This window comes from Salmo salar, chromosome 28 (genome assembly GCF_965601325.2).
Source record: "Salmo salar chromosome 28, fSalSal1, whole genome shotgun sequence".
In the NCBI taxonomy this organism is placed as follows: Eukaryota; Metazoa; Chordata; class Actinopteri; order Salmoniformes; family Salmonidae; genus Salmo; species Salmo salar.
Genome location: NC_138318.1, coordinates 21,950,519 through 22,094,697, shown reverse-complemented (window position 1 = coordinate 22,094,697; position 144,179 = coordinate 21,950,519). Strand labels below are relative to the sequence as shown.

Genomic DNA, 144,179 nt, shown 5'->3' with positions numbered 1-144,179 from the left:
TGAGCCATTTTGATTATCTGTTTTGATTTGTGTGCTAAAGTTGTGAAAATGTACAATATAATTGTGCAAATTGCACCAAAGTGACTGAAGAAAACCTGTAATAGTTTGTTTTGAGTAAAAAGATCAGACTTCTTCCTCAGCCATTAAAAGTAATTTCTTTGAAAATTCTGGTTCCTCCCTTGGTTGTATAACATCATATGACTTATTGAGTTGAAATGTGCCTGAAACCATGATGCTCTGCAGTGCCCTCCTTTTTGGCCTGTGTCAAAATGCATGTTTCCCTGGCCGTGCTGTGTCATTGCAGTTTACAGAGTACAGAGCAAATTTATTCTCTAATTCTCAGACGGAGAAAGGGAGCTGTTGGAGATTTTCTGAAAATACCCTTTCTATTCATGGGAATGGGTCTATATCTAGACTACTTGTTACTGTGGCTTAGTTTAGAGGCAAAACACACCTACAGTCAGGGGCGTAAATCCCATGGGGGACACGACCCCCCCATCCTGGGAAAAATATGATTTGTCCCCCCCAATATATCACTGAAACATAACTATGTAATTTAAATAATATTAATAATACGCAATGAAAGCAATTGTGCTGATTATAGACACTTAATAGCGCATTTTTAAGTTTCAAAAGATTGCGACCCCCCCCACCCTTTGCCTCACAATGGTTTGATCAACTGCCAGTTCCTTAGTTGGCAAGGTAAAAGAGGGGTGGTATCCACTGTCTGAAAGGCACTCAATGAACGTAACTGACGTGAGGTTAATCCAGTCAATCGCGCACACACACTAGCTGAATATGCAGAGCTAGCGGGCAAATATTAACTATTAAGCTAGCTAGTAATTATTCCATTTATGTGGCCTCGTCAAAGATGGAATCTTTGCTATCGTCAATTTATTCCAAGATAAGCATGCAGATGATGTAAGTTAGTGCTTCAAAGTCCCTGTGATAAGGTTAGCGATAAACTGAAGTCCAAACTGAACAGAACTACACTCTCTTCTACCATTGTCTTAAATATATTTAATGGTCTCATTACAAAAGCTAAATTGTCACAAGGGAACTTTTATTTATTTATTTTATTTCACCTTTATTTAACCCGGGTTGCAAAGATTATAGCAAACACAACTGAAACGAAATTGGTGCTCGCTAGCTTTGCAAATTCAGCTATTGTTGGAAGCCAGCCAATATGAAACAAACTATTAAAATTACAAAAGGTTGCAGCATATGTTGTGTAAATGGTGAACTCATACAGCTGTCAACTCTTGTCATTTTAATCCGTTTCACATTTGCTAGCTACCTTTTAGATCGAAGCCCAAATAGAATGATAAAAGATAAGATGATAGAAGCCCATCTCCTACTGTAAATAACCTACACACTGTGTGTGTGTGTGTAGCCAGCCAGCCAGGTAGAAAAATGGCAGAAAAATAAAAGACGGACATCAGAGTATTTTCAGTACACCAAAACGTAAAGTAAGAACCCTAGTAGCCTAATATCTCAAAGACTAGTTGATAAAATGTTCATAAGAAAGAAATGAAATTCTAATGGAAATGTTTCACAATGATGTCATTAGGCAGAGCAGGCAACAGATGGCACACAGACAGCAGAGTTGGGGACAGATATGCAGGGACAGACTGGCAGAGACAGGGAGTCTCAGGTAAGTTTGAGTCTTTGTTTGGCAACATTATGAAAGGTTCTCAATTTTTTTTACTTGTAAAATAGGAACATAATTGGAAAATGCCATGGATACCCCCACTCTCAACTTACACTGGTGACTGAACTAAGATTTGTTAAAGGCAATGGTATTGCTGTTGTGATTAGTTGTGTAGTTTTGGGTACCGGTAGTTAGGAGTACGGCAAACACCTTATTTCTTTGTTTCCTCAATATACATTTATCATATTACAATGTAGGCTATGTGTTACAGCACTACTTTTGGTGTCCCCCTCAGGAATTGCTCTTGAGAAAATTTCATGTAATTGTCCCCTCCAAAATTGATATCAGATTTTCGCCCCTGCCTACAGTGCATTTGGAAAGTATTCAGACCCCTTCACTTTTTCACATTTTGTTCAGTTACAGCCTTATTCTAAAATACAGCCTTATATTAAATGCATTTTTGTCATCAATCTACACACAATACCCAATAATGTCAAAGCGAAAACAGGTTTTTAGACATTTTAGAAAATGTATAAAACATTTTAAACAGATATGCCATATTTACATAAGTATTCAGACCCTTTTCTATGAGACTCGAAATGGAGCTCAGGTGCATTCTGTTTCCATTGATCATCCTTGAGATGTTTCTACAACATGATTGGATACCTCCTGGGGTTAATTCAATTGATTGGACATGATTTGGAAAGGCACACACCTGTCTATATAACGTCCCACAGTTGACAGTGCATGACAGAGCAAAAACCAGAGCAAAATCCAAGCCATGAAGTCGAAGGAATTGTCCGTAGAGCTCTGAGACAGGATTATGTAGAGGAACAGATCTGGGGAAGGGTACCAAAACATTTCTGTAGCATTGAAGGTCCCCAAGAACACAGTGTCCTCCATCATTCCTAAATGGAAGAAGTTTGGAACCACCAAGACTCTCCCTAGAGCAATCGGGGAGAAGGGCCTTGGTCTGGGAAGTGACCAAGAAACTGATGTCAGAACTCCAGAGTTCCTCTGTAGAGATGGGAGAACCTTCCAGGAGGACACCCATCTCTGCAGCACTCCACCAATCAGGCCTTGATGGTAGAGTGGCTAGACGGAAGCCACTCCTCAGTAAAAGGCACAAGACAACCCGCTTGGAGTTTGCCATGAGAAACAAGATTCTCTGGTCTGATGAAACAAAGATTGAAGTATTTGGCCTGAATGCCAAACGTCACGTCTGGAGGAAACCTGGCACCGTTGCTACGGTGAAGAATGATGGAGACAGCATCATGCTGTGGGGATGTTTTTACTAGTTAGGATCAAGGGAAAGACGAACAGGGCAAAGAACAGAGAGATCCTTGATGAAAACCTACTCCAGAGTGCTCAGGACCTCAGACTGGGGCAAAGGTTCACCTTCCAAAAGGACAATGACCCTAAGCACATAGCCAAGACAACACAGGAGTGGCTTTGGGACAAGTCTCTGAATGTGCTTGAGGGGTCCAGCCAGAGCCAGAACTTGAACCCGGTCGAACATCTCTTTAGAGACCTGAAAATAGCTGTGCAGCAACGCTCCCCATCCAACCTGACAGAGCTTGAGAGGATCTACGGAGAAGAATGGGAGAAACTCCCCAAATACAGGTGTGCCAAGCTTGTAGCGTCATACCCAAGAAGACTAAAGGCTGTAATCGCTGCCAAAGGTGCTTCAACAAAGTATTGAGTAAAGAGTCTGAATACTTATTTAAATATGATATTTCATTTTTTTTTTTTATGACCAAAAATAAGAAATAAACTGTTTTTGCTTTGTCATTATGGGATATTGTGTGTAGATTGATGAGTAAAAACATTAATTTAATCAATTTTAGAATAAGGCTTTAATGTAAGAAAATGTGTAAGAAGGGAAGGGGCCTGAATACTTTCCGAATGCACTGAAGGACGTGTTTTCTACTGAGCCAATCGAATAAACTATAATCAGTGCAAAGACAAAACAAAAGGGATCCATTATTTATCTGCAGCACATACAGTATGGATATGAGGCTCGCAGATGGGGTAGTCCAGCCATCTCACTCTGTTACTTTGCTCCTCCGGAAAATTATAAACAGGGCCTCTTTCTCAACCAACATTTGGAATTGATTAAAGGAGCGCACACACACAACCTGTTTTGTGGTTACTCTAACCGCTATTAACTTTTCTAACCCAAACATTGCCTGCCAAATCCAATAACTCGCTGTGCTGCCTCCCAAGAAACAGTCTCATCTACTGACATTGTTTGCAACAAACTATGGGCCAAGTCTTTTGAACAGCACACACTGAATTTCAGGGTGGGGTTTTGAGGATGGGAAGACATAATCAATGTCTAGTGTGGACCCATTCAAAAACTTCATGAGGTGTCTTGTTTGTTCTTTATAGAGATTTTCACTAGAGTGATCTGACAGTGGACTCAAGAGATATGTTGTCCTCATTTCACCCACCTTATGTGTATACAGATTTAGGATATTAATTTGAGCCAGTTTGCTACAGCAGGAAAATAATCCTGCTGTAACAGGAAATGTGAATTATTATGTGGATAATAATGAATTTACATATTTGTAGGGGTTGATACATTTTTTGGGAAGGGAAAATCGAGTCTGAAATTTCAAAAACGAAATTACAAACTTCAGAAGCCTTTTTAAACCTCAAATACACTACAAGTTCTACATTTTCCTGCAACAGGATGATCTAATTAAGATCGTACATCTACATTGTATCCAAAGGAGAGCATTAGTAGGTCTGGGGGATTCAGACTAGGTCATCATTGTTGCTTTTCTCTGTCAGCACATGGAGTAACAAGTGGACCATAATTTCCTGCCAGTGATGACCTGGGCAGCAACCCAGAAAAATTACTTTTCAGGCTTGAGCCTCTTAGAAATCACAGCTTTACTTGATCTGCCAAGTACCTCTGTTCTGCTTACAGCTCCATGCCCCACGTTTGCAACTCTGTGATACCGTTTGGCTTTTCTGCAGCTGTTGTACATCTACATTGGCAAATCCCTCAGGCCACTGGTATCTCTCCCCCAGTGGTGTAAAGTACTTAAGTAGAAATACTTTAAAGTACTACACAAAGTCGTTTTTGGGGTATCTGTATTTCCTATTCATATTTTTGCCAACTTTTACTTTGACTTCACGACATTCCTAAAGACAATAATGTACTTTTTACTCCATACATTTTTCTTGACACCCAAAAGTACTCGTTACATTTTGACAGGAAAATGGTCCAATTCACTCACTTATCAAGAGAACATCCCTGGTCATTCCTACTGCCTCTGATCTGTCAGACTCACTAAACACAAATGCTTTGTCTTTAAATTATGTCTGAGTGTTGGAGTGTGCCCCTGGCTATCTGTAAATATATACTTTTTTTTAAACAAGAAATTCCATTTACTTTTGATACTTAAGTACATTTAAAACCAGATACTTTTAGACTTTTACTCAAATAGTATTTTACAGGGTGACTTTCACTTTTACTTGAGTCAATTTCTATTAAAGTATCTTTAGTTTTACACAAGTATGACAATTGAGTACTTTTTCCACCATTGCTCTCCCCCTCCCTTTAGGAAGAGTTATGCAACTTGTCTTGCAAGGCCTTCTTCATAGATGTGGGCATCTGTATGCATATGTCAAAACATGTTATCTGTACCAAGGCCGGTCCTGGCCATTCTGCCACCCTAGGCAAGACCAAAAAATTGCCTCCCCTGCAAGAATAGTCCCAGTAAGCAAAATGACATTGAAAATAATACATATTTTTCCAGATGTTGAAGTTAGATTCACGTTAGGTTCTGAATGAAAGGTGAAAAGACGTCTTTCCAGACGTTGAAATCCGGTTCATGTTCGATTCTGAAGGAAAGTTGAAAAGATTTGATTTTTGGTTCCAACCGCCGTGTCTTTGTGAGACGCAGAGTTGGTGAACGGATGATCTCCATATGTGTGGTTTCCACTGTGAAGCATGGAGGTGTGATGGTGTGGGGTTTCTATGCTGGTGACACTGTCAACGATTTATTTAGAATTCAAGGCACACTTAACCACCATGGCTACCACATCATTCTGCAGCGATACGCCATCCCATCTGGTTTGGGCTTAGTGGGACTATCATTTGTTTTTTAACAGCACAATGACCCAACACACCTCCAGGCTGTGTAAGGGCTATTTGACCAAGAAGGAGAGTGATGGAGTGCTGCATTAGATGACCTGGCCTCCACAATCACCCGACCTCAACCCAATTGAGAGGGTGTGTGGGATGAGTTGGACAGCAGAGTGAAGGAAAAGCAGCCAACAAGTGCTCAGCATATGTGGGAACTCCTTCAAGACTTTTGGAAAAGCATTCCAGGTGAAGCTGGTTGAGAGAATGCCAAGCATGTGCAAAGCTGTCATCAAGGCAAAGGGTGGCTACTTTGAAGATTCTAAAATATAAAATATATTTTGATTTGTTTAACACTTTTTGGGTTATGACATGATTCCATATGTGTTATTTCATAGTTTTGATGTCTTCACTATTATTCTACAATGTAGAAACAAGTAAAAATAAAGAAAAACCCTTGAATGAGTGGGTGCGTCCAAACTTTTAACTGGTACTATACGTGGTAGGCCTACCATTTGTAAAACACCAGAAAAATACCTCCGGTCCGGACATGACCAAAAAAATATGTCCGAAATATGTTGGCCCGTGCTTACTGGGTTATAGCCTACTATGTCACCCCCCATAATGGAATTTGATGAATTCCCATCCATGTGGTAGGGCCACCGGTTGTAAAATAGGTTGTAGCATTGGCTTTATTAGTCCTGATTCCTGTGACTAATCAATTTGGATATTTAAGCTCTGAATATCAGCTACCCAACTTTATCAGGAGGAGTTATTCTGAGCCTATTTGCAATGTGTTTACACAGCGGGAAATGCATAAGAATTTTATTTTTCGCTATGATCAATTTGTAAAAAATGTAAGTATACAAACTTGAAATCACTAATCATGACAATTCAATGCCAAGAGCGCGCAAAGCTATCATCAAGGCAAAGGGTGGCTACTTTGAAGAATCTCAAATATATATATTTTTATTTTATTCGTTTAACACTTTTTTGGTTACTACATGATTCCATATGTGTTATTTCATAGTTTTGATTTCTTCACTATTATTCTACAATGTAGAAAATAGTAAAAAAAATCAAAAAATAATCCCTTGAATGAGTAGGTGTGTCCAAACTTTTGACTGGTACCGTACATATTACCTCAATTACCTCGACTAACCGGTGCCCCTGCACATTGACTCTGTACCGGTACCCCCTGTAAATAACCTCGCTACTGTTATTTTATTGTTGCTCTTGAATTATTTATTTTCCTATTTTTTTATTTCAGTTTATTTGAGTAAATACTTTAACAATTATTTTTCTTAACCTCATTGTTGGTTAATGGCTTGCAAGTAAGCATCTCACTGTAAGGTCCACACCTGTTGTGTTCAGCGCATATCACAAATACAATCTGATTTGATAAATATTTTGCATCCCCGCCTTTCACAAAGTGGGCACTGCTTATCACAGAGCGGCATCAGCGCTCACCTAAAAAGCCTGTATGCCACTGGTTGAGAGAAATTGTCATTGTTTTGGGGCAGAATTATGTGAGTTTTTATGTTTTGTTGGAGGTTGGTCAGTTTAGCTTAGAAAATGCCGCCCTCGTCAATCTGCCACCATTGGCAGCCGCCTAATCCTGCCTAATGAGCGGGCCGGCCCTGATCTGTACCATCTAGACATCTCTCACAATTATTCTGGTCTCAGTTGAGGCGGTTATTTGTCATGTGGGTTTGTATGGTTGAGCAAGAGCTCTACATATTGCATCACCAACACACACATCACTGCAATATGAAACAATCCCAGAAAAGTGGCCTGAAAATGTCAGTCATTAAGCAGGGCCAGCTTCTGGCTGAGAGAATAGAGCAGGCTGTCAGCCTAACAGAAAGTTTGAGTGACTGGTAAAGACTCCAGATGATTGGCCTAATGGCTCATAGCTGTGACTGCAAGTGAAAGCATAAGGGGCTTTCCATATCAACGTTTAATTTCATATTTCAATTTCAACTGCATAAACTCTCCCTGTTCAAGTACATTTTCACAATATTGACTGTATTCGGATTCTGTTAATACAGTTGACATAATTACACTATCCAGTACTGAGCCATAGTTATTCAGTCAATCAAGCATTAATTTGTAATAAATATGTATTTACAAATATCACAAAGGAAAAGAGTTCCAGACACAAAACCCTAACAAATCCATTCCAATGTAACAAACACAAAACCCAGATTGTATAACAAATATTCTTTATTTTCCAAAGGTATCAAACTACACACAAACAGATCTTTGTTCTGACATTACACTGAATGCGAGCTGTTATTTCACCACAACCCCATCCCCTACAGAGCCCTGAACATAGATCATGGAACCTCCATGTTTGCTGGAAGTCATAGCATGGAAACTCAAGAGTATATATAGTACACCATGTGATGTGCACTGTAACAAAGATACTCATTTGAAGAAATGCATCATTGTGAAATGCATTTGTGTTGAGAAAATAATTCACACAATACTGAGAAACTGGTCATTGGAAGAAGTTTGAAAATTCTATGATGCTATATGAAGAAGCCAACATTCAAAATGATCTAGAAAAAGACAACTGTCCAAAGGTACGTTCACCACTGTCCACTAACACTTCCCGCATACCCACATCACATCCAAAGAACCATCCTATTTAAAGCATTTATGTCACATTTCAATTTCACCCATCTCCCTGTATTTTCCTTCTCAAGAAATAACTAGTACTTCATAACGAGAAGATAAATTGCTGTACATTATTATTGTTTCCGTATATTCATGGTGTATGTGATGATAAACATTTAACTGACTGTTGATGCAACATGGTCTAAGTGATCCAGTGAAACATGAACTTCTCCATTCTCTCTTGTCTTCCATCATAATTCACTTTCAGAGGTCCATCACACATCCACAGGTGACCCATCCAGGTCATCTAAGGAGGTTAACATGATCATGCAGGTAACTATCGTTTACCCCAAGGTTAAGTTTGGCATTCTACTGGAAGAGCTATTAACAAGGCTTGAAACACAATATCACAGAAAAAAGTGACGGTTAACATTTTGAAATTCAAATAATGTCATATCTATAGGCCTACCTAAATCAGAACAGGGTATTTACAGAGACAGACATCCCATACACATCCCAGTGATATGGAATATAGGTATTGACAACCTTTTTTCAATCAGTTCCAAGATGATGGTGCCGTTAAGCTGGCTCGGGACAGTAAACACGCTCTTTCCAGGGTATTGGTTGCAGAAAGATACTAAATGACTTGATTGGCTCATTGTCATTAATAACAGCTACCAGAGTATGGTAGTTAAGATCAGTTAACATTGACTCAGCTGCAGTCAGCCCTCTATTATCTCTGTATTATTTTGGCCTAGTCGTCTGGGGATGTTTCTGCCTGTGGTGTTTTATTTAAGGAAATCTGAATACCCAGGTTTGTATTATTTTGCTGACGTCACCCTATTCTCTCCAAATTGTCTGAACTTCCCGGGAATCTGGTAACCAGGAGTGTCTAATAGTTTGATCCATGACCTATTTAACCCATCACTTCTATCATGATTCCAATGCACACATAACCAAACAAAAAGAGCATTGCATAGGCCATTAAATCAGATATAATATTTTTTCTATCATGATTTAAATCAAACATGATACCACAACAGACATTGTAAAACCCCAGAGTAATGGAAACTGTGCAGAATAGAGGGATGGGCAAAGTCAACTGATAACAACAGGGGTACACATTAAATGTGCTGTCCATCAGACCTGTTCTTTATTCAGTGTAATCTAAATATCCAAAACTGCTTCTTCATCTACAATTAATGATGCACTATAGTCCATAGGTCTGGTTGCTGTACAGTTCTCAGTTGGACATTAATACAGTAAATAAAAGATTGCAGTGAATATACATATAATTCATGGTTCACAGTAAAGATATATTGCATTGAAATGTTATGTTGAAAACCTTGATTTCATTTTTGGAGAAGATCATCATTCATTGCTATAATATAATGCTTAACATTGCACTTCAAAACGAATAAACAACCCAAAAGAGTATTAGTACATCATTTGTGTGACTCTTGGCAAAAGTTAAAAAGACTTCCAAGAATTTAACAAAGAAATGTTGACTCACTTATATTGTGTACAACGTGGACAGTAAACGACTGATAGACAAACGAGTCGTATTAGGTTGACATTCTGTATGAAATTTAAAATAAAATATTGCTCTTCTACTTTTAAACTCCTAGAATAGACATTAAAACGCAATTTCTCCCCTCCTCACAGTAGACCTAAACATACCTTCCGACACATAAATCAAACAGTGGACATGTTACACATGCATTTGAAGCCCATAAGGAGCCCTTTAAATGTTGCCATGGCGGTATTTATTTACGACTCCTCGGGTGGTGTTATGGTCAAGTTAACCAAAGCTCAACAGGTCCAGTTAGAATTCCAGCACATAGCTAGAGACTGATCCTCATGTGAGCTTGGACAGAACCCATGTCCTAATGTAAATACCAGTTAGAAATTCTGAAAAACAGTGTTTGAGTGGTTTGTACATTAGACGACAAGCTAAACAAGAACCAGAACGAAAACAATGAAAGTTACACAGTACTCTCCTCGAATTATCTGATTACAGCACTGTATTTTTCTTTTAACATAGGAACTACTAAATCAAAGGGACGGTAAATCCCACGTCGGGAAGTTGACTCAATGTCATATGCCAAATGAATCTGAGTTTACATACACTTACCATGGGAAAGGTCAGAGTAAACCAGGTCAATAAAACAACAACATAGACCCTCCTAGTTATCAAGAGGTTTGATCTTTCACAGTTGTCTATCGGAAGCTGTGTGTCCTTCAGGATCATGAATATAAGACAGGGGAAAGTCAATGAGTAGTCTTATCAAACCGCACTTTGAGGGAAGTCAGATCTGTCTCCATTGCAGTTCACGTTGGTAAAGCAAAAATAGCACAAGGTCAGTGAGGCCTAACCTTCACATATCTCAGATACTCCAGACCAGACCTTCGCCCATATTCCCGTCGCTGTTTTCCTTACTGCCCTGAAGTCTTTTAACGTGCTGACATGGAACCAAAATTGGCACCCATGCGTTCCTACTGTCGCACGTGCAGACAGAGGCTAGGCCACACAACAGTACTTCTTCCAGCACGACCGAGAAAGCTTCTTCATCTTGTCTGGAGTCCGTTTTTTCAGTCGATGCTGCTGCTGACTGTCGGAGTGCTGGATGCTGGCCACGATGGCTGCGTCAAACACCTCTTTGAGATTCTTCTGGGTGAGTGAGGAGCACTCCATGTATGACACGGCCCTCATGTCCTCGGCACACTGCTGGGCCTCCTGGGGCTCCACTGGCCTTTCTTTGTACTTTGCTAGCTCGATCAGAACCTTGACGTCCTCCCGCAGGTCCGACTGGGTGCCCACCAGAACCACCGGTGCCTGCGGGCAGTGCTGGCGAATCTCCGGCACCCATTTCTCTGTGACATTCTGGAAAGAAGAGGGGCTGACAACACTGAAGCACAGCAGGAAGATGTCTGCGTTGGTGTAGCAAAGCGGACGCAGTTTGTCAAATTCATCCTGCAGGGAGAGGAGAGGGGGGTTCATGACATGACCTGATAACTAGTAGAACCAAGAATGGCCATGCTCAACACAATATTCCTCCTTGTGAAAATGTATTTGAGTGCAGGAATGGAAAGGGCATAGCCATAACTAAGAGAAGGAAAATCCTGCTCTCATTGGCTAAGATGTCACCATGTGCATGGCTGTAACTAGTGGCGCCTCTGCCTCATGACATAGTCTCTCTGGCAGGCAGGAAAACACAATCCGTGTCCACAGCCTGACAACACATAACACTTCTATCAGTTTCTGTTTGAGTGAAAGTGTTCTGTTTACATGCCATAGTGCTTCTGACTGGGGACAGCACTTTCAGCATAGCCTATAGTTGATTTTAATCTCCTCCAATGTTGGTGACTGACATGCCATTGTGTAATGTATTGTTGAAGGCACTGTTTATTCCGACCAGCATATCTTGAATGCTAAATCAAAAAAACTGCCAATAGCTAAATTGGAGAAGAGAGGGAGCATTGTTAAATTGCTATAACATGTCTATTATAGATTAAAATAATGACATGCACTATAGTCCACACTTTAGACTCCCAAAAGGAATTTGTGATGACGATCATGCAGCTAGATTATGTGAAAGAGACCAAGTGTGATGAGGCTGTTGAGAGGGTACAGGAGCAAAACATTTATGATTTGCAGTTGGCATAGCCAACCACTACCCCGCTGCCAAACTCTAAGTATAAGTATAGAGATATGTAATTTTCACCAGCTAAAGAGATGGAGTGGTGACATAATTTATATCATGTATTAGTGGCAGCACAGCATTGCAGGGGATTTACAGCGGTAAGCATCTAACCCGTGGGCCATTGCACTGACGCCAATATGGGTGCTTATCTTCGCTAATGTGTGTTTAGTCCTTTTATCTGGCAAGCGTATTACGCAACATTCAGATTACATTTGCATATCTCCAAAACATCTAGTTCTACTGTGATTTCAACGGGAGGAAAGATAACCATGGCATTCCACTGAGATTATATTTTGCTGTTTATTGACAAAGCATGCGTTCCCCGCTCTCTCACACTTTCATCTGTTTCTCTGATACACCCAGCTTGTGTGTACCCATTGCTTCCTGGAAGAGATTTTAATAGTGTATTTCCATCCTCAGGAACCCAATGAGATCAACAACATCAACAGTGAGGGACACTGTAGAAGGTATTCAGGAAATCTTCTGCATGTTTAGTATGCTAAATACATGGACTCTGTGATGAAAAGGGGAGCTGGGTGACATCGAGCTAATTAATATAATTTGATTAATTGGCTCAACCATTATCTCACATTTGCATGGGGGGGGGGGGGGGGGGGGGGCTGGTGCTTCTGGGGCATGTGCTTTCACAATTATTATTTTGGGCTGTCACATGAAAGCTAATTATTCATGGCATGCAAGCACAAATGTCATCTTGATTATTTGTCAATGTATGCTAAGTTTAACTCTGTAATAGGCCTAACAAAGTTATAACTACTATATTGTTTGCATTGTCTCCAAACACCTTGCAAACGATATTGCTTGCATTGTCTTGGTGTCTAATGAAAAGCCTATCCTCTCAGAGCCTCTCTGCTCGCGTTCCAAAGAGACGAATCAGAACCCGATGAACTCACAGAGCACAGCCTGTGTCTAGACAGAACCGCTCTAGATCTCTCTTAGTCTGCTTTCCAGGGCTGTTTTCCACTGTTGACTCTCTCCAGCCTGCTCTGCTCCTCAGAAACAGACCCATCTCGCGTTTCCTCTGACCAGCCCCAGCTGTGCCGAAGCTTACGTTTCCTTTCCAGGCTCAGATTCAATTCATTACAATTATAAGGTTTCCTATCTGTAATCCCCCCAAGCCGGTAACCCCCTCCCGTGTGGGGGAGACAGCGTTTATCTGAGTAACCTCATTTTTGGTGCAGAATCACGACTGCACAAAAACACTGCTGGAGCACATCAATTTAGACAGATCACTTCACTCCCCTACATTAGTAGACTACATTTGACCTCATTCTGTACATCTACTAGTCTAGTAATGCATAGGGGTTAGAACAAGTTATAGAAATTCTAGGAACAGCAAAAAGGCCAACTTGTTTGTTTTTAACCAATCCTTCACACTTCCAGGATAGTTGAGATAATATCAAACTGTCGTATATGTGCATTTTAATTACAAACCTGGCCAGCTGTGTCACAAAGCTGCAGTTTTACTGGCTTGCCATCAACTGCTACGACCGCTGAAAAAAAAAAATTCTCCATTTAATCAGCCAATATAACAAAGAAATTAGTAACCAAAATGCCATTATATACTGTTACGGACTGAATAGTGTTGTAATGGACAAACTATTGAGTATAATAATTACCATAGTCTTCCTGTTGCCGCCAATGTATGGCAGAAGACAATTGGCAACATTTTTACTAAAGCTGAATAGAAATGTTTTGTCAGTCTGAGTTCAAAATATACACTGGGTGTACAAAATATTAAGAACACCTCCTTCAAGAAATACTGACCAGGTGAATCCAGGTGAAAGCTATGATCCCTTATTGATGTCACCTGTTAAATCCACTTCAATCAGTGTAGATGAAAAGGAGGAAACAGGTTAAATAAGGATTTTTAAGCCTTGAAACATTGTGTATGTATTGCCATTCAAAGGCTGAATGAGAAAGACAAAAGATTTAAGTGCCTTTGAACTGGGTATGGTAGTAGGGGCCAGGCACACCGGTTTGAGTGTGTAAAGAACTGCAAGTTGCTGCTGGGTTTTTCACACTCAACTGTTTTTTTTGTGTGTATAAGAATAGTCTACCACCAGAAAGACATCCAGCCAACTCGACACAACTGTGGGAAGCATTAGAGTCAACATGGGCCAGCATCCCTGTGGAACGCTATTCTGAGGGCAAAAGTCGGTGCAACTCAATATCGGAAAGGTGTTCCTAATGTTTTGTACACTCAGTGTAGTCTACTCACGAATTCACATAAATGGACCGTTAAAACCGCACGATAAAAACAAGAACTTGCATAGCCCAAAAATACCAATAATTAGTCCTAATAGCCGATTTATTTTTAAAAAGGCACATATTTGTCAAGTTACCTGCAAAATTATCAAAAGCAGTTGGGACATATTCAGTTGGATATCCATTTGTGGTGTAGCTGACAATCAAGCTCGTTTTCCCAACTGCCCCGTCACCGACAAGCACACACTTCACTTTGCGCTCTACGCCACCGGACCGACACTTGGAGCCCGAAAACGACTCTCTGCTCCGAACCCTCCGAGGGGGAACCGGTGGGACCGCCGCTGACACTGCTACAGGTTTATATTCTCCATCGCCCTGGGGAGGCATCGCCTTGTGGTATCGCCAATGGAACCGTCCAGCGACCAGTTAATCCAAGTTTTGCCAAACTATTCGTTTCCTAAATCTGACATCAACTGGAATTTCACAAGAACTGTTCCTTATCTTCTGTAGTGTTTCCATGGCTGGAAAAAGTGTAGCCTTTCTATAAAGACGAAGCAGACGACTTGATGTCAATCCCCCACTGTGCATAAATGAATTCCCCAAGCAATAAATTCTATAGGAGAAAATGTTTCCAACCCGTATGATGTTAAGTTCCTTTCCTGAATCTTTTCCACCGTTTATTTTGCACTCAACCTCCTCAAAAAAAGCACAGCCCCCTACTCGTGAGCAGCATGACATCAGGAAACACCACTGAGTCAGAAAAAAATGTGCACCATTGACCAATAGCAATAAGCAAGCTTGCCCCCACCCCAAACTAAAATAAATAAATACGCTAGAAACATACAACAAATACATAATTTGAAAGACTTCGTCTGTTAAATGGTTTATAATACTCTTCTATTCATGGTTAAGTTTTAACCGGCGAAATTGTTACATGTGTTGGAAACAATTGTTACATTTGTATCCCTCAGCCTGTTTGATCTCACCAAGGAGTTACAACACAAACATGTGGTTACAATGTACCACTTCTCTCCGATGATACGGCTGCGCGATACAGTAGCTCAAATCTGCTACCTGGTGGACTTTGACTGGAAATACTATATATTGATTGACGACGTTAGAGACAAAGATGTAGCGTCATGTCAGCAGCATTAGTGTTCTGTCAGCAACATTAAGACTTCCGGTTTTCAGATTTTGCCTTCCAAATAAAAGTATACGTTAAAATGCTATGTGTTGTTAACAAATCAATCGTTTTTGCAGCTTTGCATAGCGCATGATGTTAAAATGTTATAATTTTGTAACTACACCGGGGAAAATTCTAAACTAAAGACAATTAGTGCTTTATATAAGATACATAATATAAGGTGGAGCATATTGAGAATGGTTAAAGCTTAAATAAATTAATGTAAAGAACATCATATTCTACAGATCCTATTAATCTAGCACTAAAGTCTATATTTGGCGTTATTTCTTGGATGACTATGGTCTAAATACCCAGTAGCCCTTTCTACTCCACCCATTCCATTGGTCCAAATGCAATACACTGTAGGCCTATAAATTACATATTGTCTTATAGAGAAAAAACTATTCTGTTCACCACAGTAAAAGTATTTTAGGGAATACTCAGTAGGGTCTGTAGAATGTATATATGGTGTCATTTCATGGGGCTCTGAATAATAAGGAGTGTTGATGGCCTTTTACTCCACCCACTCCATTGGCCACAATGCGAATCACTTTACATAGAATAAATATTGGCTTATAAAGCAAAAACTATTCTGGGTACTGCAGTAAAAGTACTGTAGGGAATACTCAGTAGGGTCTGTAGAATGTATACAATGGCCAGCAACACTTTGTATTATTTTATATATTTTTTCTCTATTAGCCAAAATGTAATTTATAGGCATACCAGTGTATTGCACTACAACCAATGGAATGGGTTGAGTAGAAAGGGCTACTGGTTATTTAGACCACAGTCATCCAAGAAGTAACAACATGTAGATTGTAGTGCTAGATCAATAGGGTCTGTAGAATATTAAGTTCATTACATTCATTTACTTAAGCTCCAACATTTATTTTTATTTCACCTTTATTTAACCAGGTAGGCTAGTTGAGAACAAGTTCTCATTTACAACTGTGACCTGGCCAAGATAATGCAAAGCAGTGCAACAAAAACAAGAACACAGAGTTACACATGCGATAAACAAATGTACAGTCAATAACACAATATAAATATCTATATACAGTGTGTGCAAATGTAGTAAGATTAGGGAGGTAAGGCAATAAATAGGCCATAGTGGCAAAATAATTACAATTTAGCATTAACACTGGAGTGATGGATGTGCAGATGATGATGTGAAAGTAGAGATACTGGGGTGCAAAAGAGCAACAACCAAAATATAACAATATGGATACCCGGACCAGGTCGATTAGAAAGGCCTGCTCACTGAAGTGTTTAGGGAGCGTTTGACAGTGATGAGGGGTGGTCGTTTGACTGCAGAGCCAATACGGACGCAGGCAATGAGACAGTGATCGCTGAGATCCTGGTTGATCAGGATGATATCTGGGGTGCAAAAGAGCAACAAAAAAATAACAATATGGGGATGAGGTAGTTGGGTGGGCTATTTACAGATGGGCTGTGTACAGGTGTAGTGATCAGTAAGCTGCTCTGACAGCTGATGCTTAAAGTTAGTGAGGGAGATATGAGTCTCCAACTTCAGTGACTTCTGCAATTCGTTCCAGTCATTGGCAGCAAAGAACTGGAAGAAAAGACGGCCAAAGGAGGTGTTGGCTTTGGGGATGACCAGTGAAATATACCTGCTGGAGCGCGTGCTAAGGGTGGGTGCTGCTATGGTGACCAGTGAGCAGAGATAAGGCGGAGCTTTACCTAGCAAAGACTTACAGATGACCTGGAGCCACTGGGTTTGGCGATTAATATCCTGTTATGGATAGGGGGCAGTATTTTCACGGCCGGATAAAAAACGTACCCGATTTAATCTGATTATTACTCCTGCCCAGAAACTAGAATAGCATTGGATAGAAAACACTCCAAAGTTTCTAAAACTGTTTGAATGGTGTCTGTGAGTATAACAGAACTCATTTGGTAGGCCAAAACCTGAGAAGATTCCTTACAGGAAGTGCCCTCTCTGACCATTTCTTGGCCTTCTACACTCTCTTTATTGAAAACTGAGGATCTCTGCTGTAACGTGACACTTCCTACGGCTCCCAAAGGCTCTCAGAAGGCGGAAAAATGCTGAATGATGCCTTTGCAGGCCCAGGCTGAAAAACAGTAGCGCATTTGGATAGTGGTCGATCAGAGAACAATGAGACTGAGGCGCGTGCACGAGGCGACACCATGTTTTTATTTTTTCATCTTTGAACGAAAACAGGGTTTCCCGGTCGGAATATTATCGCTTTTTTACGAGAAAAATCGCATAAAAATTTATTTTAAACAGCGGTTGACATGCTTCGAAGTACGGTAATGGAATATTTAGATTTTTTTTGTCACGTAACCCTTCGTCACCCTTCGGATAGTGTCTTGAACGCACAACAAAACGCCGCTATTTGGATATAACTATGGATTACTTGGAACCAAACCAACATTTGTTATTGAAGTAGAAGTCCCGGGAGTGCATTCTGACGAAGAATAGCAAAGGTAATCCAATTTTTCTTATAGTAAATCTGACATTGGTGAGGGCTAAACTTGGTGGGTGTCTAAATAGCTAGCCCGTGATGGCGAGCTATCTACTCAGAATATTGCAAAATGTGCTTTCACCGAAAAGCTATTTTAAAATCGGACATAGCGATTGCATAAAGGAGTTCTGTATCTATAATTCTTAAAATAATTGTTATGTTTTTTGTGAACGTTTATCGTGAGTAATTTAGTAAATTCACCGGAAGTTTCGGTGGGTATGCTAGTTCTGAACGTCACATGCTAATGTAAAAAGCAGTTTTTTGATATAAATATGAACTTGATTGAACAAAACATGCATGTATTGTATAACATAATGTCCTAGGAGTGTCATCTGATGAAGATCATTAAAGGTTAGTGCTGCATTTAGCTGTGGTTTTGTTTTTTGTGACATTATATGCTAGCTTGAAAAATGGGTGTCTGATTATTTCTGGCTGGGTACTCTGCTGACGTAATCTAATGTTTTGCTTTCGCTGTAAAGCCTTTTTGAAATCGGACAGTGTGGTTAGATAAAGGAGAGTCTTGTCTTTAAAATGGTGTAAAATAGTCATATGTTTGAAAAATTGAAGTTTTCGGATTTTCGAGGACTTTGTATTTCACGCCACGCCCATCATTGGATATTGGAGCAGGTGTTCCGCTAGCGGAACGTCTAGATGTAAGAGGATATGTAGCGAGGACCAGCCAATGAGAGCATACAGGTCGCAGTGGTGGGTAGTATATGGGGCTTTAGTGACAAAATGGATGGCACTGTGATATACTACATCCAATTTGTTGAGTAGAGTGTTGGAGGCTATTTTTTAGATGACATCGCCGAAGTCAAGGATCGGTAGGATAGTCAGTTTTATAAGGGTATGTTTGGCAGCATGAGTGAAGGAGGCTTTTTTTGCGAAATAGGAAGATGATTCTAGATTTACATTTGGATTGGAGATGCTTAATCTGAGTCTGGAAGGAGAGTTCACAGTCTAGCCAGACACCTAGGCATTTATAGTTGTCTACATATTCTAAGTAAGAACCCTCCAGAGGAGTGATGCTATTCGGGTGGGCGGGTGCGGGCAGCGATCGATTAAAGAGCATGCACTTAGTTTTACTAGCATTTAAGAGCAGTTGGAGGCCACGGAAGGAGTGTTGTATGGTGTTGAAGCTCGTTTGGAGGTTTGTTAACACAGTGTCCAAAGAAGGGCCAGATGTATACAGAATGGTGTCGTCTGCGTAGAGGTGGATCAAAGAATCACCAGCAGCAAGAGCGACATCATTGATATATACAGAGAAAAGAGTCGGCCCGAGAATTGAACCCTGTGGCACCCACATAGAGACTGCCAGAGGTCTGGACAACAGGCCCTCCGATTTGACACACTGAATATCAGAGAAGTAGTTAGTGAACCAGGCGAGGCAGTCATTAGAGAAACCAAGGCTGTTAAGTCTGCCGATAAGAATACAGTTATTGACAGAGTCGAAAGCTTTGGCCAGGTTGATGAAGACGGCTGCACAGTACTGTCTTTTATTGATGGCGGTTATGATATCGTTTAGGACCTTGAGTGTGGCTGAGGTGCACCCGTGACCAGCTCGGAAACCAGATTGCTTGGCGGAGAAGATACGATGGGATTCGAAATGGTTGGTGATCTGTTTGTTCACTTGGCATTCGAAGACTTTAGAAGGGCAGGGCAGGATGGATATAGGTCTGTAACAGTTTGGGTCTAGAGTGTCTCCCCCGTTGAAGAGGGGGATGACTGCGGCCACTTTCCAATCTTTAGGAATCTCAGACGATACGAAGGAGAGGTTGAACAGACTAGTAATAGGGGTTGCAACAATGGCGGCGGATCATTTTAGGAAGAGAGGGTCCAGATTGTCTAGCCCAGCAGATTTTTGGGATCCAGATTTTGTAGCTCTTTCAGAACATCAGCTGTCTGGATTTGGGTGAAGGAGAAGCGGGGGGTTAACGTGAGCGTAGTGAAATGCTTGTGCTTCTAGTTCCGAACATGCAGTAATATTTAACAAGTAATCTAACAATTTCACAACTACCTTATACACACACACACAAATGTAAAGGAATGAATAAGAATATGTACAGTTGAAGTCGGAAGTTTACATACACTTAGGATGGAGTCATTAAAACTTGTTTTTCAACCACTCCACAAATTTCTTGTTAACAAACTATAGTTTTGCCAAGTTGGTTAGGACATCTACTTTGTGCATGACACAAGTCATTTTTGCAACAATTGTTTACAGACAGATTATTTCACTTATAATTCACTGTATCACAATTCCAGTGGGTCAGACGTTTACATACACTAAGTTGACTATGCCTTTAAACAGCTTGGAAAATTCCAGAAAATCATGTCATGGCTTTAGAAGGTTCTGATAGGCTAATTGACATCACTTGAGTCAATTGGAGGTGTATCTATGGATGCATTTCAAGGCCTACCTTCAAACTCAGTGCCTCTTTGCTTGACATCATGGGAAAATCAAAAGAAATCAGCCAAGCCCTCAGCAAAATAATTGTAGACCTCCGCAAATCTGGTTCATCCTTGGGAGCAATTTCCAAACACCTGAAGGTACCACATTCATCTGTACAAACAATAGTACGCAAGTATAAACACCATGGGACCCCACAGCCCTCAAACCGCTCAGGAAGGAGACGCATTCTGTCTCCTAGAGATGAACGCACTTTGGTGCGAAAAGTGCAAATCAATCCCAGAACAACAGCAAAGTACCTTGTGAAGATGCTGGAGGAAACAGTTACAAAAGTATCTATATCCACAGTAAAACAAGTCCTATATCGACATAACCTGAAAGGCCGCACAGCAAGGAAGAAGCCACTGCTCCAAAACCACCATAAAAAAGTCAGACTACGCTATGCAACTGCATATAGGGACAAAGATCATACTTTTTGGAGAAATGTCTGATGAAACAAAAATAGAACTGTTTGGCCATAATGACCATCGTTATGTTTGGAGGAAAAAGGGGGATGCTTGCAAGCCGAAGAACACCATCCCAACCTGTGAAGCACGGGGGTGGCAGCATCATGTTTTGGGGGTGCTTTGCTGCAAGAGGGACTTGTGCACTTCACAAAATAGATGGCATCATGAGGCAGGAAAATTATGTGGATATATTGAAGCAACATCTCAAGAAATCAGTCAGGAAGTTAAAGCTTGGTCGCAAATGAGTCTTCAAAATGGACAATGACCCCAAGCATACTTCCAAAGTTGTGGAAAAATGGCTTAAGGACAAGAAAGTCAAGGTATTGGAGTGGCCATCACAAAGCCCTGACCTCAATCCTATAGAAAATGTGTGGGCAGAACTGAAAAAGTGTGGGCGAGCAAAGAGGCCTGATTCAGTTACATCAGCTCTGTCAGTAGGAATGGGCCAAAATTCACCCAACTTATTGTGGGAAGCTTGTGGAAAGTTACCAGAAACGTTTGACCAAAGTTAAAAAATTTCAAGGCAATGCTACCAAATACACTGCTCAAAAAAATAAAGGGAACACTTAAACAACACAATGTAACTCCAAGTCAATCACACTTCTGTGAAATCAAACTGTCCACTTAGGAAGCAACACTGATTGACAATAAATTTCACATGCTGTTGTGCAAATGGAATAGACAACAGGTGGAAATTATAGGCAATTAGCAAGATACCCCCAATAAAGGAGTGGTTCTGCAGGTGGGGACCACAGACCACTTCTCAGTTCCTATGCTTCCTGGCTGATGTTTTGGTCACTTTTGAATGCTGGCGGTGCTTTCACTCTAGTGGTAGCATGAGTCTACAACCCACACAAGTGGCTCAGGTAGTGCAGCTCATCCAGGATGGCACATCAATGCGAGCTGTGGCAAGAAGGTTTGCTGTGTCTGTCAGCGTAGTGTCCAGAGCATGGAAGCGCTACCAGGAGACAGGCCAGTACATCAGGAGACGTGGAGGAGGCCGTAGGAGGGCAACAACCCAGCAGCAGGACCGCTACCTCCGCCTTTGTGCAAGGAGGAGCAGGAGGAGCACTGCCAGAGCCCTGCAAAATGACCTCCAGCAGGCCACAAATGTGCATGTGTCTGGTCAAACGGTCAGAAACAGACTCCATGAGGGTGGTATGAGGGCCCGACGTCCACAGGTGGGGGTTGTGCTTACAGCCCAACACCGTGCAGGACGTTTGGCATTTGCCAGAGAACACCAAGATTGGCAAATTCGCCACTGGCGCCCTGTGCTCTTCACAGATGAAAGCAGGTTCACACTGAGCACGTGACAGACGTGACAGAGTCTGGAGACGCCGTGGAGAACGTTCTGCTGCCTGCAACATCCTCCAGCATGACCGGTTTGGCGGTGGGTCAGTCATGGTGTGGGGTGGCATTTCTTTGGGGGGCCGCTCAGCCCTCCATGTGCCTGCCAGAAGTAGCCTGACTGCCATTAGGTACCGAGATGAGATCCTCAGACCCCTTGTGAGACCATATGCTGGTGCGGTTGGCCCTGGGTTCCTCCTAATGCAAGACAATGCTAGACCTCATGTGGCTGGAGTGTGTCAGCAGTTCCTGCAAGAGGAAGGCATTGATGCTATGGACTGGCCCGCCCGTTCCCCAGACCTGAATCCAATTGAGCACATCTGGGACATCATGTCCCGCTCCATCCACCAACGCCACGTTGCACCACAGACTGTCCAGGAGTTGGCGGATGCTTTAGTCCAGGTCTGGGAGGAGATCCCTCAGGAGACCATCCGCCACCTCATCAGGAGCATGCCCAGGCATTGTAGGGAGGTCATACAGGCACGTGGAGGCCACACACACTACTGAGCCTCATTTTGACTTGTTTTAAGGACATTACATCAAAGTTGGATCAGCCTGTAGTGTGGTTTTCCACTTTAATTTTGAGTGTGACTCCAAATCCAGACCTCCATGGGTTGATAAATTGGATTTCCATTGATTATTTTTGTGTGATTTTGTTGTCAGCACATTCAACTATGTAAAGAAAAAATAATTTAATAAGATTATTTCTTTCATTCAGATCTAGGATGTGTTGTTTAAGTGTTCCCTTTATTTTTTTGAGCAGTATACTAATTGAGTGCATGTAAACTTCTGACCCACTGGGAATGTGATGAAAGAAATAAAAGCTGAAATAAATCCTTCTCTCTACTATTATTCTGATATTTCACATTCTTAAAAATAAAGTGGTGATCCCAACTGACCTAAGACAGGGAATTTTACTAGGATAAAATGTCAGGAATTGTGAAAAACTGAGTTTAAATGTATTTGGCTAAGGTGTATGTAAACTTCCGACTTCAACTGCACATATAAATATATGGATGAGCGATGGCCATGTGGCATAGGCAAGATGCAGTAGATGGTATAGAGTTCAGTATATACATATGAGATGAGTCATGTAAGGTATGTAAACATTATATAAAGTGGCATTGTTTAAATTCACTAGTGATACATTTATTACATCCAATTTTTTATTATTAACGTGGCTAGAGATTTGAGTCAGTATGTTGGCAGCAGCCACTCAATGTTCGTGATGGCTGTTTAACAGTCTGACGGCCTTGAGATAGAAGCTGTTTTTCAGTCTCTCGGTCCCAGCTTTGATGCACCTGTGCTGACCTCGCCTTCTGGATGGTAGCGGGGTGAACAGGCAGTGGCTCAGGTGTTTGTTGTCCTTGATGATCTTTTTGGCCTTCCTGTGACATTGGGTGGTATAGGTGTCCTGGAGGGCAGGTAGAAGAACTTAAAACTTTCCACCTTCTCCACTACTGTCCCGTTGATGTGGATAGGGGAGTGCTCCCTCTGCTGTTTTCTGAAGTCCACGATCATCTCCTTTGTTTTGTTGACGTTGAGTGTGAGGTTATTTTCCTGACACCACACTCCGAGGGCCCTCACCTCCTTCCTGTAGGCCGTCTCGTCATTGTTGGTAATCAAGCCTACCACTGTAGTGTCGTCTGCAAACTTGATGATTGTGTTGGAGGTGTGCATGGCCACGCTGTCATGGGTGAACAGGGAGTACAGGAGAGGGCTGAGATCGCACCCTTGTGGGGCCCCAGTGTTGAGGATCAGTGGGGTGGAGATGTTGTTTCCTACCCTCACCACCTGGGGGCGTCCCGTCAAAGTCCAGGACCCAGTTGCACAGGACGGGGTTGAGACCCAGGGTCTCGAGCTTAATGACGAGTTTTGAGGGTACTATGGTGTTAAATGCTGAGCTGTAATCAATGAATAGCATTCTTACATAGGTATTCCTCTTGTCCAGATGTGTTAGGGCAGTGTGCAGTGTGATTGCGATGTCTGTGGACCTATTGGGGCTGTAAGCAAATTGGAGTGGGTCTCGGGTGTCAGGTAGGGTGGAGGTGATATGATCCTTGACTAATCTCTCAAAGCACTTTGTGATGACGGAAGTGTGTGCTACGGGGCGATAGTCGTTTAGCTCAGTTACATTAGCTTTCTTGGGAACAGGAACAATGCTGGCCCTCTTGAAGCATGTGGTATCAGCAGACTGGGATAGGGATTGATTGAATATGTCCGTAAACACACCAGCCAGCTGGTCTGCGCATGCTCTGAGGACGCAGCTAGGGATGCCGCCTGGGCCAGCAGCCCTGCGAGGGTTAACACGTTTAAATGTTTTACTCACGTTGGCCGCAGTGAAGGAGAGCCCGCAGGTTTTGGTAGCGGGCCGTGTCAGTGGCACTGTATTGTCCTCAAGGCGAGCAAAGAAGTTGTTTAATTTGTCTGGGAGCAAGACGTCAGGTTGGTTTTCTTTTTGTAATCCGTGATTGACTGTAGACCCTGCCATATACGTCTCGTGTCTGAGTCGTTGAATTGCGACTACTTTGTCTCTATACTGACGTTTAGCTTGTTTGATTGCCATGCGGAGGGAATAGCTACACTGTTTGTATTCAGTCATGTTTCTGGTCGCCTTGCCATGATTAAAAGCAGTGGTTCGCGCTTTCAGTTTTGCGCAAATGCTACCATCAATCCACGGTTTCTGGTTGCGGAAGGTTTTAATAGTCACCGTGGGTACAACATCACCGATGCACTTGCTAATAAACTCGCTCACCGAATCAGTGTATACATCAATGTTGTTGTCTAAGGCTATCCGGAACATATCCCAGTCCACGTGATCGAAGCAGTCTTGAAGCGTGGAATCAGATTGGTCGGACCAGCGTTGAATAGACCTGAGCACAGGCGTTTCCTGTTTTAGTTTCTGTCTATAGGCTGGGAGCAACAAAATGGAGTCGTGGTCAGATTTGCCGAAAGGGGGGCGAGGGAGGGCTTTGTATGCATCGTGGAAGTTAGAGTAGCAATGATCCAAAACGCTGCCAGCCCAGGTCACGCATTCGATATGCTGATAAAATGTAGGGAGCCTTGTTTTCAGATTAGCTTTGTTAAAATCCCCAGCTACAATAAATGCAGCCTCAGAATATATGGTTTCCAGTTTACATAGAGTCCAATGAAGTTCTTTCAGGGCGGTCAAGGTGTCTGCTTGGGGGGGAGGGGATATACAGTCGTGGCCAAAAGTTTTGAGAATGACACAAATATTAATTTTCACAAAGTCTGCTGCCTCAGTTTGTATGATGGCAATTTGCATATACTCCAGAATATTATGAATAGTGATCAGATGAATTGCAATTCATTGCAAAGTCCCTCTTTGCCATGCAAATGAACTGAATCCCCCAAAAACATTTCCACTGCATTTCAGCCCTGCCACAAAAGGACCAGCTGACATCACGTCAGTGATTCTCTCGTTAACACGTGTGAGTGTTGATGAGGACAAGGCTGGAGATCACTCTGCCATGCTGATTGAGTTCGAATAACAGACTGGAAGCTTCAAAAGGAGGGTGGTGCTTGGAATCACTGTTCTTCCTCTGTCAACCATGGTTACCTGCAAGGAAACACGTGCCGTCATCATTGCTTTGCACAAAAAGGGCTTCACAGGCAAGGATATTGCTGCCAGTAAGATTGCACCTAAATCAACCATTTATCAGATCATCAAGAACATCAAGGAGAGCGGTTCAATTATTGTGAAAAAGGCTTCAGGGCGCCCAAGAAAGTCCAGCAAGCGCCAGGACCGTCTCCTAACGTTGATTCAGCTGCGGGATCGGGGCACCACCAGTACAGAGCTTCTTCAGGAATGGCAGCAGGCAGGTGTGAGTGCATCTGCACACATAGTTTTGCGAAGACTTTTGGAGGATGGCCTGGTGTCAAGAAGGGCAGACTGATATTCTGCAAAAGGTACAGGGATTGGACTGCTGAGGACTGGGGTAAAGTCATTTTTTCTGATGAATCCCCTTTCCGATTGTTTGGGGCATCTGAAAAAAAGCTTGTCCGGAGAAGACAAGGTGAGCGCTACCATCAGTCCTGTGTCATGCCAACAGTAAAGCATCCTGAGACCATTCATGGGTGGGGTTGCTTCTCAGCCAAGGGAGTGGGCTCACTCACAATTTTGCCTAAGAACACAGCCATGAATAAAGAATGGTACCAACACATCCTTCGAGAGCAACTTCTCCCAACCATCCAGGAACAGTTTGGTGACAAACAATGCCTTTTCCAGCATGATGGAGCACCTTGCCATAAGGCAAAAGTGATAACTAAGTGGCTCGGGGAACAAAACATTGATATTTTGGGTCCATGGCCAGGAAACTCCAAAGACCTTAATCCCATTGAGAACTTCTGGTCAATCGTCAAGAGGCGGGTGGACAAACAAAACCCCACAAATTCGGACAAATTCCAAGCATTGATTATGCAAGAATGGGCTGCCATCAGTCAGGATGTGGCCCAGAACTTAATTGACAGCATGCCAGGGCAGATTGCAGAGGTCTTGAAAAAGAAGGGTCAGCACTGCAAATATTGACTCTTTGCATCAACTTCATGTAATTGTCAATAAAAGCCTTTGACACTTATGAAATGCTTGTAATTATACTTCAGTATTCCATAGTAACATCTGAAAAAAATATCTAAAGACACTGAAGCAGTAAACTTTGTGAAAATTTATATTTGTGTCAATCTCAAAACTTTTGGCTATGACTGTACATGGCCGTGATTATAATCAAAGAGAATTATCTTGGTAGATAATGCGGTCAGCATTTGATTGTAAGGAATTCTAGGTCAGGTGAACAAAAGTTCTTGAGCTCCGGTATGCTGTTATCATCACACCACGACTCATTAATCATAAGGCATACACCCCCGCCCTTCTTCTTACCAGAGAGATGTTTGTTTCTGTCTACGTGATGCGTGAAGAAACTGGGTGGCTGTACCGATTGATAACATATCCCGAGTGAGCAATGTTTCCGTGAAACAGAGAATGTTAGAATCTCTGATGTCTCTCTGGAAGGCAACCCTTGCTCGGATTTCGTCTACCTTGTTGTCAAGAAACTGGACATTGGCGAGTAGTATACTCGGGAGCGATGTGCCCGTCTACGGTGCCTGACCAGAAGGCAGCTCCGTCTGTGGCGCCGTTGTTTTGGGTCGCCTACTGGGATCCGATCCATTGTCCTGGGTGGTGGTCCAAACAGAGGATCCGCTTCGGGAAAGTCGTATTCCTGGTCGTAATGTTGGTAAGTTGACGTTGCTCTTATATCCAATAGTTCTTCCCGGCTGTATGTAATAAGACTCAAGATTTCCTGGGGTAACAATGTAAGAAATAATACATGAAAAACAAAAATTCTGCATCGTTTCCTAAGAACGCGAAGCGAGGCAACCATCTCTGTCGGCGCCATAGTTGAGTGAACCAAGGGCTATATCTGTTCTTAGTTCAATTTATTTTGAAAGGGGCATGCTTATTTAAGATGGTAAGGAAAGCACTTTTAAAGACAACCAAGCATCCTTTACTGACGGGATGAGGTCAATATCCTTCCAGGATACCCGGGCCAGGTTGATTAGAAAGGCCTGCTCGCAGAAATGTTTTAGAGAGCTTTGACAGTGATGAGGTGTGGTCATTTTATCACGGACCCATAACAGACGCAGGCAATGAGGCAGTGATCGCTGAAATCCTGGTTGAAAACAGCAGAGGTGTATTTAGAGGGCAAGTTGGTCAGGATGATATCTATGAGGGTGTCCATGTTTACGGATTTGGGGTTGTACCTGGTAGGTTCCTTGATAATTTGTGTGAGATTGAGGGCTTCTAGTTTAGATTGTAGGCTGGCCGGGGTGTTAAGCATATCCCAATTTAGGTCACCTAGCAGTACAAACTCTGACAATAGATGGGGGGCAATCAATTCACATATGGTGTCCAGGGCACAGCTGGGACCTGAGGGGGGTCTATAACAAGCGGCAACAGTGAGGGACTTATTTCTGGAGAGATGGATCTTTAAAAGTAGAAGCTCGAACTGTTTGGGCATAGACCTGGATAGTATGCCAGAACTCTGCAGGCTCTCTACAGTATATTGCAATTCCTCCCCCTTTAGCAGTTCTGTCTTGACGGAAAATGTTGTAATTGGGGATGGAAATTTCCAAATTTTTGGTGGCCTTCCTAAGCCAGGATTCAGACGCGGCTAGGACATCAGGGTTGGCGGAGTGTGCCAAAGCAGTGAATAAAGCAAACTTAGGGAGGAGGCTTCTGATGTTAACATGCATGAACCCAAGGCTTTTACAGTTGCAGAAGTCAACAAATGAGAGTGCCTGGGGAATGGGAGTGGTGCTGGGGTCTGCAGGGCCTTATCACCAGAGGAACAGAGGAGGAGTAGGATGAGCGTACGGCTAAAGGCAATAAGAACTGGTTGTCTAGTGCGTCGAGAACAGAGAATAAAAGGAGCAGATTTTTGGCTGTGGTAGGATAGATTCAGGGCATAGTGTACAGACAAGGGTATGGTAGGGCGCGAGTACAGTGGGGGTAAACCTAGGCATTGAGTGACGATGAGAGAGGTTGCATCTCTGGAGGCGCCAGTTAGAGGTTGACCGATTATGATTTTTCAATGCCAATACCGATTATTGGAGGACCAAAAAAAGGCGATACAGATTAATAGGCCAATTTTTTTAATATATATATATATATATATATATATATATATATATATATATATATATATATATATATATAACATATAAATATATATATATATATATATATATATTTGTAATAATGACAATTACAACAATACTGAATGAACACTTACTTTAACATATTATAATACATAAATAAAAATCAATTTAGTCTCAAATAAATAATGAAACATGTTCAAGTTGGTTTAAATAATGCAAAAACAGTGTTGGAGACGAAAGTAATTGTGCAATATGTGCCATGTAAAAAAGCTCATGTTTAAGTTCCTTGCTCAGAATATGACAACATATGAAAGCTGGTGGTTCCTTTTAACACGAGTCTTCAATATTCCCAGTTAAGAAGTTTTAGGTTGTAGCTATTATAGGACTATTTTTATCTATACCATTTGTATTTTATATGCCTTTGATTATTGGATGTTCTTATAGGCACTATAGTATTGCCAGCCTAATCTCAGGAGTTGATAGGCTTGAAGTCATAAACAGCGCTGTGCTTCAAGCATTGCGAGGAGCTGCTGGCAAATGCAGGAAAGTGCTGTTAGAATGAATGCTTACGAGCCTGCTGCTGCCTACCACCGCTCAGTCAGACTGCTCTATCAAATCATATACTTAATTATAATGTAATAAACACACAGAAATACGAGCCTTAGGTCATTAATATGGTCAAATCTGGAAAAGATCATTTCAAAAACAAAACGTTTATTCTTTCAGTGAAATACGGAACCGTTACGTATTTTATCGAACGGGTGGCATCCATAAGTCTAAATATTGTTGTTACATTGCACAACCTTCAATGTTATGTCATGATTATGTAAAATTCTGGCAAATTAATTAGTCTTTGTTTGGAAGAAATGGTCTTCACACAGTTCGCCACGAGCCAGGCGGCCCAAACTGATGCATACACCCTGACTCTGCTTGCACAGAACGCAAGAGAAGTGACACAATTTCCCTAGTTAATATTGCCTGCTAACATGAATTTATTTTAACTAAATATGCAGGTTTAAAAAATATATACTTGCGTATTGATTTTAAGAAAGGCATTGATGTTTATGGTTAGGTACATTGGTGCAACGACAGTGCTTTTGTCGCGAATGCGCTTGTTAAATCGTCATCTGTTTGGCAAAGTAGGCTGTGATTCGATGATAAATTAACGGGCACGGCATTGATTATTTGCAACGCAGGACAAGCTAGTTAAACTAGTAATACTATCAACCATGTGCAGTTAACTAGTGATTATGTTAAGATTGATAGTTTTTTTATAAGATAAGTTTAATGCTAGCTAGCAACTTACCTTGGCTCCTTGCTGCACTCACGTAACAGGTGGTCAGCCTGCCACGCAGTCTCCTCGTGGAGTGCAATGTAATCGGCCATAATCAACGTCCAAAAATGCTGATTATCGATTGTTGTGAAAACTTGAAACTGGCCCTAATTAATCGGTCGACCTCTAGCGCCAGTTAAGCTAGGCGCGGTCTCCGCATATGTGTGTGGGGGGGCTATCTGAGGCATGTTGAGCAGGACTAGGGGCTCCACAGTAAAATAAAACAATGAGCGCTCCCCTAAACAACAGTATACAATGCGTATTGATGTAACCGATGTGAAATGGCTAGTTAGTTAGCGGTGGTGTGCGCTAATAGCGTTTCAATCAGTGACGTCACTCGCTCTGAGACCTGAAGTGGTTGTTCCCCTTGCGTTGCAAGGGCCGCGGCTTTTGTGGCGCGATGGGTAACGATGCTTCGTGGGTGTCAGTTGTTGATGTGTGCAAGGGTCCCTGGTTCGAGCCCAGGTTGGGGCGAAGAGAGGGACGGAACCTACACTGTTACATTGACATGAGAGAGAGGCATAAAGCAATCACAGGTGTTAAGACAACAACGGGTGAGACAACAATGGGTAAACGGCTAAGACAACAACCATGGGTAAATGGCGATGAATGGGTAGAGGGGGTCAGTTAGCTGCACACAGGGCCTGAGTTCGGGGCTGGGACCGACAGATAAACAAAATGAAGTACCGTGTTAATGAACAGTCCAGCAGGCATCAGCTGTGTAGCCGAGTGAACATAGGGTTCAGTGAGCAGCAATAGATGAAACAGGGAGCCATTCGGTAGTCGATTACTACGCTAGGCGAGCGGGAGACACGGCGTTCAGGAAGCTAAGTTAGCGGGCCGGGGCTAGCAGATGGATCATCACCAACATGCTTGACGCAGAGGCCGGTTGAGAGCACATCGGCCGAATTACATCAGCAGACCAGTAGTGATGGATTGGCAGGGCTCCGTGTCGACAAAGGGTCCAGGCCAATTGGCAAGAGAGGTATTGTAGTTGGTGTACTTCGTTTGCTAGCCGGGAGATGGGCCTAGCTCGAGGCTAGCTCAAGGCTAACTGGTGCATGCTTCTGGACAAGGGTGTTAGCCACAATAGCCACTTGGTAACAGCTAGCTAGCTGTGAAGATCCGGTGTAATGGTCCAGAGCTTGCGGCCGGAATCTAGTGATGTAGTGGGGGGAAAAAGCAGTCCGGTATGCTAAGGGATGATATCGCGCTGTGCAGACTGGCAGGTATTATCCGGGCTGTCCGGGCTAAAGCGGCTGGTGTCCGAGCTAAAGGTAAAGACCGCTAGCAGTGGCTAACAAGGAGTAAATAGCTAGTAGCGAATTAGCTGTCTAGCGTCAGATGGCTAGCTACTGATGGAGGTTCCAGTTATAAGGTCTAAAAAATAGCAGATCCATACCACATTGGGTGAGGTGGGTTGCAGGAAGGTATATTTAATTCGAAAATGGAAAAAAAAGAGATTGAAATATAATGAAATGTACACAAAAAAGAAAAGACTGAATATTTACATGGGACAAAAACAAACACGTCTTACTGCTGCGCCATCTTGAAATTAATTATTTCGCAATGTGCTCCACCTTCTAATATTATTCATCTTAAATATAAATCATTTTGGTTAAGATTTTTCTCCGATGTAGTTCATTTTGTAACATTATTTTAACATTATGCACTATGCAAAGCTTCAAAAATGATTGATACACATAGCCTTTTACCGCAGACCTTTATTTTGAAAGCAATATCGGAAGTCTTGATCTTGCTGCTGGGACACTGTTGCTGCCATGAACCGAATGAAACAAATCATGCATTTAGCGTTTCTTGGACCGACAGATGAATGCAATTTAATTACGTTTTCGTGGTACGCAAAACTATTTTAATTGCAAATTAGTGATATGGCAGGAGCACGATTTACAGGGAACATTTGCCTCCTCAAAGGCTTGCTCTACTAAGGACACATTTTAAAGTTACAACCTTGACGCACGTTGGAATTTGTTGTGACAGACAGCTAGACAGGGATTAAAGAAATACGATAAAAATATGTTACTTGGCAAAGAGTAAAATTAACACTATCGCAGAAACAGCTGTTGCTCTTGGGTTTTTGGAGAAGGCCGAACACTTGCAACTACAGAGTCATTAGTTCCCCAGCAAAGTTGGAGGCAAACCTCAGTTGGACATTCCAAGTCTTCCTGAGTTAGCTCCAACAGCATGTGCGCCGAATACAACAGGGTTACGGTCCAAACACTTAAAAGACACACCCTATCCCCACAGCCCTCAAATTAAGTGGACACTTCTGACGAGTATACACTTGCAGGGTGAGGAAGGACTGATTTTTAAATGGCCCACCCTTGGCCGGAAATTGGTCTCTCGTTCATCCCGCGAGAGACCATTTTCCCGTGTTTTCTGCCACCGGTAGCTTGTGGATGCTGTATATGCGCTACAGTCAATTGAGTGCATGTCTACTTATATTAAATATAATTATTAATATACGCCTACTGTATGATAGCTAACAAATGAATTAGCTAATGAACGTTGGCCTGCATAGCTGGAACTTCGGAATAAGGAAAATGTTTTATTTCAACAATTTCCAAAAAACCAAACAAAAACATTTACTTTTTACGAGATGTGTCATTCGTTTTTACTTACACTTGTATGGTGACCTCTCCATTGATTTTGTTTTCGTAGACTTTTCTTAGTGGATGTACAATCGTCACGAATGGAATTATGGGGAGTTTCAGGCTCGGAGTGAACATAATTGTACACTCGCAAAGCCGCCTAAAAACGAGAGCTGAGGGGCTTACGTTGCAAACTTCCCTTGCTTGGCTTATCATTTGGATCGTTCTCAAAGATGGCGATGGGTATTCCCCAAGGGCATAAGGCGAGGTTAAGTTGGCGAAGGTGTGTCTTAAGTGTTTGGGCCGCTGGCCTGGTGTAGACCTTACCGTGAAATGCTTACTTACGAGCCCTCTCTTTCTAAAGTTATCTGCCGAAATTGTTGCAACCCCTATTACTGGCCTGTTCAAGCTCTCTTTCGTATCGTCTGAGATTCCCAAAGATTGGAAAGCTGCCGCGGTCATCCCCCTCTTCAAAAGGGGTGACACTCTAGACCCAAACTGCTACAGACCTATATCTATCCTACCCTGCCTTTCTAAGGTCTTCGAAAGCCAAGTTAACAAACAGATCACCGACCATTTCGAATCCCACCGTACCTTCTCCGCTATGCAATCTGGTTTCAGAGCTGGTCATGGGTGCACCTCAGCCACGCTCAAGGTCCTAAACGATATCATAACCGCCATCGATTAAAGACAATACTGTGCAGCTGTATTCATCGACCTGGCCAAGGCTTTCAACTCTGTCAATCACCACATTCTTATCGGCAGACTCAACAGCCTTGGTTTCTCAAATGACTGCCTCGCCTGGTTCACCAACTACTGGACGGTTCTGACTTAGAATATGTGGACAACTTCAAATACCTAGGTGTCTGGTTAGACTGTAAACTATCCTTCCAGACTCACATTAAGCATCTCCAATCCAAAATTAAATCTAGAATTGGCTTCCTATTTCGCAACAAAGCATCCTTCATTCATGCTGCCAAACATACCCTCGTAAAACTGACTATCCTGCCGATCCTTGACTTCGGCGATGTAATTTACAAAATAGCCTCCAACACTCTACTCAACAAATTGGATGCAGTCTATCACAGTGCCATCCATTTTGTCACCAAAGCCCCATATACTACCCACCACTGCGACCTGTACGCTCTCATTGGCTGGCCCTCGCTTCATACTCGCCGCCAAACCCACTGGCTCCAGGTCATCTACAAGTCTTTGCTAGGTAAAGCCCCGCCTTATCTCAGCTCCCTGGTCACCATAGCAGCACCCACCCGTAGCACGCGCTCCAGCAGGTATATTTCACTGGTCACCCTCAAAGCCAATTCCTCCTTTGGCCGCTTTTCCTTATAGTTCTCTGCTGCTAATGACTGGACCGAACTGCAAAAATCACTGAAGCTGGAGACTCAAATCTCCCTCACTAACTTTAAGAACCAGCTGTCAGAGCAGCTCACAGATCACTGCACCTGTACATAGCCCATCTGTAAATAGCCTATTCAACTACCTCATCCCCATACTGTATTTATTTATTTATCTTGCTCCTTTACACCCCAGTATCTCTACTTGCACATTCATCTTCTGCACATCTATCACTCCAGTGTTTAATTGGTATATTGTAATTACTTCGCCACTATGGCCTATTTATTGCCTTACCTCCCTTATCTTACCTCATTTGTACACAATGTATATATACTTTTCTTCTACTGTATTATTGACTGTATGTTTGTTTATTCCATGTGTAACTCTGTTGTTGTATGTGTCGAACTGCTTTGCTTTATCTTGGCCAGGTCACAGTTGTAAATGAGAACTTGTTCTTAACTAGCCTACCTTGTTAAATAAAGGTGAAATATTTTTTTAAATTAAATTAACCAACAATGCAGTTCAATAAGTAGTTATAGTCGAAACGGCGTCAACACCATAACACCACAGCTAGCTAGCCAACTTTTCCAATTAGCAGTACTGTAGAAACTATATACATTACAACGGAACGATTTGACTAGTGTAATGTTAGCTAGCTACAAAGTTGTCTTTGTATCAAGATAAAGGCGTAGTACAGAGTAACTATCGAGGTTAGCTAGCCAGCTACATTCTCTAACATAGTCAACAACGCGCCCACTGCTAGCTAGCTAACCCCACCAGCTAGCTGTATCATTTTTAGTCAATAAGATTTTTGCAACGTAAGCTTAACTTTCTGAACATTTGAGATGTGTAGTCCACTTGTGTAGCTAGCAGAACTGACTTTGTGTTAGCTAGCCAACGTTTAATTACTTCTGCGTAATGAACTAGACACGGACACGAATGATCCATTGGTAGCTTGTTGTTACCAAGTATTGGTGCTAACCATGTGTTATAGGATGCTCGCATGCTAGTTAGCTAGTTAGCTACGGCGTCATAGGACACGGTGCACTAGGTGGGTTTTCACGGAAGAATACTGTACCAAGTTATCTAGCGGAATAAACTAAGTTTGAGCCTATTCCTGAAACATTGAACCACTGTAGTTTACATCAATTTTAAATTCTAGTGGTAGCTAGAAAAGTTATATTTTAGCGTTTCAGTGAATTGTTAGTGAATTGCTCTCTCGCTTCCCCAGTTGTTTAGTTAATTTTCATGCCAATCTCCCTTGCATTAGCGTAGCCTCTCCTGTAGCCTATCAACTATGTGTCGGTCTATCCCTGTTCTCTCCTCTCTGCACAGGCCATACAAACGCTTCACATCGCGTGGCCGCTGCCACTCTAACCAGGTGGTCCCAGCACGCACGACCCACGTGGAGTTCCAGTTCTCCGGCAGCCTCTGGAACTGCCGGTCTGCGGCCAACAAGGCAGAGTTCATCTCAGCCTATGCTACCCTCCAGTCCCTCGACTTCTTGGCGCTGACGGAAACATGGATTACCACAGAAAACACTGCTACTCCTACTGCTCTCTCCTCATCTGACCACGTGTTCTCGCACACCCCGAGAGCATCTGGTCAGCGGGGTGGTGGCACTGGAATCCTCATCTCTCCCAAGTGGACATTCTCTCTTTCTCCCCTGACCCATCTGTCTATCTCCTCCTTTGAATTCCATGCTGTCACAATCACTAGCCCATTCAAGCTTAACATCCTTACCATTTATCGCCCTCCAGGTTCCCTCGGAGAGTTCATCAATGAGCTTGACGCCTTGATAAGTTCCTTCCCTGAGGATGGCTCACCCCTCACAGTTCTGGGTGACTTTAACCTCCCTACGTCTACCTTTGACTCATTTCTCTCTGCCTCCTTCTTTCCACTCCTCTCCTCTTTTGACCTCACCCTCTCACCGTCCCCCCCTACTCACAAGGCAGGCAATACGCTTGACCTCATCTTCACTAGATGCTGTTCTTCTACTAATCTCACTGCAACTCCCCTCCAAGTCTCCGATCACTACCTTGTATCCTTTTCCCCCTCGCTCTCCTCCAACACTACTCACTCTGCCCCTACTCAGATGGTATTGCGCCGTCGTAACCTTCGCTCTCTCTCTCCTGCTACTCTCTCCTCTTCCATCCTATCATCTCTTCCCTCTGCTCAAACCTTCTCCAACCAATCTCCTGATTCTGCCTCCTCAACCCTCCTCTCCTCCCTTTCTGCATCCTTTGACTCTCTACGTCCCCTATCCTCCTGACCGGCTCGGTCCTCCCCTCCTGCTCCGTGGCTTGACGACTCATTGCGAGCTCACAGAACAGGGCTCCGGGCAGCCGAGCGGAAATGGAGGAAAACTAGCCTCCCTGCGGACCTGGCATCTTTTCACTCCCTCCTCTCTACATTTTCCTCCTCTGTTTCTGCTGCTAAAGCCACTTTCTACCACTCTAACTTCCAAGCATCTGCCTCTAACCCTAGGAAGCTCTTTGCCACCTTCTCCTCCCTCCTGAATCCTCCTCCCCCCCCCCCCCTCTTTGCGGATGACTTCGTCAACCATTTTGAAAAGAAGGTCGACGACATCCGATCCTCGTTTGTTAAGTCAAACGACACCGCTGTTCCTGCTCACATTGCCCTACCCTATGCTTTGACCTCTTTCTCCCCTCTCTCTCCAGATGAAATCTTGCGTCTTGTGACGGCCGGCCGCCCAACAACCTGCCCGCTTGACCCTATCCCCTCCTCTCTTCTCCAGACCATTTCCGGAGACCTTCTCCCTTACCTCACCTCGCTCATCAACTCATCCTTGACCGCTGGCTACGTCCCTTCCGTCTTCAAGAGAGCGAGAGTTGCACCCCTTCTCAAAAAACCTACACTCGATCCCTCCGATGTCAACAACTACAGACCAGTATCCCTTCTTTCTTTTCTCTCTAAAACTCTTGAACGTGCTGTCCTTGGCCAGCTCTCCTGCTATCGCTCTCAGAATGACCTTCTTGATCTAAATCACTCAGGTTTCAAGGCTGGTCATTCAACTGAGACTGCTCTTCTCTGTGTCACGGAGGCTCTCCGCACTGCTAAAGCTAACTCTCTCTCCTCTGCTCTCATCCTTCTAGACCTATCTGCTGCCTTTGATACTGTGAACCACAGAAACCACCGGGAAAAAAAATTATGAAATGAAATGTATGCATTCACTACTGTAAGTCGCTCTGGATAAGAGCGTCTGCTAAATGACTAGAATGTAAAATGTAAATGTAACCATCAGATCCTCCTCTCCACCCTCTCCGAGTTGGGTATCTCCGGCGCGGCTCACTCTTGGATTGCGTCCTACCTGACAGGTCGCTCCTACCAGGTGGCGTGGCGATAATCCGTCTCCGCACCACGTGCTCTCACCACTGGTGTACCCCAGGGCTCAGTTCTAGGCCCTCTCCTATTCTCGCTATACACCAAGTCACTTGGCTCTGTCATATCCTCACATGGTCTCTCCTATCATTGCTACGCTGACGACACACAATTAATCTTCTCCTTTCCCCCTTCTGATAACCAGGTGGCGATTCGCATCTCTGCATGTCTGGCAGACACATCAGTGTGGATGACGGATCACCACCTCAAGCTGAACCTCGGCAAGACGGAGCTGCTCTTCCTCCCGGGGAAGGACTGCCCGTTCCATGATCTCGCCATCACGGTGGACAACTCCATTGTGTCCTCCTCCCAGAGTGCTAAGAGCCTCGGCGTGACCCTGGACAACATCCTGTCGTTCTCCGCTAACATCAAGGCGGTGACCCGATCCTGTAGGTTCATGCTATACAACATTCGCAGAGTACGACCCTGCCTTACACAAGAAGCGGCGCAGGTCCTAATCCAGGCACTTGTCATCTCCCCGCTCCTCCGCACACTCCACTGGCTTCCAGTTGAAGCTCGCATCTGCTACAAGACCATGGTGCTTGCCTACGGAGCTGTGAGGGGAACGGCACCTTCGTACCTTCAGGCTCTGATCAGGCCCTACACCCAAACAAGGGCACTGCGTTCATCCACCTCTGGCCTGCTGGCCCCCCTACCTCTGCGGAAGCACAGTTCCCGCTCAGCCCAGTCAAAACTGTTCGCTGCTCTGGCACCCCAATGGTGGAACAAGCTCCCTCACGACGCCAGGACAGCGGAGTCAATCCCCACCTTCCGGAGACACCTGAAACCCCACCTCTTTAAGGAATACCTGGGATAGGATAAAGTAATCCTTCTAACCCCCCCCCAAAAAAAATATAGATGTACTATTGTAAGTGGTTGTTCCACTGGATATCATAAGGTGAATCCACCAATTTGTAAATCGCTCTGGATAAGAGCGTCTGCTAAATGACGTAAATGTAAATGTAGTTAACCCTTGTGTGGTGTTCGGGTCTGTGGGACCCATTTTCAATGTTTACTCAAATAAAATTATGCAATTAATTGGCCATGTAAAATAACACATTTTCATTGAGTCCACACTGTACCCCTCTACACATTTATATTACATATGAGGTGTTCAGGTCCACCATGTGTGTGGGTGAAAATAAGTCAAATTTAAACAAAAAGGGTTGCTGTGTACCTTCACTCTGTCTTCCTCCTCCCTGGGCCTGCTGTTTCAACATAGCACCAAGAACCTGCCTGGCTCCCCCTTTTCTCGCACTCTTAGTCTTTGTAGTGTGTGAAACTACACAATGTCTTGCAGGAACCGCACAATGTTATTACAATACATTATTTTGATATATTTTAAAAAATTAAATAAAAACTAGGAAAAATAATATTTTAAATCATTCTGGACTGCACTAATTTGGTGGGAAGGAGATGGATCAAACTAATTTACATGCATACTTTGGGGTTCTTCTCCTTGCTGGTGTTTTCAGATCCAATGGGGAATCCACAGAATCCATGTGGGATGCAGAAACTGACAGAGAACTTTTCCGTTCCACATTATTTCCAGGAATAGCCGCTTCAATAACCGAGACACCAGACCAGCTCCGCGGCAGAGACAAGCTAGCTACAATCAGGTCATTGTGGGACAAGTGGCTGGACTGCCTTCCCCTGTTTTACAACCCTGGGCCCAACGTTACTGTTGTAGAGCAGCTTATGCCATTTAGGGGCCGCTGCCCCTTCAGGCAGTACATAGTCTAAACCAGCAAAATATGGAATCAAGATCTGGGCTGCCTGTGATGCTGCTTGTGAACTTGCAAGTGTATACGGAGAAGGCAAGTGTATGAACCCCGCCCTGTGCAACTGGGTCCTGGACTTCCTGACGGGCCACCCCAAGGTGGTGAAGATAGGAAACAACACCTCCACTTCGCTGGTCCTCAACACTGGAGCTCCACAAGGATGTGTGCTCAGCCCCCTCCTGTACTCCCTGTTCATGCACGCCTCCAACTCAATCAACAAGTTTGCAGACGGCACAACAGTAGTAGACCTGATTACCAACAATGACGAGACAGCATCACAGGGAGGTGAGGGCCCTGGGTATGTGGTGCAATAAAAATAACCTCTCAACGTCAACAAAACAAAGGAGCCTATCGTGGACTTCCGGAAACAGCAGAGGGAACACGCCCCTATCCACTGACAGGATTGCAGTGGAAAACTTCCAGTTCCTCGGTGTACACGTCACTGACAAACTGAAATGGTCCACCCACACAGTGTGGTGACGAAGGCGCAACAGCGCCTCTTCAACCTCAGGAGGCTGAAGAAATTCGGCTTGGCACCTAAAACCCTCAAACTTTTACAGATCCAAGTCAGTTATGAACAAATTCTTATTTACAATGACAGCCTACCAAGGCCAAACCCTAACCCGGATGACGCTAGGCCAATTGTGTGCCGCCCGATGGGACTCCCAATCACGATACAGCCTGGAATCTAACCCGGGTCTGTAGTGACACCTCTAGCACTGAGATGCAGTGCCTTAGACTGCTGCGCTACTCGTATCACCGCCCGCAACCACAAGGCTCTCCAGAGGGTGGTGCAGTCTGCCCAGCGCATCCCCGGGGGCACACTACCTGTCCTCCAGGACACCTACAACACTCGATGTCACAGGAAGGCCAAAAAGAGCAAGGACAACAACCACCCGAGCCACTGCCTGTTCACCCAGAAGGCAAGGTCAGTACAGGTTCATCAAAACTGGGACAGAGAAACTGAAAAACAGCATCTATCTCAAGGCCATCAGCCTGTTAAATAGCTATCACATTTAAGGCTGCTGCCCTTTATGCATAGACTTGAAATCACTGGCCACTTTAATAATGGAACACTAGTTACTAATAATGTTTACATACCCATCTCATGTATATACTGTATTCTATTGTACTGCATCTTAGTCTAGGCCACGCTGACATTGCTTGTCCAAATATTTATATATTCTTAATTCCATTCCTCCACTTAGATGTGTGTATTGTTAGATATTACTGCACTGTTGGAGCTAGAAACAAGCATTTCGCTAAACACGCATGTCCAATAACATTTGATTAATCCAGTGAAATTATGACTAGTTCAAAATCTTGCCATACCCTGAAAAAAGCTTTTTAACTAACGAGGGAGATCACAATTGGTAAGTGAATATTTAATTGTGCACAATGGAGCAAAATAACATTTAAAACAAGGACATAATGACTGACTGCTTTCGTGTGCTTAGTTCGTAGACCAAATATACAGTACGTATCAACTATTGAAACAAAAATCCATGGTGAATTAGTTTGTCTATTTTAGCATTAAAACATGACTGTTCTTAAAATAGCACTTAAAATGACCAAAAACAGAATGAGAAAAATAACACATCTGAGGTACATAGTTACTAATAACACTCAGATGCACAAGGTTGCATGATGAATGTTCCACCATTTTCTTGACTTCAGCAGCAAAGAGTTATCAAATGGAATATGTACAAAAAATATTGTTGCAATAAAGACAAATTGGTAAGCCTTGCAACACAATCCTAAGTAACATTCAATCTGGAGATTAGTCATATAACAGTTAAATTGACTGTAAAAAACATTTAAAGAATAAGGTTAGGAATCTTGAATGTCTGCTTGTAGGGTGTGTGGACAAACATGCACTGAGAAACGGAAGGATAACATCTTAAAACCTACTTTTGAAAAATTAAATGCTTCAATGAAAAGAAATTGTCAGCCAGACTGCCTCATTTAATATCAAGCAAGAGTCATTTAAAAACAAATAAAACTGCTAAAATACAGCATTTCCCCTAGTATCCAATCACCATTAAGGTGATTAGGAGGGGTCCACGACTTGCTGATTAAAATGTACAGGTCCAATCAGAGTCCCAATGTAACTGGTCACAACAGAGCAAGTTCCCCTGTGACTATTAAATTTTTTAAAAAAGATTGCAGGCATAAATATTTACGTCGTCTTCCTGAATCCTTTCAAGATGGGGTAGATGTTTTCAAATGCTTCATAAATTTCTCCTCTCACCTTTGCACCTTGAAATAAGCAGCAAAAAGGATAGTAAAGTTACATTTGACAACAAATGCCCTTACTCTATGTTATTAGGAAAAGGAGAAAAACCTCACCTGTTAATACAACTTTGCCTGAAACGAATATCAGTAGGACAATTCTGGGTTTGATCATTCTGTAGATTAGCCCAGGGAACAACTCAGGTTCATAACTGGAAAAATAAGAAAAAAATGTAGGCCTACTTCTAATCTTTGCTCCCAGTACTAAATCACTTTAGAATACCAATCTTAGTATTATAAACAATGTACAAAATATGTCAGAATTACACGTATAAGAATGCATCCCATCAGATATTACAGGCTTTAATTTTGCAGTAGTGAATATGACAAACCTGCTGAACTGTTGGTGAGTTAGTACAAGTCCCTCTAACCGAATGGGGAATTTGACGTCACAGCTGCCCACCATGTTCTGAATCTTGAAATCAAGAAATTTGGCTGGGAAGCCCAACTTCTGCACGACTCTGGCGTATTTCCTGGCTGCCAGGCGGGACTGCTCTTCACTAAAGGGGTAGGAGGGAGCATGATGAGGTCTTTAAACAGATGTTGTTTTGACATGCTTTGTGTCTTTAAAAAAAAGATATTAACCTTTTGGCTCCCGTGCAAACCATTTTTCCAGAACTGAAGATAAGTGCAGTTGTTCTTGGCTCTCGTATTCTCATGATTACAGCAGCAAATCGCTGTAAGACAAGAACAGTTGAGAAAGTTGTACATTTTGTCAATAGAACAGTGTCTTGGTGGGACATTCTCAGACCCGAAGCAACATGCCTTGTGGGCCCATTCTAGTTACATTTTAGCCTGGTACTATTTCACCTTTCCCTGGGCCCTGACAATGATTTGTGCAAATGAAGAATAACAATTTATGCTTACCTTGGGGTTGTACTCAGCATTTCTAGCTCGCAGTGCTATTGTTTTCAAGTCAAGTTTGCAGCCCAAGTTCACAGTGGATACGATGTTCCTAAAAAAGGGAAGGAAATAAACCATGCCATCAGGATGGGAGATTCTCGCTGTTGATATGGTCACATCACTATTCACCTTCATCTATTAGCGTCTTGTGTTTCAGCTTTATAGGAGTATATAGGGGTTGAGACTAATGAACTGTTCAGGAACACTTACTGTAACTGAGGGACAATCCCAGAACTCTCAGAGGCAGGAGTGGCAGGTGTGATGGGTGTCATGGGGGTTAGCGGTGTAGCGGTGTAGAGGGGGGTGTTTCCTGGCAGTGTGGTGGTGGTGACCGTTTGGGAGTGATAAAGCTGTGGTGTCTGTCCCAAACCCCCTGGCACCCCAGCCTGCTGGGCCGAAGCCTGCTGCTGTTGTTGTTGCCGCTGCTGCTCTTCCAGGAGAGACAGGCTGTTGGTGTTCGTGACAGGTTGGGGAGTCAGACCACTGCCATAGGGCATCATGGGGCTGAAAATGGGCATACCAGGAGTCATTGCCCCCTTTGACAGATGGAAGAACAATCCCCCAATTAGGCTAGTTGAAACTAAAACATTTGAGCAATGTTGTTCCTGTGTTGACAACAATAACGTCTCACTCAAATTAGTTACCTGAGGGGAGGCAAGACCCTGGAAAGGAGGCAAACTGTTGTTCTGCTCCATGTCCTCAAATTATGAAGCGTTCACTTGACTGGCCGTCTCAAAGGCCTGAAATTCTCTGAGGAGTAGGAGCAATTCTGGGTTTGATAATTTCGACAACAGTCATAAATCGTAATAGCAGAGCGTGGCAGCGAACCCCTTAGATCGCTTCTTTTGACCAGAAAGAATAGACAAATCACATACAGAAAGTTGGCTAAGCATTGAGACTGGGGAAATCGGTGCCAAACACTGTTGTCAATGGAAACTTGACCTATCACTCAACTAGACCACACAATGCAGCAGTACCTAACTTACAACTATAGACAGCTAATTATCTAATGTGTTAACCTTGCAGCCAGTCAGCTAACAAACGTTAACTAAGTTAGCTACCGCTACAGTGGCGCGCGAACTTTTAACATAGCTACCTAGCACTTTAACACCACGCACTGAAATTCAATCCAACTTTGCAATGTATGCTTTTGTTTATAGAAACCATGCAACTTCGTGTGAGCTTAAAAAAAAACAGTTTGGCGCAAATTTCGCATCTGACTTGCAGTTGGCCAGGTTAGCGTAGTAGTTACGTTAGCCAACGCAAGCTAGCTACTACAATTGCAACACTCGTGTGGTCGTTAGTGTTTTGCTCACTAAGTGATGCTGGTGTGTTGAGAAGGGACTCCGTAAATATGTCAAATACTCACCCCCGTCTCTATAACATTCAAAGGAGCTTTGGCTAGCTGATGGTTCCACTGATTCATGCACTTGCTCTAAACAGCGACATCAGTGACCACTTCCGGTGTCAAAGTTCCTAAGCCTTTTCCGATGAGGTTTAACCGCGGTTGGCATCCATCAAAGTTCCTATTACATTCTTGATTATTTTCTCTGACAATGTACAGGGGCAACAGTTCCCCCAAATCAAAAACAGAAAGTGCTGTTCAAGAAAAAAATAAAAGGGGTTGGCATTATATATTTTCTTGACCTGAGCGTGTGTAGTCTTCTTCGATTAACTTTATCTGCGGTTGGCATCCAATACCGTTTGCATTAGCGCCACCAACTAGACTGGCGTATAACTCCACTCTAGAAGGAGTTACGTTCCATCCCTGCAGTACAGTTGATAACCATTGCTATAAATTCGCTTAAAAAATAACTAAAAATAAATACCCTACCGTCTAACACTACACTCACATTTGTTTTATTTTTTATAAAAATACTTCACTATTTCTATCTATTTAGCCCTACTTGAGGCCAACAGCATGAAAGAATGGGACACCACCACTTAAAACATCATGTAAATCTTCTGATGTCAAGTCTCGCACACCCACATACCTCTTTGCAGCTGCCACCACAACCTATTTTCTGCGACTTACGTTCCATCCCTGCAGGTCAGTTGATAACCATTGCTATAAATGCAAAAAATCCAATCTTACTGAAACATATCACTTGTTGGTTTATCCCTCTGTACTGGTACAGATCTAATACTCACACCACTCCTCCCCCTCGACCCTTGATCTTCCTCTACTTTCTTCACTGCCTCAGCATACGACAACTTCTGCACTATTCTAACCCGGGAAACCTCAACCTGCCTCTCGCACGGGACATTTCTGATCCCCAGCCCCGTGGGCACCCCTACAATTAACCATCACCACTACTTTCCCCAATGCTATACATTCCTTTGTCTCATGCCCTTCTGCACACCTAGGTACCTCCCTCCTTAACACTGCTGCCACATGCCCATAAGCTTGACACCTGTAACAGCATAATGTATTTGGTACAAACGCTCGTACAGGATAACTTATATTTCTCATAACAAAACTTTTGTCAGGCAAAGACTCAACATCAAAACTCAAAAGAACAGACAATGACTCTTTCTCCACTCACATCACCCGGTCTGCGTCACACCAAACGACAAGCATCACAAACACCGGGAATCTTCCCATTCGGTTGGTCAGCTTTCACATTTACCGCTACCCCAGTAATCACTCCTTTTAATGGCACCCTTTTCTTGAGAGCAAAACTATTCACGTCTCTTGCCCCCATTCGTTTAACACAGAGCACCTGCTCCCTCTGACCAGCAGAAACACAATCATCACAAGACCACTTCTGGTTCCCCTCACCGATTCCACAGCAGCCAACTGTTTTCACCCACCCTGAAACCACAAATGGGTCAGCCAAACAGCAAGGTTACACTTTTTCAAAAAACTTCACTCCTGTCAGACTCATCTTTATCCTGACCCATGTGTAGTCTTCCTGGCCTGAGCATGCTTAGATAGGATTTCTGCTTTTATGGCATAGGTTGTGGTGCACATGCCTTGATCCACAGGGTCACTGGTTCAACCCCTACTTCTGCAGTTGCCCCTCAATAATTACATTGGTGGCAGCAGAAGGATAATCCCTGGTTTCTGTTCTTTGTCAGAAGCATTCCCCTGGCTGCATAGGGGTTTTAGTGTGAAGTACACCTCTTTGAGAGGACTTACATATGAAAGAATACTGCCTTATTACCACAAATAGGTCTGGACAGTTATGGCACAGTGGGGTTGTGGATCCAGTTCTGAATGGCCAAACTCCATCTCTACAGTTGTAAACACCCCTATTTGGCAAAAAGTATTATTGTGAGCCTTAACCAACTCTCTAAGGAGACACTTCCAATCATTGGACCGATGGCATATACACTGTGTACAAAACATTAGGAACACCTGCTCTTTCCATGACAGACTGACCAAGTGAAAGCTATGATGTCAACTGTTATATCCACTTCAGTGTAGATCAGGGCTGCCCAACCCTCTTCCTGGAAATCTACTGTCCTGTAGGTTCAGTCCAACCCTAATTTAGCATATCTGATTCAGCCAGTTAAGGTCTTGTTGAGCAGCTAATTAGTAGAATCAGGTGTGTTAAATTAGGGTTGGGTTGAAAACCCACAGGACAGCAGATCTCCATGAAGAGTGTTGGGCAGCCCTGGTGTAGATGAGGGGAGACAGGTTAATGAAGGATTTTTAAGCTTTGAGACATGGATTGTGCCCCATTCAAAATATTAAGTGCCTTTGAACTGGGGTATTGTAGTAGGTGCCATGTGCACTGGTTTGAGTGTTTCAAGAACTACAGCGCTGCAGGGTTTCCACACAACAGTTTCCTATCCATATCAAGAATGGTCCCCCACCCAAAGGACTTTCCAGCCAACTTGACACAACTCTGGGAAGCATTGAGTCAACATGGGCCAGCATCCCTGTGGAACGCTTTCAACACCTTGTAGAGTGCATGCCTCAACAAATTGAGCCTGTTCTGAGGGCAAAACAGGGTGCAACTCAATATTAGGAAGGTGACCCTAATGTTTTATACACTGTGTTTGTTGGTTTTTCTTAACAGTTCATACTCCATTGTAATCAAATACATTTTCAACATTTAATGTTTAATAAAAATGGACACTGACAAAATGAACTACAGGGAACATCGTTCTTCAGCAAGAATGTAAAAAGCAGGAGATAGGTCCAAAATATGAAAAATACAGACAAAAGTGGGAGGTTGACAGCGGCAGGGAAAAGGTTGTTCAGTCCTTCCTGAGAGGGAATGTCTCTTCTTTGATGCCATCCTTGGTGACTATGCAGATCCTGAGGGCGTCCCCGGTGTACACATCTCTCTCAGCAGCAGAGATGAAGACATCTTTGACCAGCTGCACAGCCTTCTCCTGGCTCAGGGGCAGGTGCTGCACACCCTCCATGTTCTTGAATCCAATCTGATTGTAAATTAAGAATAAAGACAAAGACGATAAGGGGCTATACAGAAACCAAGAACTGGTTTGTTCCGAACCAATACACTATCGATTAGGCCACTAGAATGTCTAGAGTTGCCTTGAAACCGCCAAATAATACATTATTTTTTTTTTTTTAATTTAAAACATAGAAACATTCAAGTCATATTGTGCTGTCGGATTGCAGTACAATCCATTGGACAGAGGCGCTTCAGGGGGAACAAAGCCCTTAAAAGGTAGTGATGCTGAACTTATGCCCCTTTGTTTCTTTACCTGGTTGTCAAGCAGAGGTTGCAGCATAGCACTCGCTGAGCCTCCAGCTTTGTATGTGTCTCTCTGATAGGATCCCACTGGGTCAAAACTATAAACAGCTCCTTTACCTGAAAAGCAAAAACAATCCAAATCAGTTAGGAGAGTAATACATATTGGACTAGAAGTGGATAAAATAAAAATAAACATGCAGTGAATAACTTACACAAAAAGAACCAAGCATTATGATTATAGTAATAACAGAAATAGAGTAGGAGACATACCCTCCTCATCCAAGCCACCGATGATGTTGTAAACGTAGTAGGGGAAGAATCTTCTACCGTACAGGATTGTTGACAGCATGGCCGCGATTGCTCCACTTGTCATGCATTTGTTGTTGGAGTGCTTGTACATCTACAAATATTTGTTTGAAGATGAAACATTTACAAATGCTAACTTAGTGTACAGAAGTATTCCATAACTTTCAACTTAGAAAAATATTTTTAAAGTAACATTTATGAATGTAAGTGAAACTGAGTCTCAAGCCCAAGATGATCTCACCTTTAATCTTGCATCAATGATTTTAGTAAGGGTCAAGCAATCTCCATGGAATCCACTGCATCCTATGACAGTTGTATCTGTCCTGTGATAAATGAAACAAACTGTATTAGTAACAGCATTTAGTGATTGAATATTGATTTACATCCAATGTATTATGATGCTCACAAGCAGAATCCATTTCCACCATTTCAAATTATTTAGTTTTACCAAGACTGCATTTAGATATTCTCATCTGTGTCAATACATAACACATTGATGAGTCACTTAGGCTGTGTTTAGACAGGCAGCCCAATTAATTATATTTTCCCCTCTAATTGCTATTTTGACCAATCACATCCGATATTTTCACAGCAAGCTCTTTCAGAACTGATCTGATAGGTCAAAAGACCAATTTGTGAAAAGATTTGAGGCGAATTTGACTGCCTGTTTAAACGTAGAAATAGTGAGCCAGTTAGTGGAGTTAAACCACACCATCTGACAATGTGCCTTCGCTCATCCTTGGAAATACAGTAGTGTGTACTTGACTTACAACTTGTAGCATTTTGGAGAGTCACGGCTGTGGATTGAATAGCCTTCACTCAGACGGGTGTCTGAGGCCACAACGGCAAAGTCTTCACCGGCAACAGCAAGCACAGTCCTGGAAGCACAATAAAAACTGTTAAGACTTTGAGGCTCCCTTACAAACAAGTTCGTCTTGGCAAAACATTAATCAGCTCCGTGGCATAAGTAGCTAGCTATAAAGAAACTAGTCTAACTACTGTTAGCGTCAGATAATAGTTAACGTATGCTAATTAGCTAACTGAAATCGAAACCAAACATGTAGCTAGCGAAGTCTGTTGTTCACGTAACTAGCTAAAAGTGATCTCGATTAGTTAAGTGTTAGTTTTTTGCTTCATGGACACATTTAGTCAGACACTTAACTTATATTCAGTCACTGTCCGTTCTAACTGCACAACAGCATTAGCTAGGTAACGTTAACTTGCTAACATTTGCTAGCTAGCTAGTTGGATATTGATGCTTACCCTCCGTTAAATGAATATGGAGAGAATCGGTGCTCTACTGGTCCAGTATAGTGATATTCCTTCATTTTCCCATTATCTCCATAAACTTGTGTCGCAAACATTGTGTTAACAAGGAAACGCAAAGTCTTCAGCTTCCCAAAGACAAGTGGGAAATATCGCTGTATCACTGCAATATGGCGAACGGATATGCTTCTTCTTCAACAACCTGCAAAACAAAAATGTGTCTTTCCTACCACCTTCTGGCTGGAGTCATGGGTAAATGCAACTCAACTAGCTACCAGAACATGGGTGTCAACTCAACATTCTTCTTCTTCTGTATATTGTCGTTCACACAATTTAGTGTGCGGCATAGAAACAAAATTCACAAAAAACTTAAACAAAAAAAACTACTCAACTACTACCCCAAAAAATCTAATCAAACAACTTTTCGGTTAAAAATAAAACAGAGCTGATCCCTACACAGGCTCAAGGGGAGCCTGGGACTGCAGGCCGTCTTCCAGTGCCAGTACCCCTTGCAAGTCTTCAGATGTAAAATCCTTCCAAAAACTTTAATGCCACAGACAAAATAATGTCCAGTTTCTTTTACTTTTTTTTACTTCACAGACAAGCTAAACACCTTCTTTGCCCGCCAGGATAACACTGTGCCACCGATGCGGCCCGCTCCCAAGGACTGTGGGCTCTCGTTCTCTGTGGCCGACATGAGTAAGACATTTAAGCGTGTTAACCCTCACAAAGCCCCGACCGCATCCCTAGCCACGTCCTCAGAGCATGCGCAGACCAGCTGGCTGGAGTATTAACAGACCTGTTCAATCTCTCCCTATCCCAGTCTGCTGTCTCCACTTGCTGCAAGATGTCCACCATTGTTCCTGTACCAAAGAAAGCAAACGTAACTGAACTAAATTACTATCGCCCTGTAGCACTCACTTCTGTCATCATGAAGTGCTTGAGAGGCTAGTTAAAGATCATATTACCTCTACCTTACCTGACACCTGAGACCAACTTCAATTTGCTTACCACTCCAATAGATCCACAGACAATGCAATCGCCATCGCACTGCACACTGCCCTATTCCATCGGGACAAGAGGAATACCAACGTCAGAATGCTGTTCATTGATTATAGCTCAGTCTTCAACACCATAGTACCCTCCAAGCTCATCATTAAGCTCGGGGACCTGGGTCTGAACGCCACCCTGTGCAACTGGGTGCTGGACTTCCTGATGGGCAGCCCCCAGTGGTGAAGGTAGGAAACAACACCTCCACTTCGTTGATCCTCAACACTGGGGCCCCATAACGGTGCGTGCTCAGCCCCCTCCTGTACTCCCTGTTTACCCATGACTGCGTGGCCATGCACACCTCCAACTCAATCATCAAGTTTGCAGACGACACAACAGTAGTAGGTCTGATTACCAACAATGACGAAACAGCCTACAGGGAGGAAGTGAAGGCCCTGGCGGAGTGGTGCCAGGAAAATAACCTCTCCCTCAACGACAACAAAATGAAGGAGCTGATCGTGGACTTCAGGAAACAGCAGAGGGAGCACGCCACAATCCACATCGACGGGACCGAAGTGGAGAAGGTGGAAAGCTTCAAGTTCCTCGGCGTACACATCACTGACAATCTGAAATGGTCCACCCACACAGACAGTGTGGTGAAGAAGGCGCAACAGCGGCTGAAGAAATTCGGCTTGGCCCCGAAGACCCTCAGAAACTTTTACAGATGCACAATTGAGAGCATCCTGTCGGGCTGTATCACCGCCTGGTACGGCAACTGCACCACCTGCAACCACAGGGCTCTCCAGAGGGTGGTACGGTCTGCCCAACGCATCACCGGGGTACACTGCCTGCCCTCCAGAACACCAACAGCACCCGATGTCACAGAAAGGCCAAAAAGATTATCAAGGACATCAACCACCCGAGCCCCGGCCTGTTCACCCCGCTATCATCCAGAAGGCGAGGTCAGTATAGGGGCATCAAAGCTGGGACCGAGAGGCTGAAAAACAGCTTCTATCTCAAGACCATCAGACTGTTAAATACCCATCACAAGCCGGCTACCACCCAGCTACTCAACCCTGCACCTTAGCGGCTGCTGCCCCATATACAAAGACATGGAATCACTGGCCATTTTAATAATGGAACACTAGTCACTTTAATAATGTTTACATACTGCTTTACTCATCTCATATGTATATAATGTATTGTATTCTACTGTATTAAGTCAATGCCACTCTGACATTGCTCGTCCTAATATTTATATATTTCTTAATTCCATTCTTTTACTTTTAGATTTTTGTATTGTTGTGAATTGTTAGATACTACTGCACTGTTGGAGCTAGGAACACAAGCATTTTGCGACACCCGCAATAACATCTGCTAAATATGTGTATGTGACCAATAACAATTTATTTTATTTTGAATGCCAGCAAACATTTCTTCAGGCTGTGGTCCATCCATTACCATATTTTCACGAGTGTCACTTGTTTAAATCGCCTCCGCATAGGAGATTCGATTGACCGCTCTAACTTTAGCCATCTCAATGTCCTTCACCCTTACAGGGCACTCCAGGAACTCATGATTCCCATCACAATTGAAACACCGTTGTCTTGCTGTACATTGTTCTTCAGTATACTCCGTCCGTCTGCACACACTTGAAACATGGACAAATCCTTGACAATTTTTACACTGCAGTGGTTTGGGGGACGAAAGCTCTTACAGCGTATCTTACATAACCAAGCTTCACATTCGTAGGTAAGTGCTCTTTATCAAAAAACAACAGGATGACAGACTTTCTTATTTTTCTCCATTCACCCAGCAGGTGGCCCATTCCTCCTTACAGAGCTGGTGTAACTGAGTCAGGTTTGTAGGCTTCCTTGCTCGCCCACACTTTTTCAGTTCTGCCCACACATTTTCTATGGAATTGAGGTCAGGGCTTTGTGATGGCTACTTCAATACCTTGACTTTGTTGTCCTTAAGCCATTTTGCCACAACTTTGGAAGTATGCTTGGCGTCATTGTCAATTTGGAAGACCCATTTGCGACCAAGCTTTAACTTCCTGACTGTCTTGAGATGTTGCTTCAATATATCCACATAATTTTCCTGCCTCATGATGCCATCTATTTTGTGAAGTGCACCAGTCCCTCCTGCAGCAAAGCACCCCCACAACATGATGCCACATGATTAACAGTAATTTGAGCAGCTCGGTCATGTTGTCAACAAGGCTCTTTTCGGGCCTCCCGGGTGGCGCAGTGGTCTAAGGCACTGCATCGCAGTCCTAGCTGTGCCACCAGAGATTCTGGGTTTGAGTCCAGGCTCTGTCGCAGCCGGCCGCGACTGGGAGGCCCATGGGGCGGCGCACAAATGGCCCAGCGTCGTCCGGGTTAGGGAGGGTTTGGACGGCAGGGGTATCCTTGTCTCATCGCGCACTAGTGACTCCTGTGGCGGGCCGGGTGCAGTGCACGCTGACCAGGTTGCCAGGTGTACGGTGTTTCCTCCGACACATTGGTGCGGCTGGCTTCCGGGTTGGATGGGCATTGTGTCAAGAAGCAGTGTGGCTTGGTTGGGTTGTGTTTCCGAGGACGCATGGCTCTCGACCTTCGCCTCTCCCGAGTCTGTACAGGAGTTGCAGCGATGAGACAAGACTGTAACTACTACCAATTGGATACCATGAAATTGGGGACAAAAAAGGGGTAAAAATAAATAAAAACAAGGCTCTTTTCCATAAAATAAATGTGTACATTTTCAAACTAGTTTTAATTGGAAAGGCAGATAAAGCATGTTTATCAAAAGCAATCACTTGCTTGGGAAAACACAGAATCCTACTAATTACTAAATCAAATCAAATGTTATTTGTCACATGCGCCAAATCCAACAACCTTACTGTGAAATGCTTACTTACAAGGCCTTAGACAACAATGCAGTTCAAGAAATAGAGTTAAGAAAATATTTAGTAAATAAACTAAAGTAAAAATGTTTAATAAAATCAAAAAGTAACATAAGAAAATTATAAAACAATAGTGAGGCTATATAGAGGGGGTACCGGTACCGAGTCAATGTGCGGGGGTACAGGTTAGTTGAGGTAATTTGTAAAGTGACTATGCCTATATAATAAACAGCGAGTAGCAGCATGATAAAAAAACAAAGGGTGGGGGTGTCATTGTAAATAATCGAGGTGGCCATGACAATTTTTTGGGACTTCATCATTTGGGACTTCATCTGACAATGCCTAGCATATAGGTCATGGATGTCAGGAAACTAGGCCCCAGTGATGTACTGGGGCATATGCACTACCCTCTGTAGTGCCTTACGGTCAGATGCCGAGCAGTTGCCATACCAGGTGGTGATGCAACCGATCAGGATGCTCTCGATGGTGTACCTGTAGAACCTCATGAGGATCTGGGGACCCATGCCAAATCTTTTCAGTCTCCTGAGGGGGAAAATGTGTTGTCGTGCCCTCTTCACAACTGTTTTGGTGTGTTTGGACAACGATAGTTTGTTAGTGTTGTGGACACCATGGAGCGTGAAACTCTCGACCCGCTCCACTTCAGCCCCGTCGATGTTAATGGGGTCCTGTTCAGCGCTTCTTTTCCTGTAGCCCACGATCAGCTCTTTGTCTTGTTCACATTGAGGGAGAGGTTGTAGTCCTGGCACCACACTTCCAGGTCTCTGACCTCCTCCCTATAGACTGTCTCATTGTTGTCAGTGATCAGGCCTACCACTGTTGTGTCGTCAGCAAACTTAATGATGGTGTTGGAGTCGTGCTTGGCCACGCATTCGTAGGTGAACAGTGAGTACAGGAGGGGACTAAGCACGCACCCCTGAGGGGCCCCAGTATTGATGATCAGCGTGGCAGATGTGTTGTTGCCTACCCTTACAACCTGGGGGCGGCCCGTCAGGAAGTCCAGGATCCAGTTGCAGAGGGATGTGTTTAGTCCCAGGGTTCTTAGCTTAGTGATGAGGTTTGTGGGTACTATGGTGTTGAACGCTGAGCTGTAGTCAATGAACAGCATTCTCACATAGGTGTTCCTTTTGTCCAGGTGGGAAAGGGCAGTGTGGAGTGCAATTGAGATTGCATCATCTGTGGATCTGTTGGGGCACTATGCGAATTGGAGTAGGTCTAGGGTTTCCAGCATGATGGTGTTGATGTTAGCCATGACCAGCCTTTCCAAAGTACTTCATGACTTCCGACGAGTGCTACGGGTCGGTAATCATTTAGTCAGGTTACCTTTGCTTTCTTGGGCACAGGGACTATGGTGGTCTTTTTGAAACATGTAGGTATTACAGACTCGGTCAGGGAGAGGTTGAAAATGTCAGTGAAGACACTTGCCAGTTTGTCCGCGCATGCTTTGAGTACATGTCCTGGTAATCGGTCTGGCCTCGCGGCTTTGTGAATGTTGACCTGGAGAGCGTGATCACACAGTCATCTGGAACAGCTGATGCACTCATGCCTGCTTCAGTGTTGCTTGCCTCGAAGTGAATACTGAAGGCATTTAGCTCATCTGGTAGGCTCGCTTCACTGGGCAGCTCGCAGCTGGGTTTCCCTTTGTATTCCGTAATAGTTTTCAAGCCTTGCCACATCAAATGAGCGTCAGAGTGTAAGAATTATGCCACTTTTGTTTTCAACACCCTCATTTGCCGTCATTGATCAACACAAGTGGATGTATGGAAAGCGAACAGCTAATTGGGAAGATTTGTTGCCACATTTGTTGACACTCAAGACCGTTTTGCATGGCTGCTTGGGCTGCTGTGTCGTTAGCCGTGTTTGAGATCATCAAGACCATGATGTATCTTGGGTTAATTGTGACTGACTGACTGATCTACAAATAATATTGAGTAGTTATTTATGATGCAAGGTGATTTGCAGATGAGTCAGTCTTGCCTTGCCTTTAAAGTCGTCTGTAACATAGAATGTGCCCTTTCTGTTTCTGGGCTCGTTTGAATGGTAAGGCAAAAGCAACCAACTGTAGATGAAAGTCGAAGAGTGAAGTCGGGGAGGTGTATTTACGACAGCCGAAAGTTGGACACTGATGTGGTTTTCCAACAGCAAGGCTCAGTGCAACATGGTAGTGTTGCCATTGTTTATAATAGTTGTTCTTTATAATGTCAAAATAAACATGTCTCCAACCCCCATATCATACACTCACAAACTGAAAATATAGGTGTGTATATTGTACAAACAATTGGTGAGAGAGCCTCACATCACATTAATTTGTACATATCCACTGTATACATGTATTGAGGCAAAGTTGTTTCTTGTTTCAGTTACCTCTTTGGTCACGTTTGTGTGAGTCAAACAAAAACACCCTAATGATTTGTTGACAATTGAACCTCCCACAATGCAGGTGATGGCTGCAGGATGAAGTTGGTGAAGAGCAACTGGAGAAACTTGCAGTTGACTTGAAGGCGCAAGTCGGAAATGTTTTATCCCCATAATGCAACACAATTTGAAAGGCAGTACTCAGATGCAGAGTAGCCCACGTTTTGTGAGGATGGAGAGGCCAGAGATAGCCAGACTAGTAATTTGGGCTAAGGAACAGAAGTTGGGTATTGGAGAAAGGCCACCAGTGCGTGTTCTGCAAACAATACAGTGGATGAAGGTGTGGTATGAGCGTGGTTAATGGATAGACGTGGTTATAGACAGTGAGGAAGAAGGAGAGGTGCTGAGGGCAGAGGGAAGATGTGTGTTGCTTTGCTCTCTGGAGCAGGGCGCCTTGGAAAGGAGGGATTACTGGGGTGGTGTTAAGTGTTGAGGTGGAGCAACTGAAATGGAAGATTCCCTGTGTCTGTGACACCTGCTGTTGGGTGCGACGCAGACCCGGTGGTGAGTGTGGTGAAACTGAGAAGACACTGTCTGCCTTTTGAGTTTTAAAGCGGAGTCTTTACCTGACAAAGTCATGTTAGGATATGTCAGTTATGCTGTGAGAGCTTTTGTGCCGAACCCACTAAGGTGTTTCAGATACCAAGCTCATGGTCATTTTGTAGCAGTGTGCAGGAGGGAGATTCTGAGTAGAACAGAAGGTGTTGTATGCTGAGGCAGCAAAGAGAGTAGAGGATGATGAGTCAAGGGTGAGTAGTAGACCTTCGGGTCTAGGCCAATACAGAGTGATACAATTTGTGCTTCAGTAAGGTTGGCTTCTTAGCATTCATTGCCATGGTTATCAACTGTACCGCAGAAAAGGAACGTAAATCACAGAAATAGATGTTGTGGTGTCAGGAATTACAACGTATGTTGAACGAAAGAGTCATTTCCTCCCAGCCCATCGGCCTGGTGTACATTTTTTAAATATTTTTTTGTCATTTAGCAGACGCTCTTATCCAGAGCAAGTTACAGTAGTGAATGCACACATTACATACTTTATATTTCGTACTGGTCCCCCGTGGGAATCAAACCCACAACCCTGGCGTTGCAAACACCAACTGAGCCGCACGGGACCAGGTTCAGTTAGGGTCAAAGTAGTGGAATGCAGTGGTGTTATTTGTTAAATTTTTATGACATAGGCACAAAAACTAACGTGATTTACCACACACTCCCGCACAGTAGGTGGCGGCAATTACAAACAAAATGTGCGAACAGACGATACCAATGAAGAAGATGAAGAAGACAGATTTGACAGACGTGATCCGCTAGAACGCGCCTTCGTCGCGGTTAGGTATAATGGTAAGGCATTTCAATTAACGTTAGGGTTGCATTTTTCGTTTCACTTTGAGTTACGCCTTTGGTGTAGCTTCCGGTATCTAAGTTTTTCTTAGCTAGATATATGTATACTATCTATCATGTTATTGCTGTCTAACATTAACGTGGCTATTTACCGAGCTAGCTAGCTAACATAGCACTTTGGTAGCATTTTAGCTTAACTAGGTACTATACTGTTATCATCACCGAAAAGTCAGTTTGCCGTGACCGACTGTTCGCTGTCAACGCACATAACGTTCGCTGACTTGCTAAACTATTTGTAATTTATGTTTGTGTTTGACAGCATATCACAGTGCGAAAAGCAGCAGATGGCCGTTTGGTTTTATCCCAGTGCCAGAAGGACCACTTGTATCATTGCCCCTTCTGCCAGCCCTCAATTTTCAAGCCCCGAGACTATGCCAGTGTGTTGACACACATTGAGTCGCACAGATTGAAGGCTGTGCTGCATAGAGGTTAGCACATGTACAGTGATGTTACACATAGCTACGCATACTAGCCGCATAATGGCTTTCATTAATTAGACTAGTTCAGTACCGGTCAACATCACATGATTATATAAACCAGGTAGTTTGGGTCCTGGATGTTGATTTGCTTGTTTTATTCATTTCAGAGTTCACAATATTCATATGCCATCTGGAGTGCAGAGAAGCAAAGCATTTCCACTGCCCATATTGCCCCAAGACCTATGTAAATAGGAGTGATTTTACCAAACACATTCCACAATGTGAGTCAGTATGTTATCGAGCCCCAGGTTCAATAGCGAGATCCCCAGATGTAACCAGTGCAACGGCGAGAGCCCCAGATGTAACCAGTGCATCGGCGAGAGCCCCAGATGTAACCAGTGCATCGGCGAGAGCCCCAGATGTAACCAGTGCATCGGCGAGAGCCCCAGATGTAACCAGTGCATCGGCGAGAGCCCCAGATGTAACCAGTGCATCGGCGAGAGGTCCAGGTTCAGCGTGTCCAGCTGTGAGACCTGCAGTCAAGCGGAAAATCAAATGTTGCAACTGCAGTTTGTGGCTTAACAAAAAAAACCTGAGGAAACATCAACTTAGAAAGCATACATCTGCTGAGAAGGGCATTACAGCTCACTCCAATCTCAAGAGTCACTGCCTTGACCAGGACAATTGGGTGTTTGCCGAGGATAAACACATCTACCCTGTCTCTCCTCCTTCTGGTGAGCAGCAATAAGTAATATATACAGTACCAGTCAAAAGATTGGCCACACCTACTCATTCAAGGGTTTTTCTTTATTTTTACTATTTTATACATTGTAGAATAATAGTGAAGACAACGGCACGTTCTTAATGTTTTGTATGCTCAGTGTATATTATCATATACAGTACCAGTCAAAAGTTGACACAGCTACTCATTCCAGGGTTTTTCTTTATTTTTACTTTATAGAATAATAGTGAAGACATCAAAACTATGAAATGACACATAAGGAATCATGTAGTAACCAAAAAAGTGTTAAACAAATCAAAATATATTGCTCAAAAAAATAAAGGGAACACTAAAATAACACATCCTAGATCTGAATGAATGAAATAATCTTATTAAATACTTTTTTCTTTACAAAGTTGTATGTGCTGACAAAATCACACAAATAATCAATGGAAATCCAATTTATCAACCCATGGAGGTCTGGATTTGGAGTCACACTCAAAATTAAAGTGGAAAACCACACTACAGGCTGATCCAACTTTGATGTAATGTCCTTAAAACAAGTCAAAATGAGGCTCAGTAGTGTTTGTGGCATCCACGTGCCTGTATGACCTCCCTACAACGCCTGGGCATGCTCCTGATGAGGTGGCGGATGGTCTCCTGAGAGATCTCCTCCCAGACCTGGACTAAAGCATCCGCCAACTCCTGGACAGTCTGTGGTGCAACGTGGCGTTGGTGGATGGAGCGAGACATGATGTCCCAGATGTGCTCAATTGGATTCAGGTCTGGGGAACGGGCGGGCCAGTCCATAGCATCAATGCCTTCCTCTTGCAGGAACTGCTGACACACTCCAGCCACATGAGGTCTAGCATTGTCTTGCATTACGAGGAATCCAGGGCCAACCGCACCAGCATATGGTCTCACAAGGGGTCTGAGGATCTCATCTCGGTACCTAATGGCAGTCAGGCTACCTCTGGCGAGCACATGGAGGGCTATGCGGCCCCCCCAAAGAAATGCCACCCCACACCATGACTGACCCACCGCCAAACCGGTCATGCTGGAGGATGTTGCAGGCAGCAGAACGTTCTCCACGGCGTCTCCAGACTCTGTCACGTGCTCAGTGTGAACCTGCTTTCATCTGTGAAGAGCACAGGGCGCCAGTGGCGAATTTGCCAATCTTGGTGTTCTCTGGCAAATGCCAAACGTCCTGCACGGTGTTGGGCTGTAAGCACAACCCCCACCTGTGGACGTCGGGCCCTCATACCACCCTCATGGAGTCTGTTTTTGACCGTTTGAGCAGACACATGCACATTTGTGGCCTGCTGGAGGTCATTTTGTAGGGCTCTGGCAGTGCTCCTCCTTGCACAAAGGCAGAGGTAGCGGTCCTGCTGCTGGGTTGTTGCCCTCCTACGGCCTCCTCCACGTCTCCTGATGTACTGGCCTGTCTCCTGGTAGCGCCTCCATGCTCTGGACACTACGCTGACAGACACAGCAAACCTTCTTGCCACAGCTCGCATTGATGTGCCATCCTGGATGAGCTGCACTACCTGAGCCACTTGTGTGGGTTGTAGACTCCGTCTCATGCTACCACTAGAGTGAAAGCACCGCCAGCATTCAAAAGTGACCAAAACATCAGCCAGGAAGCTTAGGAACTGAGAAGTGGTCTGTGTTCCCCACCTGCAGAACCACTCCTTTATTGGGGGTGTCTTGCTAATTGCCTATAATTTCCACCTGTTGTCTATTCCATTTGCACAACAGCATGTGAAATGTATTGTCAATCAGTGTTGCTTCCTAAGTGGACAGTTTGATTCACAGAAGTGTGATTGACTTGGAGTTACATTGTGTTGTTTAAGTGTTCCATTTATTTTTTTGAGCAGTGTATATGTGTTTCTTAAAAGTAGCCACCAATTGCCTTGTTGACAGCTTTGCACACTCTTGGCATTCTCTCAACCAGCTTCACCTGGAATGCTTTTCCAACAATCTTGAGTTCCCACATATGCTGAGCACTTGTTGGCTGCTTTTCCTTCCCTCTGCGGTCCAACTCATCCCAAACCATCTCAATTGGGTTGAGGTTGGGTGATTGGAGGCCAGGTCATCTGATGCAGCACTTCACTCTCGTTTTTGGTCAAATAGCCCTTACACAGCCTGGCAGTGTGTTTGGTCATTGTCCTGTTGAAAAACAAATGATTGTCCCACTAAGCGCAAACCAGATGGGATGGCGTATCGCTGCAGAATGCTGTGGTAGCCATGCTGGTTAAGTGTGCCTTGAATTCTAAATAAATCACACAGTGTCATCAGCAAAGCACCATCACATCTCTTCCTCCATGCTTCACGGTGGGAAATACACTGGCGGAGATCCGTTCACCTACTCTGCCTCTCACAAAGACATGGCGGTTGGAACCAAAAATGTCAAATTTGGACCCAGACCAAAGGAGAGATTTCCACCGGTCTAATGTCCATTGCTTGTGTTTCTTGACCCAAGCAAGACTTTTATTCTTATTGGTGTCCTTTAGTAATGGTTTCTTTGCAGCAATCGACCATGAAGGCCTGATTCATGCAGTCTCCTCTGAACAGTTGATGTTAAGATGTCTGTTACTTGAACGCTGTGAAGCATTTATTTGGGCTGCAATTTGAGGCTGGTAACTAATGAACTTATCTTCTGCAGCTGAGGTAACTCTGGATCTTCCTTTCCTAAGGCGGTCCTCATGAGAGCCAGTTTCATCATAGCGCTTGATAGTTTTTGCAATTGCACTTGAAGATTCTTTCAAAGTTCTTGAAACATTTGTTAATTGAAATGCGTTCTGGGTGACTACATCATGAAGCTGATTGAGAGAATGCCAAGAGTGTGCAAAGCTGTCATCAAGGAAAAAGGTGGCTACTTTGAAGAATCTCAAATATACAATATATTTTGATTTGTTTAACACTTTTTTTGGTTACTACATGATTCCTTATGTGTATTTCATAGTTTTGATGTCTTCACTATTGTATAATGTAAAAATAAAGAAAAACCCTGGAATGAGTAGCTGTGTCAACTTTTGACTGGTACTGTATATGATAATATACACTGAGTATACAAAACATTAAGAACGTGCTGTTTCCATGACAGACTGACCAGGTGAAAGCTATGATCCCTTATTGATGTCACTTGTTAAATCCACTTCAATCAGTGTAGATGAAGGTAAAAAAAAAAAAAAAAAGCAGCATTGAGACATTTTGAGACGTGTTGTGTATTTGTGCCTTTCAAAGTTTGAATGGTCAAGACAAAATGCAAGTGCCTTTGAACGGGGTATGGTGGTAGCTGCCAGGCGCACCGGTTTGTGTCAAGAACTGCAACGCTGCTGGGTTCATCACAGTTGACAGTTCCGTTTATATGAAGAATGGTCCACCACCCAATGGACATCCAGCCAACTTGACGTAACTGTGATAACCATTGGAGTCAACAAGAGCCACCATCCATGTGGAACACATTCGACAACTTGTAGAGTTCATGCCCCGATGAACTGAGTCTGTTCTGAGGGCAAAAGGGCACTCTTGTCCACCTCATTGTGTTATAGTGAAATGCCCCTTTTAAAATGTCTTTCAGTGCTAATTCGGGAAATGCTTACCAAGCAAGAGATGATACTGGAACAACAGACCCTCATCCTACGACTCTTACAAACAGCACAGCAGAATGGAGCAGAATATGCGATCGAAGGAGGCCTTCTGCCATTGAAGGATCAACAAAGTCTCCAGAGCCTGGAAACCGATCTTCAGGGGGCTGACTTCAAACTTAAACTGGTGAGTTTCATTCCACTTTATCTAATGCTCTTTTAGAGTGATTCAGTGGGAGTTCATGGGATTCAAATAATTTTTCAGATATGCAAGAAGAAAAAAAAAGTACGATTTATGTCCACAAACTTTTTATGAAATGGAAAATGGGTGTCTCTCACTCCCTAGTAAACTTTTCAACTTTATGTAGGATAAAAGCATGACGTTTCAACCTCCAAAGACCTTAATCAGAATGAGCATACAAGTTTCTTAACCATATATGCTTCCCTCGCCTGGGGAAAAGCGGCAGTCACTTGTGGCTTAAAGTTTGTCAATTGATACATTATTCAAATGTTTTTTTTTTCCTTTAGATTAACCACTTGAGCCTCGTTGGGGGATGCGACGTGAAGGATGTCGTGTGGCGTTTAATGAGGCACACAATTTCCAATGCGCTGGCAAAAAACATGAATTGGAGAGGGGTGAATAGGAAAATTTCTCTTGGAGGTCTTCGACTGAGAGACGTTTTGATTGGTAAGGATTTCTTATGTGTCTCATGACACAAATGGCTTCCTGCAATGCAAATACCATGACATTTGAAAGTATTCAATTCACCCTGTTGCAATTAAATTTTCACATCTTTGCGACTACTTGTGTTCTTGTTCATTAGCTGTTGTCCGGAAGAATCCGTTAACATCTAAAGCATCCGAAAGCGATGTGGAGTCTGTCATGAAAAAGTGGTTGCAGCTGGCAGCATATCGGGAAGGAGGGAGAAGGAGACGAGACAGGAGTGTGGTGGCACCTGTGCCATGATGGACTTGGGGAGAGGTGTATTTAAGTGATAATGCCCAAAAAGCCGTGGTTTGGAGGACATATTGGCATTCGTCTCGGGCAAGCAAACCGTGCCAATATATCATCCAAACCCTGGCTTTGAGGGCATTATCGCTTTAATACAATGGTTACCAACCTATGGAAATATGTAAATCATTATTTTAATTCAATGTTATTTTGATGAATTTATTCATATAATTTCCATCCATTCTCGAGATATAGTCCCAAACACAAATCTAGGGTCGCTTGTTGTTCATTCTATTGGCATCGTTGCCAGCCAAACCGGTCGTTAGCTTGGCATTGAACGTATAGAACTATCTAAGCTAAATGGCTATACTAGACAAAATGAAAGATGAGACCACTTTCATTTGAACTGATATGAAACAATACATTCACTTTGTCGTCCTCGCAGCTTAGCTAGCTAGCTAGCTAGTTAGTTGTATGTTACTATGAAAACCAGACCTACTTGCTGTCTGTCTCGTTTGGACAGTTTCTATGATTTGGTGGAGATCGCAATTCAAAATTGAATCAAATCATGCGCCAGAGACAACCTTACAGTGAAATGCTTACTTACAAGCCTTTTAACCAACAATGCCGTTTTAAGAAAAATAAGTGTAAAAAAGAAAAGTAACAAGTGATTAAAGAGCAGCAGTAAAATAATAGCGAAGCTATATACACAGGCGGTACTGGTACAGAGTCAATGTGCGTGGGCACCGGTTAGTCAAGGTAAGAGGTAATGTGTACATGTAGGTAAAGTTAGTGATTATGCATAGATAATGAAACAGAGTAGCAGCAGTGTAAAAGGGGGGGGGGGGGGGGGGGCAGTGCAGTGCAGATAGTCTGGGTAGCCATTTGATTAGCTCTTCAGGAATCTTATGGCTTAAGGATCAGCCCCTTTTTTTTCAATGTTTGCCTAAAATGTCATACTCAAATCTAACTGCATGTAGCAAGGATATGCATTTTATTGGTACCATTTTGAAAGGAAACACTTTGAAGTTTGTGGAAATGTGAAAGGAATGTAGGAGAATGTAACACATTAGATCTGGTAAAAGATAATACAAAGAAAAAACTACTTATTTTTTTTTGTGCCATCTTTGAAATGCAAGAGAAAGGCCATAATGTATTATTCCAGCCCAGGTGCCGTTTACATTTTGGCCACTAGATGGCAGCAGTGGATTTTGGTGAAAATGTTTCAGGACTGCCCAAATGTGCCTAATTGGTTTATTAATAACTTCATGTTCAAAACTGTGCACTCTCTCCTCAAACAATAGCATGGTATTCTTTCACTGTAATAGCTACTGTAAATTGAACAGTGCAGTTTGGTTAACAAGAATTTAAGCCTTTTGCTTATCATATATGTCTATGTCCTGGGAAATTTTCCTGTTACTTACAACCTCATACTAATCGCATTAGCCTACGTTAGCTCAACAGTCCCGCAGGGGACCCACAGATCCTGAAGAAGTTGTTTTAAGCCTTTTGGATACTTAGACTTGGTGCTCCGGTACCTCTTGCTGTGCTTGAGCAGAGAGAACAGTCTATGACTAGGGTGGCTGGAGTCTTTGACAATTTTTAGGGCCTTCTGACACTGCCTGGTATAGAGGTCCTGGATGGCAGGAAGCTCAGGGAGTACAGGAGGGGACTGAGCAAGCACCCCTATGGGGCCCCCGTGTTGAGGATCAGCATGGCGGATGTTACCCACCCTTACCACCTGGGGGCGGCCCATCAGGAAGTCCAGGATCCAGTTGCAGAGGGAGGCGTTTAGTCGCAGGGTCCTTAGCTTAGTGATGAGCTTTCAGGGCACTATGTTGTTGAACGCTGAGCTGTAGTCAATGAATAGCATTCTCACATAGGTGTTCCTTTTGTCCTGGTGGGAAAGGGATCTTTTGGGGCAGTATGCAAATTGGAGTTGGTCTAGAGTTTCTGGGATAATGGTGTTAATGTGAGCCATGACCAGCCTTTCAAAGCACTTCATGGCGACAGAAGTGAGTGCTACGGGTCGGATGTCATTTAGGCAGGTTACCTTGGTGTTCTTGGGCACAGGGACTATGGTGGTCTGCTTGAAACATGTTGGTATTAGACTTAGTCAGGGACAGGTTGAAAATGTCAGTGAAGACACTTGATCACACAATTGTCCGGAACAGCTGATGCTCTCATGCATGTTTTAGTGTTACTTGCCTCGAAGCGAGCATAGAAGTAATATAACTTGTCTGGTAGGCTCGTGTCACTGGGCAGCTCGCGGCTGTGCTTCCCTTTGTAGTCTGTAATAGTTTGCAAGCCCTTCGATGAGCGTCGGAGCCGGTGTAGTAGGATTCAATCTTAGTCCTGTATTGACCCTTGGCCTGTTTCATGGTTTGTCGGAGGGCATAGCGCGATATCTTATAAGCTTCCGGGTTAGAGTCCCGCTCCTTGAAAAAGGGAAACCAAGCCGTGAGATGCCCAATGATGCTCAACTCCCAAACGAGCCAAATGCCTTTTATGCTGACTTCGAGGAATACAACATTGAGTCTTGCGTGAAAGCCCATTGTTCCAATCTCAAAGCATGCATAGACCGGCTGACAAGTGTTTTCACTGACATTTTCAATCTCTTCATGTCCCAGTCTGTAATCCCAACATGTTTCAAACTGACCACCATTGTCCCTGTTCACAATAACTCCCAAGGTAACCTGCATAAATGACTATTGCCCTGTAGAACACATCTGTAATTATGAAGTGCTTTTAAAAAATGGTCATGACACACAATCATCCCAGATACTCTGGACCCACGCGAATTCGTATTCCGCCCTAACAGATCCACAGATGACACAATCTAAATTGCACTTCACACTGCTCAGCGTTAAAAACACTATAGTCCCCTCTGCAACTGGATACTGGTCTTCACCTGGGGCCGGCCCGTCAGGGTGAGGGAAGGCAACAACACCTATGCCACACTGACCCTCAACTTGGGGCCCCACGGGTGTGTGATTAAGCCCCCTCCTGTACTCCCTGCTCACCCACGACTGTGTGGCTACGCACGACTCCAACACTATCATGTTTGCTGACGACGACACAACAGTGGTAGGCCTGATCACGGATGGTGACGAGACAGCCTACAAGGAGGTCAGAGAATTAGCAGTGTGGTGCCAGGACAACAACCTCTACATCAGTAAGATCAAGGAGCTGATCATGGACTACAGGAGAAAGAGGGGAGAGCACGCCCCCATCCGCATTGACAGGGCTGTAGTGGAGCAGGTTGAGAGATCCAAGTTCCTTGGCATCCACATCATTAAGGACTTAACAAGGTCCACACTCACCTGCACAGTCGTGAATAGGGCATAACAGCGCCTCTTCCCCCTCAGGATACTGCAAAGATTTAGCATCCTCAAAAAATTATACAGCTACACCATCGAGAGCATCTTGACTGGCTGCATCACTGCTTGGTATGGCAAATGCACCGCCCTCGATGGCAAAGCGCTACAGAGGGTGGTGCGGACAGCCTAGTACATCACTGAGGCCAAACTCCCCACCATCCAGGACCTCTATATCAGGTGGTGTCAGAGGAAGGCCTGAAAAATTGCCCAAGACTACTGCCACCCAAGCCATAGAGTGTTCACTCTGTTACTGTCCGGTAAACAGTACTGGAGCATCGGCTCTTGGACCAACATACTCCGAGACAGCTTCCACCCCCAAGCCATAAGACGGCTAAAAAGCCGTAAGCCTAGAGGGGCGGCAGGTTGCCTAGCATTTAATAGAGTTGTACCAGTAACCGAAAGGTCAATGGTTTGAATGCCCAAGCCGGCAAGGTGGAAAAATCTGCTGTTCTGCCCTTGAGCAAAGGTAGTTAACCCCCAACAACAACTGCTCCCCGGGAGCCAATGATGTGGACGTCGATTAAGCAAGCCCCCAGCACCACTCTGATTCAGAGGTGGTTTAATGCATTGTTGTGCAGCTGACTAGGTATCCCCTTTCCCTTTCCTTTCTCTAAGACTGCTAAATAGTCCGGGTAACCATTTAATTAACTATCTGCATTGACTCTATCCTGCATGACTCGCAAAACTACAGTATATACTGTAAACACACTACTCTCACACAAAATCCACACACATTCGCATACACTACATACGTACACAAAGCATACCGACACAACACATATATGCTGCTGCAACTGTTCATTATTTTACTTTTATTATAATTTATCCTGATGCCTAGCCAATTTATCCTGGCTTCATGTACATGTCCACCTTAATTACCTCGTACCCCTGCACATTGATCTTATACTGGTAGTCCCTGTAGAACTCCATTCTTGTGTATTTTATTCCATTTGTTACTAATTTATTTGTATTATTATCTGCATCATTGGGAAAAGCTCGTAAGTGATTATAACTGTGAGTCTTTAAAGAGCTTTCCACACCAGGATTGTGCAAAATTTGCCCATTTATTATTTTCAAATTTCATCAAGCCCTGTCAAATTGGTTGTTGTTAAATTCTAGACAACCATTTTAAGGTCTTGCCATAGATTTCCAAGTAGATTTAAGTCAAAACTGTAACTTGACCACTCAACAACATTCACTGTCTTCTTGGTTATCAACTCCAGTGTAGATTTGGCCTTCTTTTTTAGGTTATTGTCCTGCTGAAAGGTGAATTAATCTTCCAGTGTCTGGTGGAAAGCAGACTGAATCAGGTTTCCTCTGATTTTGCCTGTGCTTAGCACCATTAGTTTCTTCTTCTTTTTTATCCTGAAAAACTCCCCAGTCCTAAATGATTACAAGCATGACCATAACATGATGCAGCCATCACTATGCTTGAGAATATGAGGAGTGGTACTCAGTAATGTTTGGGGCAAATCCAACACAACACATAACACTTTGTATTCAGGACAAAAAGTGAATTGATATGCCAAATTTCTTGCAGTATTACTTTAGCCTTGTTGCAAATAGGATGCATGTTTTGGAATATTTGTATTCTGTACAAGCTTTCTTCTTTTCACTCTGTCAGTTAGTTAAGTATTGTGGAGAAACTACAATGTTGTTGATCCATCCTCAGTTTTATCCTATCACAGCTATTAAAATAACTGTTTAAAAGTTACCATTGGCCTCATGGTGAAATCCTTGAGCGGTTTCGTTCCTCTCCGGCTACTGAGTTGGGCAGGACACCTGTATCTTTGTAATGACTGGCTGTATTGCTACAACATCCAAAGTGTAATTAATAACTTCACCATGCTCAAAGGGATATTCAATGTCTGCTTTTTAAAAATATTTGTTTTATACCCATCTACCAATAGGTGCCCTTCTTTGCAAGGCATTGCAAAACCTCCCTGGTTGTTGAAATTCACTGCTCGACTGAGGGACCGTAAACATAATTGTAAGTGTGGGGTACAGAGATGAGGTAGTCGTTCTCTATAAAGTCCCACAGTTGACTGTGCATGTCAGAGCAAAAACCAAGCCATGAGGTCAAAGGAATTGTCCGTAGAGCTCTGAGACAGGATTGTGTCGAGGCACAGATCTGTGCAAGGGTACCAAAACATTTCTGCAGCATTGAAGGTCCCCAAGAACACAGTGGCCTCCATCCTTAAATGGAAGAAGTTTGAGACAGATAGGATCTGGCTAAAAATACTTGAATCAGTTATAGAACCCATTGCCCTTTATGATTGTGAGATCTGGGGTCTGGCTCACCAACCAAGAATTCACAAAATGGAGACTACACAAAGGATATTTTTGCAGAATTCTGCATACAATGTAAAACACCAAATAATACATGCAGAGCAGAATTAAGCCGATACCCACTAATTATCAAAATCCAGAAAAGAGCCATTCAATTCTACAACCACCTAAAAGGAAGAAATTCCCAAACCTTCTGTAACAAAAGTCATCACCTACAGAGAGATGAACCTGGAGAAGAGTCCCCCAAAAATTAAGGAATGCTCTGACTATGTACAGACTCAGTGAGCATAGAGGCCGCCGTAGGCAGACCTGGCTCTCAAGAGAAGACAGGCTATGTGCACACTGCCCCAGAAAACGAGGTGGAAACTGAGCTGCACTTCGAAACCTCCTGCCAAATGTAAGACCATATTAGAAACCCACATTTTCCTCAGATTACACAGACCCACAAAGAATTTGAAAACAAATCAAATTTTGATAAACTCTTGTCTATTGGGTGAAATACCAGTATGCCATCACAGCAGCAAGATTTGTGACCTGTTGCCACAAGAAAAGGGCAACCAGTGAAGAACAAACACCATTGTAAATATGTTTATTTATTTTCCCTTTTGTACTGTAACTATTTGCACATTGTTACAACATGGTGTATAGCTATAATATGGCATTTGAAATGTTCCTTTGGAATTTTTGTGAGTGTAATGTTTACTGTTTTTCACTTTTTGTTTATCTATTTCACTTGCTTTGGCGATGTAAACATTTGTTTCCCATGCCAACAAAGCCCTTTGAAATGAATTGAGAGGGTGGGAGAGAGAGGAGGGAGATAAGCAGAGGTGGGATAATGTAAATCCCTTACAAAAAATGTACCATGCTAGTACAATGAAAAAATGCCATGGTACTATCATGTTTTTTTTGGAAACTACCATGGCATGAAATTATGCCATGGTGGTGACATGCTACAAAAATGAACCATGGTAGTACAATGTAAAAAATAAAAAACTAGCAGCATGTAGAGAAAGCGTGGCATTTGTTTACAATGTATTATGATGGTCTGTGTCCCACTGTTTTTCGGGTAAAGAGACCAAAAATGTAATTTATGGTACTCGCATGATGCAACATTGACTACTCGCTCTGCAACAGTACCCTCTTAAACCCTTTTAGCTCATAGTGAAAAACCACAACACACATGGTCTAGTAGTGTAGTCTACTCTCTTCAATCTTGGGAACTGGATCGGGTATGGTGAGAGAAATGAAGAAACTTTGAAAATGAAAAAAGTTTATCTGGTGCATCTCTCTTCAATACAGTTTTCAGTTGTCTCTCAATCAACTGACTTGGCTACTCATAATTCTAAATGGCCAACATACTAAAACATTTGTAAAAATGTATTATTAATTATATCTCAAATAAAAGTTTTAAAAGACTATGAAAGGCTAGCTTGACTGGAGCTAACTTTAGCCGACGTTCACTTCTCTGCTAACAGACTTTTATCAATAAAAAATCGAAACATAACGAAAATTATAAAATATCATTACACTGCGTAACTTGGTGTTTCATATCCTATGCTTAATAACTCGCTCACCGTGATTATAACGTTGAAAATAGTTTGTTTATCTAGCACTTCTCTCTTCAGTTTTCTGTTGGCTTGGCTCGCATTCCCTGACTACTAGGCAGGCTAGTGAAGCTGTAGAGTGCGAGCAGCTCCCACTGCGTGCTGAAATGAGCACAACACCCCTTGACTATAAATACTGTAAATGATTAGGATACCCCATATACTCTCATATTTCAGGTTGGCAACACAGGGAACCAAAACATGAGTAAAAAAACGGTACTATAAATACTGAAAGTTTTACCCCTTTTTCACAGCAACTATTTCCTTTTTCTTTGATGTTACAAACTAGGACCAACAATCGTAGCCTGCCTCTGACTTTATCAAGAAATATAGCCATACTGGTATATAAATTAATCAATATAATACCAACCTCTTCTGACCTTGGGGGGTTTATTTATTTAATGCATTATACTACCATTGTACTATGGTAATGAACAATTAATAAAGATGGTACCATATATCATAATTGTGCGTTACCATGGTAGATTATAAACTCAGCAAAAAAAGAAACGCCCCTTTTTCAGGACCCTGTCTTTCAAAGATAATTTGTAAAAATCCAAAACTTCACAGATCTTCATTGTAAAGGGCTTAAACACTGGTTACCATGCTTGTTCAATGAACCATAAACAATTAATGAACATGCACCTGTGGAACGGTCGTTAAGACACTAACAGCTTACAGACGGTAGGCAATTAAGGTCACAGTTATAAAAACTTAGGACAATAAAAAAGGCCTTTCTACTGACTGAAAAACACCAAAAGAAAGATGCCCAGGGTCCCTGCGTGAACGTGCCTTAGGCATGCTACAAGGAGGCATGAGGACTGCAGATGTGGCCAGGGCAATAAATTGCCATGTCCGTACTGTGAGACGCCTAAGACAGCGCTACAGGGAGACAGGATGGACAGCTGATCGTCCTCACAGTGGCAGACCACGTGTAACAGCACCTGCACAGGATCGGTACATCCAAACATCACACCTGTGGGACAGGTACAGGATGGCAACAACAACTGCCCGAGTTACACCAGGAACTCACAATCCCTCCATCAGTGCTCAGACTGTCCGCAATAGTCTGAGAGAGGCTGGACTGAGGGCTTGTAGGGCCTGTTTTAAGGCAGGTCCTGACCAGACATCACCGGCAACAACGTTACCAATGGACACAGACCCACAGTCACTGGACCAGACAGGACTGGCAAAAACTGCTCTTCACTGACGAGTCGCGGTTTTGTCTCACCAGGGGTGATGGTCGGATTCGCGTTCAACGTCGAAGGAATGAGCGTTACACCGAGGCCTGTACTTTGGAGCGGGATCGATTTGGAGGTGGAGGGTCCGTCATGGTCTGGGGCGGTGTGTCACAGCATCATCGGACTGAGCTTGTTGTCATTGCAGGCAATCTCAACACTGTGCGTTACAGAGAAGACATCCTCCTCCCTCATGTGGTACCCTTCCTGCAGGCTCATCCTGACATGACCCTCCAGCATCACAATGCCACCAGCCATACTGCTCATTCTGTGCGTGATTTCCTGCAAGACAGGAATGTCAGTGTTCTTCCATGGCCAGCGAAGAGCCCGGATCTCAATCCCATTGAGCACGTCTGGGACCTGTTGGATCGGAGGCTGAGGGCCAAGGCCATTCCCCACAGAAATGTCCGGGAACTTGCAGGTGCCTCTGTGGAAGAGTGGGGTAACATCTCACAGCAAGAACTGGCAAATCTGGTGCAGTCCATGAGGAGGAGATGCACTGCAGTACTTAATGCAGCTGGTGGCCACACCAGATACTGACTTTTGATTTTGATCCCCCTTTTTTCAGGGACACATTATTCCATTTCTGTTAGTCACATGTCTGTGGAACTTGTTCAGTTTGTCTCAGTTGTTGAATCTGATGTTCATACAAATATTTACACAAGTAAAGTTTGAAAATAAACACAGTTGACAGTGAGAGGATGTTTCTTTTTTGGTGAGTCTATAATGCTACTGGTAGCTCGTGATTGACCTTTTGGAGACCCAAGGTCTGGGGTGATAGAGGTGTGTGCCATAACCAGCCTTTCAAAGCACTTGATCATTACAGATGCTAGAAACAAGCATTTCGCTGCACCTGCTTTAACATCAACGTATCTATTTAAGAGATCAAAACATTTATTTTGGATTTGATTGGTTTGGTATCAAAAATTTATTTACAAATGTATCCCCATCCATGTAGATGTGTTAGCTTCAATGGGGAAGAAATCTGTGAGTTGTAATTCTGGATGGCCAAACAGCTACCAACAATGACAAGGACTTCCATGTGGGGAATTTTAAGTGACTCGTTTCAGCCAGTTTAATCTTGTTCTTGCATCATGTCTTGTTGAGGTGTTATAACTGATTTCGTGTGAATGCAAAAATGCACTAGCTAGCTAACCACTGTGACGATATATTTGAGAGACAAGTGCTAATTGTGCAAATATGTATGTTTTTAGTAAACTTTGAAGACGAAATACAGTTAACATGTTGTCAACAATGTAAACCAATCACGTCTGCTTCGCCCCATAGTTGCGCACGCTTCGGTTTTGTTGCTAAACAACCAACCCGTTGCATTATCAGTGGTTAGAGTTGGACGTTACCTGGGAACATTTGTTTGTGGAACATGTGTTCCGTGTCTGTTTCCAGTCGGTAACATTATTCTCCTAGTGTGCATCTCTGAAACTAGCTAGCTAGTAGTCGCTAAACATGGCTACAGTTCTCCCGCCCAGACCTTGCGATAGCAACCCTGCAACCCCGGGAGCGCAGTCTATAAAGGTAAACTTGGCAAATGTATCGTAACAGAATATACACATTACTGGCCATACATGCTAATAATGGGTTTAAGACATGCTAAGCCGGTGCGCTCTAACGACAACACATCAACCTCCAACTCCTTTGTTGTCATCAAACCTACCGCGGTTTCGCTAGTTAGCTAACGTGAGAAATATTTACAAATTACTATTTAATAGTGGTAGGCCACGTTAGCTACTAGTTTTATTCAGCGTTGTTGAACGCAGGCCACTTGTAATGTAGATAGTTGTTAGCTATGTTACTGTGGGAGGGTCGATGTGTTGTAACTTGTCGTTGTTAGCAAACGACTAACATTACTAGTTAGCTATCCATACCGTTAGCTAACTAACTTGCTTAGCTAGCATGGTGTCTTGCTAGGTAACTAGCTAGCTGTTTAGTGTGCCAGTATATCATTGTTTTTGTTTACATCGTGTGTGTCATTAGACTTCAGTCCAAGTCCAATGCTCGTTGTCATTAAAATATTTTAATCTTTATTTAACTAGGCAAGTCAGTTAAGAACAAATGATTATTTACAATGACGGCCTACACCGGCCAAACCCGGACGACACTGGGCCAATTATACGCCGAGATGCACTGCCTTATGCCGAGATGCACTGCCTTATACCGCTGCGCCACTCGGATCTGACTGTGATACCAATTATTGGTATGACCTTACTGTCTGAAACAAAGCACTGCAAAAACTAATAATCCAGAGTGTTGAATACAATTACATTTGATCTTACTCGACCAGTTGTCTGTGCGGTTGGTCCTTCAGATGGTCGAAATTGGAGACAAAATATTCATAGGAGGGCCTCCCGAGTGGCGCAGTAGTCTAAGGCACTGCATCGCAGTGCTTGAGGCGTCACTACAGCCCTGGGTTCGATCCCAGGCTGTGTCAAAGCCGGCCATGACTGGGAGACCAATGAGGTGGCGCACAATTGGCCCAGCTTTGTCCGGGTTAGGGGAGGGTTTGGCCAGTGGGGATTTCCGTGTCCCATCGCGCTCTAGCGACTCCTTGTGTCAGGCCCGGCGCCTGCAAGATGACGTCAGTCTCCAGTTGGACGGTTTTTCTTCCGACACATTGGTGTGGATGGCTTCCAGGTTAAGCGAGCAGCGTGTCAAGAAGCAGTGCGGCTTGGCAGGGTCGTGTTTCGGAGGACGCTTGACTCTTGACCTTTGCCTCTCCCTAGTCCGTAGGGGAGTTGCAGCGATGGGACAAGACTGACTACCAATTGGCTGTCACGAACATTGGGGTAAAAGTAAAAATATATATCATATCCACAGGAAAGTATTATTTATCCAACTTTTTAAGAGTGCTGGTACTGCCATTAAAGTTTATCACCTGGCACATGTGCAAAACCATGTAAACACCTGCAAGACTTGGGATAGTATGAATGCATACTTCCGTCTTGTGCACTTTCTCTGGGTCATGACCAAACAAATTCTTGATTGCCACACAGAGACCTGCGTTTTGAAGTCGGTTTAATAATTATTTCCTGTCGTTATTTTGTTCTAAATTTCAACCAGTTGAAGGACCAACCCCAAGGACAATCGTCAGAGTAAGTTCCATTTTTATTCAACATTCGTGACATACAAGGGATGTTCTATGTAAACGTGCGTGGCTATGCTGCACAGGCAATGGAGGGCATCATCACAATTGGGACTAGGCCTACCTCAAGGACCTTATGTGTTCTGCTTCGAGGCGATTTGGCTTTGTCAGCCAATGGATAAATACCATCTAAACCTGAATGTATTCTCAATTGCGGTACTGTTCTAAAAACATGAAGCCCTTTACTTTCATATCACATCAAAATAATTTCACAAATGCTAAAAATACACTTACTGTTAACTTGTTTTAACACAGTTGCACCCAACAGTATTTTTCAGTGACAACAGGTTTGTGGCATTAGTCTTCCGATTACACAAACAGATGTTCAGAGATGCAGATGGCTAATTAGAACATGTAGTGCTATCAGTCTTCGGTCTGTGGCTGCGGTCCAAAAAATGTAGAAGACACCCCCTCATCCACTTACCCTTGCCTTATGCCTTTGGGGGAATCCCCTTCGCCATCTTGGAGGGCAGACCAAATGATTAGCCAAGCTAGGGAAGTTTGCAACGGTAGCCCCTCAGTCCTCAAATTTTTAGTTGGCTTTGCGAGTGTACAATTATGTTTACTCCGGGCCTGAAACTCCCCATAATTAAATTTGTGACGATTGTACATCCGCTAAGAAAAGTCCCCGAAAACGGGAGTTCGAAATTGTGCTACTAATGCACATGACGGCACAAACGTCTCGTATGTTTTTATTTGGTTATCTTTTGGAAATTGTAGAAATAAAATATTTTCCTTCTTCAGAAGTTCAAGCTAGGCAGGCTAACGTTAGTTAGCTAATTAATATGCTAGCTATCATACAGTAGGCATATTAATAATTATATAAGTAGACATGCACTCATTATTGACTGTAGTGCATATAAAGCACCCAAATGCTACCGGTGGCTGAAAACACAACCATCGCGGCATGAAAGAGAGACACATTTCCGGCCAAGGGTGGTCCATTTAAAAATCATTCCTTCCTCCCTTGCCCTGCAAGTGTATGCTCGTCAGACGTCATGATACGTCATCAGAAGTGTCCATTTAAGGCGGGAGACCAAGATGACGGCTTGAACAGACACTTTTTTATAGAGCTCCGCAACAAACTTCAGAAAGATTGTGGGGGGGAAAAAACAAGTTTAATTTGTTCAAGATATAAAAACTTTCCTGGGACTGGAATAATAATTGGATCATTTATTTCGGCATGTCCATGCGAAGTCGTGACAAAAAAAGAAAGAAGCTAGCCGTTCTTTTGCTAATCAACAAGAGAGGAACGTGCTTATAAACAACTGCCATAACTACGCTTGCCCTATGGATAATCTCATGCTTTCGAATGCTGTTGAAGATGACGAATTCCCTTCTTCACCGGTTACTCTGCGCAAACATCCACCCTCCAAAAAACCCAACATGAACTCTGACATCGTGGCTACCCTCTCCTTACTCATCAACTCCAGGTCTGATGCCATTGAGAAAATGGTAGGCGCGAACACCATGGTTATCCAAGGCTTGAAAAAGACTGGAGTTTGCATGATGTGAAAATGAATGTCAAAAGATGAAAAAAGTGTGGAAAAGAATAACAATGTCTACCATAGATGTCTCACTGATCTGGAACAATACACAAGAAGATGGAACCTGAGACTTTACGGCGTGCCAAAGGTGGAGAATGAGGATGTGCGACGAGAAGCTATCCGCATCTGCCAAGAAGTTATGCCTGCAGAGAAGAACAAAGTTGGTGATACCATCGACGTGCATCGCCTCGGCAAGAAGCAACAGCAAAACGATTCAAGACCAAGGGGTATAATCATCCTCTTCACTGCCAGATTCTACAGGGATGCTGTCTGGAAAGCTGCTAGGAAGAACGCCTTCCTTCAGAGCCACGGTCTGCGTTTCGCTGAGCATCTCAGCCCGGAGGACATTGAAAGAAGGAACAAGTTGTGGCCAACGATCAAGAAAGCACGAAATGAGGGAAAGGCTGCTTACTTCGTCGGAAGACGAGGCTTCATCAACGGTTCGGAAATCCATATTCCTCCCTAGAATCTCACCAGAAGGACAGATTGATGGTTTCAGCCAAGGTATTCTCATTTTCCTTGTACTGATTTAATGTTACCTAACAAGCATCATGTGACCTATTTTTCGGGAATACTCAGGTACCTCAATTTATTAGTTTGTTCTTGTATGACCAGATCAGAAGGCCTATTTTGTTTACAAACTTATGAAGAAGATTGAAAGTTGTATTTATTTTTTAATGCATACAGTAACTAAGATACTGTTTTAAGGGGGCATACAGGTCTGCTCTGGCTTTACACTGTTATTGTTCTATTTAGTTAGTAATACTTATTTCCAAGTGAAAAAGGTCTTAGGAACGTGTATATGTAAAACATTTTTTATTATCAGTTTTCATATGCACTTAAAATAGTAGGTACTCTTTTATTTAAAATATTTTGTATTTTATTTCTCAGAATAGTTCCTGATTACACTAAGAGGGTTTTTAGTCTCTCTTACTACAGAGAACCCTTGGTTTGGTCTTGAACGTCATTTTCTTTTGAGTTGAATTTCAAAAGCCGGATAACAACTAGCTCAGAGTTTATGGTATAAGGTATTTTCACTTTAAGTTGACTTAAATGGTGCAGATCTCGGTTCCTTATCGCTTACCTTCACTGCTCCTACGTTTTTGACTCATCCTACAGTTTACTTTTATATAATGTTTGTTGTTTTGTCTTTGTCTATAGCTTCTCTTAATGCTAGGGGGTTACAAAACAATGTGAAGCACAAGGCCTTATTTTTATTTGCTTAACAATTTCAAACAGATTTTTGCTTTTTTCAAGAGTCTCAGTCAATTTCTGCCGATGCCAACTTCTGGAGGTCACAGTGGGGTAATGATATTTGGCTTTCCCACGGATCTGAACGCTCCGCTGGTGTCACTACAATGAAAAATACCTTTGGTAATATTCTACACTCGGAATATGACCCCTTTTGGTCACTTTATTTGTCTTATGATCAGTTACAATGACATTAACTCATTACTGTAAACTTCTATGGGTACAACACCAAACATGAGAATGATGAGTTGCTTGAATCTATAGAGAAATATATACTTCATTGGTTATCTAAATTTCCCAATTCCTTATTATTGATAGGAGGGGACTTTAACATTTACTATAGATAATTCAACTGATAGATGGCCCCCAGGTAGGACAACCAGTCAGAATTTGGGTTTAATACTTTATGGAAAAGTTGGATCTTACTGATATATGGAGAGCGAGGATTCCTGCCAAAGGATCGTTCACTTGGAGTTACAAAACAGGTTCCAGACAGTCCAGAATAGATTTTTGGCTTATATCCAAATGTATTGATAGTGAGTGTGTTACTACAAATATTTGTACTACTCCACTCACAGAACATAGGGCCATTTACATTGATATCAAAATATTTACCCCTGATACTAACCTTGGTAGAGCATCCTACTGGAAGCTAAATAGCTCGTTATTAAATAATGATATTTTGAGGTAAAAGATCTGCTCTCACACTTTTGGGAAAGGGCTTGTGAAGAAAAATCTTATTGCAAGAACTGGGAGCTCTTTAAATTTGAGGTGTCCAAATACCTTACAAAATATGGTAGTAATCTTGCTAAGACCTGAAGAGCTGAGGAGGAAAAGGTGATCATCATTAAGATAACTTCCGTTTCTCAGAGGTCCCCAGCCAGCCCCTCGGGGGAGAAAATGGAACTGATTTGAGTTACAAAATAAACTGATAATATATATAGAGATTAAACGCAGAAGGAGCCTTTATTAGATCTAGGAACAAATGGATTGAGGAGGGAGAACAGAATTCATCCTATTTCTTTAGACTTGAGAAATTTCACTCTACAAATAACACTATCCATAAGTTAAACATTGGTGTTATTACAGATGGCCAAAAATTAATCGCTAAATACTGTAGCAATTTTTACAGGAAATTGTATAGCTCTACGTACTGTCAGGAATCCAGATGTTTTTTGACTCACTGAATAATGTTCACTCTATCAGTGATATAGAATGTAAACAGTGTGATGAACCCATCAAGTTGAAGAGATTAGAGTCTATCAAACATCTAAGAGCAATAAATCACCAGGTGTTGATGGAATTACTTCAGAATTTTACATATTATTTTCTGAACAAGTAGCTCCCTTCCTATTTGAAGTCTGTTTAGAGAGTATTAAAAACAATGTTCTCCCTCCTACAATAAGTCAGGGGTTAATAACACTGACACCTAAGCCTAAAAAAGAAGTGCTGCTCATTGATAACTGCCGTCCAATTTGTCTTCTTGTTAGCCTTACTACTTGCAAAAATAATTAAAGAAGTCCTGGATGCAATCATTGATGAAACACAGTGGCTTTATGAGGAACATGCATATTTCTAACAATATCAAGTATTAGACATACTTGACTACTCAGACCTAATAAATAATATGAAGCTATGCTCAGTTAAAGATTTTTATAAAGCATTTGACACAGTAGAGCATCAGTTCCTCTTCCACTCCCTTGAGAAATTTGGCTTTGGGGATTTTTTCTGTAAGGTTATTAAGACTCTATACAAATGGTAACAGCACTATCAAATTGAAATATGTCACCTTACTTAGATTTGAGTTAAAGAGAGGAATTAGGCAAGGCTGTCCTATCTCTGTATCTGTTTTTATTAATCACCCAACTTCTTACACATTTTTTAAATAATAGTCCTGTACAAGGTATTTCCAGAGCTGGTAAAGAAACTATTATAATCCAGCTGGCTGATGATACTACACTTTTTATGAAAGACGGTAACCAAATTCCCATATCGATCAATGTGATACAATCCTTTTCTAAAGCGTCTGGTCTATATCTTAACATTAATAAATGTGAACTCATGGCTGTCAAAGATTGTGTGACACCTTCATATTATGGTATTCCAGTGAAAGAAGAACTTAGATATTTAGGCATAACCATTACTACAGATCAGAAGTCTAGAGGCTTACTAAATTCTAACCCTCATAAAAAAAAAACTCAGAAGAAGCTAAATCAATGGCTACAGAGGGACTTATCTTTAAAAGGAAGAGTCCTAATAACCAAGGCTGAAGGTATCTCTACAGATATCTTTATGTCTTTATATCTTGACGGTAAAATAAGCAAGGAGATAGACCAGATGCTTTAAACTGTTGTAATGAACACTTATGAGTATGATGGGCTGAATTTTCTGGACTTTACTACCTTAAAAGTATTATTTAAAGATCAATTGGATAAAACTATTCCTAAGAAGACCCACTTCTATGTGGAATTTTATTCCTCATGTCTTCTCTACTTTTGGTGGCCTTAACTTAATGTTGGTTTGCAATTATAATATTGACGAAGTTCCAGTGAAACTTTCTGCTTTTCATCGGCAGGTTTTCTTGTCATGGACCTTTAATTTATAAGCATAATTTTTCTCCACACAGATATTATATATGGAATAATCAGGATATATTGTATAAAAATACTTTTGTTTTTAGAGTATTGGTTCTGAAATAATATCCTATTGGTGAGCCAACTTGTAAATGCGGAGGGTTTTTTACTTAGTTATGAGGGATTCTTATCACTTTACAAGGTCCCTGTAACACCAAAAGATTTTGCAATTCCCTCAGGTGTTGCTTTATTATTCAGGGACGTGTCAAGACCTGACCCTCAGAGCCTACCTTCCATTAACTCATCAGTAGGAAAGATTTGTTTCTCTTTTGGTCCATTAAACAACAGAGCGATACAACATCCTGCTGAAACAAGGTTTGTATCTATACCTTATGTCATGCCTTATGGGAATTGTTTGATAATATCTGTTGGGGAAAAGTTTGGATGTTGCCACACAAATACAGTTGAAGTCGGAAGTTTACATACACTTAGGTTGGGGTCATTGAAACTCGTTTTTCAACCACTCCACAAATTTCTTGTTAACGAACTATAGTTTTGGCAAGTCGGTTCGGACATCTACTTTGTGCATGACACAAGCAATTTTTTCAACAATTGTTTACAGACAGATTATTTCACTGTAATTCACTGTATCACAATTCCAGTGGGTCAGACGTTTACATACACTAAGTTGACTGTGCCTTTAAACAGCTTGGAAAATTCCAGAGAATTATGCCATGGCTTTAGAAGCTTCTGATAGGCTAATTGACATCACTTGAGTCAATTGGAGGTGTACCTGTGGATGTATTTCAAGGCCTACCTTCAAACTCAGTGCCTTTTTGCTTGACATCATGGGAAAATCAAAAGAAATCAGCCAAGACCTCAGAAAAAAATTGTAGACCTCCACAAGTCTGGTTCATCCTTGGGAGCAATTTCCAAACGCCTGAAGGTACCACGTTCATCTGTACAAACAATAGTACGCAACTATAAACATCATGGGACCACGCAGCTAGCAATGGGTTGGGTCTCACGGTGCGTTCCTTTTCAGATGGTATGGCATTGCACCTGTACTACCAATACTGTACCTCAATTCCACATTTCCTTCTCATCGTGTTACCATACAGGACATTGCTGCTATCCCTCGCCTTTCTCTCTAATTTTTCCAACTGTTAACGACAATGACGTAGTCGTGGAGAGTCGACTCCAAAGTAATTGATTCCTCCTTGCACATGAACTGAAGATTAGATTCCGTATGTAATCAACTCTTAAGATTCAGTAGGTTTGGAACGGATGAGTCTGATTTAGTTGCCAAGACTGAACACACGGGTGTAATCATTAGTTGAAACAGTTGCAATTTGCAACAAAAAGGAGAGTTTTTATTGGGCAAATGCAGGTAGGTATCTCCCTCGCCGTTTCCTTTAGTTTGCTTTCGTTTAAGAAACATTTTGCAACAGAATCAGTGTAATGAATATGCCCCAGGCAAGGGAGAGCGAGGAGTGGGCAAGCAGAAAAAAACGGAGTGCATATGTCTTGGTAATCTATCTTGCATGCCTCGCAAATTCAACAATGTAGCCTAAAATTCTATTTAAATTACAGAACTTTCCCCGGCATTTATAGCCTATTGTCTAGTTAGGCTATAACACAGAAAATATTGTTTTGTGGTGACTGCACTGCCATAAGGGTTTGGGAAAGGTTTGGGATTTTTCTTTAATGTTAAGGATTCCAATTTTGTTTAAATGTTTTGACATCTTGGTGTGTAGTATTTTAACCGTTTTCAAAATATATTTTATTTCTCGCTGATAAGAAAGATCTGTTCCTTCTGTTTACAAAACTGTACCGCGAAAGATGTGTGTTAACGTTTAGAACAAGCGTCAGGGCTCTTGACAAAACACCTTCGGCCTGAACATACTATCGTCAATCGATGCTAAAGGTACAGTGCTTTCAGAAGGTATTCATACAGCCTGAATTCAAAATGTTCTTAAATATTTATTTTTCTCTCTCACCTATCTATACAGAATACCCCATAATGACAAAGAGAAAACATGTTTTGAGCTTTTTATTCTTCAAATTGATTGAAAATGAAATACAGAAATATATCTAATTTACATAAGCATTCACATGTCTGAGTCAATACATGTTAAAGTCACCTTTGGTAGCGATTACAGCAGTGAGTCTTTCTGGGTAAGTCTAAGAGCTTTCCGGTTTGCACATCTGGATTGTACCAGCCTTGCCATAGATTTTCAAGCGGATTTCAGTCAAAACTAACTAGGCCACTCAGGAACATTCAATGTCGTCTTGGTAAGCAACTCCAGTATATTTGGCCTTGTGTTTTAGGTTATTTTCCTGCTGAAATGTTAATTTGTCTCCAAGTGTATGTTGGAAAACAGACTAAAGCAGGTTTTCCTCTAGAATATTGCCTGTGCTTAGCTCTATTATGTTTATTTTTATACAAAACTCCTCAGTCCTTGCTGATGACAAGCATACAGATAACATGATGCAGCCACCACCATGCTTGAAAATATGAAGAGTGGTGCTCAGTAATGTGTTGTGTTGGATTTGCCCCAAACAACACTTTGTATTCAGGACATGAAGTTCATTTGTTTGCCACATTTTGTCGTTTTACTTTAGTGCCTTATTGCAAGCACGATTAATGTCCTTCCTTCTTTTCACTCTGTCATTTAGGTTAGTATTGTGGAGAAACTACAATGTTGATCCATCCTCAGTTTTCTCCTATCACAGCCATTAAACTCTAACTGTTTTAATGTCACCATTGGCCTCATGGTGAAATCCCTGAGCGATTTCCTTCCTCTCCGGCAACTGAGTTAGGACGCCTGTATCTTTGTAGTGACTAGGTGTATTGATACACCATCCAAAGTGTAATTAATAACTTCACCATATTCAATGTCTGCTTTTTTTTTTTTTTTTTTTTTTTTTTAATGTACCCATCTACCAATAGGTGCCCTTCTTTGTGAGGCATTATCTTGGGAAAGAAGAAATGCTCACTAACAGGGATGTAAGCAAGTTTGTGCCCAACATTTGAGAGAAATAAGATTTTTCTGCGTATTGAACATTTCTGCGATCTTATATTTCAGCTCATGGAACATGGGACCAACACTTTACATGTTGCGTTTGCATTTTTGTTCAGTGGCCAACAAACTTTCATTCTGGAGAGAACTATTAACTTTAACAAGTAATAGTTCAGGTGTTTTGTGTATCCTAACTGTGTATCCTAACTGTGTTTTTAGGATGACATTGAGGAAGTTTCCAATGATGGCAGTCAAGCTCCAAAAAGGCGACGCATGGGTTCAGGCGACAGTTCCAGAAGTTGCGACACCTCCAGTCAGGAACTTGGGTATGTGGTAAAGTCGTATCTGAATGCGTAGATAGGAAGTAGTGATGCAAATATGTCTAATTGATCACACCTAATCCCGTTAACAAACAGTTAGGCTGTTTTTACACAGGCAGCCCAATTCTGATTTTTTTTCTTCTCACTAATTGGGATTTTGATCAATCACATCAGATCTTTTTACATCACTCTTGTTCAGAACTGATCTGATTGGTCAAAAGACCAATTAGTGAAAGAAATATCAGAATTGGACTGGTCTAATCGCAGCCTGTATGTCTAATAACATAGGCTTAAGACTTTACCCTGCTCTTAACCTTTCAGTCATACGTGTGTTTCCCCAGGCCCACATACTTCTCAGCAGAAAATCTGACTGAGTACAGGTGGCCCTCAGATGGCAGTGGGGAGTACTATATGTTGCAAGAACAAGTCAGTGAATATCTGGGAGTGACTTCATTCAAGCGAAAATATCCAGGTGATGTGGCTGAATGTTTGGCATATATGGTATAGGATCATTGTGTGTAAATTTGGTGATTGGGCTATAACAAGACTATCTGTAGACTATACTGATGTTAAACTGGTCACTCTGGCTAATCATGTCTTATCTTAATAATAAATGCCATTAGCAGACGCTTTTATCCAAAGCAACTTAGTCATGCGTGTATACATTAATACACCCACTACCCTGGTGTTACAAGCGCATGTTCAACCAACTGAGCTACAAAGGACCATCAATGGAAATAAGCCTTCAGGCTTTGTTTATATCGTCTTTTTTTTATGTATGTAATGTTGTCTCCGGCTGGAGTAGCCTACTATTTTTAATTATCCAATAAATTCAATAAATTCTTCTTTTAGATTTGGAAAGGAGAGACCTCTCCCACAAGGAAAAGCTATATCTGAGGGAGCAAAATGTCATCACCGAGACACAGTGCACCTTGGGTGAGAACTTAGAAACATGTAATTGTTGCGTAACCAGGAAGAGCTTGGAGTGTGACATAGACCAATCAGGGCCAAAGCCATCCCAATAGTTGTTTTGGGGAATTAGGCCACTCCTTACCTTGAAACTGTATACATTAAGTAATTGTGAATCTCTTTTTCCAGGTTTGACTGCTTTACGAAGTGATGAAGTCATTGATTTAATGATCAAGGAGTACCCGGGCAAACATGCTGAGTATTCTGTCATTCTCCAAGAGAGGGAGCGTCAGAGGATAGCAAAAGAGTACTCTGTAAGTACTCTCATTTCAGAGAGTATTACTAATGTTAGTATGCTCCGCAACATTGACAAAACATTTTTTTATAGCTTTGGTGTGGATGAAAAAACGGAGTTACAACAGCCTTTGACTTAAATTACCAGATTATATTTTCACTCACAGTACATTAACTGTTGACATGGTTATTCAATATGTTGTATGGTAACATTGAATTTTTATATCTCCTAGAAAATGCAGCAACAAAACCCTCAGAAGGTTGAAGCCAGTAAAGTGCCAGAGTACATAAAGAAAGCTGCCAAGAAAGCTGCAGAGTTCAACAGTAACTTCAACAGGGAAAGGATGGAAGAGAGAAGGGCATATTTTGACCTTCAGACACATGTACGTTAATACCTTGAATAAACACATAGGCTTAGTAGTCATACATATTTTGTATGTGTTCATAAGAACTCCCACTTGTTCATGTTTGAGTAGATACAGTATATCAGTACATTGGTAAACTGTAAGACTCAGTTGTGTGAATTTGAACGTGTAATTGAAGTGTGTTTCAAATGCAACTTTCGAACAGATTATCCAAGTACCCCAAGGGAGGTATAAAGTTCTTCCTCCAGAGAGAACCAAGACTGGACCCTATCCAGTGGCCCTCATCCCTGGGCAGTTCCAGGACTATTACAAAAGGTACGGGTCACTAACCAAAAAACTAGTCTTCATGAATGAGGTCCTGACCTCTAAAGATGTTTGAATAGATGATAAACTGATGTTCCTGTGTGTGATACAGGTACTCTCCCAACGAACTGCGCTACTTGCCCCTGAACACAGCCCTGTTCGAGCCCCCCCTTGACCCGGAGCTGCCTGCCCTGGACAGCGATGGGGACTCAGATGATGCAGATGAAAACAAGGGAGAAGAGGGCAAGAAAAATTCTGTAAGAAACTGGGTTCTGGAACTATTTTTACACGCTTCACTTGATTTCAGAGCTTGAGATGCAATGACATGTTTTATTGTATTACCAGTAAATGCCTAGAGATGCTTTGTAAGTTGACTATGTAAACTCCTTGGCAGCTTGCTTGAATATTAAGAACTGAATTTTGTTTACAGGACAGCTCATCTGGAAACACCTCAGATGGGGACAGTCAGGACAGTGGAGTGCAGTCAAAGGGCAAGGCCAAGGACAGGACTGCCACCCCGGCTAAAGATGCCACCCCACGCCTCAACCAACACAAATCTGTCCCTGGGTACAAGGTAGAAGAAAAAAGCCCCTGACTTTCTCCAACAGCACTTCTTTTCCCTTTCCCCTACTCCGCCACCTCTTCCAGCTTCTTCAGCACTTTCAGTAGAGAGACCCTCCTTTGTCCCCACCCCGATTTCTGGTCCTGTCACTCCTAACACACACACTCCACCAGGTGGCAATAGTTCTCTCTTGGGGCAACACTCTGCCTTCCCTCTTCCACTTGGTCCAGTTTGGTTGTGAACCGACCATATGGTTAAAGAGACGTTCCGGATCTTTGGCGACTACTTAAGTATTTTTTTTAAACCTCCCGCTTTGGGCTGGATGTGGCAATGTGTAGTTCATACATGCATAGTCTATGAGTAGAATTATTGTCTTACCTCAATTAGCCACAAAATCCCTAGTTTGAAAACGACTGTTTTCTGGAAGCTGTGTTTTGAGCAATGCAAGCTTGGCCCATGTGGGCAAGCCCCATAGCAATTAGAGTTCCAGCCAATCTGCTTCAGCCCCTTGCCATTTCAGTGACAGCTAGCAAGATGCACATTGACGAGTTGCACAGTGAGAGAAGAAGGCTGGCCCAGGCCTGCCCAGCGTTATCCAATGAGGTTGCAGGGCGGGCCCAATGACTCAGTGACACAGCGAGCAATGACGTACTGCATGTAAGCAATTCTAGGGGACCCGTTCTGGCTCTTCAGCGTTACTTTCAGAACTACTGGCTAAAAAGTATGCAAATCTTCCGGAAAGTCTCTTTAAAACAGTGATGGTTCTATACCAACCGTATGGTAATACACTGATGGTTCCATATCAGACTTTATGAGCAATAACATTTGAGTAGTTCTGTCACATCTAGGACTTGTTCTTCACTGCACTTTTGATTGGTCTTAAAGACTTGTACATTTTTTACCCTATTTGAATGTCTTAATATACCTCTCTTCTGTGTACTTGGCAACACACTAATTAAGACAAGAGACCAGTTACAGTATATTTGGCTGCTAGATTCATTGTTTTTAAACAACATATTTCTTATGATACATACTTTATAAGATGCATACATTTTATTTAGTAGTAGCACTAAAATTACGTTAATACTTGAGTGTTTAAAAGTTTTATAATTCAAGTTATGTCTGTGTATATTAGTATGCTTTTAAACCAGTATTCTTGTGCCGTTATTCTATAACGGTTGTTTGATATAACCTTAGACTGTTCTTTGTTTATTATGAGACTGGAGAACACAATGTCAGTGTGTCAGAGGCCTGTTAATACACTTTCTATATGTTGGCTTTTTTTACTTTCGGTTGCCTCTGAAAGTTATTGTTGTGTTAAGTTTAAATTATTTGATAAGAGAATGGCATTTCTGGGATCAACATGATCTACCTTCCGGGCAATTTACTGTCATCTGTTTTACTGCAAGGGCAACATGGCAGAATTGATCAAATTTAGTTTGCCAAAACCGACAGCAAGTGCAGTAAGCACAAATATACATAGCTTGTCATGGCATGACTAGTATTACGTATTACTACACCACAAATACCATATCATACATCAGGATTTGGTCACTGATTGTAGAGTGGAGAGCTCATAACTTTCCACAGGGATGGATTTGTCTGTTATGTTTCCAATCAGCATGTTTCCAAAGGGAATTAGAATTATTTGTTTTGAGTGAACACCACAGTTTTAAACCAAACTTTGTAAAACTTTTGTCTACTTACCCTCTCTTTATTGTTAGTATGTAATGCGTCATAGATGTGTTCGGAATTTAACAATAACTTTCCAATATCGGCGCTCATTGAATTAAGACTGAAGCCAATACAGATACAATACTGGCAGAAAAATGTACTCAACCTATTAATGTCGCCATAGAGAACATGGCATTAAAGTTTACTTTATTATAATTTTAATGCAAGGTAGAGTTCAGGGACTGTACAAGAAATGATTATTTTCATAATCGTAGTGGTATAAATTGCTTGTGTTGGCACTACACTGCAGGGGTAGCCATCTGAAGCCTAACAGAAAATATGTAACCTTTTCTTTCCTTATGTTTTGCACCAGTCAAATGAAACATTTCAGGATGGCAACACCAAACGGGTTGACATTTTGAAAATAGGAGATATTTCCATGAACACACAGCCTACTTCATACTCATGGGCTGTATCCTCCCAATTGTTTGCACACATTCCCAATATTTGTGCAAACTGCGCACCTAAGTAGGTACAGTTTGTTGATCCTTCAAAGCTCAATTTGTATACTTCTCACACTCAGAATTGAATGTGTCTTACATGTTTGATTTGAGTGCAATGGCATAAAGGTGTCCCTTTTGATTGTCATACCTTTTTTGGATACATTTGTGTTCTCCTGGTTTAGCTGGCACTCCTCTTTCTGTGAAGACCTCTTGTGTTCAATTAGTTATGTCCTTTATTAACTTAACTGTGTGTCTCTAATCTCCGATTTGCCCTACCACATGTCTCGTTGTTTGTTTCTTAGAAAGGCTTTAACTGCTCTTATCTAATCCAATACTTTTTATGTAGGAAAACGTTTGATATGTCAGTATTTAGACACAGTTAACCATTGAAATAAAGATTTCAAACAAATAGACTGTACAGATATGTTTTGATTGTGTTAGCAGCAGAGACAGGTCCTGTAAAGAAATATATCTGCAGTGAAAGATGAGTTTTCCTCCTGTCAGAAATGTCTTTGGCTAACTGCCTTTTTATAAATGTGGGTTAACAATGGGTGGAAACACCTTGGTCTCCTCAGGAGGGACATTCAAGTGTTTAACCTGCTATGAGCGGCGATGTGGGACAGCATGGCACATCCAACTTAATCTTAAATCAACTTGACCTCTTGGTTTTTGCCTTTGGAGCTCTTGAGATCCAAGTATCGTAGTCTCCCAGTCCCCACGACTATATATAAGTGATGACAACAAGCAAATAGTTGATGTGGGAGGTTCTCAAAATTAGACAATAGGCAATTTCTAGTCATTCTTATTTGAGGGGGTGAAATAAGAAGCACCTAACAAGATTGGATCAATTGCGAGTGAAATAAATGTGTGTATATATACATCCTATCAGGCCTTTTAGGCTTTTACACATTGTACAGTATAATGTGTGTTGCTCAGAAGCCCTTTGTCACATGGTGCACTAGGCCTTGTTGCTAAAAATTATAGCATTGTTCTTGCAGCCTAAGGTCATACCCAATGCTATTTGTGGCATTTGCCAGAAGGGTAAGGAGTCCAACAAGAAAGGAAAGCCAGAAGCTCTCATTCACTGCTCACAGTGCAAGAACAGTGGTAAGTGGAACTTCTGTTTTGTTTTTAAATTAAAACTGACAAATCACAACATAGCATTGTTCATAATGAACATAAAGCTTCTAAAATATGAGCAAAATAACTTAGTTCAATTAGCCTAGTCGTGATCACAAGTTGGGATTATGCAGTGTGTTTTGGAGTAGTGCTGTGGTGCGAGCAATGCCGTGTGTGTGTGTGTGTGTGTGTGCCCAGGTCACCCATCGTGCCTGGATATGAGTGAGGAGCTGGTTGGCCTGATTAAGACCTACCCGTGGCAGTGTATGGAGTGTAAGACGTGCACGGTGTGTGAGCAGCCCCACCACGAGGAGGAGATGATGTTCTGTGACAAGTGTGACCGGGGCTTCCACACCTTCTGCGTGGGCCTGGACTCCATCCCTCTAGGTGAGCTCTCTCTCTGGGTCTTTTCAAATACTTTAAGGATGCATCATTACTTCTTTCCTTGGTGAAATCTTTGTGATGGAATCGTTGCTTACTCCTACCAATGTGTGTGTTAGATAAGTGATTATTTCATGGAAGGAAGGGACTCTGTCACGCGCTCTCTCACTTTCTCTTATGTAGTCTCATATGGAGTTTTGTGGTGATTTGCATTTAGCTGGTTTTATGTGAAACAGCATTATTAATTTGCTTAGGCAACTGAACTACTTTTCGGCTTGGGGTGAAGACTGCCAATTATTATTTATTTTTTTGTGCAGTCAAGAAGGGTTGTTTGTTACCTCAATTTGCTATAGTTAGTGTAGCTGCACATTAAACATCAGAAAGTTCACGTTTGGAATGTGGTCAAAGTGCTTTATAAGTGTTGAAATCAAATGTTAGAAATAGCTGTTTTTTGTCAGATGCCTTTTAGTCTGAAGGATCCCATGATGCAGTCTATTTTTTAGCCTTTGGTTTGATGTGGCTCTACTCTAATATGTAACTTTGTGGTTTTTTTCTCCTCAGGTTGCTGGGTTTGTGAGTGTTGCATCAAGGAGTTCTCAACGCCCAAGAAAAAAGGAGGAATAAAAACACCCAAAAAGTCCAAATCTGCACACAAATAGAATGCGATTACGGACAATGATCAACTCAACAAGCTAATCCTCAATTTTAAAGATACTTTTTGTACTTTTGATTGTTAAGATTAAGTTTGATAATCCTGTATATATGGATTTACTTTGTCACAATTGGATTTGAAATGTCATTGCCACTGAAGTAAACATTTTTGCCAGTAAAAGCTTTTTTTAATAACCCATGACTGCCCTGATGTTTCATTAAAGCACAGATTGTCTCTAATAAGGGAAAGGGAAAGAGTGATCAATAAGTGCTTATCAAAGTCCTGACGCAAAGATTCTTTATTTAGAGCCTATTCCTCTCAGGTGACAGTTACAATAGAATGCTAAATCAACCACAACATGTTATGTGAAGTTTCTAAGGCCATAGTCAATAGAACCAGACATACAGCAGGCACCACAATAGCTTCTCATGCATATTTGACAAGGACTGGCTTAAAAGCGACCAATTAGTCACCTGGAGAGCATGGCCCTGTGTAGCATCTGTCCAGGTGAGTGTCAAAGGGGATCAGTTTGCCTCTTACTGTCCCTTTGGGCCCAGGTGATACTGTGAAGTCATATAGCAGCTGCCACGTGGCGACCAGGTAGACTACACTAAGTGACACGCATGCATGTCCCTGTCATCTGATAGGTGAAGGTGTGGAGTACAATGGGCAGTTGGGTACAGCAGCAAGCCACACTGTAACAATATGCGTGTGAACGCTTGCCGCTTGGCATTAAAAGGCCAGTGTTCCACTCAACAGCCGGTGTTTATTTTGAGGAGCCCAGTCAGTAAAAACATTACAGCGTTCAACAACTGAAGCCTGGCTTGGCCTGTTGAACAATGAGAATGTGTAAATTGCCCTCTTATTTGCAATGTATATCAGCCATTAGTTTAAAAAAAGAATATATATATATATATATATATATATATATATATATATAAAAATTGGTGCTAGAAGAGGAATACTGGAAATGTGCAGTATGCTGTTTTATGCATGCTGGTCTTAAGAGTGCAGTAAAAAGTTGCTGTGCTTTATCTGAAATTACCACTAGATGGAAGCCAAGAGTTATCGTTGAGACACCTTTGCTTTCCTTCAATATCCCTAGTTGGAATGAATATGCTGTGGCTGTGTCTGACCCTCGCTTGTTCTGGGAACCTCCACTCTGCTCGTTCCTGTGTCCTCTGCTCCAGTAGCGGTACATGGGTACAGTCACTGGGGAAGCCAAGCCAGGGAAAAAATGGCATATTACAACCTATGTGTTGTGATAATATCGTTGTTTGCTCTATAACCTGTTAGTTCCTATGCCTTGTGACCGTCATATACTGTATATAGGCTGAAGGCAGAGACAATAAGAAGACACGGTGGCAGAATATTTTCAACCACACCTTTGTTTCATCACAAAACTGGAGAGCAACATCTGTCCGGTAGAGTCCACAAAGGATATTGCATGTAACAAACAGTTACATGACCTACAGCATGGTCAATCAAGTTAATGTTTCTGACATTTTCAGACTACTAAACAACTATTGTTTTAGAACACTAGAGAGTTACAGCAAGTCGCAAAAAAACTATTTATTCCAATCAAGGTAAGCTAAATATCATGTAGCTGTCCATGGTACTGATTCATTTCTCTCTGTGTGTGTCCATAATTAGAAAAAACATGTTGACTCACCCTACTTGTAGAGAAACGCCAATGCCATCCTCTCTTTCATGTTGCTGAAACACTCTATGACTATCATACAGTACACACTTTTAGTTTTTGTTGTCTTAGGCTACCTGACTAGCTAGCCTAACTTCCTTTCATGGGCAACGATGAGCCAGCTAGTTAACATTAGCCTACTACATAGCTACATATTGAACTTCCATCCTCTCAGGCCAGTGGCACAATTTATTAATTTATGGTTGGATCAGAATTGCCGTTATAATCATTGTCTAGTACGGAGAATTAAGTAAATCCACAAGTCCAAATCCCATCCATGGCTAATTTAGGAAAGGGCCAATTTTAGCTAGCTAGCCACCGGAGGACAATACAATGAGATGCAACATCTCAAAAAAACGAATTGGTGCGCCAGGACCATTCACAGTTGAGCTCACTCAGTTTAGCTCAATGCTAATTGGCTATTAATTGGAAAAGTATGAAGCACAGAGAGTCTAAAGATACATAATTGTTCATTTTTTCTTGGTCAATTATTTTGGGAAACCTGTCTTCCCTTGGCATCCATGAATACACACCACTGCTAGGCTCCCATACATCCCTCATCTGGCTTGCTTCTGTCCCTTGGGTCAAAACTAGTGTTGCAAAATTCCAGGAACTTTCCCAGGATTTCCAGAAATCCTGGTTGGAAGATTCTGTATTTCCTGCTTATACCCTCCTCATTCCAGGTATCCTCCAACCGGGATTTGGGAAAACCAGGAAATGTATAGAATTTTGCAACCCTAGTCAAAACAAACGCTGGATCACTTGTTATTATGTATCAATTATTAATCAGGCATGCCAATGGAAAATACAAACTCATTAGGGCTTTTAAATTAAAAGGCCCCTCTGCTGTTTTGACTTGGAGTGGGTATAGGCTCAGGATGTAATGATCCTCTCTTGTTGCCAGGCTGTTAAACCAGGCTGAGCGCAGACAGCAGCATGGTTATGGGACCTTCCTCATGCATATTTGACTAGAGAGGGCTTTAAGCCGGGGCACCTGCCTCACACCTGTTGCCCATCCACAAGGAGAGTGTCCTCGCTCCGGTGGACAAGCTGCTTAAGTGGAGACTGGCCATGCAGTAGGCACCTTTCACCGCCGTTCCGTCTCACCAGGCTGGAATGGAGCAGTTAATGGAGGGGTGTCATTTGAGGGAAGTAAAGAAGGGAGTGTATGAATGGAGGGCATTTGCTGGTTTTGTTCCAGTGAGGTATGTTTAACCAGTTATATCGTACTACCAGAATAAGGTCTAAACTGATGATAAACCACAGAGTTAATAATTGAGGTGTTTGAAGCGTTGGTGGATCTACCTTTGATGTCTTTGGTGTTGACTGGGATGTGTCTGTGTGGGTGTAGGCTACTAATTTCCATCTCTCTCTGCTGTGTTAAATGTTTTGTTTGTCACAGGGCCGGAACTAGCCTTTTGGGGCCCCTAAGTGAGATTTGGTTGAGGGCCCCCCTCTTGATGGTGGAGAGAGAATTCAAGTTTCAAAGTTAATTTCCTGCAATACTACACATTTTTCCATGGTGTAGAGAAAATGTTGCAGTTTTAAAGCTAGTTTTCTGCAGTTCTACACATTTTGTCATGGGGCGGAGAGAACATTTAGCAATTTTATGTTGCTTATGCCTGGAGCCGGCCCTGGTGTGGCAGTGCCACACCTGACCTGAGTCTGTCTGGTTCAATCATGATCTATCAAGCCAGCTCAATGTTGTGCGAATGTAGATACACTTATCAATATTATTTTCACGCTTCACCTGGTGAAAAGCCCTCCTTCCTGGGTACAGTGCACTCTGGTTGATGAACAGGATCTTTAGGACATTAATCTGCATTGACAACCTTCTGATCTCTGTAATCTAGTCTGAGTAGCAGTCAGCTAACTAGTGTGATTGTGTATGTTATTGTCAGGGCCACATAGGACCTAGACAGGGGTTCTCCAGTTTTCACCACTCACTGCTTCAGACCAACAGCTGGCTGCAGCTGCTCTCCAGTTGCACCACATGCTTGAGTGAGTTAAGTGACCGGCTGCACAGCCAACACTCACTACGAAGCTTCCCACATGGCCCCCCTCAGCACAGAAGACTGCAGATGTTTTGTTCAGCACTGGTGGCAACTTCACCCCTTCAGTCCTGCAGCCTGTATTAGATCATGTGTAATTAATTCATGTATCAGTTTTAGACCTTATGGCCTGAATGCCGGGTTTCAGCGGTAACCTCATGTAACTGAATACCACATATACTGTAATGTACTCAGCTGTATGATGAAATACATTTTTAGTACACACAATATCCCTCCGGGTGTTAAGAATGCGTATTAATATTGGGGCAACTGTAGCTGAGCATTCAACACCATAGTGCCCACAAAGCTCATCGCTTAGGGGACCCTGGGACTAAACACCTCCCTCTGCAACTGGATCCTGGACTTCCTGATGGACCGCCCCCAGGTGGTAAGGGTAGGCAGCAACACATCTGCCACGCTGATCCTCAACACTGGGGCCCCTCAGGGGTGCGTGCTTTGTCCCCTCCTGTACTCCCTGTTCACCCACGACTGTGTAGCCAAGCATGACTTCAACACCATCATTAAGTTTTCTGATGACACAACAGTGGTAGGCCTGATCACCGACAACGATGAGACAGTCTATAGGGAGGAGGTCAGAGACCTGGCAATGTGTGATGCCAGAACAAAACCACTCCCTCAATGTGAACAAGACAAAGGAGCTGATCGTGGACTATAGGAAAAGGCGGGCCGAACAGGCCTCCATTAACATCGACGGGGCTGTAGTGGAGCGGGTAAATACTTTCAAGTTCCATGGTGTCCACATCACCAACGAACTATCATGGTCCAAACACACCAAGACAGTCGTGAAGAGGCCACGACAACACCTTTTCCCCCTCAGCAGATTGAAAAGATTTGGCATGAGTCCCCAGATCCTCAAAAAGTTATACAGCAGCACCATTGAGAGCATCCTGACCAGTTGCATCACGGCCTGGTATGGCAACTGCACGGCATCTGACCGTAAGGCGCTATAGAGGGTAGTGCGTATGGCCCAGAACATCACTGGGGCGAAGCTTCCTGCTATCCAGGACCTATTTACTAGGTGGTGTCAGAGGAAGGCCCCAGAAAATGTTTAAGACTCCAGTCACCCAAGTCATAGACTGTTCTCTCTGCTAACGCATAGCAAGCGGTACCGGAGCGCCAAGTCTAGGACCAAAATGCTCCTTAACAGCTTCTACCCCCAAGCCGTAAGACTGCTGAACAATTAAACAAATGGCCACTCGGACTATTTACATTGACCCTGCCCCCCCCACCTCCCTTTGTTTTTACACTGCTGCTTATTACCAATGCATAGTCACTTTACCCCTACCTACATGTACAAATGTACCTCGACTAACCTGTACCACCGCACATTGACTCGGTACAGGTACCCCCTGTATTGTTATTGTTATTTAATTGTGTTATTTTTTATTTTTTTAACTTTAGTTTATTTAGTAAATAAATATTTTCTTAACTCTATTTCTTGAACTGCATTGTTGGTAATGGGGCTTGTAAGTAAGAATTTCACGGTAAGGTCTACACCTGTTCTTTCGGCGCATGTGACATAACATTTTATTTGAAATGGGAATTGTTTTTAGTGTCGGTATAAGCATTACACAACACCTAGATGTGCTGTCCTGCCTGTGATATACATACCAGCCGTGAGGTGAGTCAGTGACCATCTCCCATTTTCAACACCTGTTTCTCCACAACATTCTGTAATAAGCTAGACTTTGATGTAAACCCTGTTCTCTCCCCTGAGTGTCTGTGCTGCTGCATTGGGGGTGGGTGGGCAGTCTTCATTTTACAGCTCATTACAGTTTCTCCGGCCTCTGGGATAGTTTCACAGTCCTGTTTCAAACAGTGGTCCCGCCTTGTCACTGAGCTGCTGAAGCACTGTTGGGATCCCTGTGAGTGAAGACAACATATGGACATTGCCCTCCCTTCCTGTTTCAAGGGAATGTTGTTCTGGCTGGGTGGACTCCTGGGAAAAAGAGTGCTACCTTTGACCTATGGGATCACTCATTTACTCTGGGCCCAGGGAGAAGATGATGGAATCTGCAGGAAGGGATGCAGCCAACCAGCTGTCACTATGAACTCCCTTCCAGTGTTTCCTTGGCCATTCTCAGGGAGGAAGGCAGGCCCTTTTGAGGGCAGAACAACAGTGCCAAAGCATTTGCCTGACGATCTGTGTTAGCCATCTCTATAGCTGTCTTCTGTTGTAGGCTTTTGGTACAAACTGTGAAGCCATGATGGGGTAGAAATAACGACAAGATGTATGGGTGTGCTGTTTATTGGTGTACATATAGTGTGTTTCTCAAGTTTGTTTCTTGCCTGTATTAATGCAATAATTTATGTGGCAGCGAGTTGAGGTTTGTGTTTTCCAAAACAACCTGACTTTTGTTTGGGGTGCATTATTCTTCTCGCTCTCTGTCTGCCCTCTCTCACTTAACAATCCCTGTTACAGTCCCCTGAACGGGCAGCTGTAGGTTTGACGTCACATCCCAGACCTGTATCTGTCTGTGCAGTAATTCAAGTAGCCAGTATTTACAGACATCAACCAACGTCCTACCGCTTCTGATGTGTCTGTCTGTCATTGGGCAGGGTGTGGGCAGAAACCTGAGTCGTTTACAATACTAAGTCCTGGAGAGACACAGTCCTCCAAACCATCCCCTGACAGGGAATAGGGTATTATCATCCCTGACACTGATCTGTTTGCTATGAGTTTTCTGTTTATCTGTTGCTGAGGTATAATATACAGAAAAGGTATTACAGGTTCAATTAAAACACTTTTTAAATTGTTTCAATATTCAGTTTAACATTGTAGAGACACAGGAGATGAGTGCTTCTTTGGTTATAGGTGTATACCATGGGGTGAGCTTTGATCATGGGATGAAATGGAGCAAACAGAAGTGTTAAAACTTCCAGAAGGCACTTTCATGTAGTGGAACATTTTCCACTGAGCATATTGGAATGAATTACATGTTTCCCCTATTTGAATGTATCTATAAGGCCCCTAAACCCCTGACTATTTTATTTCTCACAGGTTTGGCTACTTAAACTTTTGTGAGAGGTGATGAGTGATAGGCCTGTAGATGGACAGGATCGAGTGGTTTACCATAAATCTCTGGTTTGACACATGCTAGTTGATCTGCACAAATGATCACGTGTCTGAGGCTACTGCAGGATGTTTTCCAACAAAATAAACAGTTTAAACTACAGTAGGCTACCAGTAGAACTGGTCAGGGGCGGACTTAGTGATTTTGGGGCCCCAGGCAGAGGCCACTTGGAAACTACAACTCCCTACTACATCGCACAGTTTGGGCATGATCTGATTTATCTCTTCCAAATCATAGAAACTGCAGCACAATGTGCACATTGAGATCAAATGTAAAAAATTACATTGGGCAATTTTTTGTTTCAAAAACAAAAAACTAAAGAATAACTAACATTTTGGTTAATCGCTCAGCGCTACTGTAAACATGTATTACCTTTTAATGTGCCATAAATAACTTCAAAAAGTAGGTTACCTTCACACGTTCATCCAAAATAATTCCAGCATCCGAACAGTGCACTGTGCACTCACCAACTATCTCACCGGAGAAAGCATCCGAGTGAGCAAAACAGCGCCCCTCTGTCTAACTATATGTAGCCCATGTATCTGATGCCGTATGGCCAAAAAGAGTATGACATGCCTTAATCTTTTTGGCCAGACAGCATCAGATACATGGGCTACACATACTGTACAACCTCTGCCTCAAAGACGATTGCAGTGTTATCAGCAGTACCTGTCTTTTTACTAAGAAATGCATATTGTATTCCCTAGAGCCTAAGGGCCCGGGGCTGGGTTTTTACTAAACTAGCATATGGAATTGTTTTAAGATGGTCATACCAAGGATCATTTAGCTATTTGATTTGGAATTTTAGGACCACGGTAGGTATAAAATATCATTACAAATTAAATATTTGATAACATTGAATTTGGCCTTACTGCTATTAGCCCATAGAAACTCATTGAATAACAGATTCATATATGGAAAAACAGATTGCCAAAAATGTAATCAAAAGGAAGTATGTTTGGAAATGCCCTATTCACTATCATACATTTTTTGGCTCAGTATCTGGTTACATTCAGACGAGTTCCGTGACACTTGTGGAGGTTGTTGAGCAAAACGGAGAAGACCATCGGGTTCATGAGAGTCTCATCTTAGTGGGATCATATTAGTGTGTAGCCCAAACTGCTCGACGCTACAGACGTTTTCATGAGAAGACCGATTTTCTGGATGTCTCCTGGTCTGACAAACACAGCTGTAGCTCGGCCACCTTCCATCGCAGATACAAGGCCCACATTGGTGGATGCGGTGGATGGAGACTCAACCCATGCCAAGAAAACAGATGCAGTATCTCTAGTTTAAACAGATTTTAATGGGAATTTGTTTTTTGTTCATTATGCCTCGACTGGAGCATGAAAGGGCCTCAAGCGGAGAAAGAAATATGTTCAATTTTTGTATTACATTTTTAAAATCCCATCTCATGAGGCCCCTTGATGATGTGAGGCCTGAGGCAATTGCTTCTTCTGCCTATTGGTTAGTCCGCCAGTGGGGCTAGTATGTGGAATGATTCATCCAGAAGTAAGGCACATACCATTATCTTTCATGTGGATGGTAAAACAGGCTTCTGTGTGTCAGTGACATGATTAGGCTACTTAGGGAATAACGAAGTGTATTTTTCCAGGCTGTGTCTATTATGCCATGCGAGGTATTAGAAAAACATGTAGCTCAGCAGGGACAAAAACACTTGGCTGGAAAGTAGAGTAAACAAGCAAACGAAAACACACAAACATACAGTGCATTCGAAAAGTATTCAGACCCCTTGACCCCTCCACATGTTACGTTACAGCCTTATTCTAAAATGTATTAAATTATTTTTGCCCTCATCAATCTTAACACAATACCCCATAATGACAAAGCAAAAACAGGTTTTTAGAAATGTTTGCTAATTTATTCAGAATAAAAAATGTAAATATCACATTTACATAAGCATTCAGACAATTTACTCAGTACTTTGTTGAAGCACCTTTGGCAGTGATTACAGCCTTGAGTCTTCTTGGGTATGACGCTACAAGCTTGGCACACCTATATTTGCAGAGTTTCTCCCGTTCTTCTCTGCAGATCCTCTCAAGCTCTGTCAGGTTGGCTGGGGAGCTTTATTGCAGAGCTATTTTCAGGTCTCTCCAGAGATGTTCGATCGGGTTCAAGTCCGGGCTCTGGCTGGGTCACTCAAGGACATTCAGAGACTTGTCCCGAAGCCACTCATGCATTGTCTTGGCTGTGTGCTTAGGGCCACTGTCCTGTTGGAAGGTGAACCTTCGGCCCAGTCGGAGGTCCTGAGCGCTCTGGAGCAGGTTTTCATCAAGGATCACTCTGTACTTTGCTTTGTTCATCTTTGTCTCGATCCTGACTACTCTCCCAGTCTCTGCCACTGAAAAACATCCCCACAGCATGATGCTGCCGCCACCATGCTTCATGGTGCCAGGTTTCCTCCAGACGTGATGCTTGGCATTCAGGCCAAAAAGTTTAATCTTGGTTGCAAGCTCCAAGCAGGCTGTCATGTGCCTTTTTCCGTCTAGCCACTCTACCATAAAGGCCTGATTGGTGGAGTGCTGCAGAGATGGTTGTCCTTCTGGAAGATTCTCCACAGAGGAACTCTGGAGCTCTGTCAGAGTGACCGTCGGGTTCTTGGTCACCTCCCTGACCAAGGCCCTTCTCCCCCGATTGCTCAGTTTGACCGGGCGGCCAGCTCTAGGAAGAGTCTTGGTGGTTCCAAACTTCATCCATTTAAGAATGATGGAGGCCACTATATTCTAGGGGCCCTCAATGCTGCAGACATGTTTTGGCAATCTTCCCCAGATCTGTGCCTCAACACAATCCTGTCTCGGAGCTCTACGGACAATTCCTTTGACCTCATGGCTTGGTTTTTGCTCTGACATGCACTGTCAACTGTGGGGCCTTATATAGACAGGTGTGTGCCTTTCCAAATCATGTCCAATCAATTGAATTTACCACAGGTGGACTCCAATCAAGTTGTAGAAACATCTCAAGGATGATCAATGGAAACAGGATGCACCTGAGCTCAAATTCGAGTCTCATAGCAAAGGGTCTGAATACTTATCTACAGTTGAAGTCGGAAGTTTACATACACCTTAGCCAAATACATTTAAACTCAGTTTTTCACAATTCCTGACATTTAGTCCTAGTAAAAATTCCCTGTCTTAGGTCAGTTAGGATCACCACTTTATTTTAAGAATGTGAAATGTTAGAATAACAGTAGAGAGAATGATTTATTTCAGCTTTTATTTCTTTCATCACATTCCCCGTTGGTTAAAAGTTTACATACACTCAATTAGTATTTGGTAGCATTGCCTTTAAATTATTTAACTTGGGTCAAACGTTTCGGGTAGCCTTCCACAAGCTTCCCATAATAAGTTGGGTGAATTTTGGCCCATTCCTCCGAACAGAGCTGGTGTAACTGAGTCAGGTTTGTAGGCCTCCTTGCTCGCACACGCTTTTTCAGTTCTTCCCACAAATGTTCTATGGGATTGAGGTCAGGGCTTTCTGATGGCCACTCCAATACCTTGACTTTGTTGTCCTTAAGCCATTTTGCCACAACTTTGGAAGTATGCTTGGGGTCATTGTCCATTTGGAAGACCCATTTGCGACCAAGCTTTAACTTCCTGACTGATGTCTTGAGATGTTTCTTCAATATATCCACATAATTTCTGTTCTTCATGATGCCATCCATTTTGTGAAGTGCACCAGTCCCTCCTGCAACAAAGCACCCCCACAACATGACGCTGCCACCCCCGTGCTTCATGGTTGGGATGGTGTTCTTCGGCTTGCAAGCCTCCCCCTTTTTCCTACAAACATAACAATGGTCATTATGGCCAAACAGTTCTATTTTTGTTTCATCAGACCAGAGGACATTTCTCCAAAAAGTACAATCTTTGTCCCCATGTGCAGTTGCAGACCGTAGTCTGGCTTTTTTTATGGTGGTTTTGGAGCAGTGGCTTCTTCCTTGATGAGCGGCCTTTCAGGTTATGTCGATATAGGACTCGATTTACTGTGGATATAGATACTTTTGTACCTGTTTCCTCCAGCATCTTCACAAGGTCCTTTGCTGTTGTTCTGGGATTGATATGCACCTTTTGCACAAAAGTACATTCAACTCTAGGGGACAGAACGCGTCTCCTTCCTGAGCGGTATTTTGGCTGCGTGGTCCCATGGTGTTTAAACTTGCGTACTATTGTTTATACAGATGAACGTGGTACCTTCAGGCGTTTGGAAATTGCTCCCAAGGATGAACCAGACTTGTGGAGGTCTACACATTTTTTTCTGAGGACTTGGCTGATTTCTTTTGATTTTCCCATGATGTCAGGCAAAGAGGCACTGAGTTTGATGGTAGGCCTTGAAATACATCCACAGGTACACCTCCAATTGACTCAAATTATGTCAATTAGCCTATCAGAAGCTTCTAAAGCCATGGCATAATTTTCTGGAATTTTCCAAGCTGTTTAAAGGCACAGTCAACTTAGTGTATGTACATTTCTGACCCACTGGACTTGTGATACAGTGAATTATAAGTAAAACAATCTGTCTGTAAACAATTGTTGAAACAATTAGTTTTAATTACTCCAACCTAAGTGTATGTAAATTTCCGACTTCAACTGTAAATAAGGTATTTCAGTTTTTTTTTATATACATTTGCAAAAATGTATAAATACCTGTTTTCACTTTCATTATGGGGTATTGTGTTTAGATTGATGAGGAAATAAATGTATTTAATACATTTTAAAATAAGGCTGTAACATAACAAATGGTGGAAAAGGGTTAGAGGTCTGAATACTTTCCGAATGCACTGTATTTCAAGATGTCACAGAAGGGTGGAAATTGGAGAACACATAGTTTATCTCTAAGAGGGACAAGGCCTTATTCAACAATACTGTGTCATGTCTGTTGGAACAATTGAAAAACCAATGAAGCTCTTGTATTTCTTGGATGTTTTTCATTCACATAAAATAAATTAAATGTTTGAAAAGTTAATTAATCGTTGGCCATTTAGTGAGCTTGGATCCAAAAGCAATCTGATTTTCAGTCTCAGGACACCCTTCATCCAGTTTGTCTCAGAGAAAGAAGTGACCAAACAGAAACGATCTGCCGTGGTGTGGCTGAGGCCGGGTGGCCGAAGGGGGCGGTCCCCTCACACAGCCCACTGTGGTGAGAGAGAGGCGCCATAGACAGGGGCTGGAGACCCACTGAGAGGAGAGAAAACATTCAGTGGCCCTGTCTGACACCAGGGGTCAGGGGTTCAGCCCCAGCCACTGTAGGCAGCTTAGAAGGCAGGGCCCTCTCCGTGCTCACTCTGCTCCCCCCAGCGCCATCATTTTGAAGCCGGAGCAGCTGGCAGGTGTCAGGAGTTACAAAGGGCCATCTGTGCAGGGAGAACTGTCCCAACCATCCCCTCGCTCGCTACTTCATTAAACTTTCCACTTCATAAACCCAACCGGGCCAGCTCGCTGTCGCTGGCCAGCATGTGGGCCACGCTCCCAAACTTTTTTTTCCCAGCACTCACTCGGTCAGTCCACATTGCCAACCATACACAAGTGACAAGCCCCCTTTTATTTTTTTTCATCCTCAACTCTTTTCTCTATTTGGCCAGTGGGAAGAAAAAATTAAACAAAACATATTTTATTGGCAAGCTTGAGAGATGGAATTTCAAGATAAAAATGTAAATAAATAATTTACCACAGTTTTTGATATTATGAAGAACACATGATGGAAAATGGAATGTACTGAAGTGATGTAAAGTATAAAAAAAATATGTTATTATACCATTGCGAATATAATAAAATATGCATAAAAACCCCACCAGAGGTTTTTTTTCCATCAAAACTGACTTGTTGCGGATAGAAGGATGTGCGTGATGATGTATTGCACATAAAACACACTTTTGTGCTGAAGTTCTCATGTACCGAATAAAAAACATTTCATGTGTTTCCATTGTATTTTCCGCTCTATTGATTCATCTTGTGAATGGCGCCGGAGAAGATGGCCGCCGTTTTACAGGCTCCTGACCAATTGGGCTATTTTGTGTGTTTTTTGCGTTTTTTCACTTTTTTTGTACGTAATGTTTCTTATGACTGAAAAAAAAAGCTTGAGCTGGCGCACACCCAGAGAAAATGATTTAGTGTAGAGGTGCTGACTAATGGTGAATAAACTGTAAGCTATAAAAACAGTCGCACACTCCATATGTATAACCTCCCAGTCATTTATTAGTTAAAAACCACCAACGTTTCGGCATCACTGTGCCTTCTTCAGAGTAATGTCATAAATGCTTGAACCAGGTTATGTAGACAAACAGTGCAATTAGTGCAACCAATGACAATAGTGAGGGGTGTGTCGTAATTGCTAGGTTGATCAGAATGAATTGAGCGAAACTGTTGAAAGACAATAGCCTACAGCATATCGAATATATTATGCCATTGTTATCAGTAGCATTAGCATAACATTAGCATCAACATTCATTGTTTCATTTAATTTCCCCTATATATTTAAATATGTCCAATTTCATTAAATGTTTTTGTTACATGTAATCTTTTGGTTGTACGCTGATAAGCTGTAGAAAGAATACATTAGTTTACAAGACCTGTTCACAGAAATGATCATTTGTCACAAGAAGGGCCTGAGATCAGTCAATATTCAGACCACTAGGGGTGAGTGTTTTTAAATAGGTTGTCCAGTAGGCCTCCCCCTGTAGTAGTAGGAGCTCGATGTTACCTCCTCTCCTTGGTAGAGCAACATGCTCAATGCCTGTGTATTTATTTGAGGGAGTAGATGGAATGGTTAGCTTCAACAAAGTGAGCTGCTACTGCATAGTCAGTGTTCTTACGCCTGATTGAGCTGCGGTGTTCAGCTATGCGTTGTTTTAATTGTCTTTTTGTTTGTCCTATGTAGGCTTTCCCTCATGTACAGGTGATGAGATAGATTACTCCCTTGGTCTTGCATGAGATGATACCCCTAACAGGGATTTTTCGACCTGGGTGTCTGAAGAAGGATGTTTTTATAGTGCTATTACACTGTACGCATGAGCCACATTTGTAGTTCCCATTTGGAATGGGCGTGAAGAGTGTCTGAGTGGGCTCAGGGGGCAGGTCAGATCTCACTAAGCTATCCCCGATATTGAGTCCACGCTTTTAGACCACCAGTGGGGGTTGCTTGAAGAGGTGTGCAATTTATTTGTCTGATTGCAGAATATACCCGTGCTTTTTCAAGATTGCTTTCATTTTCTCTGAACACTTGGTGTACTTAGTGCAAAACACTGTTGTGTTTTCTTCTTTGGTTTAGTTTTTTAGCAATTCCTCTGTTGGTCTTTGAGATATTTTCATCATTGCAGCATTAAGAGTTTTGTCCTTGTAGCCTTTCATTTTGAATTTTGAATTTTGAATCTGTCATTTTCTTCTTCTTATTATAATTTTTTTTATATATTTCTTTATTGAATATCCAATACATACAATATACTTGCAGTGAAGCCGCTCAACAACTACTCCACACCAGTCATCCAACAGACTCCCATTCTGAGAAACACACAGAAGCATCCAGGGTCAACGCCCTGCTCAAGGGCACGTCGACAGATCTCCCACAAGGCCAAAGACAGGGACCCGAACCCTCCAAGATTCCCCCACAACTCCCCAAGAACTGTCCCATAACCATCTGAGACCCCTCCCACAGCCCCCCCAAGAAAAAAATACAACAATAGTAAAAATGTAAATAATTCCATTCCCCACCCCCAAGAACCCCTCCAATGCACCAAAAACCAAAAAAATGAACTAAAGAGAAAAAAGAAAACAACAATGCAAAAAAACAAAGGAACTAAAATCATAACAGCAAGGCCAACTGTATATGTTTGAGTGCATGTCTGGCACTATTTACATGTGTGTGTGTCCGTGTATGTGTGCATTTGAATGAGAGTGTGTGTATATGAATGTGTACAAAGACCTGCACGGCATCAGCCTCGGGCAAAGCGGCATTAGCTGTAAAAACACTGCCCCTCAGTGTCATTCAAACATACTTTTTATGATGTTTTATTTTGACTATATTTTTATACTTTTATCTTTGACCATTCTATCCCCCTGCCCAGCAACTCCACTCCCACTTGTCTCCAATTCCACATCCCAACCCTCAGACCATCCCACCTATCTCTGCTGGCCACCCTCTTTGGATTTCTATGCAACATATATCTTTCAACTATGCTGTGATGTTTAACGTGCAGTTTCAATCTATCTAAATAAATAGAATCCACAGATTGCAAGTTGAATATCAATCGTTTTACTAAGAGTATTAGTATATATTAGTAATTGACTGACCTGGTCTCTCCAGATCTCCCATCAGTATTATTTCTAGGGCCAATTTTAGGCTACCTGAGGGCAATACCAAAATAAATTGTCTATTGATTCTGTATCCTCACAACAAAATCTGCAGAGCTTCGATGATTTTATGCCCCAAATATTCAACATTTTGTTGGTGGCAAGAATTCTATATAATCATTTTAGCTGAAAAGCACGAAGTCTTGAATCTTGCGTTGTTTTATATATCAACTCATACACCCTGTACCATGGAACCGGTTCATTAAAAATCTGTAATGATGAGTCCGAAGCAAGTGAAAGGTTTTAGTAAAACAACAAAACCAAGAGCACGACACTAACATAAGGCAGAACGCCAATACACAAGAACAATACCAACTGGTGAGTGAACATGGGAGAGTGACATATAAAGGGGAGGAGATGATGAAGGTAATGGAGTCCAGGTGTGAATCATAATGATTAACAGGTGTGCGTAATGATGAATCCCAGGACCGGTGGTTAGTACTCTGGCGACGTCGTACACCGGTGGGGAGGAGCAGACGTGACAAAATCTCTTCTCAACTATTTTGCAATCTGTATGGCACAGTTGTCAACATCCTGCTCCTCAAATGAAACTGGTATACATTCCTATTTATGCTATTTTTATTCCTCCGCCAGTTTTGATCCTTTATATTGGGCAGACAGACCAGTTCCCTTCCTCCTCCCGCTGCCACCTGCTTCCTCCATTTTTGGGGTAATCCTGTAATCAATTGGTTGTACTCTTGGATTGAGCAGACCTTCCCATACAATTCTGATAACTCCATTAACGACAACTCTACCATTCCAATTTACAATGTCATTTAAGAACAAAATATCCTTTTCAAACATCTTTCCCATAAATACAGGTATTTTATCAACCAGCACATTTGAGTTCAGCCATAATATTTGTTGTATTTTTTGTTTTATCTTTTCAGGGAGATGAAATTGTAGCCAGCTCTGCAATGCTTGTTTGAAAAAGAGAGATACTTTGAAAAAAGTATCATTTTCAATTGATCAAAAATTATACTTTGAAAAAAGTATCATTTTCAATTGATTGAAAATGAGACATGGCATTCTGCACAAAGGCAAAAAGTGTAACACTTTGGGCTTCGTGGGTGTGGAGTCAGGCGCAGGAAGCAGGAAAATGTTTGGTACAATATGTAATTTAATAAGTACTGAAAACCGAGGAAATATGTCCAAAACACAACAGGGCGAAATATTAACCCCGAAGTCCAAAATACATGTACCACAAAACATACAAAGTGACGACACGTAACAAGCCCGCACACAGAACAGGTGGAGAGGCGGGCTTAAATAATAAAACTAATTACTAATGGGAAACAGGTGTAACTCATAAAGACATAACTAACAGAAAAACGAAAAAGGGATCGATGGCAGCTAGTAGGCCGGTGACGACGACCGCCGAGCGCCACCCGAACAGGGACAGGAACCGCCCTCGGCAGTAGTCGTGACAGTACCCCCCCGACGCTCGGCTCCCGCAGCGCGCCGACACCGGTCTCGAGGTCGACCCGGAGGACGAGGCGCAGGGCGATCCGGATGGAGGCGATGGAAATCAACTAACAATGATGGATCCAGTATGTCCCCCACCGGGACCCAGCACCTCTCCTCCGGACCGTACCCCTCCCAGTCCACGAGGTACTGCAGGCCCCCCACCCGGCGTCTAGAGTCCAGAATGGAGCGTACTGTATACGCCGGGCCCCCCTCGATGTCCAGAGGGGGCGGAGGGACCTCCGGCACCTCACCGTCTTGTAGGGGACCAGCTACCACCGGCCTGAGGAGAGACACATGAAACGAGGGGTTAATACGATAATAAGAAGGGAGTTTTAATCTATAACACACCTCGTTTATTCTCCTCAGGACTTTGAAGGGCCCTACACACTGCGGACCCAGCTTCTGGCAGGGCAAGCGGAGGGGCAGGTTTCGGGTCGAGAGCCAGAACCTGTCTCCTGGTGCGAATATGGGAGCCTCACTGCGGTGGCGGTCAGCGCTCCTCTTTTGCCTTTCTCCTGCTTGTTTAAGGGATTCCTCCACAGCTCTCCAGGTGTCCTTGGAGCGCTGTACCCAATCCTCCACCGCAGGAGCCTCGGTCTGACTCTGATGCCATGGTGCCAGGACCGGCTGGTAGCCTAACACACACTGGAAAGGCGACATGTTAGTGGATGAGTGGCGGAGTGAATTTTGCGCCACCTCAGCCCAGGGTAAATACCTCGACCACTCACCTGGCCGGTCCTGGCAGTACGACCGCAGAAACCTACCCACCCCCTGGTTCACTCTCTCCACCTGCCCATTGCTCTCGGGGTGATAACCGGAGGTCAAGCTAACCGAGACCCCCAGACGCTCCATAAACGCCCTCTATACATGGGACGTGAACTGGGGACCCCGATCAGAGACGATGTCCTCCGGCACCCCGTAATGCCGGAAGACATGGGTGAATAGAGCCTCCGCAGTCTGTAGGGCGATAGGGAGACCGGGCAACGGGAGGAGACGGCAGGACTTAGAAAACCGATCCACAACTACCAGAACTGTGGTATTCCCCAGAGACGGGGGAAGATCGGTAAGAAAGTCCACCGACAGGTGAGACCACGGCCGTTGTGGAACGGGGAGGGGTTGTAACTTCCCTCTAGGAAGGTGCCTAGGAGCCTTGCTCTGGGCACATACCGAACAGGAAGAGACATAAAACCTCACGTCCTTAGCCAAGGTGGGCCACCAGTACTTCCCCCTAAGGCCTTGCACTGTCCTCGCCACACCAGGATGACCCGACGAAGGTAGCGTATGAGCCCATCGAATCAATCGATCACGAACACCAAGCAGAACGTATTTACGACCGGTTGGACAATTTGAAGGCGCAGGCTCCATTTGCAACGCCCGCTCAATGTCCGCGTCCACCTCCCATACTACTGGTGCTACCAGCTTAGAGGCTGGAAGGATGGGAGTAGGATCGATGGGCCTATCCTCAGTGTCATAGAGGCGGGACAGCGCGTCAGCCTTAGTGTTCATAGAGCCTGGTCTATATGACATCCTAAACTGAAATCGGGTGAAAAACATGGCCCACCTTGCCTGACGCGGATTCAGTCTCCGGGCTGCCCGGATATACTCCAGGTTCCGGTGGTCAGTCCAGATGAGAAAAGGGTGTCTAGCCCCCTCAAGCCAATGTCTCCACACAGTCAGAGCCTTAACCACAGCTAACAACTCACGGTCCCCCAGATCATAGTTACGCTCCGCCGGACTGAGCTTCTTAGAAAAGAAAGTGCAGGGGCGGAGTTTCGGTGGCGCACCCGAGCACTGTGATAGAACGGCACCCACCCCAGCCTCGGATGCGTCCACTTCCACTATGAACGGCAAAGAGGGGTCCGGGTGCGCCAACACAGGCGCATCAGTGAACAGCGCCTTCAACTGGTTGAAGGCTCTGTCCACTTCAGCCGACCACCGCAAACGCACCGGTCCCCCCTTCAAAAGTTAGGTAACGGGAGCCGCAACTTGGCCAAAACCCCGGATAAACCTCCGGTAGTAATTGGCAAAACCCAAAAACCGCTGCACCTCCTTCACCGTGGTGGGAGTCGGCCAATCACGCACAGCATTAACACGATCACACTCCATCATTTACATTTACATTTATATTTAAGTCATTAAGCAGACGCTCTTATCCAGAGCGACTTACAAATTGGTGCATTCACCTTATGATATCCAGTGGAACAACCACTTTACAATAGTGCATCTAAATCCTTTAGGGGGGGGGGGGGGGTTAGAAGGATTACTTTATCCTATCCTAGGTATTCCTTAAAGAGGTGGGGTTTCAGGTGTCTCCGGAAGGTGGTGATTGACTCCGCTGTCTTGGCGTTGTGAGGGAGCTTGTTCCACCATAGGGGTGCCAGAGCAGCGAACAGTTTTGACGGGGCTGAGCGGGAACTGTGCTTCCTCAGAGGTAGGGGGGCCAGCAGGCCAGAGGTGGATGAGCACAGTGCCCTCGTTTGGGTGTAGGGACTGATCAGAGCCTGAAGGTACGGAGGTGCCGTTCCCCTCACGGCTCCATAGGTAAGCACCATGGTCTTGTAGCGGATGCGAGCTTCAACTGGAAGCCAGTGGAGAGAGCGGAGGAGCAGGGTGACGTGAGAGAACTTGGGAAGGTTGAACACCAGACGGGCTGCGGCGTTCTGGATGAGTTGTAGGGGTTTAATGGCACAGGCAGGGAGCCCAGCCAAGAGCGAGTTGCAGTAATCCAGACGGGAGATGACAAGTGATTGGATTAGGAGCTGCGCCGCTTCCTGTGTGAGGCAGGGTCATACTCTGCGAATGTTGTAGAGCATGAACCTACAGGATCGGGTCACCGCCTTGATGTTAGTGGAGAACGACAGGGTGTTGTCCAGGGTCACGCCAAGGTTCTTAGCACTCTGGGAGGAGGACACAATGGAGTTGTCAACCGTGATGGCGAGATCATGGAACGGGCAGTCCTTCCCCGGGAGGAAAAGCAGCTCCGTTTTGCCGAGGTTCAGCTTGAGGTGGTGATCCGTCATCCACACTGATATGTCTGCCAGACATGCAGAGATGCGATTCGCCACCTGGTTATCAGAAGGGGGAAAGGAGAAGATTAATTGTGTGTCATCTGCATAGCAATGATAGGAGAGACCATGTGAGGATATGACAGAGCCAAGTGACTTGGTGTATAGCGAGAATAGGAGAGGGCCTAGAACAGAGCCCTGGGGGACACCAGTGGTGAGAGCACGTGGTGCGGAGACAGATTCTCGCCACGCCACCTGGTAGGAGCGACCTGTCAGGTAGGACGCAATCCAAGCGTGGGCCGCGCCGGAGATGCCCAACTCGGAGAGGGTGGAGAGGAGGATCTGGTGGTTCACAGTATCAAAGGCAGCAGATAGGTCTAGAAGGATGAGAGCAGAGGAGAGAGAGTTAGCTTTAGCAGTGCGGAGAGCCTCCGTGACACAGAGAAGAGCAGTCTCAGTTGAATGACCAGTCTTGAAACCTGACTGATTTGGATCAAGAAGGTCATTCTGAGAGAGATAGCAAGAGAGCTGGCCAAGGACGGCACGTTCAAGAGTTTTGGAGAGAAAAAAATACTGGTCTGTAGTTGTTGACATCAGAGGGATCGAGTGTAGGTTTTTTCAGAAGGGGTGCAACTCTCGCTCTCTTGAAGACGGAAGGGACGTAGCCAGCGGTCAAGGATGAGTTGATGAGCGAGGTGAGGTAAGGGAGAAGGTCTCCGGAAATGTTCTGGAGAAGAGAGGAGGGGATAGGGTCAAGCGGGCAGGTTGTTGGGCGGCCGGCCGTCACAAGACGCGAGATTTCATCTGGAGAGAGAGGGGAGAAAGAGGTCAAAGCACAGGGTAGGGCAGTGTGAGCAGGACCAGCGGTGTCGTTTGACTTAACAAACGAGGATCGGATGTCGTCGACCTTCTTTTCAAAATGGTTGACGAAGTCATCCGCAGAGAGGGAGGATGGGGGGAGGCGGAGGAGGATTCAGGAGGGAGGAGAAGGTGGCAAAGAGCTTCCTAGGGTTAGAGGCAGATGCTTGGAATTTAGAGTGGTAGAAAGTGGCTTTAGCAGCAGAAACAGAAGAGGAAAATGTAGAGAGGAGGGAGTGAAAAGATGCCAGGTCCGCAGGGAGGCGAGTTTTCCTCCATTTCCGCTCGGCTGCCCGGAGCCCTGTTCTGTGAGCTCGCAATGAGTCGTCGAGCCACGGAGCAGGAGGGGAGGACCGAGCCGGCCTGGAGGATAGGGGACATAGAGAGTAAAAGGATGCAGAATGGGAGGAGAGGAGGGTTGAGGAGGCAGAATCAGGAGATTGGTTGGAGAAGGTTTGAGCAGAGGGAAGAGATGATAGGATGGAAGAGGAGAGAGTAGCGGGAGAGAGAGCGAAGGTTGCGACGGCGCAATACCATCCGAGTAGGGGCAGAGTGAGAAGTGTTGGAGGAGAGCGAGAGGGAAAAGGATACAAGGTAGTGGTCGGAGACTTGGAGGGGAGTTGCAATGAGATTAGTGGAAGAACAGCATCTAGTAAAGATGAGGTCAAGCGTATTGCCTGCCTTGTGAGTAGGGGGGGAAGGTGAGAGGGTGAGGTCAAAAGAGGAGAGGAGTGGAAAGAAGGAGGCAGAGAGGAATGAGTCAAAGGTAGACATGGGGAGGTTAAAGTCACCCAGAACTGTGAGAGGTGAGCCATCCTCAGGAAAAGAACTTATCAAGGCTTCAAGCTCATTGATGAACTCTCCAAGGGAACCTGGAGGGCGATAAATGATAAGGATGTTTTAAGCTTGAAAGGGCTGGTAATTGTGACAGCATGGAATTCAAAGGAGGCGATAGACAGATGGGTCAGGGGAGAAAGAGAGAATGTCCACTTATGAGAGATGAGGATTCCAGTGCCACCACCCCGCTGGCCAGATGCTCTCGGGGTATGCGAGAACACGTGGGCAGACGAGGAGAGAGCAGTAGGAGTAGCAGTCTTATCTGTGGTAATCCATGTTTCCGTCAGTGCCAAGAAGTCGAGGGACTGAAGGGTAGCATAGGCTGAGATGAACTCTGCCTTGTTGGTCGCAGACCGGCAGTTCCACTGGAACTCCACGTGGGTCGTGCGCGCTGGGACCACCAGGTTAGAGTGGCAGCGGTCACGCGGTGTGAAGCGTTTGTATGGCCTGTGCAGAGGGGAGAGAACAGGGATAGACAGACACATAGTTGACAGGCTACAGAAGAGGCTACGCTAATGCAAAGGAGATTGGAATGACAAGTGGACTACACGTCTCGAATGTTCAGAAAGTTAAGCTTACGCTGCAAAAATCTTATTGACTAAAATGACTAAAATGATACAGTACTGCTGGCTGGTGAAGTAGGCTAGCTAAAAGTGGCTGCGTTGTTGACTTTGTTTGAAAGTGTAGCTGGCTAGGTAACCTCGATAGTTTCAGTACTACACCTTTATCATGATACAAAGGCAACTATGTAGCTAGCTAACATAACACTAATCAAGACATTCCTTTGTAGTGTATTTAGTTTCTACAATGCTGCTCGTCGGTAATAGTTGGCTAGGTTTGGAAAATGGCGTCGCGGGGGATGAAAATAGCTGGCTAGCTAACCTCGATAATTACTCTAAACTACACAATTATCAAACTATGACAAAGACAACTATGTAGCTAGCTAACACTACACTAATCAAATCGTTCCGTTGTAATGTATTAGTTTCTACAGTGCTGCTAGTCGGTAAAGGTTGGCTAGCTAGCAGTGGGTTTGATGTTGACTAGGTGTGTTGACTAAGTCTGGAGAACGGCGTCGCGGCGGACGAAAATAGGTGGCTAGCTAACCTCGATAATTACTCTAAACTACACAATTATCTTTGATACAAAGACAGCTATGTAGCTAGCTAAAAAATTGTTCAGATCAAACAAATCAAACCGTTGTAATGTAATGAAATGTAATATTACCTGTGGAGCGAAGTGCAGCACGACTACTCGCTCCAAACCCGGAAGTTACTAGCCATCCCTGAGGTGGAAATACGATAACCCAGGAAGGAAACTTCTTTTTTGAAGAACTCACATTTCTCAGCCTTGACGTATAGATCATGCTTCAGCAGTCTACCAAGCACTTTGCGCACTAGAGACACATGCTTGGCGCGTGTGGAGGAGTAAATAAGGATATCATCAATATACACAATCACTCCCTACCTGTGCAGGTCCCTAAGAATCTCATCCACAAAAGATTGAAAGACGGCTGGAGCATTCTTCAACCCATACGGCATGACGAGGTACTCATAGTGGCCCGATGTGGTACTAAATGCGGTTTTCCACTTGTCTCCCTTCCGAATACGCACCAGATTATAAGCGCTCCTGAGATCCAGTTTCGTGAAAAAACGCGCTCCGTTAAATGATTCCACTGCGGTAGCAATGAGAGGTAGCGGGTAACTGAACCCCACTGTGATAGAATTGAGACCTCTATAATCAATGCACGGACGCAAACCTCCCCCCTTTTTTCACGAAAAAGAAACTCGAGGAGACAGGTGAAATGGAGGGCTGAATGTACCCTTGCCCCAGAGCTTCCGTGACATATGTCTCCATAGCCAACGTCTCCTCCTGGGACAATAGGTACACGTGACTCTTAGGAAGCGCAGCGTTATCCTGGAGGTCTATCGCACAATCCCCCGGTCGATGAGGTGGTAATTTAGTCGCCTTCTTTTTACAGAAGGCGAGAGCCAAATCGGCATACTCAGGGGGAATGCGCACAGTGGAAACCTGCTCTGAACTCTCCACCGACGTGGCACCGATGGAAACACCTAGACATCTACCTGAACACTCCTCTGACCATCCCTGGAGAATCCCCTGTTTCCACCAAATCTTAGGATTGTGACTAGCTAACCAGGGCACCCCCAGCACCACTGGAAACGCAGGTGAGTCGATAATAAAGAAACTCATTTGTTCCTTATGATTCCCCTGCATTACCATATCCAGTGGCACCATGGTCTCCCTGATCAGCCCTAACCCTAATGGTCGGCTATCTAAGGAGTGCATGGGGAAAGGGGAATCTAACGGTACCAGCGGAATTCCCAACTTAAGGGCTAGTCCGCTATCCATAAAGTTCCCAGCTGCGCCTGAATCGACTAGCGCCTTATGCTGGGAAAAGGGAGCAAAATCAAGGGAAATTTTTTTAACAAACACGTGACCAACAGAGGATTCTGGGTGAGTGTGGTGCTGACTCACCTGGGATGAACGAGGAGTGTTCTGCCTGCCCTCTCGACTCCCAGAGGGACCCCCCCAGCACCGGTCGGCCGTGTGTCCTCGTCGACCACAATTGGTGCAGGAGGGGCGCCCTCCTCCGGTTCCCCTTGACGCAGTTCCCCCGAGCTCCATAGGAATGGGTGCAGGCAGGCTAGGAGCTGGAACTGACAGGACCCTCTCTGAATGCCCGCGGGCAGCCAGCAGATTGTCCAGTCGTATAGACATGTCGATCAGTTCATCTAGGGAGAGTGTAGTGTCCCGACACGCTAGCTCCCTGCGGACGTCCTCCCTGAGGCTACACCGGTAGTGATCTATTAGGGCCCTGTCGTTCCACCCAGCTCCAGCCGCCAAAGTCCGGAATTCTAGGGCAAAATCTTGCGCGCTCCTCATCTCCTGCCTAAGGTGAAACAGTCGTTCACCCGCCGCTCTTTCTTCCGGGGGATGATCGAAGACGGCTCTGAAACGGCGGGTGAACTCAGGGTAGTTGTTTCGTGCAGAATCGGGTCCATTCCACACAGCGTTGGCCCACTCCAATGCTCGGCCCGTCAAGCAGGAGATGAGGAGGCTCACGCTCTCCTCCCCCGAGGGAGTCAGCCTCACGGTCGCCAGGTATAATTCAAGTTGTAATAGGAATGCCTGGCACCTTGCCGCTGCTCCATCATACTCCCTCGGAGGCGTAAGACGTAGTGCCCTAGATCCAGACGGGGAAGGGAGTGGAGGATCTATTCTCTCCATCATCTGGTCCATGGCTGACCCAATCTGATGGAGGACCCGTTCCTCCATCGATGGTAGAGGGGTGGTGGCTGCTTCTGCTGACTCAATTCCTATGGTGCAGGCTTCTGTAACACTTTGGGCTTCGTGGGTGTGGAGTCAGGCGCAAGAAGCAGGAAAATGTTTGGTACAATATGTAATTTAATAAGTACTGAAAACCGAGCAAATATGTCCAAAACACAACAGGGCGAAACAATAACCCCGAAGTCCAAAATACATGTACCACAAAACATACAAAGTAACGACACGTAACAAGCCCACACACAGAACAGGTGGAGAGGCGGGCTTAAATAATAAAACTAATTACTAATGGGAAACAGGTGTAACTCATAAAGACATAACTAACAGAAAAACGAAAAAGGGATCGATGGCAGCTAGTAGGCCGGTGACGACGACCGCCGAGCGCCACCCGAACAGGGAGAGGAACCGCCCTCGGCAGTAGTCGTGACAAAAAGGCAATTTTTAAACAACGGATGAGCTTTTCTTAGTAATCTACTTGAGAACCATTTAGGGTTCAAGTAAAACTTTTGAATAAGTGAAGCTTTTAGAGAGAGGTTTAGTGCTTTTATATTTAATAATCTCAACCCACCCTATTCATTATATAGATAAGCACGCTTTATTTTGTCTGGTTTAGCGTCCCAGATAAAGCGAAATATTTTTTGCTCATATGATTAGAAAAACAAATCATCAGGAGTAGGCAGCGCCATAAGTAAGTGAGTAGACTGAGATATGACTAAGGAGTTAACCTCTCTAGGGTAGGTGGCACCAAATCGTCCCACCTACGTAACAGCCAGTGTAATCCCGTGGCGCGTTATTCAAAAACCTCAAAAATGCAAAAACTTCAATTTTTCAAACATATGACTATTTTACACCATTTTAAAGACAAGACTCTCGTTAATCTAACCACACTGTCCGATTTCAAAAAGGCTTTACAACGAAAGCAAAACATTAGATTATGTCAGCAGAGGACCCAGCCAGAAATAATCAGACACCCATTTTTCAAGCTAGCATATAATGTCACATAAACCCAAACCACAGCTAAATGCAGCACTAACCTTTGATGATCTTCATCAGATGACAACCCTAGGTCATTATGTTATACAATACATGCATGTTTTGTTCAATCAAGTTCATATTTATATCAAAAACCAGCTTTTTACATTAGCATGTGACTAGCATGTGAATTCACTGCCGGTGAATTTACTAAATTACTCACGATAAACGTTCACAAAAAGCATAACAATTATTTTAAGAATTATAGATACAGAACTCCTCTATGCACTCGATATGTCCGATTTTAAAATAGCTTTTCGGTGAAAGCACATTTTGCAATATTCTCAGTAGATAGCCCGGCATCACAGTGCTAGCTATTTAGACACCCAGCAAGTTTAGCACTCAGCAAAGTCACATTTACTATAAGAAAAATTGTATTACCTTTGCTGTCTTCGTCAGAATGCACTCCCAGGACTTCTACTTCAATAACAAATGTTGGTTTGGTTCAAAATAATCCATAGTTATATCCAAACAGCGGCGTTTTGTTCGTGCGTTCAAGACAATATCCGAAAGGGTAAATAAGGGTGACGAGCATGGCGCAATTCGTGACAAAAAAATTCTAAATATTCCATTACCGTACTTCGAAGAATGTCAACCGCTGTTTAAAATCAATTTTTTATGCCATTTTTCTCATAAAAAAGCGATAATATTCCGACCGGGAATCTGCGTTTAGGTAAACAGATGAAAGAAAATAAAGCATTCGGTCGACTCGGGCACGCGCCTAAGCCCATAGTACTCTGATCGGCCACTTGCCAAAAGCGATAATGTGTTTCAGCCAGAGGCTGCCTCGATATCGTTCAGCTTTTTCCCGGGCTCTGAGAGCCTATGGGAGCCGTAGGAAGTGTCACGTTAGAGCAAAGATCCTCAGTCTTCAATAAAAAGAGCCAAGATGAAACACAACTTGTCAGACAGGCCACTTCCTGCATGGAATCTTCTCAGGTTTTGGCCTGCCATTTAAGTTCTGTTATACTCACAGACACCATTCAAACAGTGTTAGAAACTTTAGGGTATTTTCTATCCAAAGCCAATAATTATATGCATATTCTAGTTACTGGGCAGGAGTAGTAACCAGATTAAATCGGGTACGTTTTTTATCCGGCCGTGTCAATACTGCCCCCTAGCCCTAACACGTTAATCAGGGCAATTTTTCCATAAATAGACAGGTTTTTACCTCTCCATGGTTGCAGGATCTTTTAATTTTTTTATTTTTTATTTCACCTTTATTTAACAAGGTAGGCTAGTTGAGAACATGTTCTCATTTACAACTGCGACCTGGCCCAGATAAAGCAAAGCAGTGTGACACAAACAACAACACAGAGTTACACATGGAATAAACAAACATACAGTCAATAATACAGTAGAGAAAAAGTCTATATACAGTGTGTGCAAATGAGGTAAGATAAGGGAGGTAGGCAATAAATACGCCATAGTGGCGAAATAATTACAATTTAGCAATTAAACACTGGAGTGATAGATGTGCAAAAGGTGAATGTGCAAGTAGAGATACTGGGGTGCAAAGGAGCAGAAAAATCTATAATAAATAACAGTATGGGGATGAGGTAGTTGGATGGGCTATTTCCAGATGGGCTATGTACAGGTGCAGTGATCTGTGAGCTGCTCTAACAGCTGGTGCTTAAAGCTAGTGAGGGAGATATGGGTCTGCAGCTTCAGTGATTTTTGCAATTCGTTCTGGCAGCAGAGAACTGGAAGGAAAGGCTGCCAAAGGAGGAATTGGCTTTGAGGGTGACCAGTGAACTATACCTGCTGGAGCGCGTGCTACAGGTGGGTGCTGCTATGGTGACCAGTGAGCTGAGATAAGGTGGGGCTTTACCTAGCAAAGACTTATAGATGACCTGGAGCTAGTGGGTTTGGCGACGAATATGAAGCGAGGGCCAGCCAACGAGAGCATACAGGTCGCAGTGGTGGGTAGTATATGGGGCTTTGGTGACAAAACGGATGGCACTGTGATAGACTGCATCCAATTTGAGTAGAGTGTTGGAGGCTATTTTGTAAATGACATCGCCGAAGTCAAGGATCGGCAGGATAATCAGTTTTACGAGGGTATGTTTGGCAGCATGAGTGAAGGATGCTTTGTTGCGAAATAGGAAGCCAATTCTAGATTTCATTTTGGATTGGAGATGCTTAATGTGAGTCTGGAAGGATAGTTTACAATCTAACCAGACACCTAGGTATTTGTAGTTGTCCACATATTCTAAGTCAGAACCGTCCAGAGTAGTGATGCTGGACTGGCGGGCAGGTGCGGGCAGCGATCGGTTGAAGAGCATGCATTTAGTTTTACTTGCATTTAAGAGCAGTTGGAGGCCACGGAAGGAGAGTTGTATGGCATTGAAGCTCGTCTGGAGGTTAGTTAACACAGTGTCCAAAGATGGGCCAGAGGTATACAGAATGGTGTCGTCTGCGTAGAGGTGGATCAGAGAATCACCAGCAGCAAGAGCAACATCATTGGTGCATACAGAGAAAATAGTCGGCCCAAGAATTGAACCCTGTGGCACCCCCATAGAGACTGCTAGAGGTCCGGACAACAGGCCCTCTAATTTGACACACTGAACTCTGTCTGAGAAGTAGTTGGTGAACCAGGCGAGGCAGTCATTTGAGAAACCAAGGCTATTGAGTCTGCCGATAAGAATGTGGTGATTTACAGAGTCGAAAGCCTTGGCCAGGTCGATGAATACAGCTGCACAGTATTGTTTCTTATCGATGGCGGTTACCATATCGTTTAGGACCTTGAGCGTGGCTGAGGTGCACCCATGACCAGCTCTGAAACCAGATTGCATAGCTGAGAAGGTACGGTGGGATTCTAAATGGTCGGTGATCTGTTTGTTAACTTGGCTTTCGAAGACCTTAGAAAGGCAGAGTCGGATAGATATAGATAGGTCTGTGGCAGTTTGGGTCTAGAGTGTCTCCCCCTTTGAAGAGGGGGATGACCGCGGCAGCTTTCCAATCTTTGGGGATCTCAGATGATGCGAAAGAGAGGTTAAACAGGCTAGTAATAGGGGTTGCAACAATTTCGGCAGATAGTTTTAGAAAGCGAGGGTCCAGATTGTCTAGCCCAGCTGATTTGTAGGGGTCCAGATTTTGCTGCTCTTTCAGAACATCAGCTTTCTGGATTTGGGTGAAGGAGAAATGGGGGAGGCTTGGGCAAGTTGTTGTGGGGGGTGCAGGGGTGTTGACCAGGGTAGGGGTGGCCAGGTGGAAAGCAAGGCCAGCCATAGAAAAATGCTTATTGAAATTCTCAATTATTGTGGATTTTTCGATGGTGACAGTGTTTCCGAGCCTCAGTGCCTTGGGCAGTTGGGAGGAGGTGCTCTTATTCTCCATGGACTTTACAGTGTCCCAGAACTTTTTGGAGTTTTTGCTGCAGGATGCAAATTTCTGTTTGATAAAGTTAGCGTTTGCTTTCCAAACTGCCTGTGTATATTGGTTCCTATCTTCCCTGAAAGTTGCATATCGCGGGGGCTATTTGATGCTAATGCCGTACGCCACAGGATGTTTTTGTGCTGGTCAAGGGCAGTCAGGTCTGGATTGAACCACGGGCTATATCTGTTCCTGGTTCTACATTTTTTGAATGGGGCATGCTTATTTAAGATTGTGAGGAAAGCACTTCATATCTTTTGTGATATGAATACCAAGTATGTCTACTTCACCGTCAGACCATTTTATAGGTAAACTGCAGTGTAATGTAAAAGTTGTATTTTTTAAAGATCCAATATGTAATATTGTACGCTTATCATAATTAGGTTTTAGTCCAAAGAGTCCAGAAAAGTTATCTAGATATTCAATGAGACAATGCAGGGATCTAGCTTACGGACTTAATATAAAACGTGAGTCATCGGCATACATGGACACCTTTGTTTTTAAGCATTGGATTTCTAATCCTCTAAAGTTGTCATTGGATCTGATTTTAATAGCTAGAATTTCAATGGCCATAACGAATAGATATGATTACAGCGGACACCCTTGTTTAACTCCTCTTGACAATTCAAAGCTCTCTAAGAAGTAGCCGCAATTTACTATTTTACACCTGGGGTTGCTATACATTTCTTTTACCCATTTTATAAGAGAATATCTTTAATTTTCTTAGTATTGCTGTCAAAATCTGACTGTGGGCCACAGGTTCGTTTAACCTTGCATAACTGGCTATATGGCAGACCATTCTTAAGGGGAAGGGAATGCATACTATACACGCGTAGCAGGGTATTTCGGTCTGTGGGCTTTGTATATGTAATGCATCATTCTCTTTGATGATACATAAATCCAGGTAATTCTGGTTTCTCTCAGAATTCTCAGGGACCTCAGTTTGGTTAATGGTTCCAGCTCCTGCTTGGCTCACGGTAGGGCAGGTAAGTCTATTGATTAACATGGTAGACCTACAGTGAGGGAAAAAGTATTTGATCCCTTGCTGATTTTGAACGTTTGCCCACTTACAAAGAAATGATCAGTCTATAATTTTAATAGTAGGTTTATTTGAACAGTGAGAGACAGAATAACAACAAAAAAATCCAGAAAAACACATGTCAAAAATTTTATAAAATGATTTGCATTTTAATGAGGGAAATAAGTATTTGACCCCTCTGCAAAACATGACTTAGTACTTGGTGGCAAAACCCTTGTTGGAAATCACAGAGGTCAGATGTTTCTTGTAGTTGGCCACCAGGTTTGCACACATCTCAGGAGGGATTTTGTCCCACTCCTCTTTGCAGATCTTCTCCAAGTCATTAAGGTTTCGAGGCTGACGTTTGGCAACTCGAACCTTCAGCTTCCTCCACATATTTTCTATGGGATTAAGGTCTGGAGACTGGCTAGGCCACTCCAGGACCTTAATGTGCTTCTTCTTGAGCCACTCCTTTGTTGCCTTGGCCGTGTGTTTTGGGACATTGTCATGCTGGAATACCCATCCACGACCCATTTTCAATGCCCTGGCTGAGGGAAGGAGGTTCTCACCCAAGATTTGACGGTACATGGCCCCGTCTATCATCCCTTTGATGCGGTGAAGTTGTCCTGTCCCCTTTGCAGAAAAACACCCCCAAAGCATAATGTTTCCACCTCCATGTTTGACGGTGGAGATGGTGTACTTGGGGTCATAGGCAGCATTCCTCCTCCTCCAAACACGGCGAGTTGAGTTGATGTCAAAGAGCTCCATTTTGGTCTCATCTGACCACAACACTTTCACCAGTTGTCCTCTGAGTCATTCAGATGTTCATTGGCAAACTTCAGACGGGCATGTATATGTATTCTTGAGCAGGGGGACCTTGCGGGCGCTGCAGGATTTCAGTCCTTCACAGCGTAGTGTGTTACCAATTGTTTTCTTGGTGACTATGGTCCCAGCTGCCTTGAGATCATTGACAAGATCCTCCCGTGTAGTTCTGGGCTGATTCCTCACCGTTCTCATGATCATTGCAACTCCACGAGGTGAGATCTTGCATGGAGCCCCAGGCCGAGGGATATTGACAGTTCTTTTGTGTTTCTTCCATTTGCGAATAATCGCACCAAATGTTGTCACCTTCTCACCAAGCTGCTTGGCGATGGTCTTGTAGCCCATTCCAGCCTTGTGTAGGTCTCCAATCTTGTCCCTGACATCCTTGGAGAGCTCTTTGGTCTTGGCCATGGTGGAGAGCTTGGAATCTGATTGATTGATTGCTTCTGTGGACAGATGTATTTTTTACAGGTAACAAGCTGTGGTTAGGAGCACTCCCTTTAAGAGTGTGCTCCTAATCTCAGCTCGTTACCTGTATAACGAGCTGAGAGCCAGAAATCTTTCTGATTGAGAGGGGGTCAAATACTTATTTCCCTCATTAAAATGCAAATCAATTTATAACATTTCTGACATGCGTTTTTCTGGATATTTTTGTTGTTATTCTGTCTCTCACTGTTCAAATAAACCTACCATTAAAATTTTAGACTGATCCTTTCTTTGTCAGTGGGCAAACGTACAAAATCAGCAGGGGATCAAATACTTTTTCCCCCACTGTATGTGTATATCTGAGGATGACATTTCAAGTGGAGTCATGTAAATTTCAATCTTATCAAAGATATCCCGCAATCTCAGATTACGGAAAAACTTAAATAGATCTATCTGGACATAAGTCATTAATGTAAGTAGTAGGTACAAATGATAACCCCTTATTGAGTAAACTAAGGTGGGCTGGTGTCAGGGTCTTACTTGATATGTTGAAGACATTTAGCTCCTGTTGGACACCGGGCCCATCCTGGATCTTAATTGGTAGGTATCACGGTAGTGGATTTCTTCTTCCCCCGACGTGTGCGTCAAACCCTCTTACGTACTGGTCAGAGTTCCTCTGTCCAGTGTCTATGTTCTTTTGCCCATCTTAATCTTTTCTTTTTATTGGCCAGTCTGAGATAAGGCTTTTTCTTTGCAACTCTGCCAAGAAGGCCAGCATCCTGGAGTCGCCTCTTCACTGTTGACATTGAGATTGGTGTTTTGCGGGTACTATGTAATGAAGCTGCCAGTTGAGGACTTGTGAGGTGTCTGTTTCTCAAACTAGACACTCTAATGTACCTGTCCTCTTGCTCGGTTGTGCACCAGGGCCTCCCACTCCTCTTTCTATTCTGGTTAGAGCCAGTTTGCACTGTTCTGTGAAGGGAGTAGTACATAGCGTTGTACGAGATCTTCAGTTTCTTGGCAATTTCTTGCATGGAATAGCCTTCATTTCTCAGAACAAGAATAGACTGACGAGTTTCAGAAGAAAGGTCTTTGTTTCTGTCCATTTTGAGCCTGTTATCGAACCCACAAATGCTGATGCTCCAGATACTCAACTAGTCTAAAGAACGCCAGTTTTATTGCTTCTTTAAACAGTTTTCACCTGTGCTAACATAATTGCCAAAGGGTTTTCTAATGATCTATTAGCGTTTTAAAATGGTAAACTTGGATTAGAACACAGAAGTGATGGTTGCTGATAATTGGCCTCTGTACGCCTATGTAGATATTCCTTTAAAAATCTGCCGTTTCCAGCTACAATACTCATTTACAACATTAACAATGTCTACACTGTATTTATGATCAATTTGATGTTATTCTAATGGGCAAAAAAATTTGCTTTCTGTCAAAAACAAGGACGTTTCTAAGTGACCCCAAACGTTTGAACGGTACTGTAAGTATATATATTATATAGACCTGAGGCATACAATATATTAGTATGGTCTATGCGTCTTATTGCCTATTGATCCACATATTTCATTATAGTGATTGTGTTCCCCATACTCTATATAATATATATATGTTTATAGATATGTGTTGTGTATTTTATGTATTGATGCAGTGCTCACCCCCTGCTAAAATAAAGGTTCAATAAAATAAGTAATAGTAAACTTGAGTTCTAACTGATTTAAAAAAAAAAAATCAATAGTGGTAGAGTGTAAATTGACCTGTGGGAATCAACATCAAAGACACCACATTCAAGTCCTCCATCCCCCACTCATTCAAATGTAGGAATTGGTTCCTTGGGTCTGACCCCTCTGCTGTCTCTAGCTCCACACCCACCCCCACCCGGCCATCTAGAGGTGTGAAGGTTAGTACATACATGATGGATGGATGGACTAGTAACCGAAAGGTTGCAAGATTGAATCCCCGAGCTGACAAGGTAAAAATCTGTTATTCTGGCAGTTAACCCACTGTTCCTAGGCCGTCATTGAAAATAAGAATTTGTTGTTAACTGACTTGCTGTAACGCCCTGGCCATAGAGAGGGTTTTTTTGTTCTCTATTTTGGTTAGGCCAGGGTGTTACATGGGTGGGCGTTCTATGTTTATTTTTCTATGTTGGTTTGTTTCTTTGGTTTGGCCGCGTGTGGCTCTCAATCAGGAACAGCTGTAGATCGTTGTTGCTGATTGAGAGTCATACATAGGCAGCCTGTTTTTCCTTTGGGGTTTATGGGTGATTATTTTCTGTCTAAGTTTGTGTTAATCCTGACAGGACTGTTTGGCTGTCCTTTCTTTTCGTGTTTTGTTTGTAGTGTTCATTCACTTATTAAAATCCTTTATGATGAACACATCCTCCGCTGCACCTTGGTCTCATTGCGACGACGGTCGTTACACTTGCCTAGTTAAATTAAGGTAAAACATTTTTTTAAATAATAAAAATGACATTCCTGGGAGTGTATATACTTACATTTTTTATTACCATAGCATTTTTGTATGTTCTCTATAGTTTTGTACTTGGAAATGTATCAATTGACCAATTTGACCACTTGGGTACATTTGGGCAAACTCGTGAGGAACACCTGGGAGACTTGATACAAAATATTATGTAGATCTCTCATTTTTGAATTTATCAGTTTGAAATGTTGCACACACACTGCTGCCCTCTTGTGGACAAGATCTAAATTACATCCTGCTTCCTATGTCAATGTATGGCCTTTCTTTGCATTTCAAAGACAAAAATAGAAAATGTATGTTTTTATGTTTACTTTATATTTTACCGGATCTAATGTGTTGTATTCTCCAACATGAATTTTACATCTCCACAAACTTCAAGGTTTTTCCTTTCAAATAGCATCAAGAATATGCAAATCCTTGCTTTAGGTCCTTAACTACAGGCAGTTAGATTTGGGTATATCATTATAGGCGGCAATTGCGATGAAGGGTCCGATCCTTAAGAGGATTTAACAGCTTCTACCCCCAAGCCAGAAGACTTCTGAACAGTTACTCAAATGGCTACCTGGACAATTTGCCTTGATACCCTTATTTTATTCTTATTTATTATAATTTTTTTGCACAGGCTCAATGTACACTCACTGGACTCTAACTACACACTCACACATACTAAACTGACACTCCAACACACACACACACACACACACACACACACACACACCACCACACACACCACCACACACACACACACACACACACACACACACCCCCTGCATATTGACGTCACATACACACACACACATTCATTCACATTCCTTCACACTCTTCACACACACTGCTGCTACTACCTACAGTACCAGTCAAAAGTTTGGACACACTTACTCATTCAAGGGTTTTTCTTTATTTTTATTATTTTATACATTGTAGAATAATAGTGAAGACATCAAAACTATGAAATAACACATATTGAATCATGTAGTAACCAAAAAAGTGTTCAACAAATAAAAACATATTTTACATTTTAGATTCTTCAATGTAGCCACCCTTTTCCTCGATGACAGCTTTGCACATGCTTGGCATTCTCTCAACCAGCATCATCTGGAATGCTTTTCCAACAGTCTTGAAGGAGTTCCCACATATGCTTAGCACTTGTTGGCTGCTTTTCCTTCCCTCTGCAGTCCAACTCCCAAACCATCCCAATGGATTGAGGTCGGGTGATTGTGGATGCCAGGTCATGTGATGCAGCACTCCATCACTCATCACTCTCCTTCTTGGTCAAATAGCCCTTACACAGACTTGAGGTGTGTTTTGGGTCATTGTCTTGTATGAAAAACAAATGATAGTCCCACTAAGAGCAAACCAGATGGAATAGCAAATCGCTGCAGAATGCTGTGGTAGCCATGCTGGTTAAGTGTACCTTGAATTCTAAATAAATCCCTGACAGTGTCACCAGCTAAGCACCCCCACATCATCACACCTCCTCCTCCATGCTTCACGTTGGGAACCACACATGCGGAGGTCATCCATTCACCTACTCTGTGTCTCACAAATACACGGCAGTTGGAACCAAATATCTCAAATTTGGACTCATGAGACGAAAGGACATATTTCCACCGGTCTAATGTCCATTGCTCGTCTTTCTTGGCCCAAGCAAGTCTCTTCTTATTATTGATGTCCTTTAGTAGTGGTTTCTTTGCAGCAATTCTACCATGAAGGCTTGATTCACGCAGTCTCCTCTGAACAATTGATGTTCAGATGTGTCTTTTACTTGAACTCTGTGAAGCATTTATTTGGGCTGCAATCTGAGGTGCAGTTAACTCTAATGAACTTATCCTCTGCAGCAGAGGTAACTCTAGGTCTTCCTTTCCTGTGGCAGTCCTCATGAGTGCCAGTTTCATCATAGTGCTTGATGGTTTTTGCGACTGCACTTGAAGAAACTTTCAAAGTTGTTGACATTTTCCAGATTGACTGACCTTCATGTCTTAAAGTAATGATGGACTGTCATTTCTCTTTGCTTATTTGAGCTGTTCTTGCCATAATATGGACTTGGTCTTTTGCCAAATATGGCTATCTTCTGTATACCACCCCTACCTTGTCACAACACAACTGATTGGCTCAAACGTATTAAGAACGAACAAAATTCCACAAATTAACTTTTACCAACCTGTTAATTGAAATGTATTCCAGGTGACTACCTCATGAAGCTGGTTGAGAGAATGCCAAGAGTGTGCAAAGCTGTCATCAAGACAAAGGATGGCTACTTTGAAGAATCTCAAATATAAAATATATATTTGACTTGCTAAACACTTTTTTGGTTACTACAGGTGAAGATTGCGCCGGAGGGTAGGGCTGCCGTCTTATTGGCTCTTAACCAACCATGCTATTTTGTTTGTTTTTTCGCGTTGTTCGTAACTTGTTTTGTACATAATGTTTCTGCTACCGTCTCTTATGACCGTAAAGAGCTTCTGGACATCAGAACTGGAATTACTCACCTCAAATTGGACGAGGAGTTCTTCTTCAATGAGTCGGACTTGAGGGATATACTACGGACACCCGACCAGGCCCAGAACCCGTGATTCGCTGGAAAAGGAAACGTAGCTTTCGCGGAAAGAGATCAGGATGCCTTGTGAGGATCAGGCGACGAGTGGCTAATCTGCCCTTGCCTTGCGTTCTGCTAGCTAACGTTCAATCGCTGGAAAATAAATGGGACGAACTGAAAGCACGTATATCCTACCTTCGGGACATTAAAAACTGTAATATCTTATGTTTCACCAAGTCGTGGCTGAACAACTACATTAAGAACATACAGCTGGTGGGTTATACACTCTACCGCACTCTACCAGACGAACTAAATAACATCTATGCTCACTTCTAGACAAGTAACACTGAAACACAGATAAGAGCATCAACAGTTTCGGACGACTGTGTGATCACACTCTCCCCAGCCGATGTGAATAGGACCTTTAAACAGGTCAACATTCACAAGGCCGCTGGGCCAGATGGATTACCAGGACGTGTACTCCGAGCATGCGCTGACCAACTAGCAAGTGTCTTCGCTGACATTTTCAACCTCTCCCTATTTGAGTCTGTAATACTGACATGTTTCAAGCAGACCACCATAGTCCCTGTGCTCAAGTACACTAAGGTAACCTGCCTAAATGACTACCGACCGGTAGCACTCATATCTGTAGCCATGAAATGCTTTGAAAGGCTGGTCATGGCTCAAATCAACACCATTATCCCAGAAACCATAGACCCACTCCAATTTGCATACCGCACCAACCGATCCACAGTTAATGCAATATCTATTGCACTCCACACTGCCCTTTCCCACCTGGACAAACGGAACACCTATGTGAGAAGGCTATTCATTGACTACAGCTTAGCGTTCAACAACATAGTGCCCTCAAAGCTCACCACTAAGCTGAGGACCCTGAGACTAAACACCTCCCTCTGCAACTGGATCCTGGACTTCCTGATGGGCCAACCCCAGGTGGTAAGGGTAGGTAACAACACATCTGCCACGCTGATCCTCAACACAGGGGCCCCTCAGGGGTGCGTGCTCAGTCCCCTCCTGTACCTGTTCACTCATGACTGCACGGCCAGGCACGACTCTAACACCATCATTAAGTTTGCTGATGACACAACAGTGGTAGGCCTGATCACCAACAACGACGAGACAGCATATAGGTAGGAAGTCAGAGACCTGGCCGGGAGGTGCCAAAATAACAACCTCTCCCTCAACGTAACCAAGACTAAGGAGATGATTGTGGACTACAGGAGATGATTGTGCCCCCATTCTCATCGACGGGGCTGTAGTGGAGCAGGTTGAGAGCTTCAAGTTCCTCGGTGTCCACATCAACAACAAACTAGAATGGTCCAAACACACCAAGACAGTCGTGAAGAGGGCATGACAAAGCCTATTCCCCCTCAGGATACTGAAAAGATTTGGCATGGGTCCTGAGATCCTCAAAAGGTTCTACAGCTGTAACATCGAGAGCATCCTGACTGGTTGCATCACTGCCTGGTACGGCAATTGCTCGGCCTCTGACCGCAAGGCACTACAGAGGGTAGTGCGTACAGCAGTACATCACTGGGGCTAAGCTGCCTGCCATCCAGGACCTCTACACCAGGCGGTGTCAGAGGAAGGCCCTAAAAATTGTCAAAGACCCCAGCCACCCCAGTCATAGACTGTTCTCTCTACTACCGCATGGCAAGCGGTACCGGAGTGCCAAGTCTAGGACAAAAAGGCTTCTCAACAGTTTTAACTCCCAAGCCATAAGACTCCTGAACAGGTAATCAAATGGCAATCCGGACTATTTGCATTGTGTGCCCCCCCCCCCCCCCAACCCCTCTTTTTACGCTGCTGCTACTCTCTGTTAGTCATATATGCATAGTCACTTTAACTATACATTCATGTACATACTACCTCAATTGGGCCGACCAACCAGTGCTCCTGCACATTGGCTAACCGGGCTATCTGCATTGTGTCCCGCCACCCACGATCCGCCAACCCCTCTTTTACGCTACTGCTACTCTCTGTTCGTCATATATGCATAGTAACTTTAACCATATCTACATGTCCATACTACCTCAATCAGCCTGACGTATCAGTGTCTGTATGTAGCCTCGCTACTGTATATAGCCTGTCTTTTTTTACTGTTGTTTTATTTCTTTGCCTACCTATTGTTCACCTAATACCTTTTTTGCACTATTGATTAGAGCCTGTAAGTAAGCATTTCACTGTAAGGTCTACAACTGTTGTATTCGGCGCACGTGACAAATAAACTTTGATTTGATTTGACTTCCTGTTTCCATCGCTGCTGTCTTGATTTATTTATATACGGTATGACTTTACTCACATACAAATTGTGGATGGAAACGTGGTTTATAAATGTCCTTATCTTCATGTAAAAAAATGCGGAACAGAAGTGTATGTTGTGTAATGCACCTTTATTACCACCTTTATTACCAGACAAATTTAGAACCCTAAAATTACAGCCAAACATGCAAATGGTAATTTAGAAAAGTGTCAACAAGTATAACCCCTGTGCTGGAAAAACTACTAAATTGTCATACTTGAGTAAAAGTAAAGCTACCTTAATAGAAAATGACTCAAGTAAAAGTGAAAGTCACCCAGTAAAATACTACTTGAGTAAAAGTCTAAAAGAATTTGGTTTTAAATATACTTAAGTATCAAAAGTAAATGGAATTGCTAAAATATTCTTAAGTATCAAAATTTTAAGTAAAAGTATAAATCGTTTTTTTTTAATTTAGAGATTGCCAGGGGCACATTCCAGCAAGCAGACATGATTTACAAACAAAGCATTTGCGTTTAGTGAGTCTGCCAGATCAGAGGCAGTAGGGATGACCAGGGATCTTCTCTTGATAAGTGTGTGAATTGGATAATTTTCCTGTGAAAATTTAACGAGTACTTTGGGTGTCAGGAAAAAAACGTTATTTTCTTTAGGATGGTAGTGAAGTAAAAGTTGGCAAACATTTAAATAGGTAAGTAAAGTACAGATACCCTAAAAAGTATTTTTACTTAAGTACTTTACTTATACCACTGTATCGAACTTGATCTAATTTTTGGTTAGTTCAAAATGAAATACATGCAGTATACACATGGCGGTGGTCAGTGTGCCCTAAAAGAACTGGGTCTCAAAAGCGATGACAAGATAGAATGGAGGGGAGGGTGCATGCAGAGATCTGGGACAAGGCTCCAGACAGTGAGTTGAACATGGTTCCTTTAAGGGTGTTGAAACAGTTAAGTTGGTAACAAGTGCAGCGGTTGGAAAGGGTGGGCTCAGGATATGGGAGGGTAATGGCCCGAGTAAGGAAAGACTTGTTCTCAGCTAGCTTGAATAGAAAATGGGCACTGATTCCAAGGAAACTGTCTGTGTTTGTGACTAATCATTTGGGCAGGCACTCTGTGATCCAGCCTCTCCCTCCAGCAGTGCTGTTCGTCCGTCTGTCTATCTGTCTGTCTGGACAGTACTGTGGAGCAGGGGCAGGAACAGCACAGGTCACAGAGGAGAGGAGTCCACTACTGTGTTGAGGAATATCTTTGGCAAGACTGTTGGGACGTGACGTGAGTCATGAGGAAGAAGGGATCTATTGCTTCGAGTTTCATATTAGCCTATGGTTTCTATCACAACCTCATATCTTGGCTATCAACAATACTTTTTACAATTGAAATAATACAGGTAGCCTACTGGAACACCATTTGCTACACAAACTCTGCTGGATGTGACAGGCGCAGTATTAGTTAAGCAATAGGTGAATCTTTAAACCACAACATGGTTAGATGATGTGATATCATTATAATCACCCTGCCACCATAACATCTAGGGTCACTACATCAAATGCAGATGAAATGACAAACACACTCCATCAAGTGTCTCATCTAACAACCAGCGGCTGGATGTTCTTTTGGGTTGATTAATAAAAATGAGAGATTGAGGGGCTCAGTTAAAGATGCACTCTCAAACTTTTGTATCATTTCAGCTAGTTGTTTTGAAAGTGGTGCTCATGAGCCAAAAGTCTTCCCCGTTTTTTTGTGTACTATGTCATCCATTTCGTAGGGTTACATCATGCAATTCGTATTTATTTTTTATTTTTTTTATTTCACCTTTATTTAACCAGGTAGGCAAGTTGAGAACAAGTTCTCATTTACAACTGCAACCTGGCCAAGATTAAGCAAAGCCGTTCGACACATACAGCAACACAGAGTTACACATGGAGTAAAACAAACATACAGACAATAATACAGTAGAAAAATAAGTGTTTATACAATGTGAGCAAATGAAGTGAGATAAGGGAGGTAAAGGCAAAAAGGCCATGGTGGCAAAGTAAATACAATATAGCAAGTAAAACACTGGAATGGTAGATTTGCAGTGGAAGCAAGTGCAAAGTAGAAGATAAGGGGGGACTTTACCTAGCAGCGTCTTGTAGATGACCTGGAGCCAGTGGGTTTGGCGACGAGTATGAAGCGAGGGCCAGCCAACGAGAGCGTACAGGTCGCAGTGGTGGGTAGTATATGGGGCTTTGGTGACAAAACGGATGGCACTGTGATAGACTGCATCCAGTTTATTGAGTAGGGTATTGGAGGCTATTTTGTAAATGACATCGCCGAAGTCGAGGATTGGTAGGACGGTCAGTTTTACGAGAGTACGTTTGGCAGCATGAGTGAAGGATGCTTTGTTGCGAAATAGGAAGCCAATTCTAGATTTAACTTTGGATTGGAGATGTTTGATGTGAGTCTGGAAGGAGAGCTTACAGTCTAACCAGACACCTAGGTATTTGTAGTTGTCCACATATTCTAAGTCAGAACCGTCCAGAGTAGTGATGCTGGACGGGCGGGCAGGTGCAGGCAGCGATCGGTTGAAGAGCATGCATTTAGTTTTACTTGTATTTAAGAGCAGTTGGAGGCCACGGAAGGAGAGTTGTATGGCATTAAAGCTCGTCTGGAGGGTTGTTAACACAGTGTCCAAAGAAGGGCCAGAAGTATACAGAATGGTGTCGTCTGCGTAGAGGTGGATCAGAGACTCACTAGCAGCAAGAGCGACATCATTGATGTATACAGAGAAAATAGTTGGCCCAAGAATTGAACCCTGTGGCACCACCATAGAGACTACCAGAGGCCCGGACAACAGGCCATCCGATTTGACACATTGAACTCTATCAGAGAAGTAGTTGGTGAACCAGGCGAGGCAGTCATTTGAGAAACCAAGGCTATTGAGTCTGCCGATGAGGATGTAGTGATTGACAGAGTCGAAAGCCTTGGCCAGGTCAATGAATACGGGAGCACAGTATTGTTTCTTATTGATGGTGGTTACGATATCGTTTAGGACCTTGAGCGTGGCTGAGGTGCACCCATGACCAGCTCTGAAACCAGATTGCATAGCGGAGAAGGTGCGGTGGGATTCGAAATGGTCGGTAATCTGTTTGTTAATTTGGCTTTCGAAGACCTTAGAAAGGCAGGGTATGATAGATATAGGTCTGTAGCAGTATGATATGTAACGAATCCAATTTGTACTATATGTTGAGAATTTGTTGTGCTTAGGATCCTGGATTGCATCTTTAACTCTATAGGGTAAGGCACAAACTCACTATTTGTTCATATTTCCCTGGACGGGCATTTATGCGGTCTCTTTCTGTCCCTGATGAGGGTGGCAGAGTGGAAGGGCCCTGTAGCCTACCTCACAGCCAAGGCACACGCTCACCAGCCCCCCTGGTCCCCACTGTATTGGATAATGACATTTACATTTTACATAATTTAGCAGACGCTCTTGTCCAGAGCAACTTACAGTAGTGAGAGCATATACATTTTATATACAAAAGTATGTGGACACCCCTTCAAATGTATGGATTTGGCTATTTCAGCCGCACCCATTGATGACAGGTGTATAAAATCGAGCACACAGCCATGCAGTCTCCATATACAAACATTGGCAGTAGAATGGCCTTACTGAAGAGTTCAGTGACTTTCAACTTGGCACCGTCATAGGATGCCACCTTTCCAACAAGTCAGTTTGTCAAATTTCTGCCCTGCTAGAGCTGCCCCATGTCAACTGTAAGTGTTATTGTGAAGTGGAAATGTCTAGGAGCAACAACGGTTCAGCCACGTAGTGGTAGGCCACATAAGCTCACAGAACAGGACCGCCAAGTGCTGAAATGCATAGCGCGTAAAAATCGTCTGTCCTCGGTTGCAACACTCACTAACGAGTTCCAAACTGCCTCTGGAAGCAATGTCAGCACAATAACTGTTCGTCGGGAGCTTCATGAAATGCGTTTTCATGGCCAAGCAGCCTCACACAAGCTTAAGATCAACATGTGCAATGCCAAGCATCGGCTGGAGTGGTGTAAGCTCGCCTCCATTCGACTCTGGAGCAGTGGAAGCGCGTTCTTTGGAGTGATGAATCACACTTCACCATCTGGCAGTCCGACTAATGAATCTAGGTTTGATGGATGCCAGGAAAACGCTACCTGCCCCAATGCATAGTGGCAACTGTAAAGTTTGGTGGAGGAGGAATAATAGTCTGGGGCTGTTTTTCATGGTTCGGCCTTGGGGCCTTAGTTCCAGTGAATGCTACAGCATACAATGACATTCAAGACGATTCTGTGCTTCCAACTTTGTGGCAACAGTTTGGGGAAGGCCCTTTCCTGTTTCAGCATGACAATACCCCCGTGTCAAAGCGAGGTCCATAAGGAAATGGTTTGTAGAAATCAGTGTGAAAGAACTTGACTGGCCTGCACAGAGCCCTGACCTTAACCCCCATCGAACACCTTTGGGATGAATTGGAACACAGACTGCGAGTCAGGCCTAATTGCCCAACATCAGTGCCCGACCTCACTAATTCCCTTGTGGCTGAATGGAAGTAAGTCCTCACAGCAATGTTCCAACATCTAATGGAAAGCCTTCCTAGAAGAGTGGAGGCTGTTATAGCAGCAAAGGGGGGACCAACTCCATGTTAATGCCCATGATCTTCAAATGAGATGTTCGAAGAGCAGGTGGCCACATACTTTTGGTCATGTAGTGTATTTTCATACTTTTTTGTGCTGGCCCCCCGTGGGAAAGGAGTCCGCAACCCTGGTGTTGCAAGCTCCGAGCTCTACCAACTGAGCCACGCGGGACCGTAGTCATACATGAATTCAGTTAGTATTTATAATGGTGATTACATTAATTCAGTTAGTGTTTATAACGCTGATTACATGAATTCAGTTAGTGTTTATAACGGTGATTACATTCAGTTAGTGTTTATATTGGTGATAAACAAAGGCAAATCCTTTCAGAACTTGTTTGCAGGTTTTTTAAAATTATGATCATGTGTATAAACTTCATGAACTCTTTCATACTTATTATGTGCTTTATGAGATTAAGAGAGAAAAATGTAACTTTCCAGTTTATTTACCCCTGCTGTATATCACTGTGACATGCGTGAGTATGATAAATGGATTCAGATTAGAGTCCATTTTCACACTGCTCTGAACTGCTCTGCATTAGTGTCTCTCACTGTATTGTTGTCAGGCGAATTGTTCGACAGATTAATGATAATGACTTTGTACAGGACTTCCTGACTTAGTCAGTAAATATTGGCAAGAGTGCCTTATCCTCATACTCACAACTCAGCTCCAGCAGAAAGGGAAACTGGGGCAACATAACACTTTCACTGGTCTCTTTTTTAATTATGAACGTTTTACTTTTGGAAATGGTGTTTTGTCTCTGATATATTTAGAGTAGTATTCTATTTGTTTGACAAAATGTTTTTTATTCCGGTCAAATGTTTTTTGCCATGAAATGCACTCTCTCTGTTGCTACTGTATCCTGAGTCAGCAAAGAGGTGAAAGTAAGAGCCATTTGTCTGTCTCAGAGGACGTTTTCTCAGTGTCACTCCTTCATCCCAGGTCACCTAAGGGCTCCAACGGTAGCCTAGGTCAGAGCTCCTTGGAAATTCACATACCATCACAGAAAAGGAAGTTTCTCTTCAATGTGTCAAAATCCAACTAGGACATACCGTTAGCTGAGAACTATGAAATGTCATTGGTATATTCATATCAGCACTGTTGTCTAGGTTGTCTGTTGATAAAAGTCACACATTTACATATACTTGCAGAGCTGCAGATAATTTTATGATACTACATGATTTGTAGATAGACCCATAATGACATTTCACCATAAAAACAATTTTTATGATCTACTTTAACAATATCAATAGATCTAAATTGTGGGAAAGCAAACAAGAAAGGATCAATGCAGAATTCATTGCTGACAAAATACTTCTTTACACCGTGACCAAACTCAGGGACATGGCTACATATGACCTCCGTCCTGACTCCTATGGGTCGGCAAGCCCAAGCCAATTATTGTTTGTTGTTCAAAAGGATGACCAATATACATATTTACAAAAATAAACTCCAAAAGACTGGTCCAAAACTAAAGAAGTTAACTAAAACAAAACAAAGACTGGCAGGCCTAGAGGCTCTATGGCTACCTCTCTCTCAAGGATTGACGAATCTGAAATAATGGCGACGGCGGAGATGGCTGTCGTTTTAAGGCCTATTTTGTGCTATTTTGTTCGTTTTTTCACGTTGTTTGTAACTTATTTTGTACTTAATATTTCTGCCACCGTCTCTTATGACCTAAAGAGCTTCTGGATATCAGAACAGTGATTGCTCACCTCGACTGGACAAAGATTTTTTCTTTAATGAGTCAGACGCGAAGGATTTACTCCAGACACCCGACCAGGCCCAAATCCTTCTCATTTGCATGAAGAGAAGACGCTGATACAGGGGACGCAGGTCCGGGTGCCCTGTGAGAATTCGTCAGCGAGTGGGTAACCCGTCTCTACCATCCGTCCAATTGGCCAACGCGCAATCATTGGAGAATAAACTAGACGACCGCCGTTCCAGACTATCCTACCAACGGGACATTAAAAACTGTAATATCTTGTTTCAACAAGTCCTGGCTGAACGACGACATGGATAATATACAGTTGGCTGGTTTTTCCATGCATCGGCAAGACAGAACAGCTGCCTCCGGTAAGACAAGGGGTGGCGGTCTGTGTCTATTTGTCAATAACAGCTGGTGCGCGGAATCAAATATTAAGGAACATTTACATTACATTTACGTCATTTAGCAGACGCTCTTATCCAGAGCGACTTACAAATTGGTGCATTCACCTTATGATATCCAGTGGAACAACCACTTTACAATAGTACATCTATATCTTTTGGGGGGGGGGGGGGGTTAGAAGGATACTTTATCCTATCCCAGGTATTCCTTAAAGAGGTGGGGTTTCAGGTGTCTCCGGAAGGTGGTGATTGACTCCGCTCTCCTGGCGTCGTGAGGGAGCTTGTTCCACCATTGGGGTGCCAGAGCAGCGAACAGTTTTGACTGGGCTGAGCGGGAACTGTGCTTCCGCAGAGGTAGGGAGGTGAGCAGGCCAGAGGTGGATGAACGCAGTGCCCTTCTTTGGGTGTAGGGACTGATCAGAGCCTGAAGGTACGGAGGTGCCGTTCCCCTCACAGCTCCGTAGGCAAGCACCATGGTCTTGTAGCAAATGCGAGCTTCAACTGGAAGCCAGTGGAGTGTGCGGAGGAGCGGGGTGACGTGAGAGAACTTGGGAAGGTTGAACACCAGACGGGTGGCGGCATTCTGGATGAGTTGTAGGGGTTTAATGGCACAGGCAGGGAGCCCCGCCAACAGCGAGTTGCAGTAATCCAGATGGGAGATGACAAGTGCCTGGATTAGGACCTGCACCGCTTCCGGTGTAAGGCAGGGTCATACTCTGCGAATGTTGTAGAGCGTGAACCTACAGGATCGGGTCACCGCCTTGATGTTAGCGGAGAATGACAGGGTGTTGTCCAGGGTCACGCCAAGGCTCTTAGCACTCTGGGAGGAGGACACAATGGAGTTGTCAACCGTGATGGCGAGATCATGGAACGGGCAGTCCTTCCCCGGGAGGAAGAGCAGCTCCGTCTTGCCGAGGTTCAGCTTGAGGTGGTGATCCGTCATCCACACTGATATGTCTGCCAGACATGCAGAGATGTGATTCGCCACCTGGTTATCAGAAGGGGGAAAGGAGAAGATTAATTGTGTGTCGTCAGCGTAGCAATGATAGGAGAGACCATGTGAGGATATGACAGAGCCAAGTGACTTGGTGTATAGTGAGAATAGGAGAAGGCCTAGAACTGAGCCCTGGGGTACACCAGGGGTGAGAGCACGTGGTGCGGAGACGGATTATCGCCACGCCACCTGATAGGAGCGACCTGTCAGGTAGGACGCAATCCAAGAGTGAGCCGCGCCGGAGATGCCCAACTCGGAGAGGGTGGAGAGGAGGATCTGATGGTTCACAGTATCAAAGGCAGCAGATAGGTCTAGAAGGATGAGAGCAGAGGAGAGAGAGTCAGCTTTAGCAGTGCGGAGAGCCTCCGTGACACAGAGAAGAGCAGTCTCAGTTGAATGACCAGTCTTGAAACCTGACTGATTTGGATCACAAGGACGGCACGCTCAAGAGTTTTGGAGAGAAAAGAAAGAAGGGATACTGGTCTGTAGTTGTTGACATCGGAGGGATCGAGTGTAGGTTTTTTGAGAAGGGGTGCAACTCTCCCTCTCTTGAAGACGGAAGGGACATAGCCAGCGTCCCTTCCATCTTCAAAGTCTCAAGGTCTCGAGGTTTTGCTCCCCTGAGGTAGAGTACAACGTGATAAGCTGTAGACCACAATATTTACCAAGAGTTTTCATCTATATTTTCCGTAGCTGTCTATTTGGGCTCCCGAGTGACGCAGCCGTCTAAGGCACTGCATCTCAGTGCTAGAGGTGTCACTACAGACCCTGGCTCGATTCCAGGCTGTATCACAACCGGCCGTGATTGGGAGTCCATGTGAGAAATCAAATTTGATTTGAATTGCTCACATTTGCTGAATTGCCCACATCCGGAAAGTATTCAGACCCATTGACTTTTTCCACATTTTGTTACGTTACAGACTTATTTTAAAATGTATTCAATATATTTTTTTCTTATCAACCTACCCCATAATGATGAAGGGAAAAGCAGGGTTCTAGAAAGTTTTGCTAATTTATTAAAAATAAAAAACAGAAATACCTTATTTACAAAAGTATTCAGACCCTTTGTGCTAGGAGACTCAAAATTGAGCTCAGGTGCATCCTGTTGAAATGTATCATCCTTGAGATGTTTCTACAACTGGATTGGAGTCCACCTGTGGTAAATTCAATTGATTGGACATGATTTGGAAAGGTACACATATAAGGTCCCACAGTTGACAGTGCACTTCAGCGCAAAAACCAAGCCATGAGGTTGAAGGAATTGTCCGTAGAGCTCCGAGACAGGATTGTGTCGAGGCACAGATCTGGGGAAGGGTACCAAAAAATTCTGCAGCGGTGAAGGTCCCCACAGTGACATCTATAAATCTTAAATAGAAGAAGTTTGGAACCACCAAGACTGTCACGAGAGCTGGCCACCTAGCCAAACTGAGCAATCAGGGGAGAAGGGTATTGGTCAGGGATGTGACTAAGAACCCGATGGTCACTCTGAGAGAGCTCCAGAGTTCCTCTGTGGAGATGGGAGAAACTTCCAGAAGAACAACCATCTATGCAGCACTCCACCAATCAGGCCTTTATGGTAGAGTAGCCAGACGGAAGTCACTCCTCAGTAAAAGGCACACAGCCCGCTTGGAGTTTGCCAAAAGGCACCTAAAGTACTATCCGACCATGAGAAACAAGAATCTCTGGTCTGATGAAACCAAGATTGAACTCTTTGGCCTGAATGCCAAGCGTCACGTCTGGAGGTAAACTGGCGCCATCACTATGGTGAGGCATGGTTGTGGCAGCATCATGCTGTGGGGATGTTTTTCATCGGTAGGGACTGGGAGGCTAGTCAGGATCGAGGGAAAGATGAATGGAGCAAAGTACAGAGAGATTCCTGATGAAAACCTGCTCCAGAGCGCTCAGGACGTCAGACTGGGGGCGAAGGTTCACCTTCCAACAGGACAACAACCCTAAGCACACAACCAAGACAACGCAGGAGTGGCTTCGGGACAAGTTTCTGAATGTCCTTGAGTGGCCCAGCCAGAGCCTGGACTTGAACCCGATCAAACATCTCTGGAGAGACCTGAAAATTGCTGTGCAGCAACGCTCCCCATCCAACCTGACAGAGCTTGAGAGGATCTGCAGAGAAGAATGGAAGAAACTCCCCAAATACAGGTGTGCCAAGCTTGTAGCATTATACCCAAGAAATCCTTGAGGCTGTAATCGCAGCTGAAGGTGATTTTTTGTTTTATTTTATTTAACCTTTATTTAACTAGGCAAGTCAGTTAAGATTTTTTTTGTATTTATAATGACAACCTACCAAAAGGCAAAAGGCCTCCTGTGGGGATGTGGGCTGGGATTAAACATTAAAAAAATATATATATATAGGACATAACACACATCACACCAAGAGAGACACCACAACACTACATGAAGAAAGACCTAGGACAACAACATAGCATGGCAGCAACACATGACAACACAGCATGGTAGCAACACAACTTGACAACAACATAATAGCAACACAAAATGGCAGCAGCACAACATGGTAGCAGCACAAAATATGGTACAAACATTATTGGGCACATACAACAGCACAAAGGGCAAGAAGGTAGAGACAACAATAAATCACACCAAGCAGCCACAATTGTCAGTAAGAGTGTCCATGATTGAGTCTTTGAATGAAGAGATGTCCAGTTTGAGTGTGTTTTGTAGCTTGTTCCTTTCGCTAGCTGCGGCGAACTGAAAAGAGTAGCGACCCAGGGATGTGTGTGCTTTGGGGACCCGTTTACAGAGGAGTATAAAAGTGAAGTGATGTGTCCTATAAGGAGCATTGGTGGAAAATCTGATGGCCGAATGGTAAAGAACATTTAGCTGCTCGAGAGCACCCTTACCTGCCGATCTATAAATTACATCTCCGTAATCTAGCATGGGTAGGATGGTCATCTGAATCAGGGTTAGTTTGGCAGCTGGGTTGAAAGAGGAGTGATTACGATAGAGGAAACCAAGTCTAGATTTAACTTTAGCCTGCAGCTTTGAGATGTGCTGAGAAAAGGATAGTGTACCGTCTACCCATACTCCCAAGTACTTGTATGAGGTGACTACATCAATACTCAGACATTCGCCTCCGGATGTTTCGCACACTAACTGAAAACAGCCGGGCTATTTCGGGAAGCTTCAACAAAGTACTAAGTAAAGGGTCTGAATACGTATGTAAATGTGATATTTCAGTTTTGTATTTTTTATACATTTGCAAAAATTTGAATGGCTTCCGTTGTTTCATAGCCCCACATTGTCTTCAGTTAATCAGTACCGTTAGCATTCGGCATCGCAGATGCTCGTTGATGCACGCAAGCAGTGTGGATGAAATGATTGAATCACGTGAACGTGCAACGTGGCCGGTCTAGTCAGGGTGTTAGGAAATACACTTGCACATCTGAGTAAGCTTGTTGCAGCTGCATTGGAATAATTTCTTTAAAGAATAGAAAAACTTGCACTTTTCAGTAACACTTACGTATCGTCAGGACAGAATACTGACTGTTTTGGAAACAGTCCTGTCCCTAGTGGGATTTCAGATTAAACCACCCAACTGATAATCTACTGCTCCATATGTGGACAGCCAATTTATCTGCTTTTCTCACCTGTTTTTGGAAAGACCAAATGAAACCAATGGGCACAAACATGATGTAATTTCAACCAACAGCAATCAATCAATGTTGGAGTTAAAAAGTAAATACTCTCTACTTTGTTCCAGGTATAATCAGATGGTTTACTGCTGTAGCACTGTTTACACTAGCATCTCTATTTCCCTTTCCTTGTTCAGCAGATAGAGGGCGGATACTAGCAAGGGCTTCCTCTTGGTCCCTATGCACTTCCTCAGTAAATCTCTTGCCCAGACCTCATCTGTGTGAAAAATATCTCAAGCATTCCTCTGGAACACACATGCACACACACAAAGACACACACACACACACATACACACAAACTGTTCTTGCCCAATTAGCTTTAACCAGAGCAAATAATGTTTCTAAGTTTGTCAAAGTGATCATTTTGTATTTAGCTCTGTTTACCCCTCCTCTGCTCCCCACCAAAGGGATGATGACAATGCTGCAAGCCAAGTGGAATGAGACACAAAATCGATGTCGCCCGCTGCTACGCGAGCCGGCGTGCGCATGGGGCGAGAGGACGACATGTGACGCTTTCTGAATGGGCGCCTTTGCCAGGCCAGTGGCAACCGTAGGATGAAAATGTGAGTCCAAGTGACTAGTGTTATTGATTCCAGTCAACAAATGAGTTCATGTAATCCGTCTGCCTTTGTTCCGTTTACTTGGCGGAGCGCTCTCATTAGTCCCCAGTGCACGGTGAACTTGTCAGCAGGTCTGCTCTCCTGCCCACTGACCTCTGACTCGGGCTCATTCTTGGACAAATGAAATCTCACAAATGACAAATCCGGGCATGCGGTAAACCCTGTGCAGCAGCACATTTGCTTTTAACACTGGCGCCCCATTAGGCAGGCCAGGCAGAAAGCCCCATTCAGTGGCTAACTGGGCCGGCCCGAAACGGTTTTAACGTTCATCCCACTTGACAGCTAGCAGCGGGCTTCTCTGAAAGAAATGCCAACATTTGGGGAACGTGGCTGCTTTATCTGCTCTGACACGATAACTTGGGAAGGGAAAGTGTGTTCTGTGTTTGTTTTAGGGTCTCGTGTTTACTGTCATTGCAGAGAGTTTGATTTAGTTTGATTATACTGGAGTAGATGACAGGCAGAGAGGTTGTCCCCCTCCATGTGGACAAGGGAGAAGCTATTGAAGAGATTTGTACCCTAACCAAATGGTTCTCTGTCCAGTCAGAATGCACAAGTTGCTCCCAAATTTCACTCGTACTCAGGGGCAATGAGTTTCTTTGTGGTTAAGGTTCAAATACAGAATACGGAAAGGACATGGAAAAGAAACAACTCTATGACAATGCTGTTATTGTGCTACTTTCCGGTCAAATTGTTATCATATCAGTTATTACAACGACATAACTACAGTTGCATTCCTCATTACCTATGTCTATGACAGGTTCATAACTGTCTGCAAAACTTTGGCGCTCAATTGATGGACAATCAAAGGGAACAAAATAACAATTTTTAATGCTGTTTTTTTTACAGTAATTAGATCAATTAACATATACAACGTGTTAATCTCCTAATCCAAGTCTGAATCTATCACTTGTTTTTGCTCTATTCAGGGGACTCCTGGGAGGAAGCAGGCACAGTTTCCTGCTGCAATAACTCTGGTAGCCTGCGATCCCCCCTCGGCCAACACATTCTTAATCAGCAACTCTCTGTTATCCTACCAGCAGAGGAAGCATCGTTGTTTGCCTTGAAGGCTTACTCTACCTCCCTGGTCTGGGAGGAACACTCTAGTTTGAACCATATTGTAGTTTCCAATAGGGGTTGCATAGATACAAATGAATTTTCCAAAACTGATACCCAGTCTCTTTAGTACTTCAATGTGAAAAGGAGCACAAATATTTTCTTTCAATTCAAAAGATGAATTAACTTTGGACCTTGACAGGAAAACATCTCATCTATGTAAATGTTATTTCAAAAAGTGTAATTATCCTTTGCCAAAAGTGTATTTAGGCTTGTTCAGTACACATCAAGCTGATCATCATGCTCAACCACACACTTTACGGTACTGTGTCAATGGAGAAAGGCAGGGATGAAACCTAGGTCAATCACACTTGTTACCGTGTGACTAATACTTCAAGTTTTACTGGTCAGATATACAGGATACACATGGTATATACTGTCCAATGAAATGCTTGCGTGAAGGTTCCTTCTGGACAATGCAACAACAATAAGAAATAATAAAAGATAAGAATACAAACAAAAAGTAAATGACTCAGTAGATTAGAATAAACATTTTAGTGTGTGTGGAATATTCATTTTTACATATACATAACAACATAGCTAATTCACACACATTTTCTCAGTGATCTGTCTCATTTTGATTAGTGTGGTTCAGAGTGTGTTTTGCCATTTGTCCATGCCTTTAGGACTTGCTTTGCTCTCTGATTAGACTTTCTGATGTGCGTGTTCATTCATAGAGACTGGGGTCAATTCAGCTCACTCATTAGATCCCTTCAGAAGTTACTCCTTTCAAAGAATGAGACTAATCACAAACCAAATTCAATTCTGTGTTCAAGAAAACTGTTTGCTGTAAATGACCAAAATAACAATTATTATTGTTATGGTTATGCTAAGCACGATGAAGAAGAAAAAATGCTGGGACACAATGGGGCATATCTCATTGTTTTAATCAGTTTGATTGTGTCCTGTCTGAGTTTTGTTTTTATAATGAAGTCTATAAGGGGCGATGGTGGGGGGCTATGGTTTCCCCCCCTTTTCTCTCTCTCTCTTGCTCTCTCTCCCTCAGCCTCCTCTTTTCCTCTATTCATATTCAGATGAAAGCAGGCCTTTTCTGTCTGGTTATTTACATACTCTGGAGAGAAGTGTGGGACAAGCCAGCCAGGGCCTGGCAAGTCTGCTGGAGAAGAGGGATGAGAAAATGCCAGCACATGCCGGCAGTTACCAGGGCAGGGACGAAGCAATGCTGCTCAGCCCATTAATGGGTGTTGCTCACCATCTGTCTGTCGGAGTGGCGAGGCGAGGCGTACGTGTCAACTCCCAGCCGCATGGCATCACAGGCAGACTGGAGCCAGAGTGAGGTCCCCAGAATTCCACTGACTAGAGCAGTCCGACACAGACACAAGAGGAGAGGGACAATGCACTCGGGGGATGGGTGGATGAGATAGGGGCTGTTCAGCACTGATGTATATGGATTCATCCATCCCCCGCCATGACTTTGCATACTCACACTGAGTCTTGTGTCATCTCCACCATGATAGCTGATGTGTGGTGAGCGTTCTGGCACAAAATGGTTGCCTTGCATCACCCAAGTGGGTGCTACACATTGTTACTGGAAAAGGTGAGTTTCCCCCCTAACTATGTAAAGCGCTTTGAGCGCCTACTGTAGGTGGAAAGAAACTATAATATAATAATCATTATTATTATTATTGTCATTAGTCTGAATGTGAGACTGACGTTCTCTAGGTTTTGTGTCAGCAGTGGAGGCTCACAGATACAGTTTCAGTGTTAGGGATGACAGAAATGCATTACAGCTATAGAGGCCCAGTGATGAATGTGCTTTAGAGGCGTACGAGAAGTCAGAGGGGTGTGTGAGGTGGCATCAAGTCAAAGCACCTGTTACATCTCTCTGCCCACTGCTACCCTACTAATTCTGGAGCAGAAAATTGAAGAACAACATTGGATAACGCTCCTCTGGAAATGGATGAGTTATTTACCTTAACACATATTTGATTTATTTCCATTACTTCAGTACTATTTCAAATTACATCATTTACTCCTCTCCCGCAATTGATTTCTTTCACGATTGTAACTATCCATACTTATTAATAAAAATAAACAACAGAAACGATGAGTCACATCTAACATGTCTAGTCACAATAATCCCAGTGAGATGCCTCCTCATTGTTAATCTAGTGAACAGCACACATCGGTCCCATCCCTTGTTTCCCCCAAGTAATTGGCCTTAAGCTAAAGGCCAACGAAAAACATGGGATACTTTCCCCTTTGTTCTCAACCGAAGGGATTTTCATTCATTGCGAGTTGATTGTGGCCTAACCTCAACTTTCCTACCCATCTGCCATTTGAAATGATTATCATCTCAAGAGAGCAGAGCATTCAGTGTTTGTGGTCATTAATCAGGCGTCAGTCCACAGGTCCATTCCCACACACCCCACACTGAACACTGTCTCCAAGGGGCACGCCCCACTCTCGCTTCAATGGAGAAGACCTGGCAACCCGGCGCTTTCCGAGCACGACAGTCGAGGTGCTGTGCATTTATATACACGTTATATATTTGCTCACATGTGACAGGGGCACACTATTTATTGAAGTGTTGTGGCTTTTTTTTGGAACTGTGTCGATTATGGTGCCTGGGATCAAGGTCCTGTGTCCTGTGACCTCCATAGGTCAGGGAGGGGCCCTCAGAAAAGACTCATATTCAGAGGATCCACACAAACAAGCACAGCCAGCTGCTCTCTGTGATTTTCTGTGGCCTGACATAGCCATGTTGACCAGAACCCACATGGGCCGCAAGGACAGGCAATACAACACAGAGGAAAGAAGAAGAAAACACCATTGATTATTGATTGGGAACAACAACAGCAACTTATTTGTAATCAACTCCCAGCAATATAATTGCTACTCATATACGCCACTGAGTTCCTTGTGGCTTCTCCGTGAAACAGGGTTGATCCTTCTGATTCTGATTACACATAGACATTTTCGGCAAGTCTATGAGTTAGCAAAGCAAAGACACCAAGCAGGGACTGGAT

General features: G+C 43.3%; 4 protein-coding genes and 1 long non-coding RNA gene across 5 annotated transcripts; 2 read left to right on the top strand and 3 right to left on the bottom strand.

Moving 5' to 3' along the window:
• Nucleotides 1-7,955: 7,955 nt before the first annotated feature.
• On the bottom strand, nucleotides 7,956-15,075 carry LOC106589655 (rho-related GTP-binding protein RhoU). Its single transcript, XM_014179896.3, has 3 exons — nucleotides 14,437-15,075; nucleotides 13,526-13,584; nucleotides 7,956-11,343 (listed from the first exon to the last, which is right to left on the bottom strand). The coding sequence occupies exons 1-3, from the start codon at nucleotides 14,684-14,686 to the stop codon at nucleotides 10,891-10,893; spliced, it is 762 nt and encodes a 253-aa protein (XP_014035371.1). The 5' UTR covers nucleotides 14,687-15,075; the 3' UTR covers nucleotides 7,956-10,890.
• Nucleotides 15,076-41,352: 26,277 nt separating this feature from the next.
• Nucleotides 41,353-44,110, bottom strand: LOC106589653 (TATA-box-binding protein). The gene is made up of 8 exons (XM_014179892.3): nucleotides 43,973-44,110; nucleotides 43,248-43,353; nucleotides 42,814-43,139; nucleotides 42,568-42,655; nucleotides 42,286-42,377; nucleotides 42,033-42,200; nucleotides 41,758-41,852; nucleotides 41,353-41,667 (listed from the first exon to the last, which is right to left on the bottom strand). The coding sequence occupies exons 2-8, from the start codon at nucleotides 43,296-43,298 to the stop codon at nucleotides 41,588-41,590; spliced, it is 900 nt and encodes a 299-aa protein (XP_014035367.1). The 5' UTR covers nucleotides 43,299-43,353; nucleotides 43,973-44,110; the 3' UTR covers nucleotides 41,353-41,587.
• Nucleotides 44,111-46,653: 2,543 nt separating this feature from the next.
• LOC106589654 (proteasome subunit beta type-1) lies at nucleotides 46,654-49,068 on the bottom strand. Its single transcript, XM_014179894.3, has 6 exons — nucleotides 48,846-49,068; nucleotides 48,353-48,460; nucleotides 47,824-47,905; nucleotides 47,547-47,676; nucleotides 47,287-47,393; nucleotides 46,654-46,998 (listed from the first exon to the last, which is right to left on the bottom strand). Exons 1-6 carry the CDS (start codon nucleotides 48,944-48,946, stop codon nucleotides 46,813-46,815), a joined length of 714 nt encoding a protein of 237 aa, XP_014035369.1. The 5' UTR covers nucleotides 48,947-49,068; the 3' UTR covers nucleotides 46,654-46,812.
• Nucleotides 49,069-56,365: 7,297 nt separating this feature from the next.
• LOC106589651 (uncharacterized) lies at nucleotides 56,366-67,332 on the top strand. Its single transcript, XR_014383040.1, has 6 exons — nucleotides 56,366-56,496; nucleotides 56,816-56,984; nucleotides 57,143-57,709; nucleotides 61,280-61,473; nucleotides 61,815-61,974; nucleotides 62,111-67,332. It is a non-coding gene; the product is annotated as an uncharacterized LOC106589651 (long non-coding RNA).
• A 4,789-nt stretch (nucleotides 67,333-72,121) lies between these two features.
• Nucleotides 72,122-89,576, top strand: phf10 (PHD finger protein 10). The gene is made up of 12 exons (XM_014179889.3): nucleotides 72,122-72,282; nucleotides 82,520-82,626; nucleotides 82,962-83,092; nucleotides 83,473-83,556; nucleotides 83,719-83,843; nucleotides 84,057-84,206; nucleotides 84,394-84,503; nucleotides 84,604-84,748; nucleotides 84,922-85,065; nucleotides 88,229-88,337; nucleotides 88,548-88,736; nucleotides 89,292-89,576. Exons 1-12 carry the CDS (start codon nucleotides 72,214-72,216, stop codon nucleotides 89,387-89,389), a joined length of 1,461 nt encoding a protein of 486 aa, XP_014035364.1. The 5' UTR covers nucleotides 72,122-72,213; the 3' UTR covers nucleotides 89,390-89,576.
• The last annotated feature ends 54,603 nt before the right edge of the window (nucleotides 89,577-144,179 follow it).

What these genes read in the sequence shown, in the direction of transcription:
- LOC106589655 (XM_014179896.3), bottom strand. Translation starts at nt 14,686, where the DNA reads ATGCCTCCCCAGGGCGATGGAGAATATAAACCTGTAGCAGTGTCAGCG. An exon ending in TGCTTTTGATAATTTTGCAG is followed by an intron (nt 13,585 to 14,436) that starts GTAACTTGACAA and finishes TTTTTTTTTCAG; the next exon opens with CGGTCGTAGCAGTTGATGGC. An exon ending in TTTGTGACACAGCTGGCCAG is followed by an intron (nt 11,344 to 13,525) that starts GTTTGTAATTAA and finishes CTCTCCCTGCAG; the next exon opens with GATGAATTTGACAAACTGCG.
- LOC106589653 (XM_014179892.3), bottom strand. Translation starts at nt 43,298, where the DNA reads ATGGAGCAGAACAACAGTTTGCCTCCTTTCCAGGGTCTTGCCTCCCCT. An exon ending in GGGATTGTCCCTCAGTTACA is followed by an intron (nt 42,656 to 42,813) that starts GTAAGTGTTCCT and finishes TCCCTTTTTTAG; the next exon opens with GAACATCGTATCCACTGTGA. An exon ending in AGGCAAAGTTGTATTAACAG is followed by an intron (nt 41,668 to 41,757) that starts GTGAGGTTTTTC and finishes GCTTATTTCAAG; the next exon opens with GTGCAAAGGTGAGAGGAGAA.
- LOC106589654 (XM_014179894.3), bottom strand. Translation starts at nt 48,946, where the DNA reads ATGTTTGCGACACAAGTTTATGGAGATAATGGGAAAATGAAGGAATAT. An exon ending in CGGTGGCTTGGATGAGGAGG is followed by an intron (nt 47,394 to 47,546) that starts GTATGTCTCCTA and finishes TTTGCTTTTCAG; the next exon opens with GTAAAGGAGCTGTTTATAGT. An exon ending in AACCTCTGCTTGACAACCAG is followed by an intron (nt 46,999 to 47,286) that starts GTAAAGAAACAA and finishes ATTTACAATCAG; the next exon opens with ATTGGATTCAAGAACATGGA.
- phf10 (XM_014179889.3), top strand. Translation starts at nt 72,214, where the DNA reads ATGGCTACAGTTCTCCCGCCCAGACCTTGCGATAGCAACCCTGCAACC. An exon ending in ATTCAAGCGAAAATATCCAG is followed by an intron (nt 83,093 to 83,472) that starts GTGATGTGGCTG and finishes TTCTTCTTTTAG; the next exon opens with ATTTGGAAAGGAGAGACCTC. An exon ending in AAGAGGGCAAGAAAAATTCT is followed by an intron (nt 84,749 to 84,921) that starts GTAAGAAACTGG and finishes TTTTGTTTACAG; the next exon opens with GACAGCTCATCTGGAAACAC.